At 42.6% G+C, this 113,006-nt stretch overlaps 1 protein-coding gene across 4 annotated transcripts; it reads left to right on the top strand.

The window, feature by feature from the left end:
- Positions 1 to 629: 629 nt before the first annotated feature.
- On the top strand, positions 630 to 97,844 carry RLBP1 (retinaldehyde binding protein 1). Of its 4 annotated transcripts, XM_077263470.1 has the most exons (10): positions 630 to 1,106; positions 8,550 to 8,783; positions 15,579 to 15,681; positions 18,016 to 18,055; positions 19,283 to 19,411; positions 35,117 to 35,321; positions 86,583 to 86,761; positions 87,102 to 87,260; positions 89,995 to 90,105; positions 95,545 to 97,844. In XM_077263470.1, exons 4-10 carry the CDS (start codon positions 18,044 to 18,046, stop codon positions 95,701 to 95,703), a joined length of 954 nt encoding a protein of 317 aa, XP_077119585.1. In that variant the 5' UTR covers positions 630 to 1,106; positions 8,550 to 8,783; positions 15,579 to 15,681; positions 18,016 to 18,043; the 3' UTR covers positions 95,704 to 97,844. The 4 variants fall into 4 exon arrangements, with proteins under 4 accessions (XP_077119585.1, XP_077119586.1, XP_077119584.1 ...); XM_077263471.1 differs by lacking the exon at positions 8,550 to 8,783; XM_077263469.1 differs by lacking the exons at positions 630 to 1,106; positions 8,550 to 8,783; positions 15,579 to 15,681 and adding an exon at positions 16,452 to 16,631 and having other exon boundaries at positions 95,545 to 95,709; positions 96,565 to 97,844.
- The last annotated feature ends 15,162 nt before the right edge of the window (positions 97,845 to 113,006 follow it).

Here is a 113,006-nt window from a genome sequence, read left to right as displayed (position 1 = left end):
GATCTGATTTTGCTGTGTGAGTGGCGTCTGACCCGGATCCAAGAAGTATCGTTTCTCCTTGCGGAGGAGAAACGATACTTTTTGGATCCAGAATCCAGATAGAAAATCCACAGCATGTCTGCCCCATGTGAACATATCCTTTGATTGGAAATCCAAATGCAGTTTTTTAAGTCAAAAGTCACAATTGGAGAAGAACAAGTCCTTCCGTAACATGTCCCATTTCATTGTAATCCTTTACTAGCTCTGTGTGATTCCAGCCGTATGTGTCTCCACCACATCTTCTGTTATATCTCTTTTCTTCATTCATTTATTTCCCATGATTTGCCCACAGTAATATTAACAAAACAGATCCTAGTTACATCTGGATTTTTTCCCCAGAACACATGGAAACAATGGTCCATTTACTCCGTATCTCAGAGGTGAGATCTGAACTCATCCTGTCAATTTCATAATTGTACGAGCAAATGAGTTTGAACAATGGATTTCTGATACATCAGAACTTCAAGTCTTCTTTGTAAATGAATCACACTAGTAAGATCAAGAACAAAAGAGCCAGTCAGGCCGTGACTACCCTACTTTCCACACTGCAGGCACAATGCAAGCTTTATTCCATGTCAGAAGACAGGAAACATGGCCGAGATAGATTGGGGGTATAACGGATGCTCGACGTGGATATTATATTTTGATAGTTACTTAGAATGACTCTTACGTCCTTTTGTATTTGTAGTGTATATATTGTATGCGAGTAGAAGACAAACATTTACATGAATAATATGAACTCTTCGATGTTTTACTAGATTCATAGACTCTTAGCTCTTTAATCCTTTAAGGAACAAGGACTTTGGGAATTTTCCATTTTTGCGTTTTTATTCTTTTCTCACCTTTTTCCAAGAGTCATAACTTTTTTTAATTGACTTGATTTTTGCGAGACAAGCTGAGGTTTTGAGTGACACCATTCGTTTTGCCATATGATGCACTGAAAAGAGGGAAAAGAAATCAAAGTGGGGTGAAATGGTGAAAAAATGCAATTCCACCATTGTTTTTGTGTTTTGATTTTTAACGGTGTTCATTGTGTGCTAAAAAGTATCTGAAAACTGATTCTCCAGGTAAGTACGATTATGGTGCTACCAAACTCGCAGCATGTTTTTTTTATATTTACCGTGTTTACCTTAGAGGATAAAGTAATTTTATATTTTGATAGATTGGACTTTTACGACGCAGCAATATCAAATTTGTTTTGTTTTTTTTCCCCTTTATTTATCACAGGGGAAAAGGAAAATGATTTGAGTTTTCTTATAGTTTTAAATATTTTTTTACATTTTTTTAAAGTCTCCACTGTATTGCAGTATATTGTGAAAATCATGAGCTCAGCCAATGACTGGGCTTTATATCAGTACCAAGATGGTAGCAATAGGGGCCTTCAGCAGGTCCCCAGCTTCCATCGTATCCCACTAATCACAGGTGGCCAATGGGAGCCGATACACATCAGCACCGACGCACGTTCCATTGAAATACCACTGTCAGAGATTGACAGCAGCATCTAAATGGTTAACAGCAGTGGTCAGAGATCAGCAACTAAGCCAGTGTGACACGAACATGTTACACAGTCGAGTGCCATCTGATATGTTATAAGATAGCATTTATAGAAGAAAAAAGTCTCGCACTCAACTTCAGTATATTCGTAGATTTAATGGGTGCTGATGTAGCACTAGAAACGTTTCAGCCTTAGTTCGGCTTTCGTCAGTCACTACAACATTTATAATGATAACAGAAAAAACAAATGTATATATAAGCAATTAAATTAATAAAACATAAAAAAATTAATAGCAAATAAAGTATATACAATATAGGAGAGCCATTTTGGTAGGATGATAACATAATTACTGACAGAGTATAACAGAGTATAACAATATGCAATATTCTCGCCCAACATGGTGATAAATTGTAAAAAGAGCATATCATAGGAGTAACACATACCGTGCTGTGTTTTACAACATGTGTGGCCAATTTAACGGTCAGAATGCTGGTGGTGCGTGTTGCCTAGAGGGCATAACAGAAGAGGGCAATAGTACATAACTATGTGAACGGTGAGGATGTGACTGTAAGTGCACTGAGAAACACCAAGATACTTACTCTAGAAAGTCGCGTTATGAGAATGGATAGTGATTAAATGGAACAGAATGCTGAGGAGACTGGAAATGGATGAAAACATAAGGGGATAGAATGTGAGTATAAATCCTACAATAGATTATGAATTTCTACTGTATATGTTGTTTGACATGTTAAACTGACATATTCTTTTTCATTTTGTAGAATCGTCTATACTAATGATGTCTGCCACAGCACGAACCTTCACTGGATCAATCACCACTTTCTGTGCCACTATGCACCACGGACCACCCTGAAATTTATTCGCTTGATTGGCACTTGAGTTATGTATGTCTCCACATTTACTCACATGCACCATCGTGTATCACAACGATCCACAATGTACACCCTGTGGTATATTTAGACACATACATCAGTTCCTTCATGTATGAGATGCCTGCTCTTTAAGGCACTTAATATTGTATGGATATACAAGCGCTATTCAATCTTTCCTATCTTTTTCCCTATTTGTGCCTTTTATTTTCTCTTATATGTTCTATATCCATTGGGCCATGCCTATACCCTCTAACCTCCCCCTCCAGGTTCCCCCTTGTTACACTTAGGCTACTTTCACACTAGCGTCGGGAACAACCCGTCGCTGCGCGTCGGGCCGACGTTCCCGACGCTAGTGTGGTCTCCGCCGCACAACGGGGGCAGCGGATGCATATTTTCCACGCATCCGCTGCCCCATTGTGAGGTGCGGGGATGTGCGGGGAGGTGGGGGCGGAGTTCCGACTGCGCATGCGCAGTCGGAAAAAGCGGACCGTCGGGAGCAAAAAACGTTACATGTAGCGTTTTGTTTTCCCGACGGACCGCTACCATACGCCCAAACGCCGCCAAACGCATTCACCGTTTGGAAATGCGTCGCAAATGCGTCGCAAATGCGTCGCTAATGTTACTCTATGACGAAACAACGTATCCAGCAAAAACTTTTGCTGGATGCGGCGTTTCGCAAAAACGACGCATTTGCGACGTATTGCAGTTAACGCTAGTGTGAAAGTAGCCTTACTCAGCCACATAGTGTTCAGCACATCTCAACAATTATCTCCACCCCCTCCCCTTGGGTCCGCCCATCTAGGACCAAAACACCTAACAGCCGACCTAATATGGATAGTAGGTCCACACGCCCACACACAGGATATTAGATCATTAGACTGGCCTTTGTGGTTATATCTGGCACTTTTGCTAGATATAACACCGCTTACACTGTGGAACGCTATACCGCTAGTACTATGGAACGCAAACACTCCTTTTACATGCAGGGCCATGGACTTCCGGTCCGGCCGCTGCAGCATCATGTCACTTCCGGTTTTACACATACCCGGAGCTTAAAGCACGCAGCTTTACTCATGATCCCAGACAAGCGGTGGACACCGCGTCGGTGAGGATCACACTTTCTCCACAGCGGCTCCCCTCCAGGTAAGACAGCGTTTCTCCACACTTAGTGATATGCCACCACATTGTTCAACATAAGCGATGTTTAGTTCCCATATCTCGTTTTTTATAGCCCACGGACCTCAAATTTGGTCGCCCTTGGGAAATTATACCCTACACCCGGACCAGACCCTCTGAGGTAACCACATACAAAGGGAGGTTTTCTCTATACAACGCACTATAATGGATACTGTTATTTTATACTCACATTCTATCCCCTTATGTTTTCATCCATTTCCAGTCTCCTCAGCATTCTGTTCCATTTAATCACTATCCATTCTCATAACGCGACTTTCTAGAGTAGTATCTTGGTGTTTCTCAGTGCACTTACAGTCACATCCTCACCGTTCACATAGTTATGTACTATTGCCCTCTTCTGTTATGCCCTCTAGGCAACACGCACCACCAGCATTCTGACCGTTAAATTGGCCACACATGTTGTAAAACACAGCACGGTATGTGTTACTCCTATGATATGCTCTTTTTACAATTTATCACCATGTTGGGCGAGAATATTGCATATTGTTATACTCTGTTATACTGTCAGTAATTATGTTATCATCCTACCAAAATGGCTCTCCTATATTGTATATACTTTATTTGCTATTAATTTTTTTATGTTTTATTAATTTAATTGCTTATATATACATTTGTTTTTTCTGTTATCATTATAAATGTTGTAGTGACTGACGAAAGCCGAACTAAGGCTGAAACGTTTCTAGTGCTACATCAGCACCCATTAAATCTACGAATATACTGAAGTTGAGTGCGAGACTTTTTTCTTCTATCTATCTTAAGGATTTGGGTACCTAGTCTCCGCACCATAAATAGCAGTGCACACGGTGTTTTCTCTTCATAAGATAGCATTTGACCCAATGTTATACCATGGAGCAGGGCAGATCAGCAATTATTTTCCCACTCTGCTTTGGCATGCGAAAACATGCACCCATACAAGTCTATGGGTGTGTGTGATACATCGGACTGCACTCGGATGTCATCCCTGTGCTGTCTGATATACGCCGAGATAGGCAATGGAGGAGATGGAGAATTTACTTTCTCCGTCTCCTCCACTCCTGTGCTGGTGCTGCCATATTCTCATCCTAGAGAATCGTAGCACAGTGCCCTGATACTCTGATCACGCTCGAAGCAGAGTTCAAGCAGAGTGTCATTAGCATATTGCATACGGCTAGTGTGATTCCAGCCTTAGAGTCATACTTTAGCTATGTAATAAAGCTGACATTAGTCCAGACTGATTATTCTCATCAGACTTTGATCATAGTGTGGTCCAAGTTTCATCAGTTTTTCTTGTGCGTGAATGACATCCAAGTGCGGTCCGATATTTTAATGGATCCATAGACTTGCTTTGCAGATTTTGATTCGACACGCAGATCAAAATTGGACTTATCGCCAATATTTTTATTGGATAATCTCGGTCTGAGGAAAAAATCAGACTTGTCAAAAGCCCTATAGAGTATCATTAAAATGGATAGCGCTCGTATGAGAAAAACTGACATGTGAATGAGCCCTTGGGGACGACGACTAAGAATTTGAGTTCCCTTCTCACTTATGATATAGTTTTGGTGTGAGCCAAGAGTGGGACAAGTTCTCTGGTGCCCAAGGCAGGTGTTTCATAATGTACCCAGAGGTTCAGTATAATAGCTGTTTGCCAATAATTCATTTAAGTGTCCCCTGCTCCCCCATCTCCACTAATCCTGAGTGCTTTTATATATCCTCTGTATTCCCATCCTTCCTACTTATGTGCCGTTCTCAATGTGGCTGTTGTAGCGCCCCTCCCCCTCTCCTGGCTATTATTCATATTATTTCCCAATGTCCTAATTAGAAATGCTCATCAGACCTCATTGTTATCAGCTGCTATAACTCAGTATAAATTAATTTAAATAAAAACCTGAATGCTTTTTTCTATGCAAAAATTTGTACTCAACTCAAGCAGCTTACGCCACCTATCCTTTGGTGACAGTAGGAATATACAAGACTAATGAAAATTAGTCATGTTACAATGTATATTTTATATAATATGTATGTATGTATCAATAACATGAGAATGGAATGAAACTAAAAGGGAGAAGATACAGATTAGATATTAGAAAAAACTTTTTGACAGTGAGGGTGATCAATGAGTGGAACAGGCTGCCACGAGAGGTGGTGAGTTCTCCTTCAATGGAAGTCTTCAGAGGCTGGACAGTGATCTGTCTGAGATGGTTTAGTGAATCCTGCTTTGAGCAGGGGGTCAGACATGATGACCCTGGAGGTCCCTTCCAACTCTAACAATCTATGATTCTATGAATAATCAAAAACTATAATTTTATTACTGTACAGTTTATTGTGAAATTTTGAATTGTTCGCAGTGCTATAACAAAAATCCTTTTTATTTTGCCCATTTTAAAGCAGTTGTTCATTTCTATAAATGCGACTGCTGCAGCCAATCACTCTGCTCAATCTCAGTGGTAAGGTGGACGACATAAGGCTGCTGACTCCAATGACTGCAGCAGTTATGTGTTGCAGACAGGATGTCACTTCTGCAATCCTATAAACAAAGATTGGTGGGGACAACGCATAATCCTCTCTTTTTTATTTGTTAAACTGGGTAACCCATTTAATTGGCAACTGTGAAATATCCAGTGGGGTGAGGACATAGGGGATAGATAATTTGATGGATGGATGCTGCTGTTACGCACTGCTATGTACTCAGTTTGCCTTTTAGAAATTGTGTCCTCCCTGTAGCCTAGCTCAGATATAAACTCTGAGGTCAGTAACCCCTCACTCATCCTTCCCTAGATAGTATATGTCAGCCATTTTGCAAGTTCATATCTATACAGCTCTGGTTGAGAATCATCTTTTTACCTATTGCTACCAAAACTGTGCATAATTACAAATATTCAGCTTGAAAATAAACCTCCTGGAATCTTCATACGTGCCTCCTGCAGTCTCCGCACGCTAACTAATTAAATCTCTTCGTGTGAGTACTGGCTCATACAGACATGCATAGAAACAGTGTCTCAAGATTAGTTATGGAGTCAGACTAAATAGATATTATAGATAGCTAGATAGATAACCAAAAAAGTTGAATGCAGCACACCATCTTGTGTAGAAAAATGTTATTTAATAGCTCATAAAGTGATGTTTCGGCTCCAAGTGTGAGTCTTTCTCGATGCTTGAGAAAGCTCACTCTTAGAGCCGAAACGTCACTTTATGGGCTGTTAAATATCATTTTTCTACACAAGATGGTGTGCTGCTTTCAACTTTTTTTGTTATAATTGTGGACTAGTATGTACCTGGGAGTCTCTGCACTCAAGTTGCTGGTGTTGGTTTCTTCTTCTTAGATAGAAAAAGTAAAGAATGGAGGCAGCACATGAAACAATATGGCAAAAAAACAGTGGTTTATTAGCTCATAATGGCAGTGTTTTTTTTTTGCCATATCGCTTGGTGTGCTGCATCCAGTCAGTACTTTTTATCTGGACGGTTTGATTTTTGCCAGAGTGGATCGGCATCCACTTTACCCTGTGCTGCTCCTGCTTTTTTTTTAAAATAGATACTACACTCACCGGCCACTTTATTAGGTACACCATGCTAGTAACGGGTTGGACCCCCTTTTGCCTTCAGAACTGCCTCAATTCTTCGTGGCATAGATTCAACAAGGTGCTGGAAGCATTCCTCAGAGATTTTGGTCCATATTGACATGATGGCATCACACAGTTGCCGCAGATTTGTCGGCTGCACATCCCAAAGATGCTCCATACAAGGCAGGATGGATCCATGCTTTCATGTTGTTTACGCCAAATTCTGACCCTACCATCCGAATGTCGCAGCAGAAATCGAGACTCATCAGACCAAGCAACGTTTTTCCAATCTTCTACTGTCCAATTTCGATGAGCTTGTACAAATTGTAGCCTCAGTTTCCTGTTCTTAGCTGAAAGGAGTGGTACCCGGTGTGGTCTTCTGCTGCTGTAGCCCATCTGCCTCAAAGTTCGACGCACTGTGCATTCAGAGATGCTCTTAGGCCTACCTTGGTTGTAACGGGTGGCGATTTGAGTCACTGTTGCCTTTCTATCAGCTCGAACCAGTCTGCCCATTCTCCTCTGACCTCTGGCATCAACAAGGCATTTCCGCCCACAGAACTGCCGCTCACTGGATTTTTTTTCTTTTTCGGACCATTCTCTGTAAACCCTAGAGATGGTTGTGCGTGAAAATCCCAGTAGATCAGCAGTTTCTGAAATACTCAGACCAGCCCTTCTGGCACCAACAACCATGCCACGTTCAAAGGCACTCAAATCACCTTTCTTCCCCATACTGATGCTCGGTTTGAACTGCAGGAGATTGTCTTGACCATGTCTACATGCCTAAATGCACTGAGTTGCCGCCATGTGATTGGCTGATTAGAAATTAAGTGTTAACAAGAAGTTGGACAGGTGTACCTAATAAAGTGGCCGGTGAGTGTATAAGGGCCGTGCACGACCGTATTTTTGGTGCGAAGGAACCAATTAGTACAGACCACACTAATACTAATGTTATTCAATGGGGCAGTGCAGATGAACAATGTTTTTTCACTGACCGAATCGGCTTGTGAAAAAAATCACAGCATGCATGATTTTCTTCTGTATCAGATGAGACTCACCCAGCCAAGTCTATGGGTGTACAAAACAATCTGATGCCACAGTATAGCATCCGATTTTTACAGATACATTGCAATTCTGTAATAGTAATCTGTAAATGATTAATAGCTGGTTCTGTAAAAAGCAGATTGTACATAGGACTGCACACAGATGACAAATGAGAAAAAAAGCTGTCCCAATTTTCTGAATGAAACTCTTACATGTGCCTCTTTTTATACGGTCATGTGAATCTATCCTAATACTGGAAAACGTATATGGTAGCTTATGTTTGCAAAGATAAATTTAAATATTTTTTTAAGGAGTTATTATGTAAAAGCAATGTTTTGTTTTTCTTAGTGTTATAAAGAGAAGCAATATCGTTAAGCCAATTAGTTGAAGTCTCCCTGATCTTCCTACTAAGAGAACAGCTACAAATGAGGAGTCTGGAATTTGCCATATAGAGACTATTGTTCCCCTTGAATGAAGCTTCTAATCAAACAGGGATACTTACAGACATTGAATAGAAGAGAATTTCTTTTTTGAGAACACACAAGGCCAGAAAAAGTGGTGCCAAGGTTAATTTGTATAAAAGTATGTTACAATGTTTCTTTACATACTTTCCTAATGAACTGTTTATAGTGATACAACAAATACTATGACTAATGAGTAACCAATTATTTATTGTAGAATAAAAAATTAGCAACTATGTGGATTTTTCACTATCAACAAAAAACAAAAACAATTGAGTTCACAATCCAGTTCCTTAAATGACATGCTAGGGGATATTTAGCAAACTTTACCAGATCAACTTTGAATTATGGTGACCAAACACAAAAATATCAGCTAAAAAAGCAGAAAACACGATTATTAAATTTACTACTCATCTTCTCCACTTAAGCATGTTTGACTTTTTGAATGCAAAATTTGCTGGAATCGAGAGTGGGTGCAATGTCGCTTTTGGAGAGCCCCTGAGGTGCCGAAACAGTGGAAACCCCCCATAAGTGACCCCAGTTTGGAAACTAGACCCCTAAAAGAACTTATCTAGATGTGTGGTGACCACTTTGAACCCCACAAAAATTTATAACATTAAGACGTTAATACAAAAAAAACCCTAATTTTTTCCACAAAAATAATCTTTTAGCCGTATTTCTTTTATTTTCACAAGAGTAACAGAAAGAAATGGACCCCAAAAATTGTGCAATTTCTCCTTAGTACACCGATACCCCATATGTGGAGAAAAACTACTGCTTGGGTGCACGGCACGGCACCGTTTGACTTTTTAAATGCAAAATTGGCTGGAATCATTAGCGGACACCATGTCACATTTGGAAAGCCCTTAATGAATTTTTGGAATGAGGAAGGAAAAAATAAACATTTACTTTTCGTTCACAAATATTTTTCTTTAGACCCATTTTTTTTTTTACTTTTGCAAGTGTTACTGGAGAAAATGGACATACAATTTGTTGTGCAATTTCTCCTGAGCATGCCGATGCCCCATATGTGGGGGAATCTACTGTTTGGGCACACAGTAGGGCTTGGAAGGAAAGGATCGCCATTTGACTTTTTGAATGTAAACTTTGCTGGCATACGGTAATTAGCGGATGTCATGTCATGTTTGGAGAGCACCTGATGTGCCTAAACCAGTGATGGCGAACCTATGACACGCGTGTCAGTGCTGACACGCGTAGTCATTTTCAGTGACACACCGGCCGCCGGCCGCGGACCCATAGAAATTGCTTCTTTCCCAGGGTCTGAAGGAGAGGAAACTCTCCTTCAGGCCCTGGGAACCATATTAATGTGTAAAATAAAGAATTAAAATAAAAAATATAGCTATACTCACCTCTCCGACGCAGCCTGTACCTCCGCGAGGGAACCGGCAGCGTTGTTTGCTTAAAAATCGCGCTTTTCCTTCCTTACGTGAAGTCCCGGCTTGTGATTGGTCGCGTGCCGCCCATGTGGCCGCGACGCGACCAATCACAGCAAGCCGTGACGTAATTTTAGGTCCTTCAGGATTTTAAAATCACGTTCTGGCTTGTGATTGGTCGCGTCGCGGTCACATGGGCGACGCGACCAATCACAAGCCAGGACGTCACGGGAGGCAGGACAAGCGCGCATTTTAAAATGCGCGCTTGTCCTGCCTCCCGTGACGTTCCGGCTTGTGATTGGTCGCGTCGCCCATGTGACCGCGACGCGACCAATCACAAGCCAGAACGTGATTTTAAAATCCTGAAGGACCTAAAATTACGTCACGGCTTGCTGTGATTGGTCGCGTCGCGGTCACATGGGCGGCACGCGACCAATCACAAGCCGGGACTTCACGTAAGGAAGGAAAAGCGCGATTTTTAAGCAAACAACGCTGCCGGTTCCCTCTGTGAGGTCCAGGCTGCGTCGGAGAGGTGAGTATAGCAATATTTTTTATTTTAATTCTTTATTTTACACATTAATGTTGTTTCGATACCGATACCCGATACCACAAAAAGTATCGGATCTCGGTATCAGAATTCCGATACAGCAAATATCGGCCGATACCCGATACTTGCGGTATCGGAATGCTCAACACTAATGGCATCCGATCCGATTTTTTATCGGATCGGATGCCATGCAGGAGGTCTGTGGGTCCAAACAACAGAGCTCCGGTGCAGAGCGTCTAGGCCTGGGACTTCCGGTAGGCCAGGCGCAGCTCCCGGAAGTCCCAGGCCTCTGCGTCGGATCTGTGTTGTTTGGGCGGCATTGCGCTGCTCCCTGCTCCCTGCTGCGCCGGCCAGAAGTCCCAGGCTGCACTTCTGAGGCCTGAGGAGATCGCTGTCTGGAGGCCCTGTGATTGCTGTCTGGAGGCCCTGTGATTGCTGTCTGGAGGCCCTGTGATTGCTGTCTGGAGGCCCTGTGATTGCTGTCTGGAGGCCCTGTGATTGCTGTCTGGAGGCCCTGTGACTACTACAGCAACCATCATCCAGTGAACTGTGGGGTGTCATTGGCCATTACTGAGATAAGTGAGAGGGAGCCGCAGTGATGGCGAACCTGTGGCAGTCCAGCTGTTGCAAAACTACAATTCCCATCATGGCTGGCCATTCAAAGCAAAGGCTTTGGCTGTGAAGACATGATGGGAATTGTAGTTTTGCAACAGCTGGAGTGCCACAGGTTCGCCATCACTGGAAGAATTCCCCCTCCCCCTCACTTATCTTAGTTCACGGCACCCCACACAAGTTAAATAATAGCAAGACCAACAAAAGAAACCAACTGACAGATGAACAAAGAAGTCACTAAGCAGGTAAGTTAATTCTAATTATACATATTTGTTATTTAAACTATACATGTCGCAAAATTATGTTTTTTTATCAAGGTGACACACCACCCAAGTTATGCTCGGTTTTTTGGCGAATTTTGACACACCGAGCTCAAAAGGTTGCCCATCACTGGCCTAAACAGTGAAAAAAAAACACAACTGATGCCATTTTGGAAACTAGACCCCTCAAGGAATGTATCTTGAAGTGTGGTGAGTACCTTGAACTCCCAGTTGTTTCACAGAAGTTTATAATGTTGAGCTGTAAAAATAATAAATCAAATTTTAGCCCCAATTTTTTTATTTTCACAAGTGTGTGGGGGCCCTACCCCCCATCAAAAAAAGAAATTAATGAATAGCTGGTTTTTGGTCATTCTGCCTCACAAAAATCGGAATAAAAAGAAATAAATAAATGTCATGTGCCCTAAAATGATACCAATACAAACGTCAACTCATCCTGCAAAAAACAAGACCTCACATGACTCTGTGGGCCAAAATATGGAAAAATTATAGCTCTTAAAATGTGGAGACACAAAACTATTTTTTGCAATAAAAAGCGTCTTTTAGTGTGTGACAGCTGCCAATCATAAAAATCCGCTAAAAAACCCCTCTATAAATAGTAAATCAAACCACCCTTCCTCACCCCCTTAGTTAGGGAAAAATAATAAAATATTTTTTTTTTATTTATTTCCATTTTCCCGTTAGGGTTGGGGTTAAAGTTAGGGTTAGTGCTGGGGCTCTCCAAACCCGACATGGCGTCCGATCTCAAGTCCAGCCAATTCTGCGTTGAAAAAGTAAAACAGTGCTCCTTCCCATTCGAACTCTCCCGTGCGCCCAAACAGTTGTTTACCCCAACATATGAGGTATCAGCGTTCTCAGGACAAATTGGAAAACAACATTTTGGGGTCTAATTTCTCTTGTTTCCCTTGGGAAAATAAAAATTTGGTGGCTAAAAAATCATTTTTGTGGGAAAAAAATGATTTTTTGTTTTTACGACTCTGCGTTATAAACTGTAGTGAAACACTTGGGGGTTCAAAGTTCTCACAACACATCTAGATAAGTTCCTTGGGGGTCTAGTTTCCAATATGGGGTCACTTGTGGGGGGTTTCTACTGTTTAGGTACATCAGGGGCTCTGGAAATGTAATGTGATGCCTGCAGACCAATCCATCTAAGTCTGCATTCCGTCCCCCGCTCCTCCCCTTCCGGGCTCTGCCATTTTTGTGGAAAAAAAGATTTTTTATTTTCACGGCTCTGCATCATAAACTGTAGTGAAACACTTGGGGGTTCAAAGTTCTCACAACACATCTAGATAAGTTCCTTGTAGGGGTCTAGTTTCCAATATAGGGTTACTTGTGGGGGGTTTCTACTGTTTAGGTACATCAGGGGCTCTGCAAACGCATGTGATGCCTGCAGACCATTCCATCTAAGTCTGCATTCTAAACCGCGCTAGTTCCCTTCCGAATTCTGCCATGCGCCCAAACGGTGGTTCCCCCCACATATGGGGTATCAGCGTACTCAGGACAAATTGGACAACAACTTTTGGGGTCCAATTTCTCCTGTTATCCTTGGAAAAATACAAAACTGGGGGTTAAAAAATAATTTTTGTGGAAAAAAAAAGATTTTTTATTTTCACGGCTCTGCGTTATAAACTGTAGTGAAACACTTGGGGGTTCAAAGTTCTCACAACACATCTAGATAAGTTCCTTGGGGGGTCTACTTTCCAAAATGGTGTCACTTGTGGGGGGTTTCAATGTTTAGGCACATCAGGGGCTCTCCAAACGCGACATGGCGTCCTATCTCAATTCCAGTCAATTTTGCATTGAAAAGTCAAACGGCGCTCCTTCCCTTCCGAGCTCTACCATGCGCCCAAACAGTGGTTTGCTCCCACATATGGGGTATCAGCGTACTCAGGACAAATTGTACAACAACTTTTGGTGTCCAATTTCTCCTGTTACCCTTGGTAAAATAAAACAAATTGGAGCTGAAGTAAGTTTTTTGTGATTGCTGTAAAACACCTTAAGTGCAGTTTTTAGAATGGTGTCACACTTGGGTATTTTCTTTCATATAGACCCCTCAAAGTGACTTCAAATGTGATGTGGTCCCTAAAAAAATGGTGTTGTAAAAATGAGAAATTGCTTTTAACCCTTATAACTCCCTAACAAAAAAAATTTTGGTTCCAAAATTGTGCTGATGTAAAGTTAACACGTGGGAAATGTTACTTATTAAGTATTTTGTCTGACATATCTCTGTGATTTAAGGGCATAAAAGTTCAAAGTTGGAAAATTGCAAAATTTTCAAAATTTTCGCCAAATTTCCGCTTTTTCACAAATAAACGTAGGTAATATCAAAGAAGTTTTACCACTATTATGAAGTACAATATGTCATGAGAAAACAATGTCAGAATCATCAGGATCTGTTGTACCGTTCCAGAGTTATAACCTCATGAAGGGACAGTGGTCAGAATTGTAAAAATTGGCCTGGTCATTAATGTGCAAACCACCCTTGGGGGTTAAGGGGTTAAACAGAAAATTCAGTTTGTTAACAGCTAAGTGTTAAAGGCTTTGTACTAATCATAAGGATTTCTTATTGTTATAGGCATGACTGTAGAGTCGGAGTCGTGGAGAAGTCAGTGTCCATTTTGGTGGAGTCGAATTCGGTATAAAATGGACTGACTCCATCTCCTAAAAAGTAGTCTTTCTTCACCGCCCAACAGTATAACATTCTGTGTAACATCTGTGCTGTCAATATGATCACTGCACCCCTAGATGAATTCATTGAGAGGTGTAGTTTATAAAATGGGGTCACATACCAAGTGCTGCTGTTTTGGCAACTCAGGGCCAATGTGACATGGCACCCTCAAACCAGTCCAGCAAAATCTGAACTCCAGTGTGGCGCTTCTTCTCTTCTGAGCTTTTGACAACAAGTTTTGGGGTCCATTTTCTTCTGATATCCTTTTCACAGATCAACGTTGTATAATTTTGTAAAGCATCTGTGGGTTCAAGGTGCTCACTACACATCTAGCTAAATTCCTTGGGGGTCTAGTTTCCAAAATTGGGTCACTTGTGGGGTGTCCATTGTTTACACACATCAGGGGCTCTCCAAATTTAACTTGACACCCGCAGTCCATTTAATCAAAGTCTGCATTCCAAAATGTTACTCCTTTCTGAGCCCTGCCATGCTCCTAAACAGTAATTTCCCCCCACATATGGGGTATCTGCACAATAATCTTTGGGGTCTATTTTTTCCTATTACACACACACATCTAGATACATTCCTTGAGGGGTCTAGTTTCCAAAATGGGGTCATTTCTGGGGGATTTCCACTGTTTAGGCATATCAGCAGCTCTCGAAATGGGACATGACGTCCGCTAGTGATTCTATTAAATTTTTATTAAAAAAGTCAAATGGCGTCCCTTCCCTACCAAGTCTTGCCGTGCGCCCAAATAGTAGTTTTCTCCCACATTTGGGGTATGGGCGTACTCAGGAGAAATTACACAACAAATTTTATGGTACATTTTCTCCTGATACCCTTGTGATAATAAAAAAATGGGGCTAAAAGAACATTTTTGTGGGAAAAACATGATTTCAAGTTGCTCACCACATATCTAGATAAGTTCCTTGAGGGGCTTTAGCTTCCAAAATGAGGTCACTTTTGAGTGGTTTCCACTGTTTAGGCACATCTGGGACTCTCCAAATGCCATATGGTGTCTGCTAATAATTCCAGCAAAGTCAAATGTGTTCCTTCCTTTCTGAGAATGACCGGACACCCAAACGGTAGTTTTCCCCCACATATGGGGCATCGGCGTGCTCAGGAGAAATTGCACAACATATTTTTGGGGTCCATTTTCTCCTGTTACCCTTGTCAAAATAAAAAAATTGGGTCTAAATTTTAAATTTTGTGAAAAAAATTAAATGTTAAAGGGTGAAGGGGTTAACAAGTCCATAAACCAAAAAGCAATAGCACCCAATCACTTAACTTTATGGGGTTGTCATCTTCTCTTTTGTTGTTCTTTTGTTGTTTTTGCAATTCACTGTGCATGGCATGAAGTTTATTTGAATCCTACAATGTCTGCCAGACCCCTTTTATTCCTACTTTTGTTTTTCAGATTGGCAGGGGGTTGTCCAATGGCAATAAACCTCAAGTAACTGCCATAAAAAGCAGGAGAAAGACTTTGGAGTAATTCCCAGACTGTGTGAACACTAGCTTAGGTAAGTGAGCCACAGTATTTCTCTATTTTTACTAAAGTTATCTTTCAACTTCAGACTTTATTTTATATCTCTGTATTGTTATTGTGCATCTATAATGATAGTGTTCATTATAAATCTGTCCACCACTCCCTTCTACTATCATAAATGTAAGGGATCTGACTGCACAGGCTTTATCTTTGCACACAATTACTATATATTTAATGTCGGACAATCTTTGGAAGAGCAAAATTGATGTCAGGCAAGGCGATTGATGACTCCTGACTTCAGTCTATTCCTTCCGAATACTGTACAGATCAGTGCTCAAGTTAATGCTCAAAGTTTATGAAATTTTTAGATAAATTTCACCTCTGTAATAATAATTATATATGACCTGAACAAATCCTATCTGCAGTGCAATTACTGGCCTAATGTGCCCAATTTTACCCTCAGACGTCTGCATGGTTTATTATCTGTACCAAAGAAGATTAAGGGAATATCATTTTTGCTCTTACAACTTTGGGTTTCTTCTGTAGATCACTTGGGGCATTTATTGTGAATTCTTCCACATAGATTTTTAAACACTATTTTAAATACTAAAGACTGGAATTTGTAATATATTCTGTGCCAGATAAATTGCTAGCACAGCTCAGTAATTGCAGCACTAAAGGACACCCAGGAATCCAGGGAACCGGCCAAAGGGTTATTGTTCCAAGCCCCACTCAGCCAGTTACGGTTTCTCCTCATTTTGTGTAACATCTAATGGCATCTCCTGAATGTTCTGCGCTGATTTAATTAATAAGCCTGACTGAGTACTGCCTTGTGACGCCTAATCCCAACCCAGTGACTATACAAGCTTTGGGCTGGCGTCCTCTGGGCAGAAAAATTGTGATTACAATCCATGCATCCAAACCAAACTTTTCAAGATTTCCTACACTGACTTACTTTGCTGTCTTACTTACCTCTGTTCATCGGTGAGTATGATGATGGGTATGATGTACTGACTCCGGTAAGTGTGCCCCTCTCATTTCATCATTAGGAGACCAGTTTCCAAAGTGCCCATTATCAATGGCAATAATGATACTGGGCAGAACAAGAGACAGATGCATTTCTGCTTGAAGAAAATGTGCTTTATTATTATTATTATTATTATTATTATAATTATTATGTGCTTATTAATCAGGATTAAAAGTGGAACTTATGTTCTGCTGAGTCAGGCAGATTGTGCACTACTACATATATATATCACTTTATCTGTCATTGTCTTTATGTTTCCATGTGTTTTGTCCATTCCGTCCAGGGTTCTAGTATAGTGATACGTATAGTTACAATGCCTGTATTACATTTGTAAGAAAACTGTAGCTCCATCGTTAGTGGGGTCAGTATAAAATATATTATCTGATGTTTGAGGAACATTTTTACAATAATCAGTGGCCACTTCATGATGCAGCTTGTTCATCACTATGTCTGCATTTGCTATATTCTAAGACATATGTAGACTTTGTATCCCCGACGTACGCTAGAGGAGCATTATGAAGCCACATTGAGCCCAGTTTTCATGGCGCAGATGGATGGTAAGTGGATTGAAAGGGCGAATATAAAAACTGAAGCAGGTCACATGCATTTTACTGAAAAAAAGAGCGTGTTCATCACTGAGAAAAAGAGAATGGGTTGTGGTATATGTTCTCACATTGTCAAGAAAATTAAGCATTTTAATAGGGCTGACATTTTGAGGACTTTTCTTTACGCTTGAATTTGTTATATTGGTTACTATCTGCAGCTACATCTTTTCCTGCAGTAAAAAGGACAATCAGACCTTATAATCTGATGTGTTCTCAGAAACCTAGAATATATATGTGTATTATTAGTGCATGAATGAATACTGTCACTTTTAACTGCCCCATCTAAGATGCGCTGAAGAGTGACAACCGATGATGTACACCAGAAATATAATGAGCAGTTGTCACTTCCCTGTCCGCAGATAGATGAGGTAGATGGTACATTACACCACAGTCATCATGGAGCATAATCCTAATTCTTCCTGACACCTGCATGCTGACTGCATCCACATATCAATGTTGATTACATGCAGTATACCGGCTGTTTATATAACTTTCTGCCAAACACAATGGCCAATATGTGCTTGCTACAGATTTGTATTATTCTATGAACACATGCAATGATTTCCATCTTTGAGCGTTAATTCCATGGAAATATTCGGTTATGAGACAGAGACTCAGCTGAAATTTGTAGTTCCACAATATCCACAGATTTACATCCTTTGATTTATTAAAACTAAGTGTCATCCTCACTGAGAATCATTTTATATACTTTCTCCCACTTCCATTATTTCCCCAGCTTCTTGCGTGAGCAAAGAAGAAGTGAAATGTCAGACATTGTAAGTATCCCCCTTGTGCTCGGTCACTTGGGTCAGAAAATTTTTACGATTTTTAACTTTTGCTAAATAAATATTGGTTGTGTGGTAAAAATGTCTTCCCATGTGGTGAGGTACTGGACTTTTTGGGTAGGTGGTCGTTTGGTGAATGCATTTCCAGCTGGCCATAGAACTCTACTACAATTAGGAGGTTTGTGTGGTAAGAAAAGCAATGAAGGTCCCGGAAAGGGAGGACGATCATTGTAAGAGGACTCAGGCTCATAATCAGATATGTATTTTTTCTTTACGGCAGCCTGTCAGCACCAAATGACTGTTCAAACCAAGCACAGTGCACACTTGGCATCATGCGGTGCATCCTCCCACCTACATGATTTCCATATACCCTGTCCCCTCCTCCTGGATTGACAGCTCTGATTTTACAGGAGCCAGAAAGGGCTGGAGATACATGGAAAACAAGTACATGGGAAGGTGCACTGAACTGCTGGTCTATGCCAAGTGCGATTTTGAGCATACACTTGACGTATCAGTCTTCCGAGCAATTTAGATATGTGGAAATCTGAATGTGCCTTTAAATGAAGAATTATATTATTCAAGCAGTAATTAGAAACAAAAAACAAGGCTTCTTACCTGGAGTAGGTCTATGACATCACATACGCTCATTTGGGAACAGAAGATCCTGAAACTTAAACCCTCATTTTGTTTTCCTGGCTAATAACAATAGAGAAGGGGGAAAGGATATAGGACCAACCAACGCTAGGCAGTGTCCTATGGAATCTATGGTTTACGGATTGCTTTTGCCCCTGGAAATAAATGGAACACAGACTGCCATCTTGGGGGAGTTCATGTTAGTACCCAGTCCTCGAGAGCGATGCAGATCACAGTGATGGCACCGGTGTCCATTGGACATTTATGGCATTTCATTTAAGTATGCCATAAATGTTCGTGAAGGAGTCTTTTTTGCAATGTTAATTAGGTGTCTCCCAGGATGAAAAGAAAACGATGTTGTTAATGCCATCTAACTGCACTGTGAGTCACTGATGACCCTTACCTGGGACTTTCCTTTTGGGAGAGTGCAAAGTTCTATAAAATGGAAATTTAAACTATGATTTTTTAGTCTATTTTTGTATTTTCCATAGTTAGCCTTTTATGTTTATTATGTTTGTTATACAATTGGTACTGGTATTTGAAATCCATCGTCAGTAAGGCCTGGTGGCTTTTGGTTTGTTTTAGACAGGAACATATCGTATTGTTTCAGAAGAGGAGCAGTCACTCCGTGCCAAGCTAGAGCGTCTGACAACCAAAGACCATGGGCCTGTGTTTGGCCAATGTAACAAGCTGCCAGAACACACAGTACAGAAGGTAATTTTGAGGTGTCACCTAGAGGGCGATGACTGTGTCCGTACATTCCACTAGAGCACTGCGTTACCCTTCATCATTTGTTTTAAAGTGCTTTTCTCTACAGCTTCCCAGTTACATCACCATGTCTATCCGTAGGTTCTCCTGATACTGGAGGCAGAGGGAACCTGCTAGGAGAAACTTCTATATAAAACTACAGGTATGGCTGTATAGGTGCCTCTACATAGACTGACAGCTTAGTCCAGTCTCTGCCATAGGCCTCCCCTCGCAGAGCTCTTCAGCGCTGACACTGATGCATGCATGAGATTTCGGTAAAAGGTAGCAGATGACAAAAGCTGGACTAACTGTCAATCAAATGCAGGACCCAAGCGCCGAGTAGGGAATAAGGACTAAGTGTCGGAGAGCTGGAAGTGCTTTGATGCGTCCCAGAGCACTTGCAGCTAATTTGCATATAACTTCAACAGCAGAATTCTCGGCTATGGCAAGGCAGATTTCTACTATAATGATATTGATTTACTAAGATATCAGCACCTATGCAGTCATATCTTTACTTTTAAGTGCCAAAAAAATAGAAGGTAGCACTTCAAGCTTTAGCAAAAATATCAGTGGATTTTATTGGGCCCACATGGCGTGGTGCAACGTATCGGCTTCCAAAAGCCTTTCTCAAGCAAATTCCTCCTGATAAGTTCTCTAAAATGTGATATTGACTGATGTGTGATGTCAGAGAGAAAGACAATAGTCAAAGGGAGAAATGTGCCCTGAAACCGGATAAAGGTAGCCACTAGCCTTACAGCTTTAATCATTGTCAGAAGGAGGAGGGTTCAGCCAGAAGCTATTCTTTCTGAATTGTGCATATTATATTTTTACATGACACTGAAACTTTATAAATGCTCTCAGTAAGGTCAAGCACTCCACGAACCCGAAACTGCCCATATGGGCATATTCTGACTCATGGATATGTAGAACGCAGTGGTGCCTGGATAGGCCTTTATTTTGGGCGCTTCCGTATTGACCTGTACTCACGTTCATACCAATTTATCAGATAGCTTAACAGCCACGATCTCATGTAAGAAGACTCCAGGAAAAGAGGATTGCTTTAACTGAAATTCTTGTATTATGATGAAAGTAGCAGGTAAAAAGGAATATTCAACAGAGGACATGTAATAGGATGCATGCAGATGGAAGGATGATAACAAAATATAGAATGAGGAAGGGAACAAACATACATCACAGGACTACAGGGAGAGAGTTGGGACAAAATACAGGGAAAGGCAAACTTCTGCCTAGAAAGAGGGATTGAACACAAGCAATGCAAATATGAAATGATTTCTCAAGTCGTGGGACATGACACTCCCCGTCTGAAATCCTTGGATTTCACGATGTCCGCAATTCTTCGAAGTCGTTCGAACCTGAAAAGGTAAGAGGAAAGAAACATGCATGCAATAATAAACATCAAAGATTTTAAAGTCCAAACTCGTTGTTGTCGACACGTAGATCAAACCGAAAGATAAGTCCAAATATATTAAACCCATCTTCAGATTGGGGAAGCCGCAAACATGCCAACTCTTCCACCAACCCAGAATCCAATGAGAATGTTAACAGTTCAATAAACTGGGGAATGAAGAGGAATGCTCCCCGCCGTGAGTAACGTCCAGGAGCATGTTCAGTTCATGTGATGTCCTCCTTTCGTAGAAGCAGCACGAGTTCAGTGACCGGGCGGAAGAAGGTTCGGGTAGAGCCCCCTTTTGTCACCTTAACTTCTACCTTACGAGTCTTTCCGTCCTCACTGGGTAAGACCTTGGTAATAAGTCCCATTGGCCAGTCATTACGATGAGCCTCTTTATCCTTTAAGAGAACAAGGTCTCCTTCTTGGAGATTGGGACTGGGCGTCTGCCATTTGTGACGGTTTTGAAGCAAGTGCAAATATTCGGTCTTCCAGCGATGCCAAAACACATTAGCCAGGTGTTGAACTTGTCTCCACTGACGTTTGTAAATGTCCTTGTTATTGAAATTCCCAGGTGGGACTGTAGCGGCTCCAATCTTCTGTGTAAGGAGTGTAGCTGGAGTAAGTATCGTTGGAGCATCGGGGTCGGATGATACTGGAACCAAAGGTCTAGCATTTATTATGGCTGACACTTCTGCGAGGAAAGTGACCAGAACTTCATGAGTAAGGGGAAGTTTATGGTCCAGCAACATGGAGTCGAGGATCCTTCGTGCAACACCAATCATGCGTTCCCAAGATCCACCCATGTGTGAAGAGTGTGGAGGGTTGAATACCCAAGTGCATCCATTGTCGGACAAGAAGTTGTCAAACTGCAGTTCCTTGCAGGCTCCTACAAAGTTTGTGCCGCAGTCGGACCGGAGTTGCTTGGCAGGTCCCCGGATGGAAAAGAATCTTCTTAGGGCATTGATGAAGCTGGAGGTATCCATGGATTCAATAACCTCGATGTGAACTGCACGGATACTGAGACAGGTGAATAGGACAGCCCATCGCTTACTGTTCGCAGCTCCTCCACGGGTTTTCCTGGTAACAACCGACCATGGCCCGAAGACGTCTACACCAACATATGAAAATGGTTGGTCCATGCTCAGTCGATCTGCTGGGAGGTTCGCCATTTGTTGTTGTTGGTGTTTTCCTCTGTTAAGTCCTTCTCAGTCCCTGGCTTACTAGAGGTAGGGATCCGAGTGAAATGACACGCAGCACAAAAGGTTGTGTGTTCATAGACAGGGATAGCCCTGGAGCACGTCTGACTCACTGGGCTCTACCCCCTCCTTTTTATAGCAAAAAGTTAAACATTTTACAGACATGCGCACAAGCGCTCATATTTCACATCCTTTTACAAAAACAGTCTATACTAGAGATAAGGTTCAGTTTCTGGTATGTAGGTAAAAGGTTACAATAGTCAAGAAGGAATGCGTCCATAAAAGGAAATGTCAACTTTGCTTAAGTTTCTTGAAATAAGCCAGATGTCTCAGGAGAAAGACACAATGGATTCTTTCAGTCTGATCTCCACAATTCCCCCCTTTGACATATTCTTTTATTTTTATTACCACAGGGCTAAAGACAAAGCCTTTATTTTTGGTATTACACATGTACATGCTTGTATTCAATAAGAGAATCAAATCTAGTATTAATTCTTCCGTTTAACTCTCGCAACCTTTTCTTTGTTTTGCAATAAGTTTGTTCATTCTTTTTTTCTTTATACGGCAGTATACTAAAACATTTATGAAACAACAAAAAGTTAATACGGTAATAATAATTAGAATCACTAGAAGATAACATAAGAAAAGGAAAAAAAAAAATTTATACTCTTGCATCTATTACACAAAGTTTATCTGTGCATACTGAGATACCCTTGAGCACAATCTGGAATAGTACGTATATGACTACAATAATCATAACTATATGTATAATGCTCTGCATAATCCCAGCAACCCACCCACCGATTCCTCTGAACCAGTTGGCTGGGTTAAGAAAAGAAAAGGTATCTGACCACCAGCTATCCTTATTCTGGTCATTATCTTTGTCATACTGATCTCTGAGTCGTTGTACGTCCTTTAATTTAAATGTCATACTCATCAGATTCATTACAAACCAGGTTCCCCGGTTTGCTTGTACAATCGCTTGCATTACCTTGAGGGAACAACTCAGAATGTTCCCAATTTCTATTGTGTATGTATCTTTCCAATACTACAGGTTTGAAGGCATCAGAGGAAGGGACGGTTGTACTGAAACTGAGCTGTAGATTTTCAGTGGGGACCTGTCCTAGATCAGTTAATCCAGTCTTATTCCTAGGTACCCATTTTCCTCCCTTGAATGCTAAATATTGTAGATGTGTATTACTCCCTGAGAGATTACCCTGCCACCAAGGAAATTCTACCCATCCCACAATTGGTATGGCGATTGTAGTATTCCACAGCCTAGCATTACCAGTTTGGTTATTGGCCAGTTTGTCTGAACAATTAGGCCAAGCGAATATTTCTTCTGCTGATACGGGAACTGCTAGAAAAGGTATACTTGTGGCTGATACCGGTGAATGGGTACAGATCCAACAATCTGTCAGGGTTTGTGTATTGTTTAACAAGTCATGCACTAATTTTCTATGATGTTGTACGAATCTATTGTTCAAAGGGGTTAGAGAATTTAGTCTTTCCCATGCCTTTGTCGTGGTTAATACTATTAACATCAATATCATGAGTTTATACTGCTTTTTTTGCAATGGCTTGCATGTATCCATGATGCCTTTCCTTCAAGCTTGACTGATGTAGGTGTTGTCAACAGGACTTGGAAGGGTCCGTCAAACCTTGGTTCTAGAGCCTTTCTGGTGTGTCTTTTTACATAGACTTGATCACCTGGTTCCAACTTGTGACTTCCTTCAATGTTGTCAGGATCTGGAAGGGAAGCAAAAACTTGTGCATGCACCTTAGTTAATTGTTTCTGAAGATTTTGCACATAAGAAGTCAATGACTCAATATTTAACACAAGTTGCTGTGGAAAATAACATCCTAAATTGGCAGTCCTACCAAACAAAATTTCATATGGAGACAGTTTAGTCTTACCCCTTGGGGTATTGCGTATTGAGTAAAGGGCCAGTGGAAGGCATTCTGTCCAAGGCTTTCCTGTTTCAGCCATGGCTTTCTGTATTTTTAATTTTAAAGTTCCATTCATGCGTTCCACCTTACCAGAACTTTGAGGATGATACGGAGTGTGTAACTGACTTTCAACACCCAACATTTTCAGTACATTTTGAAATATTTCTCCAGTGAAATGAGTACCCCTATCTGACTCGATCACTTCAGGGAGACCGTAACGGGGTATCAGTCCGGCAACTAGCTTTACAGCAGTGTTTTTAGCTGAAGCCTTCCGAACTGGATAGGCCTCTGGCCACCCTGAGAACATGTCCACACACACCAACACATACTCATACCCATTACTTTTTGGCAGCTGGATAAAGTCTATTTGTAATCGCTGAAACGGATAGAGAGGTCGGACGTGGTGCTTCATAGGGGTCTTTGTTGTCTGTCCGGGATTATGTGCCAGGCATATAGCGCATGCAGCACAATAGTCTCTTGCATAGTTGCCAAAACCTGGAGCCAACCAGACTTGCTTTGCCAGTAGTGTCATTGCATTTGCAGACACATGAGTAGGGTGGTGCAGTCCACCAACTACAATCGGGTACCAGGCTCTAGGTAGACATATTAGTCCATCTTTCTTCCAAATTCCTGCTTGTTCTTCTGCCCCTTCCTTTTTCCATCTATCCCTCTCCTCTTCTCCTGCATCTTCCTGTGCTTGTCTCAGTCTATCTTCAGTATTTTCTGTGAGGTTTACAGTATGAACCTGTCGTAAGGGTTTGACTGCCGCTGCTTTGGCTGCTTTATCAGCCCTATCATTTCCCCTAGATTCCCTAGTGTCGAGTCTCACATGTGCAGCTACCTTAATTACTGCTACTTCTTTTGTTTCTTGTGCAGCCTCTAAGATCTGTTTGATCAAAGAAGCATGTTTTACAGGTTGTCCTGATGCTGTCATGTAACCTCTAGCTCTCCAGATTACTCCAAAATCAAACACAATACCATGTGCATACCTAGAATCAGTGTATATATTAGCTGTCTGATTCTCAGCTATTTTTAGTTCTTCGATCAATGCTGTTAGTTCTGCTTCTTGTGCAGACTGTTTTGGTGGAAGTGGTTCTGCTTTGAGAGTTTCAGATTCTGACACAACTGCATACCCTGTATGGAAGTTACCTGTGTCATCTGCAAACCTACTACCGTCTATAAACAGCTCTAAATCTGGATTTTGAAGTGGTGTTTCGGATACATTGGGTAAGCCTGCTGTTTCTTGTAAAATGAGCTCTGTACAATCATGTGTGTCTGTAGGGAAAAAATTTGCGTGTGGATCAGTGTCCTTATTCCCCCCTTCAGACTCGAGAGGTAGCAGTGTAGCTATATTGAGAGTCTGAAGCCTAGCAAATGTGATAGTAGAGGGGAGCAGCAAAGAACACTGCAGCCGCAAGTGTCTGGCCATGGAAATGTGTTTTGGTTGGACCTGGTTTAATATCCCATAAACATCATGTGTAGTTTGAACTGTGAGTGGATACTCTAGGACAATTTCTGATGCTTTGTCCAACAATAGTGAGACAGCAACAACTACACGTACACAGGTTGGCGCTGCTCTAGCTACGGGATCTAACCTTGCTGAAAGATATGCAATTGGTCTTTGTTTCCCTGCATGCTTCTGGGTAAGAACTCCTGTAGCATGAGAATCAACTTCTGCAGCCATAAGCTGAAATGGTTTGGTGTAGTCTGGTAGCCCTAACGCTGGAGCTGAAACAAGGGCATCTTTTAATTGTTGGAACGAAATCTGACCTTCTTTTGTCAACAAATAAGGTTCACTTTTTACACAGTCATACAGTGGTTGCATTAGTTGACTGGCATGTATAATCCATTGTCTACAATGAGACACTATTCCTAAAAATGCTCGTAGCTGTTTATGATTTCTAGGCTCATTCATCTGTCTTATTGCTTCAGTTCTTTGAGGTGTAAGATGCTTTTTACCTTGAGAAATGCAATGACCTAGAAAGACCACTTTGATCTGACAAACTTGTAGCTTTTGTCTATTCACTTTACACCCTTCTTTTTCTAGAAAACATAGTAAACTCACAGTGGACCTTTCTGCAGTTTCTAGATCTGGGCAGCAAAGTAGTATGTCATCCACATACTGTAAAATTACTACCTGTGGTTCGGGTTCAAACCTTTGAAGAACTGTTTGTAGGGCATTTGAATAAAGAGTAGGGGAGTGTATCATTCCCTGTGGAAGGCGTGTCCACGCCAACTGTTTGCCCTTAAATGTAAATGCAAACAAATGCCAACTGTCTTGGTGTAAAGGAACCGAGAAAAATGCATTTGAAAGATCTATTACAGTAAACACTTGAGAACTGGCTGGTATCTGTGATAGTAACGTATGAGGATTGGGTACAACTGGGGTGATTGGATCTAGAACTTTGTTTATTTCTCTTAGATCATGTACCATACGATATTTGGGCATAGAACCCTTATCAAGAGTTCTCTTCTTGACTGGATACAGAGGAGTGTTAGCAGGTGATTGTATCTCTACCAAAACTCCTTTCTCTCTATATCCCTCTATCTGTTTTGTAATCACTAATTCCTGCTGGGCACTCACAGGGTATTGTCTGAGCTGTGGGAGAACAGTTCCTGGTTGCACAGATAATTTTACAGGAGAGATATGCAATAATCCCACATCAGTGTCACCCTGTGCCCACAGTGTTTCTGGGATCATTGAGAGATCTAGATCTGTGGTGTACTCTTTTTCTTCAGTATAATCCTCAAAAGCCTGAATTCTGACATATTGTTCTAATGATTCTGCATCATCAGGGATAGTCAGCATAACTGTGCCATCTTCCCTAAAATTGATGTTAGCTTCTAATTTCTTTAGGACATCAGTTCCTAACAGACATGTTGGGGCACCTCTGGCATACAAAAATCTGGATGCAAAACATTTAGGTCCTAATGAGACCTCTAGGGGCACAGTATATGGCAGTGTTCGAATTACCCCATCATAACCCTCAGCAAAAGTTGTTTGTTCTGAAATATCTTCCGGATTCGGAAGAAAATCTTGATTCAAAATTGAGGAAGTTGCACCTGTATCTATCAAAAATGGAATCTCTCTCCCCCCCACATTCACCTGTATCATAGGTCTTCTAGCTGGTAGGGAAGTTTGTAACACATCGAGTCAATCTGAATCTGGTATGGGACCATCTATGATGGTAGATTTCTGCTGGTTGTCCGTTTGGGGAGGGTTATTTCTGGGAACAAATTTGCCTGACTTTATATCTGCCAACTTCTTCCTGCACTCTCTTTGGAAATGACCTGGCTTTTTACAGTAGTGGCAAGGAAAATTGTGTCTCACTCTTCCTCCTGTATTAGCTTGTGCTATTCTAACAGGCTTACGATTCTCTCTCATATCCATGGCTATTCCTAAACATCGTTGTTTCACAATATTTGGTTGTTCAATTGTTCTCCAATCTGGAGTAGAGGATTTAAATTTTTCTCTGATTTTCGGATCTAGCCCCTCTATTAATTGTTTTGTAAAAAGTCTCCTTACTGAAGCATCAGTCAAATCCAATCCTTCATCCCTAAAGCTATTTTCTAGTTCTTGACTATATTCTTCAATACTTTGCCCAAATTTCTGCATAATCACACCCGTAGATCCCCTTTCCCTCTGTTTTCCTCTCATGAAAATTATTAATGCCTCTGTGAACTGGGTACCTGATGCTTCTGTCTGTAAGGCACCCCCTTCTGCCACTGGTCTATTGGGCTGTAGGTGTGTCAATAATTCCTGAAAAAGTCCGGGGGACATTTTCATTCTACATAATTCTTCCCCGTCCGCCCAGACCCCAGCATGAGTCTGCATGATTTGTTGTATATACTGCGCAAATCGGATAGGATATTGAGTGGGATCAGGCGCATTATGCAGGAGGGACATACCCTCAGCAGGGGACCAAGGAAAGTATTGTCTGGTCTGATGATATCTGGTGTTCATTACCCCGTCAGCACCAGGTTCCCTAAAGGGTCTTGGTACTACCCTAACAGGGGCAAGTACAGCGCCATATCTAGGTGTACCACAGGCTAGGCAATCATTTCTCCAATCTGGATTTTGTTGTCCACAGTGTGAACATTCCCATCCTCCTACCCCACCAAGATTGGGATACAAGGCTTGGAAATTGTTTTCCTCCTTCTGCTCTTCCAGATGGTACAAATGATTGGGCTTTTGGATCTAGGTAAGGTGGCGGGATTATGTCACAACTTTTTCCCTTCCCCATGATCCATTTGGAAGTGTCTGGATCGTACTTCCAATTCTCCTCTTTAGCTGTTTTTGAGACCTCTATCATACAGTGTATGATTTCTTCCCACCCATTGTCTTTGATAATTCCACCTCGTTCTTTACTCAGTTTTTCCCATTCTGTACTGAACATAAGTGCTTCTGAAATTCCCAATTTTTCTCTTACCCTCCTAATCTGCCTTCTGACTATCTTTCCACATCTTTCCTGTATGATATCTGCTGCTTCCACTTGTCCTAAGACGGTTTTTGTCTGTTTATTTCCCATTTTTCTTTTCAATATTAGCTATGACTACCCTAGGTGACGTTTGGACAACCACTTCCTCTGTTGGTGGCGTCTCGTTGCCTTCTCTCCTAAGGAGCTAAAATATTGAAGGGCTGATCTGCTCCGTTCTTCCTAACGTGCAGAACGTACTTAAGTGCTATTATGCACGCAAACAGACCCAGCAACACCATACAGATCACAAAACTCTCAGTCTCAGATATCATACTTGTCCCAGGCTCATGAAACCGCGTCCTGGGCTCATTCTATCAAACCTTATCCAGAAATGAAGGAGGTTAAGCACTTAATTGAGAGTCAAGCATGGGCGGAGGTCTCCCAGAAGGACGCAACCACATGACCCAGTTAGGCTGACTTCCGTGTATAAGGCTTATACCCCAACTATTTCGGCTTATTTTTCTACGCACTTTTGCTCTTCTTTCACAACATACCACAACCTTCACACTGTTCACACACTGCCAGGGACAGGACTCATAAATCTATACAATATGGTAACCCGAGTTTTATAGGTATCTACTCACTACTAGACTAACCCAGCGTGACACGGCTCATAGAGATCTTTCGGATAATACAGGGCAGATAAAAGAGAACTAATAATGTCTCTTACCTGGCCAGGTTTTTCAGTTCATTTGCCGTCCATTATCCCAGATCTCCGTTGTCCGTATCCGCAGGTAAATCTCGAGCAAATACTCTCACCTCAGGTCCCTGTTCGGGCGCCAAAGTAATGTTAAGTCCTTCTCAGTCCCTGGCTTACTAGAGGTAGGGATCCGAGTGAAATGACACGCAGCACAAAAGGTTGTGTGTTCATAGACAGGGATAGCCCTGGAGCACGTCTGACTCACTGGGCTCTACCCCCTCCTTTTTATAGCAAAAAGTTAAACATTTTACAGACATGCGCACAAGCGCTCATATTTCACATCCTTTTACAAAAACAGTCTATACTAGAGATAAGGTTCAGTTTCTGGTATGTAGGTAAAAGGTTACAATAGTCAAGAAGGAATGCGTCCATAAAAGGAAATGTCAACTTTGCTTAAGTTTCTTGAAATAAGCCAGATGTCTCAGGAGAAAGACACAATGGATTCTTTCAGTCTGATCTCCACACCTCGTAACCTTCGACACTTGACACATCTATGGAGAACTGAAGAGACGCACCTCTTCATTCCCATGATCCACAAGCCAGCAGACCTGATGGCACCTTCAGTAAGATGTCTGCCTTGGTGCTGTACTCGTTCGTGATAGTGCCGAATCAACAGAGTAGTGATGTGATGTCGACCTGGAATGATGATAGGATTCTGCTCCTTATCGTATAAGTCTGATTTACTTAAACGTCCTCCCACTCTTAGAAACTTGAGATGATCGACTACTGGATTCAAGTCGAGTAGAGTGCTGTTTTTGGACACGCTGACTCCCTTGGTAATACTGCCAATCTCATGTGAATATTCTTCTTGTTGCACACACCTGATGATAACTTGTTCAGCATGATCTCTGTCAAAGATGTTCTGCATAAAGTCAATGAAATGCTTCTCCATCTCTGGTTTCTTCTTTAGGGTACGCTTTAAGGATGAGAACCTTGCAGTTGCCTGCTGCAGGTTGTTCGGCAACCTCGCTCTTGGGAAACGAAAGGGTAAAGGAGCTACCCAACTGTTGGAGTCGTCTTGAACAAATTCTTTATCCATAACCTTTATAAATTCTTTATCTTCCCTTGTGGGTGCCAACTTGTTGTCATTACTTGTGGAATCGAACACTGATGACCCGAGGTTTTCTTCCCAGGACTGGAGCGTGTTCATGTTGTTGAAGGATTCCTGTTGCCACTTGGTGTTGCTCACTTTCTCTTTCACCCAGTAGTGATGTGGGCATGGCTGAAAATGAGTGCTGCGACCATTTGACAAGATGTGTGTTTTGTAAGAGGAGATGTTGTTAGGTCTCTTCATCTTGTGTATGCAAACATTGCCTATGATTACCCAGCCTAGATCTAAGCGTTGGGCAAATGGTGCATCGTGTGGTCCGTTAATTTGCTGACGCACCTTGTGCAGCCAGAGAATGTCTCTGCCAAGCAGAATCAGGGTATCTGCACTGTTGTTGAGGGCTGGTATCTTGTTTGCTATCCCCTTGAGATGTTGGTGATGAAGAGCAGCCTCTGGCGTTGGGATCTCTTCTCGATTGGATGGAATCTGGTTGCACTCGACCAGTGTAGGTAACGGTATCTCGACGGTGTTCTCGAGAGATGTCGCTGTAAGACCACTGGCCCTTCTCCCATAAACCTCTGTAACACCACTGCAGGTACCTAAGGTGTAAGGGTAAGCATTTCCCTTTAAGTTAAACATATCAAAGAGTTCTGACCTTGCAAGTGATCGGTTGCTCTGATCATCCAGAAGGACGTACACCTTTACGGCTTTCTCTGGGTGACCGTTGGGATATACGTTCACCAGGCAAATCTTCGCACAGGACTTGTCCCAGAGGTCTTCTCCGCAGACTTCTGTGCATGAAGAAGATATTGTGGTATGGCTTGCAGTTTGAGCTGCGACCTCCCCGCCATGGCTCGTGGTGGGGGAAGGAGTAAGTGTAGCGTCGGGACGGAATGGGTGGAGTGCTTGTACGTGGTCCTCACTGTCACACTCCATGCACTTAATTGTAGTTTTGCAGTCTTTAGCAAGGTGTTCAGTAGAAGCACAACATCTGTAGCATACCCCGAACTTCTTTAGAAGCTCCTTGCGTTCTAGGAGCGGTTTCTTCCTGAAGCCGATGCACTTTTTTAAGGGATGTGGCTTCTTGTGGATGGGACACTCACGATTTGGGTTCTCTATCTTTTCACCCTTGTTACTCTTGCCTGGGGCTGATGTTGGTAAGGGAAGAATATCCGTCTTCTTCACTGACACTGGACCCCTGCGGTTTCTGTCATTCGAGCGTGCGCTCACGTATTTAGAAGGAGGTGAAGCTGGGCCACTGGATTCTTCGTAGGAAAAGCTTGGGTCGTTCTTACACTCTGCGACGTTTTTTATAAACTCACAGAAGTAGGAGAACGGAGGAAATGACACTTGATGGTCCTTCTTGTATTTTGACCCTAGTGTAGTCCACCTTTCTTGTACGTTGTATGGTAGCTTGGAGATAATGGGATTTACTCTACGAGCAGTGTCCAGATAGCTGAGGCCAGGTAGGTGGGTGTCTGCCTTGGCCAGCTGGAGCTCTAACAGCAAGTCACTGAGCTCTAGGAACTTTGAACTGTCCTTGCTTGATATCTTTGGAAAACTCTGTAGACGCTTGAACAGTGCATCCTCTATGGCTTCTGGACTGCCAAAGTTTTTCTCTAGTCTTTCCCATGCAGCCATGAGACCAGCCATTGGATTACTGATATGTACAGACCTGAGTCTCTTGACACGTTCTGTGGATTGTGGTCCTAGCCATCTGATTAGCAGGTCCAGCTCTTCGGCAGCAGTGATGCCGAGGTCACTAGTTACGGTTCTAAAGGCATTTTTCCAACCTCTGTAATTTTCAGGTTGGTCGTCAAACCTTGTGAGACCGGTTTTAGTGAGTTCGCGGCGAATCATGTACCTTGCGAAGTCGGACATGTCTGTTCTTTCTGACTTAGGATGCACGAATGTGGGCTGAGCGGTGTTGTACATAGGAGTGGAGACGTCTTGGCCTTGAAACGTGGGTAAGTATGGAGTGGCATATGCATTTAGTCCAGCAACCGGTTTGGTGGGTATAGTCTTTGCTACATGCGGAGCTGGCACTGTGCGGTTGTCGAGAGTATAATGACCTGCCGGTATATTGGGTTGCGTGTAGATAATAGCCTGTGGAGTTTGATGAGATGCAGGGTCTTGGCGCATACCGGAATACGAAGGAAGTTCAAGTTTGGGAGCATTGTACTGACCTTGAGTGTAGGGTTCTGTAAGTGGATCGGCATCCTGGTGCCCTGGAGAAGCATGAACGCCATCAGGAGTGTTAGTGATGATCTGCGGTTCGCCATTTTGGCTTAGCACGTAGTCTCTTGTGCGTTCAATAGGGTCCTCTGCCTCCACTTCACACAAACTGATGCTGTCTCTTTGACTCCCACTGATAGCTCGCTCCAGGATCCTTAACTCCGCCATGGCTGTTGCGTGCTCACATTCCTTCTCCAGAGCTTCCTTGCGTGCTGCATCCGCATCCATTTCTGCTCTCTTTTGTGCTGTGGCTGCATCCATTTCTGCTCTCTTTTGCGCAAAGGCTGCTTGTATTTTAGACGTTTCTGCCTTAGCACGTGCCCTTATAAGCTGCTCGCTGAGAGTGGAATGTTTTGATGAACTTGACCTAGATGAGCGTTTTGAGTGCTTAGACGATTTGGATGAGCGAGATGATGCATCTGGTGTCCGTGCAATTTTAGCCTTTATCTTTGTCTTAATGTCGCGTACGGTGTAGTCTCTTTCAGAATTAAGCTGCTGGAAACTTTGCAATTCTTTTAAAGTCTCTGGCAGATTCAGTTTCTTCAGGAGAATAATGTATTGGTCAGTCTTCTCCATATACCTTTGGTATGCTGTGCATAATTGTTCTAGGGCTCCCTCAAGTGGTAACTCGTGAGAAGCAGGCCTTGATACAGTGTCTATGTGACTCAGCACTTTCTCCCACAGTGAAGACACATCATTATATACAACACATTTTTCAGTCTCTAAATTCTCCATGACTTTCCATGTAGGTTTGACTGTACGTTTTCCTCTTTCACTAGCTGGTGGATGGGGATCTGGGTCTCTTTCCTGTGTTTGTAAGTCTGGTAGGGAAATTGTATACCTTGCTTCAGACATGATTTGATTGCAGGCAGGAAGAGTGGATGATGAGGGATATACTTTTCACTGTTTATCTGCAGTGTGTGGCTTCTATGCACGCTAGGGTCTGGCTGGGAACTGGGTTACTGTGTATCTGGGAAATGTCCTTTTCCACTGAGGTTCAGCACAGACCTTGAGTTACTGTCTCTGAAGGCAGGATATTCCTTTTTACTATTCTGACTCATGGATATGTAGAACGCAGTGGTGCCTGGATAGGCCTTTATTTTGGGCGCTTCCGTATTGACCTGTACTCACGTTCATACCGATTTATCAGATAGCTTAACTCAGCCACGATCTCATGTAAGAAGACTCCAGGAAAAGAGGATTGCTTTAACTGAAACTCTTGTATTATGATGAAAGTAGCAGGTAAAAAGGAATATTCAACAGAGGACATGTAATAGGATGCATGCAGATGGAAGGATGATAACAAAATGGAGAATGAGGGAGGGAACAAACATACATCACAGGACTACAGGGAGAGAGTTGGGACAAAATACAGGGAAAGGCAAACTTCTGCCTAGAAAGAGGGATTGAACACAAGCAATGCAAATATTAAATGATTTCTCAAGTCGTGGGACATGACAGGGCATGTGGGCATACAGACATTGAAATGTAAAGCCATTAACTCCTTTATATCTTCTATCTATTGCTGTATTCCCCATTAATTAGCACTTTGATTCATATGCAAATGAGGCATTAAGTGCTCTAGGTGTGACCGAGCACTTCCCAGGCCTCTGACTCCCAGGGCTGTTTCCCTGTCCAGCACCAGTCTCTTTAGCCTGATCGATAGCTCCCTGTTTTCCTTACCTGGTGCCCAAGGTCACACAGACAGAGAGGTATCAATCAGGCTAAAGAGGCTAGTGATGTGCGGGGAAACAACCTCAGGGGACATTGGCTTATTAAGACTCTATGACACCCAAAGTACTTAATTCCTCATTTGCATATTAATTAAAACATTACGTACACTGCAAAAGATAGAAGATATAAAGATGTTGATGTATTTATATTTGAAAGCCCTGTATGCCCATGTACAATTTACTGACAAGTTCAATTTAAAGGGGTTGTCTGCTTTAGGCCCTGCTCATATGTTAGTGTTCAATTTGACTGCAGCGCCACTACAGGGGAAATGAAGCATTACATGGTGGCCATTGAAAACAATAAGTTGTCCATGTAATGCGTGGGGTTGCCAGTTTCTCTAGTGCAGACAATGCTCTTAAGGCCAGGTTACATGCCGACTTTGGCCATAACACAGGCCATGTGGGCAAAGATCGCTGTATGCCACTGCTACATTGCAATATAATGCAAGTGAATGACGTCGTTTTGTGAGCCACAAGGTACAAGTCTCTGAAAACGGGTTCCTGTGTCACAGTCAAAGTCATCTCGTAAACCCATCTTTGGAGATGGTCTCTGCTCCAACTCAAACATGGAATTTCCCACCCAGGTATTCAAATGGTTCTTTTAATCAATACAAAGATTTTATTGGTGTTGAGAGATTAAAGTAAAGTATTTTTTTTAACACCAATTAGCAACAATACCTCAACATTAAGGAAAATATTCCCTATTGTCTATAGAAACCAGGCAAGGTTTCATCTTTCCATCTAGTTAAAGAAAACTGAACTTTGATGAACCTGAGCAACAAGCCTATAAACATGAGGCAGCTTTGATACATGAGGCCTTATGTACTTCTACATGGAAAACCTTCAGTTCTTTCACTTATACAAAAACATAACCATGAAGTTTGATAGAATGTGTAATATCATGTTTTCCCACATTTCTAGGCTAAAGATGAATTAAATGAGACAGCCGAGAAGCGAGAATCTGCTGTAAAGGAACTGCGAGACCTAGTGCAGGAGAAGGCGACCAATGGTGATGACCTCTCCAGGAGAGTGGCAGAGAAGGTGGTGGGGAATGATGATTTCTTTTTTCTGCGTTTCATTCGGGCCCGGAAATTTGACATAAATCGTGCCTATGACCTTATGAAAGGTAAGTGACTGTGCCATCTGCTAGACTGGTGTCTAAATAGTTCTGAGTGTCCTGAATATTACTGCTGACCTGTGCTCCAGTACTGCAAAATGGTAAGGTCTGCAAGGAGGGGTTCATCTACCAAAGACATTTATGGCATATCCAAGCTCGTCTCTGCCTCCAAGACCCAGACTTCAGTAGAAATGTACAGTGACTTCTCCCCTCCATTCAGCCTCCTATATCGGTTCATATAGAGGAGGGGACCAGACCTCTGATCTTTTGATAAGTGCGGGTGCTAGAGGAGGAATTTGATAGGTCATGTTCCATAAAAGTCTTTGGCGAGAAAACTTCTTTCATACAGATCAGGGTTAAAGAAGACCCGTCACCATGTCAAAAGTGGCCAGTTTTTACTCTCCTTTGTGTGTTTTAGCCGCCATACACTTCCAGATATATGTGTCTTTTCATTTAGTGCTAATTTTTAAGGTTTTTATCAAGGTGGTGTGGCTCAAGGATTATCTAGGGGCGTGTCTTTAGGCCTCTTTGCATTATTACCTTGTGAGCCACACCCCCTTGTTACAGAAAAACAGACCAGAAAAATTAGCACTAAGGAAAAGACCCAGAACTCTGGAACTGTATTGCAAATATATATATATATATATATATATATATATATATATATATATATATATATATATATATATATATATATATATATATAAAAACTCACTTACTCAGAGGTCTAGCGGAAATAAAATAAGAGCAGAAACTGCCCACTGCTGATGTGGTGACAGGTTCTCTGTAAAGCCATTTAGACCAGCCAACGAGCATGACAAGAACATTTGTTTCCATTTACTGTCTGGTGTAAACATGATGCCGATCACCACACAAGCGAACAACACACTCAGTCGTCAGGTGGTCATTTTGGTTCTAAGGGCACAAGAATTGTCTGAAAATGTGCTACCAACATAATACTTAGAGAAACCCTCCCATTAAAGTTTTCATCCTCTTAATATATTGCAGTCATCATATTATATAGCACTGTGTACTTACAATTGCTCATTTTGCCTTTCTACCCTTCTAATTCTTCTCTATGTAGAAACAGGAAGCCTCTTGTCCCTGCATTTATCATTCCCCTCTTCAACTCCTGACCAAGCTGCTCTGTTCCTCCCCCATGCCATTGACTTTTGCAGTGAGTTATGAGTCATACAGAGAAAATTGACCTCCTGTTTCTACATAGAGCTTAGAAAGACTCAGCTAGTCAGTTCTTAATCATGTGATGTCATAGACCTAATGGAAAACAGAAGAATTAACTGGGTAGAAAGGTAAAACGAGCAGTTGTAAGTACACAGTGCTATATAATATGATGACAGCAATATATTAAGAAGATAAAAACTTTTATGGGTCAGAATGGTGACATTTTACGATCATTCTTTCCTATGCAGTATTTAGCAAATCATGAGATTGAGCCTGTAAACGAGGGCTGATCGATTTGTAGATAGTAAATCGGCGCTTGCTATCGGCTCACGATCATCCTGTCTAAATGGGTGTTTAGAAGACCTTCCTGCCACGGTGCGATAATTATTCTACTAGGTACAATGATTCATATCCATTGTTTGTATCTAATAAGAAATAAGAAAGACAACATTGAAAGATGAACAACTTAAAGGAACTGGACAACATAGCTGGACCAACGTTCATCTGCTAGCCGTCTAAAGTGTATGGGGGCTTTAGAGGGAGCAGCCTTGTTTGGGCCCATAACAGTATTTGCTACCTTCTCCCTATAGGTGGTGTTCAGCTTACAAAGCGCAGGTCGTTGCAGGTCTCTACGTTACGCTGACATAACTACATTATTTTCATAGGCAGCTTCACCTCTGTACGGAAGATAGTGCAGGCACTGTGGGTGTTATACAAATGGATGTGAGTGCCCCCTATACCGATGCCACTTGCTACATTTGTACATGTGAAGTAGCTCGGTGCTGTGAGAGCTGATAGAACAATGCTTTGTTGTGGCAACAATTGATCTTATCCGGTAAGAGATTGTGTCTCTGGAGCGCTGAAACCGCATCATTCACATACTCATTACTGAAGCATCCGCCAATAAATGTTCTCTGCAGATGAAAGGTGGACCTTAAATATAGTGTCCTCTGATGGGCATGAGACACTATAAAATAACAAATTCCAATAATATATTTGATAATTAGGAAATTGGTTTGTATTCAATTCCTAAATGTATTTCTTTCACAAGGTTAATCTGGTCTTTACATTTTAGCGCTTCAACTTTAAGGCTTCAATGTTGGAGTGGGGCACTGATATCACTAATACAATATCTTTGGTCTAGTAAAATGATTTTTAAAGTGCGAGTTATAATTTCAATAGTTGGATATTTCTTTTTGCTTAGTTACGCTTATGCCCAGGAGGTGGCGCTAGTACACTAGTTTTATAGGTGTTAGCCAGACTGATGTCCAATGGGCTAGTAACTTTTTTTGGGAAGAAATAAAGAAACTACTTACAAGAACAGGAATATCTAAGCGTCAATGAAAAATACTTTTAGCAGCGTTTCTGCTCTTGATTTAGATATAGCGCATCACTACTCTACTATACTGCATGTGTGTCCATGATAGTTGTAGGCTAATACTTGGGCATGTGACCACTGCGCAAAAATGTTAAGAATCAGCAAGTGAAACAGATTATCAGACTTGTGATCAGACTTTGCCTCATTAACAATTATTTGTGTAAATGACACACATATCCCTCCAGGGACAGACACTGATGGCTTGGGGCCCCTGTGGGAAAGCTTCTTTTCTGATGGAGGAGCTGATGGACTGGTCTTCTGGTCACCGTCTGCTCCATCAGCAGTCATTTTGTATCTAACTAGAGAGGAGCATGTAATAAAAGAGGGCGCTGTGCATGACAAAAATACACTAAGTAAGGGACAATGCTGTACGTAACAAGAGATGATACTATGCAATAATGGGACAGCGCTGTACATAACATAATAAGGGATCGCCCTATACATAAAGAGGGAAGATGCTATGTAATAAGGGACAGTATGAGGAATCTGTGTAATTGAGGATAGCGCTATATACAATATAACAAGAAAGGACACTATATACTAAGGGACTTCACTATAGATAACAAGAAAGTACACTATATACACAATAAGACTACAGTCCAGCATCTGCTGGAAGTGTCGGTATGCTGCCCAATTGTTTTTCTTGGAGATCACACAGATCCATTGAGTATGTCCTACTCTGCTCCTCATAATCAGACCACAAAAGGACATGCTCTGAGTCTCGCAGATCTCATTCCGTATCCTGGGCTGCTTTTTTGTAAAATGTCCCCAATCCTGGGCCCCTTCTAGTAATAATGTTCCCTGTTCTTTTCAACATACTTTTTTAAAAAAAAAGAAACTATTTTTTACCTACAGTTGCTTGCAAACCTATTCACCTCATGGCATTTTTTTGTGTTGCGCTACTCCCAACCTGGAATTTCACTTTTTTTTGAGGGTTTGCATCAGTTCATGTAAAGAATTGCCTACAACTTTTAACATTTGGGTTTCTTTTTTTATTGTGAAGCAAACAACAAATAGAACAAAATAACTGAAAACTTCAGGTTGCAAAATTATTCACCCCCTTAAAGTCAGTACTTTGCAGAGCATTATTTTGGAAAAACTGCTTTAGCTCCTTCAAGTTAGATGGTTTCCTCTGGTGAACAGCAATCTTCACATCTAACCACAAATTCTCAATTGGATTAAGGTCTGGGTTTTGACTAGGCCACTCCAAAACATTTACACATTTCCCCTTAAACAACTAGACTGTTGCTTTAGCAGTATGTTTTAGCTTACTGTCTTGTTGGAAGGTGAGCCTCCATCCCAGTCTCAAATAACTGACAGACTGAAACAGATTTTGCTCAAGAATAATATGCAGGGCCGGACTGGCCATCGGGCACTTCTGGCAAATGCCAGAAGGGCCGGTGCCAGTAGTGGGCCGCTCGATCCGCCTCCCCCCGCCCCCGCCGTCGCATTCAACTATACCGGCGTATAGACGCCGGTACAGTTGAATTCAATGATGGAGGAGAGAGCGTCTACAGACGCTCCTCTCCCATCATTCCCCGCTCTGCCTCTGACACTGCGGGTGCGCGATGACGTCATATCATCGTGCACCTGCTGTGTCCCGGGCAGACTGCAGCTGCTGAGACAGAGACAGGAGCAGGAAGGCGGAAGCAACGCTGGCAAGAGGAGAGGTGAGGAGAGTTTTGTTTTTTTTCTGGACTGTGGGGCCATTCTCGGAGGAGGTGAGGGGAGGAAGAGAAGAGATGTGGGCTGTGCTCTGTGCTGTATACTACTGTGCTATATATAGTACTCTGTGGCTGTGCTCTGTGCTGTATACTACTGTGCTCTATATATTACTCTGTGGCTGTGCTCTGTGCTGTATACTACTGTGCTATATATAGTACTCTGTGGCTGTGCTCTGTGCTGTATACTACTGTGCTATATATAGTACTCTGTGGCTGTGCTCTGTGCTGTATACTACTGTGGGCTGTATATAGTTCTCTGTGGGCTGTGCTCTGTGCTGTATACTACTGTGGGCTGTATATAGTTCTCTGTGGGCTGTGCTCTGTGCTGTATACTACTGTGCTATATATAGTACTCTGTGGCTGTGCTCTGTGCTGTATACTACTGTGGGCTGTATATAGTTCTCTGTGGGCTGTGCTCTGTGCTGTATACCACTGTGGGCTGTATATAGTTCTCTGTGGGCTGTGCTCTGTGCTGTATACTACTGTGGGCTGTATATAGTTCTCTGTGGGCTGTGCTCTGTGCTGTATACTACTGTGCTATATATAGTACTCTGTGGCTGTGCTCTGTGCTGTATACTACTGTTGGCTGTATATAGTTCTCTGTGGGCTGTGCTCTGTGCTGTATACCACTGTGGGCTGTATATAGTTCTCTGTGGCTGTGCTCTGTGCTGTATACTACTGTGGGCTGTATATAGTTCTCTGTGGGCTGTGCTCTGTGCTGTATACTACTGTGGGCTGTATATAGTTCTCTGTGGGCTGTGCTCTGTGCTGTATACTACTGTGCTATATATAGTACTCTGTGGCTGTGCTCTGTGCTGTATACTACTGTGGGCTGTATATAGTTCTCTGTGGGCTGTGCTCTGTGCTTTATACCACTGTGGGCTGTATATAGTTCTCTGTGGGCTGTGCTCTGTGCTGTATACTACTGTGGGCTGTATATAGTTCTCTGTGGGCTGTGCTCTGTGCTGTATACTACTGTGCTATATATAGTACTCTGTGGCTGTGCTCTGTGCTGTATACTACTGTTGGCTGTATATAGTTCTCTGTGGGCTGTGCTCTGTGCTGTATACCACTGTGGGCTGTATATAGTTCTCTGTGGGCTGTGCTCTGTGCTGTATACTACTGTGGGCTGTATATAGTTCTCTGTGGGCTGTGCTCTGTGCTGTATACCACTGTGGGCTGTATATAGTTCTCTGTGGGCTGTGCTCTGTGCTGTATACTACTGTGGGCTGTATATAGTTCTCTGTGGGCTGTGCTCTGTGCTGTATACCACTGTGGGCTGTATATAGTTCTCTGTGGGCTGTGCTCTGTGCTGTATACCACTGTGGGCTGTATATAGTTCTCTGTGGGCTGTGCTCTGTGCTGTATACCACTGTGGGCTGTATATAGTTCTCTGTGGGCTGTGCTCTGTGCTGTATACCACTGTGGGCTGTATATAGTTCTCTGTGGGCTGTGCTCTGTGCTGTATACTACTGTGGGCTGTATATAGTTATCTGTGGGCTGTGCTCTGTGCTGTATACTACTGTGGGCTGTATATAGTTCTCTGTGGGCTGTGCTCTGTGCTGTATACTACTGTGTGCTATGTGCTATATATAGTACACTGTGGGCTGTGCTGTATGTAGTACTCTCTGGGCTGTGCTGTATATAGTACTCTGTGGGCTGTGCTATATATAGTACTCTGTGGGCTGTGCTGTATATAGTACTCTGTGGGCTGTGCTGTATATATTGCTCTGTGGGCTGTGCTATATATAGTACTCTGTGGGCTGTGCTGTATATAGTACTCTGTGGGCTGTGCTGTATATAGTACTCTGTGGGCTGTGCTGTATATAGTACTCTGTGGGCTGTGCTGTATATAGTACTCTGTGGGCTGTGCTGTATATAGTACTCTGTGGGCTATGCTGTATATAGTACTCTGTGGGCTGTGCTGTATATAGTACTCTGTGGGCTGTGCTGTATATAGTACTCTGTGGGCTGTGCTGTATATAGTACTCTGTGGGCTGTGCTGTATATAGTACTCTGTGGGCTGTGCTGTATATAGTACTCTGTGGGCTGTGCTGTATATAGTACTCTGTGGGCTGTGCTGTATATAGTACTCTGTGGGCTGTGCTGTATATATTGCTCTGTGGGCTGTGCTGTATATAGTACTCTGTGGGCTGTGCTGTATATAGTACTCTGTGGGCTGTGCTGTATATAGTACTCTGTGGGCTGTGCTGTATATAGTACTCTGTGGGCTGTGCTGTATATAGTACTCTGTGGGCTGTGCTGTATATAGTACTCTGTGGGCTGTGCTGTATATAGTACTCTGTGGGCTGTGCTGTATATAGTACTCTGTGGGCTGTGCTGTATATAGTACTCTGTGGGCTGTGCTGTATATAGTACTCTGTGGGCTGTGCTGTATATAGTTCTCTGTGGGCTGTGCTGTATATAGTTCTCTGTGGGCTGTGCTGTATATAGTTCTCTGTGGGCTGTGCTGTATATAGTTCTCTGTGGGCTGTGCTGTATATAGTACTCTGTGGGCTGTGCTGTATATATTACTCTGTGGGCTGTGCTGTATACTACTGTGTGGACTGTGCTGTATACTTCTACGTGGGCTGTGCTGTATACTAGTGTGCTGTATACAACTGTGTGGTCTGTGCTGAATACTGCTCTGTGGGCTGTGTTATCTACTACACGGGCTGTGCTATAGTATGCAGGCTGTGCTGTATACTATGCGGTTTGTGCTATATAATATGCGGGCTTTGCTATATACTATGGGGAGTATATTATATTCTATACTATGGGGGGCTGCATTATATTCTATGGGGGGCTACATTATATATTATGGGGAGGTGAGCTGTATTATATTCTATGGGGGTTACATACTCTGGGGTGGCTGCATTATACTCTGGGGTGGCTGCATTATACTCTGTGGTTGGTGTATTATACTCTGGGGTGGCTGCATTATACTATATGTGGGCTGCATGATACTGTATCGAGGACTATGGGGAATACGTTATACTATATGAAGAACTATGGGGTGCATTATACTATGGGAAGTGAATTGCACTACATGGATGACTGTGGCGGTGCATTATACTATATGGAGCACTATGAGGAGTGTATTATGCTATATGGAGGACTATGAGGAGTGTATTATACTATGTTGAGGACTGAGCAGTGTATTTTAATATATGGAGGACTATAGGTAGTGTATTATACTATATGGAGGACTATGGAGCACATTATAATATATGGAGGACTATGGGGTGTATTTTACTAAACAAGTAAAATGCTGCATATTCAGATTGTTTTTCCTGGAACAAAAAGCCTTGTTGTCAGCAGCACATTGCCAGTGTAAACTGTAGATGTGCTGCTGAAAACATGATACTGTATGGTGATCTGTTAGTGATCTATTAGTGATCGTTCTGTCCCATCATTATTCCTCAGCTGGTGGAAAGAGGCCGGGAAACAAGCGTTGAACAACTTCCGTATTGTCGATCAAACTCATTTAGCGGCCTGAACTCAGCGCACGTAAATACAACAGAAAGGCTTCTGTGTGATGTGGAATATGTTAGCTTTTGGGGCCCCATTTTAAACTTTGCCTAGGGCCCCACTTTGCCTAAAACCGGCCCTGCCTACAAGTGTACAAAGATATTATACAGTCACCATGTGACAAGTGGGCCTGTGTAACTTCAAATGCCAGGGCTGAATTTTAGTCCCAGTCCGGCCCTGATAATATGTCACTCTCCATAAGGAGAAACGCTACCCCTTAGACCCCAGTCCAGAGCCTCTCACCTAGCCAAATCAGTTCTCATGCTTCGCACTGACGAGGGCCAACAGCCCGAAACACCGTGTCTGCGAATTGAGATACTGATTTGGCTTTTATCCTAAGTCATATTGCCCGACTCGTTAAAGGGTTGATTGTGACTTGTAGGATCGCTACTTCCAACAGGTGGCGCTATAGAGTTAAGTCCTCTTTTTCTCAGAAGAGGCAATTTGCATATTTAAATTCCCAGAGGAGCATTGCACGGCGAATAAGCCTCCTTACCTTGACAAGCCAGCTGGTATGTCACTCTCCATAAGGTGAAACGCTACCCCTTAGACCCCAGTCCAGAGCCTCTCACCTAGCCAAATCAGTTCTCATGCTTCGCACTGATGAGGGCCAACAGCGCAAAACACCGTGTCTGCGAATTGAGATACTGATTTGGCTTTTATCCTAAGTCATATTGCACGACTCGTTAAAGGGTTGATTGTGACTTGTAGGATCGCTACTTCCAACAGGTGGCGCTATAGAGTTAAGTCCTCTTTTTCTCAGAAGAGGCAATTTGCATACCAGTATTTTGCAGCATTCATCTTCCCCTCAACTCAGACCATTTTCCATGATGTTCCTACTCCCATGTTTCACTGTGGGGATGGTATTCTTGGGGGTCCCGAGGGTATGTATGCATTATACATGGCCTGGAGTATAAATAACTCATTTATACCCTCCGGTCCCGGGTCTGAAACTGGTGAATCCCTGTTATGATCTGGTGACCTTGGAGCCGCATGAGAGACTTTCTCAGGAGTAGGTGGTACCTGTACTGACCGCAAACCCTAATCTAACACCGCAACTAGAAGTAGCCGTGGGATGTACCTAACACGTCCTAGACATCTCGACACAGCCGGAGGACTAAATACCCCTATAGATGGAAATGGGAATTCTATCTTGCCTCAGAGCAGAACTCCAAAGGATAGGCAGCCCCCCACAAATATTGACTGTGAATATAAGAGGAAAGACACACGCAGGCAGAAAAACTGGATTTAGCAAAAGAGGCAATTCTAGCTAAATAGAAAAGGATAGGACAGAATTCTAAGCGGTCAGTATTAAAATCCTAAAAACATCCACAGCAGATAATACAAATATTCCACATCTAACTAAAGACATAGAAAGTATATCTGCATCTCCTGAGAATCCAGCATGACTGAAAAATCCAAACAAAGTCTAAGCTGGACAAAAACACAATAAATTGCACTGAATTGCAAAGAACACTGCATGTGTGCACAGAGACAAAAAACAGACACTTATCTTAGCTGAATTTGCAGCAGGGCATGAGGAGCCAGAGAGAGATGCAATCCCTCCAAGTACAATGGACAACTGGCACAGACTCATGGATCCTGCACACCTAAATACCTAATAGAGCTGCAATCAGCAGAAACACCTGCCCGGATTACAACCCCAAGATAACTGCACTACCACCAACAACCACCGGAGGGAGCCCAAGAGCAGAATTCACAACAGTAACCCCCCTTGGAGAGGGGTCACCGAACCCTCACCAGAGCCCCCAGGCCGATCAGGACGAGCCAGATGAAAGGCACGGACCAAATCAGCAGCATGGACATCAGAGGCAAAAACCCAAGAATTATCCTCCTGGCCATAACCCTTCCATTTGACAAGGTACTGAAGCCTCCGCCTCGAAAAGCAAGAATCCAAAATCTTCTCAACCACATACTCCAACTCCCCATCAACCAACACAGGAGCAGGAGGATCAACAGAGGGAACAACGGCCACCACATATTTTCGCAATAAAGATCTATGGAAAACATTATGGATGGCAAAAGAGGCCGGAAGGGCCAAACGAAAAGACACCGGATTGATAATCTCAGAAATCCTATAAGGACCAATAAACCGAGGCTTAAACTTAGGGGAAGAAACCTTCATAGGAACATGACGGGAAGACAACCAGACCAAATCCCCAACCCGAAGCCAGGAACCAACACACCGACGACAGTTAGCAAAACGCTGAGCCTCCTCCTGAGACAACACCAAATTGTCCACCACATGAGCCCAAATCTGCTGCAACCTGTCAACCACAGAATCCACACCAGGACAATCAAAAGGCTCAACCTGCCCCGAAGAAAAACGAGGATGAAAACCAAAATTACAAAAGAAGGGCGAAACCAAGGTAGCCGAACTAGCCCGATTATTAAGGGCAAACTCGGCCAATGGCAAGAAAGCCACCCAATCATCCTGATCAGCAGACACAAAGCATCTCAAATAAGTTTCCAAAGTCTGATTAGTTCGCTCGGACTGGCCATTTGTCTGAGGATGAAATGCGGAAGAAAAAGACAAATCAATGCCCAGCCTAGCACAAAAGGCCCGCCAAAACCTAGAAACAAACTGGGAACCTCTGTCGGACACAATATTCTCCGGAATACCATGCAAACGAACCACATGCTGAAAAAACAACTGAACCAAATCAGAAGAGGAAGGCAATTTAGGCAAAGGCACCAAATGAACCATCTTAGAAAACCGGTCACAAACCACCCAGATAACCGACATCCTCTGGGAAACCGGAAGATCTGAAATAAAATCCATAGAAATATGCGTCCAGGGCCTCTCAGGGACCGGCAAAGGCAAAAGCAACCCACTAGCACGGGAACAACAAGGCTTGGCCCGCGCACAAGTCCCACAGGGCTGCACAAAAGAACGCACATCACGCGACAAAGAAGGCCACCAAAAGGACCTACCAACCAAATCTCTGGTACCAAAAATACCAGGATGGCCAGCCAACACAGAACAATGAACCTCAGAAATCACTCTACTAGTTCATAGTCCATCTATCAGGAACAAACAGTTTCCCCACTGGACAGCGGTCAGGTTTGTCAGCCTGAAATTCCTGCAGAACCTGTCGCAAATCAGGGGAAATGGCAGAAAGGACCACCCCTTCCTTCAGAATGCCGACCGGCTCAAGTACCTCAGGAGAATCAGGCAAAATACTCCTAGAGAGGGCATCAGCCTTAATATTCTTAGAACCCGGAAGATACGAAACCACAAAATCAAAACGGGAGAAAAACAGGGACCATCGAGCCTGTCTAGGATTCAGCCGTTTGGCAGATTCGAGGTAAATCAGATTTTTATGATCGGTCATGACCACAATACGGTGCTTGGCTCCCTCAAGCCAATGTCGCCATTCCTCAAACGCCCACTTCATAGCCAACAACTCCCGATTGCCGACATCATAATTGCGTTCAGCAGGCGAAAACTTACGGGAAAAGAAGGCACACGGTTTCATCAAGGAACCATCAGAATTCCTCTGAGACAAAACGGCCCCTGCCCCAATCTCAGAAGCGTCAACCTCAACCTGAAACGGAAGAGAAACATCTGGCTGACGCAACACCGGGGCAGAAGTAAATCGGCGTTTAAGCTCCTGAAAGGCAGAGACAGCCACAGAGGACCAATTCGTTACATCAGCGCCTTTCTTCGTCAAATCGGTCAGGGGTTTAACCACACTGGAGAAGTTAGCAATGAAACGGCGATAAAAATTAGCAAAGCCCAAAAATTTCTGAAGGCTCTTCACGGATGTGGGCTGAATCCAATCATGAATGGCCTGAACCTTAACCGGATCCATCTCTATAGATGAGGGAGAAAAAATGAAGCCCAAAAAAGAAACCTTCTGCACTCCAAAGAGACATTTAGACCCCTTCACAAACAAAGCATTGCTACAAAGGATCTGAAATACCATCCTGACCTGTTTCACATGAGACTCCCAATCATCGGAAAAAATCAAGATGTCATCCAAATATACAATCATGAATTTATCAAGATAATTCCGGAAGATATCATGCATGAAGGACTGAAAAACAGATGGAGCATTAGAGAGCCCGAATGGCATCACAAGGTATTCAAAATGGCCTTCGGGCGTATTAAACGCAGTTTTCCATTCGTCACCCTGCTTAATACGAACAAGATTATATGACCCCCGAAGGTCAATTTTAGTAAACCACCTAGCCCCCTTAATCCTGGCAAACAAATCAAAAAGCAAAGGTAAAGGGTATTGAAACTTCACCGTGATCTTATTCAAGAGGCGATAATCAATACAGGGTCTCAAGGAGCCATCCTTCTTAGCAACAAAAAAAAATCCCGCTCCCAACGGTGAAGAAGATGGCCGAATATGCCCTTTCTCCAAAGACTCCTTAACATAACTACGCATGGCCGTATGTTCCAGCACAGACAGGTTGAAAAGTCGGCCCTTAGGAAACTTACAGCCTGGAATCAAGTCAATAGCACAATCACAGTCCCTATGCGGTGGAAGGGAACTGGACTTGGGCTCATTGAATACATCCTGAAAATCAGACAAAAACCCTGGAACTTCAGAAGAGGAGGAAGAGGAGATTGACATCACAGGAACGTCATTATGAACCCCCTGACAACCCCAACTAGTCACAGACATAGACTTCCAGTCCAACACAGGATTATGTATCTGCAACCATGGAAACCCCAGCACAATAGCATCATGCAAATTATGCAACACCAGAAAACGACAATCTTCCTGATGGGCTGGCGCCATGCACATGGTCACCTGTGTCCAAAACTGGGGTTTATTTTTAGCCAAAGGTGTAGCATCAATGCCCCTTAAAGGAATAGGGTTCTGCAAAGACTGCAAGGGGAAACCACAACGCCTGGCAAATTCAAAGTCCATTAAGTTCAAAGCGGCGCCTGAATCCACAAACGCCATGACAGAAAATGACGACAATGAGCAGATCAAGGTCACAGATAACAGAAATTTAGGTTGTACAGTTCCGATGGTAACTGAACTAGCGATTCTCTTTGTACGCTTTGGGCAGACTGAAATGACATGAGAAGCATCGCCACAATAAAAACACAACCTATTCTGACGTCTGAATCCTCGTTGTTTCGTTCTAGACAGAATCCTATCACACTGCATAGGCTCAGGCATCTGCTCTGAGGACAACGCCACAGCGCGCACAGTTCTGCGCTCCCGCAAGCGCCGATCGATCTGAATGGCCAGAGACATAGAATCACTCAGACCAACAGGCGTGGGAAACCCCACCATAACATCTTTAACAGATTCAGAAAGACCCTTTCTGAAAATTGCCGCCAAAGCATCCTCATTCCATTTAGTCAGCACAGACCATTTTCTAAATTTCTGACAATACAATTCTGCCGCTTCTTGACCCTGAGACAGGGCCAACAAGGTCTTCTCCGCTTGATCCACAGAACTTGGTTCATCATATAATAATCCTAGAGCCTGAAAAAAGGCATCTACATTAAGCAAGGCCGGATTCCCAGATTCCAGGGAAAATGCCCAATCCTGAGGGTCGCCACGCAGCAGGGAGATGATAATTTTAATCTGCTGAATGGGATCACCAGAGGAACGAGGCTTCAGAGCAAAAAACAGTTTACAGTTGTTTTTAAAACTCAAAAATTTGGACCTGTCCCCAAAAAACAAATCAGGAGTAGGAATCCTAGGCTCTAAAAGCGGAGTCTGAGCAATATAATTAGAAATACCCTGTACCCTAGCAGCAAGCTGGTCTACACGAGAAACTAATCCCTGAACATCCATGCTAGCACAAGACTCCTCAGTCACCCAGAGGAAAAGAGGGAAGAAAAGACAGAACAGGCTACAGAAAAAAAAATGGCTCTTTCTTCCCTCCTTCTGAGATGCATTTAACTCATTGTTGGCCAGTTGCACTGTTATGATCTGGCGACCTTGGAGCCGCATGAGAGACTTTCTCAGGAGTAGGTGGTACCTGTACTGACCGCAAACCCTAATCTAACACCGCAACTAGAAGTAGCCGTGGGATGTACCTAACACGTCCTAGACATCTCGACACAGCCGGAGGACTAAATACCCCTATAGATGGAAATGGGAATTCTATCTTGCCTCAGAGCAGAACCCCAAAGGATAGGCAGCCCCCCACAAATATTGACTGTGAATATAAGAGGAAAGACACACGCAGGCAGAAAAACTGGATTTAGCAAAAGAGGCACTTCTAGCTAAATAGAAAAGGATAGGACAGAATTCTAAGCGGTCAGTATTAAAATCCTAAAAACATCCACAGCAGAAAATACAAATATTCCACATCTAACTAAAGACATAGAAAGTATATCTGCATCTCCTGAGAATCCAGCATGACTGAAAAATCCAAACAATGTCTAAGCTGGACAAAAACACAATAAATTGCACTGAATTGCAAAGCACACTGCATGTGTGCACAGAGACAAAAAACAGACACTTATCTTAGCTGAATTTGCAGCAGGGCATGAGGAGCCAGAGAGAGATGCAATCCCTCCAAGTACAATGGACAACTGGCACAGACTCATGGATCCTGCACACCTAAATACCTAATAGAGCTGCAATCAGCAGAAACACCTGCCTGGATTACAACCCCAAGACAACTGCACTACCACCAACAACCACCGGAGGGAGCCCAAGAGCAGAATTCACAAAAAATCCTCCCTGCGCACTGGGAGGATTTTTAAGTCACACACAGAGTGACTGCAGACTTATAGATTTGAACTGGACAACCCCTTTTAATGGTGTTGCAGCCTCTGTGGCCTTTCAGAAGAGGTCTGTATATACTGACAGACCATGTGATGCTTAGATTGCACACAGGTGGACTTCCTTTCACTAAGCATGTGACTTATTAAGGCTGGTTTCACACTTGCATTTTGATCTGCAGCGTTTTTTAAAAAAACGCATGTGGTGAAAAAACGCATGTAAACTCGGCAAAACGCCGCGTTTTTTAGACGCATGCGTTTTTGCATGCAGAAAAAAAACACGGCGTTTTGCCGCGTTTACATGCGTTTTTTCCTGCGTTTGCGTTTTTTAAACGCATGCTGAGAAGTGTGTGACAGCTGCAATCATCAAAATCAACTAGAAAACCCACTATAAACAGAAATAGCTAGGGTTAGGGTTAGGATCCCTAGTAACCCTAGGGATCCTAACCCTACTCCTATCCCTGACAAGCCAAACCCCACCATCAAGGTGATAAAGGCATCCAAACCCTAACCCTAACCCTGACAAGCCACCCCCCACCATCAAGGTGATAAAGGCATCCAAACCCTACCCCTAACCCTAACCCTGACAAGCCAACCCCAACCATCAAGGTGATAAAGGCATCCAAACCCTACCCCTAACCCTGACAAGCCACCCCCCACCATCAAGGTGATAAAGGCATCCAAACCCTAACCCTAACCCTGACAAGCCAACCCCAACCATCAAGGTGATAAAGGCATCCAAACCCTACCCCTAACCCTAGGGATCCTAGGGATCCATAGGAATTGGCTATTATGTTGACCTGGTGACCAGGACATTCTTCTAATCAAAAAAGCTTTGTTCAATGTGGACACCCCAAAATATACGGTATTGCTATAGAGTACTAAAAATATAAACTCGTAGAGTATTGACTGTCATATAGGGTTAGGGTTAGGGTTAGGGTTTTCTTGTTTTGTCTTGTGTTTAGGGTTAGGGTTTTCTTGTTTTTTCTTGTGTTTTCTTGTGTTTTTCTATAACAACGCATGCGTTTTTAATGCAAGCAAACGCATGTGCTTAAAAACGCATGCGTTTACATAGACAGCAATGCATTTTTTTGCCGCGAATAAACGCATGCGTTTTTTTGCGGCAAGAAAACGCCGCTAGAAATTACTACAGGTTGCATTTCTGCAAATGAACGCACGCATCAAAAAACGCATGCATTGCCGAAAACGCGTCAAAACGTACGCTAAAAAAACGCATGCGTTTTTTAATGTGTATAGAAAAAAAACGCATGCGTTTTTTAGCGCTAAAACGCAGCGGACAAAAACGCAAGTGTGAAACCAGCCTAAGGTAATTGCTTGCACCAGAAATTTTTAGGTGCTTCATAGCAAAAGGGGTGAATACATGTGCACATGCAAATTTTGAGTAATATGATTCCATAAATTTAATTTATAACTATATTTCTCTCACTTCACCAACTTGGACAATTTAGTGCTGATGAATGACACACAAATTGGATTACAAAAATATTTACACAAAGGTTGTAATGTAACAAAATAGGTAAAAAGCCACTGTACCTCTGTTCCCACAACGAATGGCGCCCTCTTCCATAGCTGGTGCAGGAGCCGGCAGCTGATGGCGTGCCCTCCATTGTGCTTGATGTCACTGCCATGCCCCGCTTGTGACAGGCATACTAATGTCAGCTGCCAGAGCCGGTGGGTCTCTGCTATACTATACATTTCAGCCGATTGTGCGTCCTCGGAAGCACATCCAGCTGCAATACGCACAGGTGTCAGAGGGCCCCCCTCCATATCTGGACCCCGTGGAACTGCAATGGTTGGACTGGCAGTATATCTGCCAATGAATCCCTCCATATGGGGCATAAGAATTAGTGTAACAGGCACAGCGGAAACTTTGGGACCCATATGGACTTCTTAATAGCTAAATGTAAGCTAACAGGACTCCATGGGATTTATACATATTAAGGGCAAAGTGACCAGTACTGTGTTGTATAACATTGACCCCAATGCAAAATCTGCAATGGATTGTAAAGATTTACAGATTGTATGGATTTATACTGGTGACAATTTATGTTAACCCGTTTTGGACCTCTTTAGATACAAGGTCCAGGGTATGACTGTACCCTACCTGTTACCTCTGCACCCTCTAGTTTAGACAGTGACAACTATTGTATGTTATATACAACAATCAACAAATAATTATTTGAACTTCATAATGATACTGATAGTAGGTTACAATTTGTTTTTAAGACAATACTTTTCATTGTAGGTGTAAATTTAAAGTAGATACTTAGAAGCACAAATCTGACTGACACCATCGGTATATGATACCCTCTGTGGTGAGAGCAGAACCGAGTGTCATTACATCAAACACAATAGTAACCTGTTCTGCTCTCACTGCAGAGTGATTACAAGTTGCATAGAGCACAATAAACATAAGTGTCACTGATCTCCAGACAGACAATGTGAAGGAGATACAGTATAGCAGAGCTGATGATGCCACGAGAGGAATAGAACTGATAGAAGGGTTTGCTATGTGACATAGCTAAACTCAGCTGTGCTGCTCTTTCACCCACGCGGACCTTATCTGAAAGTTGTGAGTTACTTGTGCTCTACCTCCAGCACTTTCTAACTATATTTTAGGTTAGACTAGGAGATCAGGGCTGCATCATTTCATATCTCACACTGAGAAACCCAAGGTGGGGGGGTGTTGTTTCTCCTGATTGGTGCTGCTTACGTATGATTGGGCAGCTCATACAGTGCACACCCCCAGTGAAAACTTAATAACATCCACTTGGACTTAACAAACATTAAGTGCCAAATACTTTGACTGCTAATGTGTCTGCAAAAATTGAAAAAAAAAAGATATGCTCAATAGTCTTGTGAATCTTCTTTTGTTTTCTTCACATCGTGGCTGCAGAGATATTGTCTGTTTCCTTTCGCTCCTCTGCCCAGCTACAGTTGTGTGAAAAAGTGTTTGCCCCTTCCTGATTTCCAATTCTTATGCATGTTTGTCACACTTACGGTAAATGTTTTAGATCACTAAAAAATTAAATATTAGACAAAGATAACACAAGTAATCACAAAATCCAGTTTTTAAATTAACGTCTTTATTATTATTATTATTATTATTATTATTAGTATTATTATTAATGGAAAAAGAAATTCAAACCTACATGGCCCTGTATAAAAAAGTGATTGCTCCCTAAACCTATTAACTGGCTGGGTCGCTCTTAGCAGCAACAACTGCAATCAACCGTTTGCAATAACTAGCAATGAGTCTTTTACGACGCTCTGGAGGAGTTTTGGCCCACTCATCTTTGCAGAATTGTTGTAATTCAACCACATTGGAGGGTTTCTGAGCATGAACCACCTTTTTAAGGTCATGTCGCAGCATCTCAATCAGATTTAGGTCAGGACTTTGACTAGGCCATTCCAAAGCCTTAATTTTGTTTTTCTGACCTGCTGGTGTGTTTTGGATCATTGTCCTGCTGCATAATCCAAGTGTGCTTCAGCTTGAGGTCACAAACAGATGGCTGGACATTCGCCTCCAGGATTTTTTGGTAGACAGCAGAATTCATGGTTCCATTCACCACAGCAAGCTTTCCAGGTCCTGAAGCAGCAAAACAGCCCAAGATCATCATCATATATTGATGGTAGCATCAATATATTTTACTGTTGGTTTTCTGAAATGCTGTGTTACTTCTATGCCAGATGTAGTATTACATAAACCTTCCAATAGGTTCAACTTTTGTTTCGTCTGCCCACAGAGCATTCTCCTCAAAGTCTTGGGGATTAGCAATATGTTTTATGGCAAGACTGAGATGAGCCTATATGTTCTTATTGCACAGCAGTGATTTTTCTCTTGGATCTCTGCTAGGCAGGCCATTTTTGCCTAGTCCTCGATGCTCTAGGTGTGCTGAATGCTTATGGAGGAAAATTCGCACACCAGAAGACTTCATCCACTTCAAATTTATGTTAAGAACCTATAATTCTGCCCTTCACCTCGCCAAACAGACCTACTTCACCACCCTGATCTCCTCACTATACAACAAACCCCAAGAAACTTTTTGACATCTTTCACTCACTCCTCAGGCCAAAAGCACAAGCCCCTTTCACAGACATTTGTGCTGATGACCTGGCCTCCCACTTTATAGAGAAAATAGATAATATAATAACCAAGTGCAGTGACTACCATCCCTCCCTGCATTTCCCCTGGCTCACTCTCCACATTCGATCCCATCACAGAAGAAGTCTCCAAGCTCCTCTCTTCTTCTCGTCTTACTACATGCACTACTGACCCCATTCCTTCACAACTCACCTAACTACAATCTTTAATCTCTCCCTTTCCTCTGGCATTTTAACCCCCTCCTTCAAACACTCTATCACTACTCCATTATTAAAGAAACCTGCCCTCGACCCATCCTGCACAAACAGCTACAGACCAGTCTCCAATCGCCCCTTCATCTCTAAACCCTCCTAGACGCTTCACAGTCCAGCTTCCGCCCCCCACATTCGACAGAAACTGCTCTCATCAAAGTGACCAATGACCTTCTGACAACAAAATGTAACGGTGACCACTCTCTGCTCATTCTTCTCGACCTTTCTGCAGCTTTTGACACTGTTGCCCACCCTCTCCTACTCTCTAGACTCCAGTCACTAGGCATTAAGGACACTGCTCTCTCCTGGTTCTCTTCCTATCTTTCTGACCGCTCCTTCAATGTTCTGTTCGCTGGCTCCACTTCATCTCCTAATTCCTCTTACTGTTAGGGTACCTCAGAGCTCAGTCCTTAGCTTCCTTCTCTTCTCCCTCTACATGTCCTCAATTGGACAACCCTTCAGCTGATTTGGCTTTCAGTACCATCTTTATGCTGATGACACACAATTATACACATCATCCCCTGACCTTACCCCCCCCCCCCCGCAGTACTACAGAACGCCAGTGACTGTCCGCAGTCTCCAACATCATGTCTTCTCTCTATCTGAAACTCAACCTTTCCAAAACTGAACTTCTTCTACTCCCGCCGTCTACTAATCTCCCTAAATCTGACATTTCCCTCTCCGTGGGTGGCATGTTGGCAGCAGGCACGCTGTCTGGGTGTTATGTTTGACACTAATCGCTCCTTCACCTCCCATATGCAATCTCTTGCCGGCTCTTGCTGTTTAAACCTAAAGAACACCTCTAGAATCTGCACTTTTCTCACCATGTAAGCAACAAAAACCCTCACTGTCGCCCTGATCCACTCCCGTCTGGACTACTGTAATGCTCTATTAATTGGCCTAGCCCTCACTCGACTTTCCCCTCTCCAGTCCATCCTTAATGCAGCAGCTAGGGTCATGCACCTGGCTAATCGGTACTCGGACGCGTCCTCTCTTTGCCAGTCGCTACAATGACAGCCCATTCATTATAGGATCCAATTCAAAGTACTTGTTCTCACTCACAAAGCTCTCCACAGTACGTCACCCCCTTACATCTCCTCCCTCATTTCTGTCTATCGGCCTAACCGACCACTGCACTCTGCAAATGACTTTCTACTAACCTCTGTACTAATCGGTACCTCCCACTCCCAACTCCAAGACTTCTCCCGCATTGCACCTGTCCTCTGGAATGCTCTACCCCAAGAAATTAGGACCATCCACAATTTGCATAGATTTAGGCGCTCCCTCAAAACACATTTGTAAAGAGCGGCCTATCACGTTCCCTAATCAAAGTCATTTTATGTGTAAGTGTGCATTTGTAGCCCAGGAACTATCTCCACCTATCCCCTACCCCATGAAGATGGCTGGACCTTCATTGTAAATACATCATTGTAAATACACTCCTGCACTTTGTATCTCCCCACCTCATTGTAGATTGTTATCTCTCATGAGCAGGGTTGTTTCATTTTGCTTTAATCATTATATTATTGTTAACGTTATTACTTATGACTGTTGTGTTTGAAACTGTTTAACTGTAAAGAGCTGTGGAATATGTTGGCGCTATATAAATAAAGATTATTATTTATTATTATTATTATTATTATTATTATTATTATGGTAGAGTCATGAACAATGACCTTAACGTAGGCAAGTGAGACCTGCAGTTCTTTGGATGTTGTTTTTGGTTCTTTTGTAACCTCTTGGATGAGTCGTCTCTGCGCTGTTGGGGTAATTTTGGTCTGCAACCTTAGAAGGAAGATAGACTTTTCAATGACTGTCCAATAATACGGAATATCTGATGGTTCAGAACCTGTCCGGTCCCTTTTAGGCTGCATTCATTTGTATCTTCAGTTTTAAAGCTGAAGTCTTAAACAGGTAAAGTTTTACTTTTATTCTACTTCCACATATGTAGCAAATATTTTATATGCACCTGCCTAAAATGGGCTGGGCAAGAAGTTCGGCAAGCTGGAAAGCCCCCAAGGCAAATGTTAGGGTTTGTTTCAGCTTTGTGGTCGTATGCTTTGGGTTAGTGTGGTGCCACCTGCAGGTCATTTTTCCTTACTGCAGTTTTATGAAAATTAATGTTTAAAATGTATTTTGTGATAACATCGTGGATGTGTGGTTTGTTTGGCTAATTTCATGCTGAAGGGGGCAAGTGGTGTATCATTTGTACGTGTGGGTGCAGTATGAAGGGAGATACAAAGTAATCACTGAAAAAGAGTGTTTTGAAATAATATAGAAGGATGCCATAAATAAAAAGTCCCAAGCAGGAAGTGAAAAAGAGGAAAAATCGGCTGCTTTTGAATGGGTGACATCATATTTATAGGAGTCATTTACGTGTTTTTTACACAAGAAGCGGCAAGTGTTAAAAAAATAAAAATAAATATATATATATATATATATATATATATATATATATATATATATATATATATATATATATTCACCTCATTTTTCCTCTGCAGATACAGTGCAAACACTGGCTATTCATTTTTTTTTTTTTTACCTTTTTAGCCAGTATTCATCACTGCACCCAATCAGTCATGTGAAATGTGATGTCCTACTAGCATCATTGCTTAGAGATCAGGGCTACGACAAATGATCAGCGAGGCCACTGCCGATCGGCTATAGGCGTCATGTTACGGCAGCTTGTAAAAATAGACCAGAAGGACCTTCAGAGTATTGGAGGGAGAAAGAAGAGGTAGTTACTTTTTGTTTTTAGTTTTTTACCATTAGCTGTTTTAAAAAAAATAAATAAAAGTTGGATAACTAGAAATATTGTTCACAAAAACAGAAATGTGCCTAGAAAACCATAGTATAAGTTATGGTCACCAGTGAGCTGACATTACTTCTGTAGTATTTAGAGTATACTTCACGTGGAGGTGTTGGACATGATAGTAGTAAGAAGTGAAAAGATGCAGAATATAGCAAGTAAAAAAAAATTCAGATACATTCAGATAGCCACACCATACACATTCCCTTAGGTCATTATAATATCAGACAATTATAAGATGCCTTTTACAACAGAGACATTTTTGGAATTTTTCCACAAGGTTCTAAATAATTCCCCGATCCCGACGTTCATCTGATTAGTTTATGTTGTGTCCTCATGCTGTGCTCTTGGATGGATCTGTTATTGATTAGCTTGTGTATATCGTCTCCTCCTGGGAATTTACAAGTGACCTGTTCCCTGCGTGTTCATGACCTGTTGTGTCAATTATATTCTGTGGCCACCTACAGAGCACTGCCTCATTACACATACACAACACAGGCTGAAATGTGGCCCAAGTGCTGCAGATTGCCTTGTAAACCCTTAGAACTAGTAACGCAATCTCCTTGTTGAGCCCTAAATTGTGCAACAAGACATAAAAGATAGACGTATTTATGACCTGGACTGCATAACGCACAACTTAACTAATGAGCTGAAGATGGCAGAAACCTCATGGTGCTGACATTCGTCTTTATCTTGGATATTTTACATTTTTGGAGACTTCAAATGGCCAAACCGCTACCATACCTGTCAACTTACAGAAACTCCTCCCAAGTCCTGTGTACATATGTATGCTCAGCACCAAGAGCATAAATGTGTTCTCAGTGGGGAAGGCAGCGTAAGCGAATATCAGACACCTTTAGTGGCAGCTTGTGTCTCTTGGGAACAAAGTATGGGCTATGTGGAAATTAAATACTCAGACACTTCGGCTCTGAAATCTGATTAATGAGCATCAGCCATATATCAGAGCACATAAGCCACATGGCCTTTTGGCATTTCTGGTGCAGCTCGCCGACTTCATGCAGTGGCGTCCTGCACCACGTGGTCGCACCCTGCTCAGGGACTCACATTCACCGCTATCTACATCCTCAAGATGCGATATCATCACCTCCCTCTTTCATTATTTGAGCATGTGCAGCTGAGAGCGCAGCAAGGGTAATGACGTCACAAATGCACAGCGCAGAATGGAGCTGCTGTGAGGTGAGAAGTTTTGTGATATATATCATTTTGTGGGGGAAGAGGCTGGTGGGGACATTATTGTATAAGGTGGCTATGTGGGGGACGTCATTCTGCATGGTGGCTGTGCGGAGTCGTCCTTTTAGATGGGGACTGTGTGGGGACATCAAAATGTGTCAGGTAGCATTACATAAGTAGTGTTACAATTGAATAAAGACAGTAGTGGGGTAGTGCACTGGGAATGTATGGTACAATGTTTTCATTGTAAAATTGTAGGGCACAAGGTACACCTAACACAAGTTAGGCAGCTAAAAGTATCCTATCAATTAATTTAAGGAGTTCTTTACTATCCTTACTAAAATGTTATACTATCAATCCAAATACATATTCTTTCCATCACAGAGCCAATACACCATATATTGGATCAAAATGAAGGGGGGAATTTGCCTTTATGAACTTTGAAAAATAGGTATCACTAGATCACTAGACATGAGCAAAACACATTCATATTCTTTGCCATTAAAACTCCCCAACCATAAAGTGACCTTGACAGCTGATACATGCTAGCCAATCCCCGGGCAGCAAGTATCAGGCACTCAGGGGTGAACCTAGCCTCTCTGCTGCCTGAGGCGAAAGGAAAAATGCCCCCCCCCCACACACACACACACACACACACACACAGTCCCTGCCTCACTGCCTGTGCACACACATCCCTCCACCGAACCCGGTAATCGCCGCTCACAGTAGCATACCAGCAGAGGTGTATCTAGGGTTTCTGGCACCAGGGGCAAGAATTCATTTTGGCCCCCCCCCCCCCTCCACCAAGGACATATGCGATTTGTACACTCAGTCATGTACCCACGAGCTCCTCTCCCTAATGCTCTCAATGTTCAGTGAAAAACTGAGAGAAGCGGGAAGAGAAGCTCGTTGTCACAGGACCATGAGTATGAAAATCGCATGTGAGTGAAGTGTCCATGTGACGACTACTGGAACCTGCAGAGCTGAATCCTGACATCGCAGCTTCTGAATTCTCACAACTCATGCACTGCACACTTTTAGGATTCTCCCTTGCCGGTGGACAGTCATCTCAGCACAAGCATGCGATTTGTATACTTCTGACCACATTCCGACTAGACGTGCCCGGCCTCACTCAGTTCATTTTCATAGAGTGGGGCCACACATGTCTAGTCAGCACGTGACTGCATGTATGTAAATCGCCGGCACGAGAGAATCCTGACAGCTTGCAGGGCGCACTGTGAGAACTCAGAAGTCTGCAGTCACAAAGAATGACTGCAGACTCATTACAAACCTGGACATCCCCTTTAATGCTCCTAACAAATAAAAACATGAGAGTTAGTCAGTATCACAAATAACATTTACATCCAGGTACCTTATAGATGACGTTGTCTCTGGAGTCGTTCTCCTTTTCTTCATCTTATCCAGACCCCATGATGCGTTTTCTCATCCACAGCCGTCTCTGCAGACTTCCATCTTCTCCGCTCTTTTGCAGAAAGTCTCCACATGATGCCCTTAAAGATACAAGTGTCATTATAATGCTCCTGAATGAAAAATTGCCCCTCACTATATTGTCTGCACAAAATATGACCCCCACACTGTCCCTCTTATGGTACATGCTCTTTACACTGACCTCTCCTTTCTATACACACTGTGTCCCCCCTATAGGGCCTAGTATTTATACTCCATATTTATACTCCATCCTCCCACCCTGTGTGCGTGGCTCCCCCATCCTCCCACCCTGTGTGCGTGGCTCCCCCATCCTCCCACCCTGCGTGCGTGGCTCCATCCTCCTCCCCTGCGTGCGTGGCTCCCCCATCCTCCTCCCCTGCATGTGTGGCTCCCCCATCCTCCTCCCCTGCGTGCGTGGCTCCCCCATCCTCCTCCCCTGCGTGCGTGGCTCCCCCATCCTTCTCCCCTACGTGCGTGGCTCCCCCATCCTCCTCCCCTGCGTGCGTGGCTCCCCCATCCTTCTCCCCTGCGTGCGTGGCTCCCCATCCTTCTCCCCGTGTTCCTGGCTCCCCATCCTTCTCCCCTGCGTTCATGGCTCCCCCATTCTTCTCCCCTGCGTTCATGGCTCCCCATCCTTCTCCCCTGCGTTCATGGCTCCCCATCCTTCTCCCCTGCGTTCATGGCTCCCCATCCTTCTCCCCTGCGTTCATGGCTCCCCCATTCTTCTCCCCTGCGTTCATGGCTCCCCCATTCTTCTCCCCTGCGTTCATGGCTCCCCCATTCTTCTCCCCTGCGTTCATGGCTCCCCCATTCTTCTCCCCTGCGTTCATGGCTCCCCATCCTTCTCCCCTGCGTTCATGGCTCCCCCATCCTTCTCCCCTGCGTTCTTGGCTCCCCATCCTTGTCCCCTGCGTTCATGGCTCCCCCATTCTTCTCCCCTGCGTTCATGGCTCCCCCATCCTTCTCCCCTGCGTTCTTGGCTCCCCATCCTTCTCCCCTGCGTTCATGGCTCCCCCATTCTTCTCCCCTGCGTTCATGGCTCCCCCATCCTTCTCCCCTGCGTTCATGGCTCCCCATCCTTCTCCCCTGCGTTCATGGCTCCCCCATTCTTCTCCCCTGCGTTCATGGCTCCCCCATTCTTCTCCCCTGCGTTCATGGCTCCCCCATTCTTCTTCCCTCCGTTCATGGCTCCCCATCCTTCGCACTTGACCCCGGAGTTAAAAAAAAACAAAAAACCTAGCAGCGCAAATCCAGTTACAGAATCTGCCGCCCCCTCTCTTCTGCCGCCTGAAGCAAAGAGATCAAGTCGCCTCATGGTAGCGGCGTCCCTGCAGGCACTGGCTATATGACTGTATCACCCAGAGCGGGGTACTCAGGTCGCTGGGCAGCGTTGGATTCAGGGGGTCACGGGGATGGAAGACAATGAAATAGGAATTAAAAATAAAAAGACAAAAATGAAATCAAATATTAAAAAGAAGAGTTCATGACCCCAGTTGGAGTGTTCGGCTGTAAGATGGCCGGCACTGCAGATGATCCCTGGTGGGTAGGTGATGATGGCAGTGCAGGTGTTTAACTTCCTCCAACTAGGGCTAGCCCCCAGGGATAGTGATGGAAGTAGATGGTGCAGAGTAATAAGGCAGGAGACAGGGAAAGTCACTTTACCATTTACCAGATGCAGTTTCAGAGGATGGAATACAACTCTCACCAGGTATACAGTCTGCTCTGCAGGATGGGAACTATCTCTCTCTGCTGGGATTCAGTATAAACTCCTTGCTGCTCTAATCCCTTCTGAGACAAAGGTTTCCTGGAGTCTGAAACTTCCAGTACAGCCACGTACTCACTGTGTTTTCTCCCCCGGTAGCCCGCAGCGTGAATCCTATGTGAAGCACGTGATTGTTCTTGCATAATCCCTCACTGATTCTCTGTTGCTATGGAGCTCTTGGGAAAAACACTTCACTGCTGGTTATGAAAACCACACAGCATCTCAGCTTAACACCCGACTCTGGAAACCTGGATGGCCTAGGGGCTGATGCCCTGATCCTTCTCAGCACTGTCCCTGGAGAGAGCACATGTCTCCTCCATGAAAATTCTCCATTTTCTTTTCACACACTGTCTCCTCACAGACTAACTATGCTCCTCCCCTCCCAGTTAGGTTATCTCTGCAAAGCTCTAAGCTTCAGACAGAGTAAGGGTACTGTCACACAGTGGCACTTTTGTCGCTACGACGGTACGATCCGTGACGTTCCAGCGATATCCATACGATATCGCTGTGTCTGACACGCAGCAGCGATCAGGGACCCTGCTGAGAATCGTACGTCGTAGCAGATCGTTTGGAACTTTCTTTCGTCGCTGGATCTCCCGCTGTCATCGCTGGATCGTTGTGTGTGACAGCGATCCAGCGATGCGTTCTCTTGTAACCAGGGTAAACATCGGGTTACTAAGCGCAGGGCCGCGCTTAGTAACCCGATGTTTACTGTGGTTACCAGTGTAAAAGTAAAAAAAAAAAAACAGTACATACTTACATTCCGGTGTCTGTCCCCCGGCGTTCTGCTTCTCTGCACTGTGAGCGCCGGCCAGCCGGAAAGCGAGCACAGCGGTGACGTCACCGCTGTGCTTTCCGGCTGGCGCAGACACAGTAAAGAGAAGCAGAACGCCGGGGGACAGACACCGGAATGTGAGTATGTACTGTTTTTTTTTTTTTTACTTTTACGCTGGTAACCACGGTAAACATCGGGTTACTAAGCGCGGCCCTGCGCTTAGTAACCCGATGTTTACCCTGGTTACCCGGGGACTTCGGCATCGTTGGTCGCTGGAGAGCTGACTGTGTGACAGCTCCCCAGCGACCACACAACCACTTACCAACGATCACGGCCAGGTCGTATCGCTGGTCGTGATCGTTGGTAAATCGTTATGTGAGACGGTACCCTAAGGGAGCCGGGTAAATTGTGTGTGCAGTTGTCCCCAGCACAGAAAGCTAATTCACCATCATTTACAATACACACATAAAATAGTACATATTTGACCATTTTGTGGCGACACAGACACGGGGCACCACATGATCCCATCCAGGTATGTTTGACTCTGAAACTCAATGGCGTTGCAGAAAATAACATACTGTACTTTAATTGCCGCCTGGACCGAGCTGCGCTAGAGACTAGTCGGACAGGCCGGTCCCCAGCAGCTTCTCCCTGCCCGCTGGCCTGGAGTGACAGATGTCTCCCTATGCTTCTGCCTATGTGCCTCGACGGGTCCTAATAGGCAAAAGTCTCTACATATCATAGAAATTAATCATATTTCATTATGTTAATATTCCAATGTTGAGGAGTGTATGTATATATATTTACCAATATAGAGAAAGAGAGAGACATCTCTAACTCTCAGCCGTATATACCTTGAGTGCAAAATAACGTTTTTATTGCAGCGTTTTGTAGCATTTGGTGACCTACTAAATTGTGGTATTGGTCTACAGTCAGCATATTGTCAAATGCAATAACCATCAAAACATCTTGGTCTTTGTAAAAGTGGTAGGTGTTTTTAAAGGGGTATTCTCAAAGATATTTATGGAATATCCACAGAAAATGCCATTTCGGCCGTTGTGAATGCAGAGCTGGCTCATAAGCAAATTTCTTTTTTTTTCTTCTATGTAACTGATGGATATGCTAGAAATGTCTAAGATAGGAATACTCCTTTATTCTCAGCAGCAGTGCAAGAAATATCAATGTCGTGTCTACAACTATTATTACCTGGCTTCAGAGCTGTATCTGTGTACTGACAACCATTCCGTGCTATCTGGGGTTTTTTATCACCATGAAGAACTTCTATTCATATATGTTTTTCAGGCTCAGTCTTAAGGTACCTTCACACGAAACGACATCGCTAGCGATCCGTGACGTTGCAGCGTCCTCGCTAGCGATATCGTTTAGTTTGACACGCAGCAGCGATCAGGATCCTGCTGTGATGTCGCTGGTCGCTGAATAAAGTCCAGAACTTTATTTGGTCATCCGATCGCTGTGTATCGTTGTGTTTGAAAGCAAAAGCAACGATACCAGCGATGTTTTACACTGGTAACCAGGGTAAATATCGGGTTACTAAGCGCAGGGCCGCGCTTAGTAACCCGATGTTTACCCTGGTTACCAGCGTAAAAGTAAAAAAAACAAACAGTACATACTCACCTGCGCGTCCCCCAGCGTCTGCTTCCTGACACTTACTGAGCGCCGGCCCTAAAGTGAAAGTGAAAGCACAGCGGTGACGTCACCGCTGTGCTGTTAGGGCCGGAGCTCAGTCAGTGTCAGGAAGCAGACGCTGGGGGACGCGCAGGTGAGCATGTACTGTTTGTTTTTTTTACTTTTACGCTGGTAACCAGGGTAAACATCGGGTTACTAAGCACGGCCCTGCGCTTAGCAACCCGATGTTTACCCTGGTTACCCGGGGACCTCGGCATAGTTGGTCGCTGGAGAGCGGTCTGTGTGACAGCTCTCCAGCGATCAAACAGCGACGCTGCAGCGATCGGCATCGTTGTCGCTATCGCTGCAGCGTCGCTTCGTGTGAAGGTACCTTTAGCTTTAGCAAAGGTGTTGCGAGTGGTTCTGTGTACAGGCATTCCACGTCATGTTTATGGCCATAAAACATGGAATTACGAGAAGATCATGGTTAGAGAGAATCAGCCAGCTCACTTTTTCCTGGTAGGACTGTTGCTGTTCTGCAACAATTAATACTTAACTCCTGTTAGTGGCTGGAAGCTAAAACTGGTTGAAGTGTGGAATATACCTAAGAGATCACGCTTAGTGGAGGAAGGAATATGTAGTTTGGAAATAAGTTAATTTTCCTGTAAGGGTCATGATGGGCGAATAACATTATAAGTGGAAGCAAGAGTTTTCCTTTGACATATCTGACATTGATTTCCCTACATGAACAATTTCACACTGACAGGTAAAAAATGGGTACAGTAAGGCTATGTGCAAATGAAGTCTTTTTCAGGCGTCTCTATGAGTAAGATATGAGTAAGACAATAGTCGAAACGAGTAGGTTATAACGCTGCATAATGTGTATACTGCTGCAATGTGCTGCTTTTTTAATTTTTTTGTGGAACACCGTTGTATTTCCAGTTTTTTTTAAATATAGTTTTAATGAACCATTTTAAGTAGATACTACTGCTCGCTGGATTCAATTTACCCTTCGTTTTCTTCAGGCGAGAGCCCATTTGAAAAAGTGCTGAGATCGACGTGCTGTGCATATGTTTTGTCTTTTGTAACCTCTTTGGATCATTTCCGGCTTCATAAACCATGAAGTGGCTAAGTGAATGGAACTGACCATTTTTCAGGTGGCTTCTGGTTTGAAGCTGCCATTATCTTATATATAAGTTTTTTTTGAATAAGACATTGGCAGCAAATCTTCCTCAAAAACTAAAGATGACGCTTCAGGAAAAATACCACCAACATTTTCCTGAAGCATCTTCTGTTTCAAGAATTATTCAGGTACGCCAGCATCTAAAAGATGCCTTGTGCATTTAAGCTGGAAAGCAGAGACACTGACCGACAGCTTGAGAAAGGGGAAGGTCTCCCGAAACGTCACCGCCGGTGTTTCCTTCATCATCGGTGAGTGCCTCTGCTCTACTGCGCAATCTATGGAAGTGCATGTCTGCACAGGGATCACTCACACCCAGGGACTTTAGTATTAAATAAACCACTTTTTATTTTTGGACTATTAAAAGGTATCTTATTACCAAAGTGCCACAAGAAGCATCTCATGATGAGTAAAACCAGTGAGCTGTCTCAAGACCTTCACAACCTTATTGTTGCAAAACATACTGATGGCATTGGTTACAGAAGAATTTCTGCACTACTGAAGGTGCCAGTGAGTACCAGTATAAATCTGATCTTTGCCACCTTCAAAAATTTTCGGATGACTCCGTGGTTGTGGGATGTATTAGGGGAGATCAGGGGGATGAGGAATACAGAAGGGTGGTGTCGAATTTCGTGGATTGGTGCAATGGTAACTATCTACAACTAAATGTTAAGAAAACTAAGGAGTTGGTGGCCAACTATAGCAGGATAAAGATGGAATGCTTACCGATCACTATTGCTGAGCAGGAGGTAGAGCAGGTGGAGAGTTACAAATATTTGGGGGTCCATTTGGATAGCAAACTGGACTGGAGATGCCACTTAGAGTTTGTCTACAAGAAGGGGATGAGCAGATTGTATTTCCTAAGGAAACTGAGGTCTTTTAATGTGTGCAGCAAAATGTTAGAAATGTTCTACCAGTCTGTAGTGGCAAGTGCCATCTTTTTCGCAATCATATGCTGGGGTAGTAGTGTGCGGGCCTCTGATGCTAATAAGCTGAATAAGATTATCAAGAAGGCAAGTTCTGCTGTTGGCTGCAATCTGGACTCTTTTGAGGAGGTAGTGGAGAGAAGAACTCTGAAAAAGTGTATGGCAATCATGAACAATAATGCACATCCATTATATGAGCTATTCATGAGACAGAAGAGCACCTTCAGTAACCGGCTAATACTTCTGAGGTGTAAGACGGAAAAATATAGGAAATCGTTTGTGCCAACTGCCATGGGAATGTACAACAATAACATTAGGGTTAAATCATCAAGGTGAATGTCTACTTTATTTCTCTACATTTCAGTTCACTCGTTGTGTATGTCCTATTCTAATGTATAATGTTCTTCTGTCAACTACACTGTCATGTCAATTAAGTAATTCATTTTATGATTTTTATGATTTAAGTTGTGCTGCTGTGATACCATAATTTCCCACGGGATCAATAAAGTGTATCGTATCGTATCGTATCATATAATCTGGTAGTGGAAAGAACACAACCAGGCGCTTTCCGCAAGATTTCAGATGGAGGAGTGAACAGAATTATCAGAAGAGTTTGTTCAAGAGCTAAGAACCATCTGTGGAGAACTACAGAAAGACCTGGAATCAACAGGTACAATTGTTTCAAAGAAAATAATAAGTAATGCACTTAACCTTCATGGCCTGTATGCATGTTCACCAGGCAAGGATCCATAGCTGAACAAAAAGCATGTTTAAGCATGTTTAAAGTTTGTTCAATAGCATTTAAACAAGCCTGTGAAAGACTGTAATAATAAAGTGTGGTTATATGAGACCAAAATTAAATTTTTGGGTTGCCATATTACACACCATACTTAGAGGCCAAAAGGTACTGCCTATCGCCCCCAAAACACCATACCAACAATGAAGTTTGGAGGTGGGAATATCATGGTGTCGGCTGTTTTTCAGCATATTGCACTGTTAAACTTCATATAATTAAAGGAGGGATGAATGGACAAATGCACCGAGAAATTCTTGATAAAAAAAAGTCTTCCAGGATGATCAAGATGATTCGAGGGTGGAAATTTTAGCAAGACAATGATCCCAAATACACAGCCATGGAAACTCTCAATTGGCTTCATAGATCGAATATGAAGCTGCTAGAATGCCCCAGCTAATCACATGACCTGAATCCAATAGAACATTTATGGAAGAAACTGAAGCTCTGAGTTCATAGAAGTAGCCGACGAGACCTTCAGGATTACAAAACTGTTCGTGTGGAAGAATGAGCCAAAATCACACCTGAGCAATGCATGCAACTAGTTTCTCCACACAGAAGGCGTCTTGAAGCTGTCATCACCAACAAAGGCTTTTGTCTGAAGAATTAATTAAATTTCAGTAAGCGTGTTCAATACTTTTTCCCTGTGTCACTTCTCATTATTACACATAAATTAAGTTATGGACATCTATATTTTCATTTCTGTGACTTTGTGGATTGGATGGGTTGTTACCGGCATATGGTGAGAATTTCATGTGAAGAGCACATATAATATATTTACTTAGAAAATTTGTGCCATGTTCAATACTTATTTCACCCGTTGTATTTATCCATAGAAGAATTACTATAAAAAATCATATCCTGAGAACAAAGAAAAAATAATGAATGATTAAAGAATTTTAAAGTTAATGGCCAGTTCCCATTAGAATAACGATTTTCTGAATTGCTTTTTTTCAAAAGTTAAACTTTTCCAAAAACCGTGTCTTCGAGTCAGATGCCCAAAGGAGCCGTTATTGTGAGCGAAACTTATGAACTAGACATAATAAAACAGAACCACAACCAGCTAACGGGATTGAATATAAAGCCTTACTGTACAAGCGGCAGTGGCAAGACACAGTCACTTTGTAGTGAGTGTAAGGAAAGGGCCTTAGGGAGGGGAACAATTCCCCCTTCAGAAACCAGGGAACTGAGAGCTTCCCTTACTAACTAAACATTAGGCAAAAAGGAGACATTTACCATCCTATGACCGACTTCACAGGGATTTCCTCATTCAGAAATCATTTCCTCTGTTCCTCGATTACAATTAACCCTTCCCATACATGGTGGAGATGTGCTAAAAACAGTATAGGTAGATAGGGCTCAAATAAAGTACATCTTGCATGGGGTTAAAAATAAATAAAATACCTTAATAGGACAAAACTGTATACTGTATGTGACATGTACAGAAATTTTGAATTCAGGGTGATTTGGGGATTTTATTTTACCATTTGGATTTCTGCAATCTAAAAGTAATTTATTTCTATTTTTTAAGCCAAGTTTCCATACATCAGTGTAATTCGTATGAGATTTTTTGCTGCTGCCAGGATCATATTCCTCACCAACCGTTACACCGATGCCTCTACCTTGTGCCAGTCATTACACTGGCTACCCATCCACTCCAGAATCCAGTACAAAACTACTACCCTCATCCACAAAGCACTCCATGGCTCAGCACCATCCTACATCTCCTCTCTGGTCTCAGTCTACCACCCTACCTGTGCCCTCCGCTCCACTAATGACCTCAGGTTAGCATCCTCAATAATCAGAACCTCCCACTCCCGTCTCCAAGACTTTACACGTGCTGCGCCGATTCTTTGGAATGCACTACCTAGGTTAATACGATTAATCCCCAATCCCCACAGTTTTAAGCGTGCCCTAAAAACACACCTACCGCCTCAATGCATTAACTTAACTATCCCTGTGTGGCCTATTAAAAAAAAAAAAACATAATCAGGTTCCTCGCATCATGTTCTCATACACTTTATGCAGTTGATAGCCTCTGTGTCTGTACTGCTACACACTTAGGCAGTTAACTGGTTCATGCAGCTTTACATGAACACCCGAGCCTTACACTATGGCTGGTCCAAATAACTAAAGCAATTGTTACCATCCACCTCTCGTGTCTCCCCTTTTCCTCATAGATTGTAAGCTTGCGAGCAGGGCCCTCATTCCTCCTGTTATCTGTTTTGAACTGTGATTTCTGTTATGCTGTAATGTCTATTGTCTGTACAAGTCCCCTCTATAAGTTGTAAAGCGCTGCAGGAATATGTTGGCGCTATATAAATAAAAATTATTATTATTATTATTATTGTGCCACAATTTATGACAACTGATGTCAAAATGGTATCAATGTCATTTGGCTTTTTCAGCAATTTCTACTGCAAAACTGTCGGGCCAGTTAAAAAAAAGGCAATATGTTTTCTGGTATCTAACTTATACAAAGACTGAGTGTGAACGATACCATAAACACAGTATGGGATATGTTCTCCCTCCAGCATAGAACTGCCATGCCAGAGGGAAAGAAGCTGGATGGCCAGATATGCTGACATGAGGCTATAGTCTCACCTGAATTGTTTTGTTTCTCCTTTTTGGGAAACTAAGGCCGGGGTCACACTAGAGAGAAATAGGGATGAGTGAGAGGCGCACAAACAACGCATTCCAGTCGGACCAATGTTTCTCTATGGGGCAGCTTCCATCAGCCGTATATTTCTCGGCCGTATTTAACGGGCTGAGAATATCGCAGCATGCTGCGATTGTCAGTGTTTTCCGAGAAAAATACGCCAATGCAAGTCTATGGGGGTGAGAAAAATATGGATTATACACGAACCACACGTGTGACTTGTGAAAAATGCGCACCGGTGTTCTATGTGTGTAGCGTAGGAATTTTTCAGAATATTTTCTCACGCTACAGTCCATATGAGTTTATGCCACCAAGGGGCGCAGCTTCGTTGACAGCACCGCTAGTCACCGAAGCTCCGTTACCTTCATTTCATTCATTCCCCAGTCTATTACAGCCGGGAGTGGCTACATTAGCAGCACTCCTGGTTGTAAATGTATTTAACGCCTTCAGATGGATTTACAGCGTGGGACATGACTGTACGGCGGACAGGTATGGGATATTGTTGCTTTTTTATTTGGAATTTTTTACAGGAGAACAAGGGTCTTCAGTTGGATTGAGCATACAATAAAGATAATAAAACCGTGTGTCTTTCTTTCTTTCTTTCATTAAAATACTTTATTCTTAATGTGTGTGTGTTTTATTAACCCTTTCAGACTAGTGGCTTAATAATGGATAGGCGTCTTATTAACACCTCTCCATTATTAACCAGGCTTAATGTCACCTTACAATAGCAAGGTGACATTAACCCTTATTACCCCATATCCCACAGCTACATGGGAGTGGGAAGAGAGAGGCTAAGTGCCAGAATAGGCACTATACAGATGTGCCTTTTCTGGGGTGGCAGGGGGCAGATGTTTTTAGCCGGGGGGGCAATAACCATGATCCCTCTGTAGGCTATTAATATCTGCCCTCAGTCACTGGCTTTCCCTCTCTGGTGGAGAAAATTGCACGGGAGCCCACAACAGTTTTTTCATTTAACCCTTTATTTTAACACCTAGAGCTCTCAAATTTTGCACACACACTACTAACATTATTAGTGAGCAATATGAAAAAATATAAGGGATATGAAATGGTTTACTGTATGTAAACCATGTCTCATATCCTGGCGGGTTTGGTAAGGACTTATCAAAAGCCGACAATTGAATTACCAGCTTTTCTGCTATATAGCGCTGTTTGAAATATGAATATCTATATATATAATCGTCTAAGGGGCACTTCCGTCTGTTTGTCTGTCTGTCTGTCATGGAAATTCCGCGTTGCTAATTGGTTGCAGCCGGCAGGCGATGGGCACAGTCCTGCCGCGAATTCGCCCCTTCCTACTCTCTGTCAGTGCCCCCTCCATACTCCCCTCCAGTCAGCGCTCACACAGGGTTAATGGCTGCGTTACACCGCGTTATGCCGTGGTGTAACGCAGTCCGTTAACGCTGCTATTAACCCCGTGTGACCAACTTTTTACTATTGATGCTGCCTATGCAGCATCAATAATAAAAATATCTAATGTTAAAAATAATAAAAAAAAATAAATAAATAATCATTATATACTCACCTTCCGGCGCCTTTCCCGCTCCTTGCAACGCTCCAGTCCTTGCATTGCGGTTTCACGAGATGATGACGTAGCAGTCTCGCGAGACCGCTACGTCATCATCTCGCGAGACCGCAATGCATTCTTGGGACCGGAGCGTCGCGAGGAGCATCGCTAAACGCCTCGCCTGGATCCGGGGGCCGATGGAAGGTGAATACATAACTATTTTTTATTTTAATTCTTTTTTTAACAGGGATATGTTGCCCACATTGCTATATACTACGTGGGCTGTGTTATATACTACGTGGGCTGTGTTATATACTGCATGGGCTGTGTTATATACTACGTCTCTGTGCTACATACTACGTGGGCTGTGCTATATACTACATCGCTGTGCTTTATACTACGTGGGCTGTGTTATATACTGCATCTCTGTGCTATATACTACGTGGGCTGTGCAATATATTACGTGGCTGGGCAATATACTACGTGGCTGTGTTATATACTGCGTGAGCTGTGCTATATACTACGTGAGCTGTGCTATATACTACGTGAGCTGTGCTATATACTACGTAGCTGTGCAATTTATTACGTGGCTGGGCAATATACTACGTGGCTGTGTTATATACAGCGTGAGCTGTGCTATATACTACGTGAGCTGTGCTATATACTACGTGAGCTGTGCTATATACTGCATGGCTGTGTTATATACTATGTGGGCTGTGCTATATACTACGTAGCTGTGCAACAGGTACGGACTGGGACTGAAATTCAGCCCTGACATTTGAAATCGCACAGGCCCATTCTGTCACTGTCCCCAAGCACCAGATGGGATATATTACTAATATTATCCTGGATGGAGGAAAGCAAGATTTACTACAAGATCAATCTATCTAATGATACCCGTGGCCTGCTGGGGTGAGTGACGGAGTCAGCAACTTTGTGCTCCATCACAACTCTTAACAGTATAGGTGTCTTGAGAACACTGATTCTGTTAACAATGTAGCAGACAAGGCAGCCCACAACCAGACAGGCCCTTCTGGCATTTGCCAGAATTGCCAAATGGCCAGTCCGGCCCTGCTGTGCAATATACATGGCTGGGCAATATATTACATGGCTGTGCTATATATTTTACGTGGCTGTGTTATATACTACGTGGGCTGTATTATATACTATGTGGGCTATGTTATATACTACGTGGGCTGTGCTATATACTGCGTGGGCTGTGTTATACACTGCATGGGCTGTGCTATATACTACGTGGACTGTTATACACTGCATGGGCTGTGTTATATACTATGTGGGCTGTGCTATATACTACATGGACTGTGTTATACACTGCGTGGGCTGTGCTATATACTATGTGGGCTGTGTTATACACTGCATGGGCTGTGCTATATACTGCGTGGGCTGTGCTATATACTATGTGGGCTGTGCTATATACTATGTGGGCTGTGCTATATACTACGTGGGCTGTGCTATATACTACATGGGCTGTGCTATATACTACGTGGCTGTGCTATATACTACATGGCTGTGCTATATGCTATGTGGGCTGTGTTATATACTACGTGGCCTATGCTATATACTGCGTGGCCTGTGCTATATGCTATGTGGCTCTGCTATATGCTACGTGGGCTGTGTTATATGCTACTTGGCTGTGGTATATTTCTCTGCTGTATCTGTGCATCATGAATTGTGGTATGTGTTAAAGAGGGGGGCCCACTGAGACTCTTTCGCCCGGGGCCCTCAAAGACCTGGAGCCGGCCCTGGCTTCACTGATTGGTCACGCCCGGCCGGCCGTGAACAATCAGTGACAGGCGCAGTCCAGCCGCGAATTGGCACAGAATTTGAACCACGCTTTGCCAATTGGTCGCGCCCGGCCGGCCGAATCCTGTGTATAAATTGCATTATTCTGAAAACTTCATAAATGAACTACACACCTATTCTAGAATACCCGATGCGATAGAATCGGGCCACCATCTAGTATATATATATATATATATACAGTGGGGCAAAAAAGTATTTAGTCAGTCAGCAATAGTGCAAGTTCCACCACTTAAAAAGATGAGAGGCGTCTGTAATTTACATCATAGGTAGACCTCAACTATGGGAGACAAACTGAGAAAAAAAATCCAGAAAATCACATTGTCTTTTTTTTTAATCATTTTATTTGCATATTATGGTGGAAAATAAGTATTTGGTCAGAAACAAAATTTCATCTCAATACTTTGTAATATATCCTTTGTTGGCAATGACAGAGGTCAAACGTTTTCTGGAAGTCTTCACAAGGTTGCCACACACTGTTGTTGGTATGTTGGCCCATTCCTCCATGCAGATCTCCTCTAGAGCAGTGATGTTTTTGGCTTTTCGCTTGGCAACACGGACTTTCAACTCCCTCCAAAGGTTTTCTATAGGGTTGAGATCTGGAGACTGGCTAGGCCACTCCAGGACCTTGAAATGCTTCTTACGAAGCCACTCCTTCGTTGCCCTGGCGGTGTGCTTTGGATCATTGTCATGTTCAAAGACCCAGCCACGTTTCATCTTCAATGCCCTTGCTGATGGAAGGAGGTTTGCACTCAAAATCGCACGATACATGGCCCCATTCATTCTTTCATGTACCCGGATCAGTCGTCCTGGCCCCTTTGCAGAGAAACAGCCCCAAAGCATGATGTTTCCACCACCATGCTTTACAGTAGGTATGGTGTTTGGAGGAAAAAGAATACTGAGTTGCATCCATCAAACACGACAAGTTGTGTTTCTACCAAACAGTTCCAGTTTGGTTTCATCAGACCATAGGACATTCTCCCAAAACTCCTCTGGATCATCCAAATGCTCTCTAGCAAACTTCAGACGGGCCCGGACATGTACTGGCTTAAGCAGTGGGACACGTCTGGCACTGCAGGATCTGAGTCCATGGTGGCGTAGTGTGTTACTTATGGTAGGCCTTGTTACATTGGTCCCAGCTCTCTGCAGTTCATTCACTAGGTCCCCCCGTGTGGTTCTGGGATTTTTGCTCACCGTTCTTGTGATCATTCTGACCCCACGGGGTGGGATTTTGCGTGGAGCCCCAGATCGAGGGAGATTATCAGTGGTCTTGTATGTCTTCCATTTTCTAATTATTGCTCCCACTGTTGATTTCTTTACTCCAAGCTGGTTGGCTATTGCAGATTCAGTCTTCCCAGCCTGGTGCAGGGCTACAATTTTGTTTCTGGTGTCCTTTGACAGCTCTTTGGTCTTCACCATAGTGGAGTTTGGAGTCAGACTGTTTGAGGGTGTGCACAGGTGTCTTTTTATACTGATAACAAGTTTAAACAGGTGCCATTACTACAGGTAATGAGTGGAGGAAAGAGGAGACTCTTAAAGAAGAAGTTACAGGCCTGTGAGAGCCAGAAATCTTGATTGTTTGTTTCTGACCAAATACTTATTTTCCACCATAATATGCAAATAAAATGATAAAAAAACAGACAATGTGATTTTCTGGATTTTTTTTTCTCAGTTTGTCTCCCATAGTTGAGGTCTACCTATGATGTAAATTACAGACGCCTCTCATCTTTTTAAGTGGTGGAACTTGCACTATTGCTGACTGACTAAATACTTTTTTGCCCCACTGTATATATATATATATATATATATATATATATATATATATATATATATATATATATATGTATCTTACTGACATATATATATATATATATATACTGTATATATGTTTTCACGAATATATGAGCCCATGGATCCATTTATATGTCCATTTTGCAAGCCGGCGAGAAAATCTCGCCGTACGGATGCCATACGGATGACACACAGATACGTTTTGGAGAAAAAAATCGCATCCTCACATTGAATACGGATCACTGTTCAGGAACTTTTCTGCGTATCTCGGCCGTAAAAAATGGACCGTATTTTTATACGTTAGTAAGCCAAAATTGATACACAATACACAGTGTGTCATAGACAAAACACCTGTGCCTATATGGGGGATTACTAACAAAAAATCCCCATGCAATTACAGTAGATAAACCCTATATAGACATATTGCACCAAAAGGGATCATATCAAAAAAATCTTTATTAGAGAAACCACATAATTAAAAATAACAACAATACTAGATGGGATACTCTGAAAGGTGACAACTGCACCGGAGCCGCAGGTAAGAGGATAAAGACATGCTTAATCACAAAAAAGCCGTCCCTGTAATAAATACGCATGTGCTAGTGATCCACGAAGTATATAACACTAAGCTGGTAAAGAACGTCCAGCGAACACATCTAAACAAAACAGGGGCACAAGAAAGGGTTATAAGAGCATAATTACCTCAAGACCTGCGGCGCCACCCCTACGCGCGTTTCGGCTGGCGTGCCTTCTTCCGGGGGAGTGGCGTCGTCAGGTCATGATGCAGTATATAAACAAAGGCCAACCAATGGGAAACAAATCCTGAATTGGCACAAAGTGCCGGCCGTATATCGGCGCATGCGCAGTCGGGACAGGAAGAACACACATCACAGAGTGCGTCATCGCCAGGTGACCAGACCGGAGCCCGCCACAATGACGTGGACGGGCGCCGCTCAAGCACAGTTAGTTGCAATGGAGACGCAACGATGTTTATATACTGCATCATGACCTGACGACGCCACTCCCCCGGAAGAAGGCACGCCAGCCGAAACGCGCGTAGGGGTGGCGCCGCAGGTCTTGAGGTAATTATGCTCTTATAACCCTATCTTGTGTCCCTGTTTTGTTTAGATGTGTTCGCTGGACGTTCTTTACCAGCTTAGTGTTATATACTTCGTGGATCACTAGCACATGCGTATTTATTACAGGGACGGCTTTTTTGTGATTATTAAGCATGTCTTTATCCTCTTACCTGCGGCTCCGGTGCAGTTGTCACCTTTCAGAGTATCCCATCTAGTATTGTTGTTATTTTTAATTATGTGGTTTCTCTAATAAAGATTTTTTTGATATGATCCCTTTTGGTGCAATATGTCTATATAGGGTTTATATATTATTTTTATACGTTAGGTCTGACGCCGGCCTAATTAACTTTTTTTACCATTTAAAATTATATTAGAGCTGAAACAACTTCATTTTTAGGTCTCACTTAAATGGTTAGAGAGAACTGAAAAAAAAATCGGTTTTCATTTTGTTTTATATGTTTAATAAATCTTCAAAATCCTGTCCCAATATGTAGTAGGTGTAATAATAATATTACCAAATATCATCAGTTAGAAATGTAGTAAAGTTCTTTTGATAAGTTTTGTCCCTTACTCCATGTGCAAGTCATTGCAGTAGCTTAGGTATCCATGGTTATGACACCTAGCAAATAACTGTCACTATATGAGTTGTCGTAACCATGGCTATCTAAGCGACATAGGGACTCAGAAGAACTATACTACATTTCTAATTGGAGGTATTTGCTAATATTATTATTATTACACCTACTACCAGGGGTGGACATACCACATGTGCAGCCAAAGCGGTATGTCCTCTGGGGTGCCCCTGATGGGCGGCTAACAATGGGGGCACTCTGGCCTGTTTATCCAGCCTCAAGGCTCTAGCAGGGCCCTGGCTAGATTGCCCTCATGTGCAGCGGGCAGAGAACGATCCCTGCAGCTCCGTTGGCTACAGGAGAAAATGGCAGCGGAGCGGAGCTGCAGGGATCCGTCCTGTTTCCTGCCCGCGCTTCCTGTCTGACACAGCAGGGCAGCTGGATAACATCAGCATTCAGTGCGCTTAAGTGTCAGACAGAAAGCTGCCAGCGATGACGAAGCTGCAGCTGCAGGGAATGTGCAGAGAGGTGAGTGGTGCTGTGTGTGTGCGTGGCTGCGGGGGTATGTGTAGAGAGATGAGTGGTGCTGTGTGTGTGTGCGTATATATGTGTGTAGGTGGTGATGTGTGTGTGTAGGTGGTGGAGAGGGCAATGATGGGGGTGATGGAGAGGGCAAAGATGGAGTGTTGGGGGAAAAAGCAATGATGGAGGTGGTGGGAAGAAAGCAATGAAGGAGGTGGTGGAAAGGGCAATCATGGGTTGGTGGGGGTGAAGGCAATTATGGAGGTGATGGAAAGGGCAATGATGGAAGTGGTGAGAGAGAAAGCAATGATAGAGGCGGAGGAAAGGGCAATGATGGGGGTGGTGAGGGAGAAGATGATGATGGAGGTGGTTGTAAGGGCAATGATGGGGGTGATGGGGGAGAAGACAATGATGGAGGTGGTAGAGAGGGTAATGATGGAGGTGATGGAGAGAGCAATGATGGAGGTGATGGGGAGGGCAATGATTGGGGTGGTGGAGAGGGCAATGATTGGGGTGGTGGAGAGGGCAAAGATTGATGCGGTAGTTGGGGCAATAATTGAGGTGGCGGAGAGGGCAATAATGGGGGTGGTGGAGAAAGCAATGATGGAGGTGATGGAGAGGGCAATGATGGGATGCGGGGGGAGAAAGACAATGAAGGATGTGGCGGGTTGGGATTGAAGAAAGGGGGACTTATAATGGACTTACGAACAGGGGGAGGGGGAGGAGGCCGTTAGATAATGATGCAAAATGAATTGGATGGTGGAGGAGGGTGCCAAGTGCCTGATAGCATCCTCCCCCATCTCACAATTCATTGTGATGCTATCGGGGACTTAAAATATATTGGGGAGTGGGAGAGGAGGCGATAAGGTGCATAGGGCCCTTCATAATGAACTGAAAGGTGGGAGAAGCTGTCAAGGATTTGTAATGAATTGGGAGGTGGCAGAAGATGCTTAGTACCTGATAATGTCTTCTCCCAAATTCCTTTTGAAGCTATCAATTACTTATAATGAATGATGGGGACACAGGATAGAGACTTAGGGCTCCTACTCACTTGTGCGAGACTCGGATGAGTCTCGTATATTAATACCCGGCGCTGCTGCCGGTACTCAGATCGGAGCGTGCGGCCGCATAGGAATACATGCAGCTGCAAGCTCCGCTCCTCTGTGCCAGGTGCAGCGCCAGGTATTGCCGTGCGAGACTCATCCGAGTCTCGCACAAGTCAGTAGGAGCCCTAAGGCTATGTGCACACGTTCAGGGTTTGCAGGAGAAAATTCTGCTGCATGTCCTAATGTGTTGGCAGGAACAAAGTTGTGTAAAATATTTTTTTTTCCATATTTTGCCATGCATTTGTTACGTATTTTTCCCCATCAGTATGGGTAAAATACACTGCAGGAATTAACATTATGCAGATTTTAATCTGCTGCAAATATGTAAGGAAAAAATAAGCAACATGTGCATGAGACTTCAGGGATCTCATTCACTTCACATGTAGTTTTTAAACCTTGTGTACTTTCCGTGTGCACATAGCCTTATAGGTAATTGGGGAGAGTCACAGACTGAGTAATTTATATTATTGGGAGTCAGAGATTCTAGTTAATGGGGGCACAGTGCTAGTGCTTATCAATGGTGGTGTAATAATTTGTATTCAGGGGGCAAACACATGTATGTATACAATGTATGTGACCTTGTTATTTTCAGGGCTGCGACAATCATCGTGACAAGATGAGTCATGGTTGGGAGATGTCGATATGAAGGTCTGACCAGATGGAGAAGAAACAGGAGAATGCGGCTCTAATCAGTCAAGACGTCAGCTGTAAGTGCCTGGATGTAGATATTATTCGGTATCTGCACTGTTTAAAGTGGAGTGATAATTTTTTTGTAAAATCTCTTATTCTACACTCTCACATTTGTGTGAAATGTCTGTGTGCTTCCAGTTTTTTTATCGGAGGGCACACGGGCTCACAGAGTTGTATAGGTCCTTTCACACATACATGAAAATCATGGATCTGAGAATAAGATCCGTGAGGGTCAGAGAATGTTCTGTTCCGATCCGATTTTGAGGATCAGAATAGGATATGCTCAATGACTCTGTAAAAGTGGGCAGCACACCAACACTGCACACAGATACAGGGATGTAGCCTTGTTATGTATAGAATAGTCCCTTAGTATATACTCACTTATTTTGTATAGTATAGTCCCTTAGTATATAGTGTAATCACTTATTATGTATAGCACAGTCCCTTAGTATATACTGTACTCACTTATTATGTATAGCACAGTCCCTTAGTTTATAGTGTACTCACTTATTATGTATAGCACAGCCCTTAGTATATAGTGTACTCACTTATTATGTATAGCGTAGTCCCTTAGTATATAGTGTACTCACTTATTATGTATAACACAGTCTCTTATTATATAGTGTAATCACTTATTATGTATAACACCATCCCTTATTACGTACCATCTTCTCTAGTTATATATGGTGCCGTCCCTTATTATATAGCTTTGTCTACTGTTATGTACAGTGCTGTTTCTTATATAGTACATTCTTGTTATTTTTGTTATTCACAGTTCCCTCTTTTATTATATAGTCCTCTCTTTTGTTAGATATAAAATGACTGCTGTTGGTGCAGTCGGTAACCAGACAATCAGTCCATCAGCTCCTCCATTAGAAGAGAAGCTTTCTCATGCTCCATCATCCATCATTGCATTATACATGTAACAAGACAGGACGGTATGTAATAAAGACAGGGTTCTATATAATCTGATATGTAGGTGATTGTGCTGTACATCTGTACATAACAATAGAGGGCACTGTGTAATAAGGGCCAGCAAAATACATAATAAAGGAGCCTATGTAATATATAAACATGTACAGTGGGGCAAAAAAGTATTTAGTCAGTCAGCAATAGTGCAAGTTCCACCACTTAAAAAGATGAGAGGCGTCTGTAATTTACATCATAGGTAGACCTCAACTATGGGAGACAAACTGAGAAAAAAAAATCCAGAAAATCACATTGTCTGTTTTTTTATCATTTTATTTGCATATTATGGTGGAAAATAAGTATTTGGTCAGAAACAAACAATCAAGATTTCTGGCTCTCACAGGCCTGTAACTTCTTCTTTAAGAGTCTCCTCTTTCCTCCACTCATTACCTGTAGTAATGGCACCTGTTTAAACTTGTTATCAGTATAAAAAGACACCTGTGCACACCCTCAAACAGTCTGACTCCAAACTCCACTATGGTGAAGACCAAAGAGCTGTCAAAGGACACCAGAAACAAAATTGTAGCCCTGCACCAGGCTGGGAAGACTGAATCTGCAATAGCCAACCAGCTTGGAGTGAAGAAATCAACAGTGGGAGCAATAATTAGAAAATGGAAGACATACAAGACCACTGATAATCTCCCTCGATCTGGGGCTCCACGCAAAATCCCACCCCGTGGGGTCAGAATGATCACAAGAACGGTGAGCAAAAATCCCAGAACCACACGGGGGGACCTAGTGAATGAACTGCAGAGAGCTGGGACCAATGTAACAAGGCCTACCATAAGTAACACACTATGCCACCATGGACTCAGATCCTGCAGTGCCAGACGTGTCCCACTGCTTAAGCCAGTACATGTCCGGGCCCGTCTGAAGTTTGCTAGAGAGCATTTGGATGATCCAGAGGAGTTTTGGGAGAATGTCCTATGGTCTGATGAAACCAAACTGGAACTGTTTGGTAGAAACACAACTTGTCGTGTTTGATGGATGCAACTCAGTATTCTTTTTCCTCCAAACACCATACCTACTGTAAAGCATGGTGGTGGAAACATCATGCTTTGGGGCTGTTTCTCTGCAAAGGGGCCAGGACGACTGATCCGGGTACATGAAAGAATGAATGGGGCCATGTATCGTGCGATTTTGAGTGCAAACCTCCTTCCATCAGCAAGGGCATTGAAGATGAAACGTGGCTGGGTCTTTGAACATGACAATGATCCAAAGCACACCGCCAGGGCAACGAAGGAGTGGCTTCGTAAGAAGCATTTCAAGGTCCTGGAGTGGCCTAGCCAGTCTCCAGATCTCAACCCTATAGAAAACCTTTGGAGGGAGTTGAAAGTCCGTGTTGCCAAGCGAAAAGCCAAAAACATCACTGCTCTAGAGGAGATCTGCATGGAGGAATGGGCCAACATACCAACAACAGTGTGTGGCAACCTTGTGAAGACTTCCAGAAAACGTTTGACCTCTGTCATTGCCAACAAAGGATATATTACAAAGTATTGAGATGAAATTTTGTTTCTGACCAAATACTTATTTTCCACCATAATATGCAAATAAAATGATAAAAAAAACAGACAATGTGATTTTCTGGATTTTTTTTTCTCAGTTTGTCTCCCATAGTTGAGGTCTACCTATGATGTAAATTACAGACGCCTCTCATCTTTTTAAGTGGTGGAACTTGCACTATTGCTGACTGACTAAATACTTTTTTGCCCCACTGTATGTGTGTGTGACTATATATGTGTGTGTTTATATATATATATATATATATATATATATATATATATATATATATATATATATATATATATATATATATATATATATATATATATATATATATATATATATATATATATATATATATACAGTATATGGCTTTGTCGCCATAAAAGGAGGGGGGCCTAGACACTTTCTTGCACAGGGTCCCCAAGCTGTCAGTGTCCGCCCCTGCCTACTACATATTGGGATAGGATCTTGGAGATGGGAATACCCCTTTGAGATTTTATGAAATAACCCCAGAAAACATATCACACACCATCAGCATCCATTTATCATGTTCTGAAAATAGCAACTAACACGAAACAAAATGCAAACACAACCATTCTGATGTATTGAAATGTATGGTTCATATGCAATTCAGGTAGATTTATTGGTTGAAATGCATTTTATTATATTTTTTATCCAGATTTTAAAAATGCTTGTCTATCTTGCCTTTTGTACAGATGTCTGACACCCTTTTTCTGTGGTCAGTGTGTTTGTCTTGTTTAGGTCTTGCGCTGTATCAATCTGCAAATTAGGTAAAATAGCTGTTAGGTTGTCATTGGTAATGCGTGATCTGTTCTTAGTCTTTAGATTCATAATTGAAAACATCTGTCAAAGCTGTGTCTGTATAGGGCTCTGAGAGCTGTTCCTGGGTAGGGCTGTCAGAACTGTGCCTGCGTATGTTAGGTGTCGAGTTCCTGCCACCGCACAGGGGGAATCTCAAACCATGTCCTCTGTAGTCTCCCATTCTTCTCCAGCCGCAGTGGAGTCTGCTCAGCAGAGACGTTGGTCCCAGCATCTGGCTCAAGCTGATACTGTGTGTCTGGTTACAGCTGCCGCCCCAGGTTCAGCCTTTGTAACCAGCATTGATCAACGGCAAGCAGACGTTCCAGGGACTAAGTCCTGCTTTTCATCTACTGAGCAAGCTTGTGGGACAACCTCTCATTGGAGGTCAGAAGTCACATGCTCAGGTCCTGTAGCGGCTCTGATTGGACCACTAGGAAGGTCCCGGAAGGCTACATCTATAAAAGGCTCGCATGGTTGCTCGGCCATGCGCTAGTATAAATCTAAAATCGTGTGTGTGTGGGGATGTATGACTGAAACTGCTGAAAGCCCCTTAATCATTCCCATCCCTAGTGTTGTTGAAAGTAATTGGGTGATTGAGCTACCTAGTGCCAGATTGTGCCATCCAGCACTAGACACAAATTACTGCGCCAATTAGCAGCCACCGCCAGTGCGACACCGTGCGCAACCAAGTGTGCTTTCCTAGCCCTAGTTAGGGTGGTTAGTGGTGTCCGCCCGAGCGGCTCTGTACGCACTCTGTGCTGTAAATCTTTAATTAGTCCAGACAACCGGTCAGTGTAGGGTGGGAACTCCCTTTTAGACTCAGCATCTGACTCAGGGCGTCCTCAGGCGCAGGCACAAAAGGCACCGAGGGTCAGAGAGAGTTCAATCACCAGCATCGAGGGGTGATTCATAGGGGTCCCACCAGCATCCACCAGCTGCACCCTGTGACTATTAACAGGGCACAGCATTCATTTAAGCGACTCTGTGAAGCAACAGAGTTCGCTTCCATTCACACTGGGTGAGGTCTAACCCATGTGTGAGCAAGCGTTCTTCCGCCATTACTCAGCAGCAGGTTCCATCTCTGCACGGTGCACCCCGGGCTGCGAACGCACCTCATATCTCCCTTTATATTATTTGGTGCGCTCCGCTAGCCCTAACAGTGTAGGGTTGTCAGAGCTGTGCCTGGATAGGCTCTCAGAGCTGTGCCTGTGTAGACCTCTCAGAGATGTGCCTGATTTGGGTTCCTAGGACTATGCCTGGTTAGGGCTTTTAGAGCTGTATCTGGGCAGAGTGGTCAGAACTGTGCCTGGATAGGGGCTTCAGAGATGTTTGACCCCCTATGCGTTGCTGAATAGTGTAGATTAGAGGTGTGCAACTTAGGCTATGTGCACATGTTGCAGATTGTATGCATTTTTGCCACGGGGGAATGGAAAAATACACAGCATGCTCATTCTTTGTGCGGAATCCTTGAATGCATTGATCCGTTTACTTCCTGCATGGGGCTATGCTCACCATGCGCAAAGTAAGTGGATCATGTGCGGATGGTACCCGGGTGTGGAGGAGAGGAGACTCTCCTCCAGGCCCTGGGTACCATGTCCCTGTTAAAAAAAAGAATTAAAATAAAAAATAGTTATATACTCACCTTCAGGCGGCCCATGGATCCAGCCCAGGCCTTAGCAATGCTCCCGGCAGCTCCCGTTCTCAGTGATGCTTTGCGACAATGACCTGTGATGACATAGCGGTCTCGTGTGATGCTACGTCATCTGGGGTCATTATCGCGAGGCATCACTGGGAAAGAGAGTTGCCGGGAGCATCACGAGGAGCGGGAAGGCTGGGGGAGCCGCCGGAAGGTGAGAATATCACGATTTTTTATTTTTTTTTTATTATTTTTTACATTCTATCTGTTACTATTGATGCTGCATAGGCAGCATCAATAGTAAAAAGTTGGTCACACTTGTCAAACACTATGTTTGACAATTGTGACCAACCTGTCAATCAGTTTTCCAAGCGATGCTACAGATCGCTTGGAAAATGCTAGTATTCTGCAAGCTAATTACGCTTGCAAAACGCTAGTGTTTAGCAGGAAAATGCATGCCAATTCCGCATGCGTTTTACCTGTGGCAGGGAGTTGTGGAATTGCTGCTAAAATTTCCGCGGCAATTCAGCAACGTGTGCACGTAGCCTTACAGTTGGTGAACCAACTCCACTTATTGAAAATATCTGTCAGAACTGTGCCTAGGTAGGGATCTCTGAGCTGTGCCTGGGCAGAGCTGTAACTGTGTTGCGTTCCCAGGGCTATATCTGGTAGAGCTCTCAGAGCTTTTCCTGGGTAGGGCTGCCAGAGCTGTGCCTTGGTGGGGTTGTCAGAGCTGTTCCTGGGTGGGGCTGTTAGAGCTGTGCTTTGGTAGGGCTCTCAGAGCTGTGCCTGGATAGGGCTGTCGGAGCTGTGCCTGGATAGGGTTGTCAGAGCTGTTCCTGGGTGGGGCTGTTAGAGCTGTACTTTGGTAGGGCTGTCAGAGCTGTGCCTGGATAGGGCTGTCGGAGATGTGCCTAGGTAGAGCTGTCAGAACTGTGCCTAAATAGGATTCTTAGGACTATGGCTGGGTAGGGCTTTTAGAGCTGTACCTACTATCTTTATGTAGTGGTTCATTTCTTATTATGGGAGCAAAGGTTAGCACATTTTTTCATCATAAACCGATTTTTTAAACAATTTTTTTAACGACTTTAAAAACCCTTGTATTATGTTTTTACACATCACAATGAATTGGTGACAATAATCTCTGGAACTCACCAGAAGAGAAAAATCAGCTCATTAGCAACAGACACTTGCAAGTTTGTGCCAGCTATATAGTATGGCTGACGGTAGATCCACTGTACTCTTACAGATAAGGCTTCGTCAGCCTGCTTCTCTGTCTTTGGTAGTAGAACATGGACTTTATCAGTGCGCAACAATCCACCGTCAGATAAATTCCATTCATTTCAGCAGCTAGAAAGTGTAGTCACCTCAGCTGCACTGTCTATTATTTGTAAAACCGTTCTCCAGGAAAGGTTTTACAAATAATTAAAAAATGCTATAAAAATTATAAAAAAGAATAACTAACTGAACTAACAACTAATTCTTTGTAGATTGTGAGCCTTCGCGGGCAGGGTCCTCACTCCTCCTGTACCAGTTATGACTTGTATTTTTTAAGATTATTGTACTTGTTTTTATTATGTATACCCCTCCTCACATGTAAAGCGCCATGGAATAAATGGCGCTATAACAATAAATAATAATAATTCTTGAAAACAAAATGAATTGCATGAAACATCCTTATCACAGCATGGAAATACAGTTTGCAAATATAAAATAGTCTGGCTTTGTAAGAAAATACGGTAATAAAGAAAATGTATCAAAGCTATGAAGATCAGGAGAAAAGACTCTGCCAAAGTTGTTTGGCAGCTGCTTTCATTGCTCTTTGCTGAACCAAGCATATATATTTATGGGGGAGAAGCAACAGATAGATAATGGCCGAATAAGCGCTCGACCATCAGCGATCTTAAATTTGTGGTCAGCTTTGCAATCAACTAAGCTGAAACAAAAGCAAAGAACCGGAACATATGTTAAAGAGGATATCTGGGACTTTAGAAAAAAGGCCTGTAGTTGCTAACAGACGCAACTGCAAGTCTGTTGTACCAGGCGCCGGTCATTGACCACTCCTGCCTGAGATTCAGCTGCTCCCTGTCAGGGCAGCAATTTGTCTTCCAGCCTTAAAAGTGGGATCCACGCCTCTGTTAGTGCAAAGTACAAAAAAATATCAAGCAAAACAAAAGAAAATGAGCCGGAACTGCAGTGTGTTTGCTAATTTTGTTTTCATCTTTGGTCATTTATTATTTTGTTATCATGCTTACTTACCGTATATATCACCATTGTTTCAGCTGCCAAAAGCATTACTTGGAGAACATGAGAGGCTGGAATATCATACATTCAATAAAAGGGCGAAGAATTGTGAATGTTTGATTATTTATCAAGACATATGTCAGTACACCTGTTTATTCACTTTACAGACATTCTGGAATATTAGTGTGATGTGTAGCCCTGGTTTTACACTTGTGCAGCTGTCATTGTGTGAATCCATGAAATTATACCATACTAAATACAATTTGGTTTCTGTGCCTGAAATGAGCTTTCAAAGGAATTACCCAATGAAGGATTTATGGGCCATTTAGCAGGAGACATGAAGTATCTTGTATGCTGACAGACACACAGACACCCACAAATGAGTCACACGTTAACAAGCTTTGAGCAACCACATCGCAGACCATGTACAGACCTAGTCCATGAACACAAAGCAGCCTCAGACTGGTGAAAGTTGTACTTTACTTAAACAGCTACTTAGGAAAAAAAACTATTATGTTGTTCAATGTTGAATAATTGCTCGACTATATCATTTATGACTAAATATTCTTAGCTGTTAATATCGTGATTTTTTGAATGCTGTCTCCTATTCCCACCTCGTGGGGGTAGGGAATTCCATAGTTTCACTACTCTTACTGTAAAGAACCCTTTCCTCCTACTTTGATATTTAAAACACTTTTCCTCCACAGATTATGAATGCCCCATCATCTGCTCTAGGAAAGAATAAGTCATATGCCAGTTTATTTTTTTTCATTGACCACCCATATAGATGTGCATAAGATTGATCGAGTTAAGTCACAATAACATTTATTTTTTTTTAAAAAAGTATATATTATGGCTAATAAATATTAATCTACAATTTTTCCAAAAGGCTATGTAAATTTCCGTCAGCAATACCCCGAGCTTTTTGAAAACCTTACACCGGAGGCTGTTAGGAGCACCATTGAGGCTGGTTATCCTGGGATTTTAACCAGCAGAGACAAGAATGGCAGAGTGATTCTACTTTTTAATATTGAGAACTGGGACTACGAGGAGATCACATTTGATGAGGTTTGTGGGGCTCTGTATGTTTCTGTGTTAATGGTTGCCAAAATCCAACTACAATCTTAACTGGGTCACTCAAGTGGAAATGAAATGGAACTTTTTGAGTATATTAGAGGCTTGGAAATATTCTTGGGAGGACAAAATGAGCCTGATGTAGGACAATCTATTCAGCCCATTAATGAATGTGCTGCCACGGCCGCTGTTAACCCTTGTGTCAGTGCTCTCTTGTGGACTATGAATGTGTTATGAATACCAGCTGTGTTGTTATGGTGCAAATATTGAACGTGTATAGTGAATATTCCATGGATTTTTATGGTGCATATAAGCTACTAACGTTTTGTTTCAGATCCTCCGAGCATACTGCATTATTCTAGAAAACCTTTTAAAGAATGAGGAGACCCAGATAAATGGCTTCTGCATTATCGAAAACTTCAAAGGATTTACAATGCAACAGGCATCCGGTATTAAACCTTATGAACTAAAAAAAATGGTTGACATGTTACAGGTAATATAAATATAGAAAATGTGTTGAACCATGTTTTTATGTAGATATAGTATAAACCTCATTCCAATGTGAAGCCAAACTTGTGGTTGCTGTTCTTATTGCCCATAATTGGACTAATCTTGAAATATAATATTATATAATTAGTTTATAACGTTTTCTTCTTCCTAATGGATATCTACTACCTTGGGGAGGCAGGCGAGTCTTCACCCAGAGCAGTCCAGCTTTCCATTCTGTAATCATGCCCCTCTTGGATGTTCTTGATATCTTCTAAACTCAACATGTGTTTTCTTCTCTGCTTCAAAACTTATGCATATGCAAAACCACCTGCCCTCCTCAGCATGTGCACTGCAAAGATGACAGCTTCAATGTGCATTCTCAAAAAAGAAGATAGTCTTGCATGAGATTTCGAGCACAGAAGAAAAGACGCAGAGAGTAAGGAGGACATCACTCTAAGGGCTCATACTCAGTTGCGCGAGACTCGGATGAGTCTCGCACGGCAATACCCAGCACTGCACCAGGCACAGAGCAGCGGAGCGTGTGGCTACGTGTATTCCTATGCGGCCACACACTCAGATCTGAGTGCCGGCAGCAGCACCAGGTATTGCCGTGCGAGACTCATCCGAGTCTCGAGCGAGTATAAGCCCTAAGGGTCATGATCACATTTAATGCCTGGTTGCTCTTGATGAAGAGACACCCCTTTCCTGGACTAGTGAGAGTAATTTACATATGCCAAGGATGGCATTAAAATATTATTTTTTGCTATACTAAAAGGCATCTGTCAGTAGGATCAGGCCTCCTAAGCCGTCTATATGGGCATGTAGGCCATAGGAAGCAGAATAAAATGATACTGTGATATCTGCAATCAGATGTCTAATTCCAGAGAAATCTGTGTTTTTCTTATATATCTTCCATCTCACAGGAAGACAGGGTTGTAATACAGCAGAGCTGTGAGAGCTACTGAAAATATTTTGTAAGGAGACAAAGTTCAGTTCTCCTGTTCTCTGTTAGCTACATGCCTCATACTGGTAATGACTCCTTTCATTTATAATAATCTCTGGAGGCAGAGTCTCATACAGATCAGTGTCCAGTCAATAGTCCTAGAACAGCTCATTTACATCTATCTATATAATCTTCTAAGGGTCACTTCCATCTGTTTGTCTGTCACGGAAATCCCGCGTCGCTGATTGGTCGCGGCCGGCCGCGACCAATCAGCGACAGGCACAGTCCGGCCGCGAATTCGCCCTTCTCTACTCCCCTCCAATCAGTGCCCCCTCCCTACTCCCCTCCAGTCAGTGCCCCCATAGCGGTTTAGCAGTCCGTTAAACGGTCTGCGTTACACCACGGCATAACGCAGTGTAACACAGTCCGTTAACGCTGCTATTAACTCTGTGTGACCAACTTTTTACTATTGATGCTGCCTATGCAGCACCTTCCAGCACCTTTCCCGCTCCTCACGACGCTCCGGTCCCAAGAATCCATTGCGGCAATGACCAGAGATGACATAGCGGTCTCGCAAGATGATGTAGCGGTCTCGCGAGACCGCTACATCATCATGTGTTATAGCCACAATGCATTCTTGGGACCGGAGCATCGCGAGGAGCATCGCTAAACGCCTGGGCTGGATACAGGGGCCGCCAGAAGGTGAGTATATAACTATTTTTGTATTTTAATATTTTTTTAGCAGGGATATGGTGCTCACATTGCTATATACTACGTGGGCTGTGTTAGATACTATGTGGGCTGTGTTATATACTGCATGGGCTGTGTTATATACTGCGTGGCCTATGTTATATACTACGTCTCTGTGCTATATTCTATGTGGGCTGTGTTATATACTACGTGGGCTGTGCAATATACTAAGTGGCTGTGCAATATACTACGTGGCTGGGCAATATACTATGTGGCTGTGCTATATACTACGTGGGCTGTGTTATATACTGCGTGGCCTGTGTTACATACTGCGTGGGCTGTTTTATATACTGTGTGGCCTGTGTTATATACTACGTCTCTGTGCTATATACTACGTGGGCTGTTCTATATACTACGTCTCTGTGCTATATTCTACGTGGGCTGTGTTATATACTACGTGGCTGTGCAATATACTATGTGGCTGGGCAATATACTACGTGGCTGTGCTATATACTACGTGGGCTGTTCTATATACTACGTGGCTGTGCTATATACTACGTGGCTGGGCAATATACTACGTGGTTGTGCTATATACTACGTGGCTGTGTTATATACTACGTGGGCTGTGTTATATACTACGTGGCTGTTATATACTACGTGGGCTGTGGTATATACTACGTGGGCTGTGTTATATACTGCATGGGCTGTGTTATATACTGCGTGGGCTGCACTATATACTACTATACATATTCTAGAATACCCAATGCGTTAGGATCGGGCCACCATCTAGTATAAGAAGAATGTGGATTTTGCTAGAATAAGACATCAGATCATTGATATCAAGGTATCATTTTATTTAGCTTCCTATGACCTACCTATAGTCGGCTTTGGAGGGTTGATCCTACTGACAGATTCCCTTTAGTTACTATTTTAGAGCCTTCGAGGGCATTATTGGGTAAAGTAAGCTTTGAAATAGGACAACAAGTGTTTTATGTAACAGGTAATGGTGTATTTTTTTTCTTTGTGATAAACATCTATTTGAGATGAAGTAGATAATTTTTCTTTGTATTTTGCCTTTATTTTTTTCTTTGCGTTTTACCTTTAGGATTCTTTTCCAGCAAGATTTAAGGCTGTTCACTTCATACACCAGCCATGGTACTTCACCACCACTTACAATGTCGTAAAGCCATTTCTAAAGAGCAAGCTACTAGAAAGGGTGAGTTTTGCAACAGACAGGGCTGAGATGGGGCAAATTTGGCAATTGGGGACAAGGGAGTGGGGGTCCCAGAATCCACCGCAATAGCTTTACTGATATTAGCATTATCAGTAAAGCTCCCGATATGGAGACTGCTTCAGGACCTTTGGTGCCATCACGATCATATGACTGTGATGTCACCACAGGTCTTGTACTCTGCGGGACTTCACGACCTTTGGTGATATTACGATCATGTGACTGATGTCAACACAGGCCCTGAACTCTGTGAGAGTCAGAAGAACTGAAGAGAAGATGGACTGGTGATAATCTGTGTGTGTTTGTTTCCCTGGAATGTGTCCCTAGAATGTATGGACTCCTGGTAGGTCCTCTCTGCAGCCTATACAGATGGATACTTGGCCTTCACTTACTAAACTTAACCCCTTCACAACCTTTCATGTCATATGTTGTGTCCCTGCATCTTTCTCATGCAGATGATGGCTGATTTAAATCAGCCTAGGAGGACTATTAAATACAATAAAAAAAGGAATAAAAAAAAACATTCTAAAATGTAAACAAGACAACAACAACAAAAAAAACACAAAAGGTCAAATCATCCTCCTTTTGTCCCATTAAAAATAAAACAATTAAAAAGATTTAAAAAATGCACACATTTGGTGTTGCTGCATTCAGAAATGTCTGATCTATCAAAACATAAAGTAAATTAATCGAATTTGTAAATGGCATAACGAGAAAAAAAATCAAAACTCCAGAATTAAGTTTATTTGGCGACCGCAACATTGCAATAAAAATCAATAAAAGGTGATCAAAACATCAAACCTACTCTAAAATGTTATCAGTAAAAACATCAGCTCAGGGCGCAAAAAACAAGCCCGCGCACAGCCCCAGATCCTGAAAAAAAATGTTAACATTATAGAAAATGGCGACAAAAGCTACTTTTTTTTTTACAAATTTCTGAAATTTTTTAACCACTTAAATAAAAAACACTTTACCTGTTGGTATCAGTGTAAGAATACCGACCTGGAGAATCATATGGTTCAGTCAGTTTTACCATATAGTGAACATGGTAAATAAAAACCCCCAAAACAGTTATAGAATTGCACTTTTTTTGCAATTTCACCTGACTTGGTATTTTTTTCCCGTTTTCCAGCATGCTATGTGGTAGAATGAAAGGTGGCAATCAAACGTATAACTCATCCTGCAAAAAAACAAGCTGCATATGGCTATGTGGATGGAAAAATAAAGTTATGGCTCTTGAAAGATGGAGAGGAAAAAACAAAAATGAAAACATGCCCAGGGCTGAAAGCTTTAAAATCCTTGTAATAATAGCGGCACGAGTGCACCCTGCAGGCCTCATTCTTTGGATGTTCATGATGGGTTTACTAACAAACTAAAAAAATAATTATATCTATAAAGTACAATTAGGGCTAGGGCACCTCCTAAACTTGCTAAATGTGTAGATAGTTATCAGACAGAACTTACAAGGCAATAAGTTCAACATTTCCACTAGTAACCACCCTAGTGACCCCATAATAACACAAAACAGGAAGTGTTGTCATAGGGATTTTGGAACACCAGGATGGTACTTAACCATTTCAAATTATTTTTTTTTGTGTAAAATAGACTTTAGTATGAAGTATATAGGCACTCTTTGCTAAAAAATTACATTTAAGTAGTTTGTAAAACCTATTTTATTAAACATGTGAAGGTAATTCTAAATGAATATAAGGAGTCCTGTGTTTGGTATCTTCATCTCTTGGTCAGAGTATAAATGGTTACAAAGAGCGTCTCTGGAGGATCCTTCCTGTATGACACAGACAGCCCAATGATGGGAATGGACGTGTGCGTCTCTGTCTGTGTGTCTCTGTGTGTGGTTGAGCCTAGAATGTATGGACTCTTGGCGGTATACATTAGTGAGGACATATGTGTATGTATGTGCTCTGTATACATGTATGTATGTGCTCTGTGTATACATGTGTGTGTGCTAGTATGTGCGCAAAGACAAGAGTTCATAGATGTAAACATGTCCGCGATCGCCAAACGAATGAGAGAAATGCTGCTCATTCACTGGGTAATTGGGTTGTTTATGCCAGAAGAAAAAATTATTGTTCTCAAGCAGCACATCGCCCGGTGAAAACTGCAGATGTGCTGCTGATAACATGATACCATATGGGGACAGATTTATCTACCAGTGATCATTCTGTGCCCATCATTGTTACTTAGCCGATGTAAAGAAGCCGAGAAATCAACGTCGAACGACTTTAATATTGTCGATCACGCTCATTTAACAGTCTGAACTCAGCGCATGTAAATACAACCAAAATGAGTGTGATGGTGCAAAATGTGAGCATTCAGAGACCCACTTTAAACTTTTGCCCTGGGCCCCACTTTGTCTAACACCGGCCCTGCATACAGATTCAGTATGTTTACATACCACAGCAAAATTTTTGCTTTCTTGGCCTTTTTTCAGAGAATATGAATGATAACACCAAAACATTTTCTCCACTCATGGTTAGTGGTTGGGTGAAGCCATTTATTGTCAAACTACTGTGTTTTCTCTTTTTACATCATAATGACAACCCAAAACATCCAAATGACCCTAACCAAAAGTTTACATACCCCATTTCTTAATACCGTGTATTGCCCCCTCTAACATGAATGATAGCATGAAGTCTTTTGTGGTAGTTGTGGATGAGGATCTATATTTTCTCAGGTGGTAAAGCTGCCTGCTCTTCTTGGCAAAAATCCTCCAGTTCCTGTAAGTTCCTGGGCTGTCTAGCATGAACTGCGTGCTTGAGATCTCCCCAGAGAGGCTCAATGATATTGAGATCAGGAGGCTGAGATGGCCACTCGAGAACTTTCACTTTGTTCTGCTGTAGGCATCGACAGGTCGACTTGGCCTTGTGTTTTGGATCGTTGTCATGTTGGAACGTCCAAGTACGTCCCATGCACAGCTTCCAGGCTGATGATTGCAAATTTGCCTCCAGTATTTGCTGATAATGTGGTACATTCATCTTTCCTTCAACTTTGAACAAGTTTCCTGTGCCTTTGTAGCTGACACATCCTCAAAACATCAGCGATCCACCTCCATGCTTTACAGTAGGAATGGTGTTCCTTTCATCATAGGCCTTGTTGACCTCTCTCCAAATGTAACATTTATGGTTGTGACCACAAAGTTCAATTTTGGTCTCATCACTCCAAATTACTTTGTTCCAGACGTTTTGAGGCTTGTTGGTTTGTGTATTGTAGGAAAGATACTTTGTGGCATTTGTGCAGTAATGGATTTCTTCTGGTAATTCGACCATGCAGCCCATTATCTTCAAGTGTCTCTTTATTGTGCATCTTGAAACAGCCACGCTGCTAGTTTTCATTGAGTCTAGTATTTCAGCTGATGTTATTTGTGAGGCTTTCTTTGCATCCCGAACAATTTTCCTGGCAGTTGCGGATTAAATTTTTGTTGGTCTACCTGACTGTGGTTTTGTTTTTACAGAGCCCCTGATTTTCCATTTGTTAATCACGGTTTGAACGCTGCTGACTGGCATTATCAATTCCTTGGATATCTTTTTGTATCCCTTTCCAGTTTTATACAGTTCAACTACCTTTTACCGTAGATCCATTGAAAATTCTTTTGCTTTCCCCATGATTCACAATCCAGAAATGTCAGTGGCTGGATGGAAGATGCAAGAATCTGTCTGGATCCCAGAAGCTCACTCAGCATTTATGCACACACTGATTACAAGCAAACAGGTCACAGGTGAGGATGTTACCTTTAGTAGCCATTCAAACCCATTTGTGTCAACTTCTGTGCATGTTATCAGGCCAAAATCACCAGGGTATGTGAACTTTTGATCATGGTCATTTGGATATTTTGGGTTGTCATTATGATTTAAAAAGAGAAAACACAGTAGTTTGACAATAAGTGGCTTCACCCAACCACTAACCATGAATGGAGAAAAAGCTTTGGTGTCATCATTCATACTCTCTGAAAAAAGGGGTATGTAAACTTTTGAGTACAACTGTATTTGATAAGGTTTTAAAAAAAATACCATTCATCAAATCCAATCTGTAATCATAATGTGTTGATGCTGAAGAAGGCAAGACGCTTAATAGGCAGTTGATTTCTTGAATTCTCACAACAATCTAACTGTCCTGTGGAAGAGCGTTCCATAGCCATACTGCTTTTACAGTAGATATCCCCTATCTCAGATGGAGCATCTTTTTTGGATTTTTTTTAGCTTACAGCTAGATAATTACAATTAAAGAAAAAAAAAGTTTATGTACTGTTGATTTGAGTCTTCCTCCCATCTATACTTTATCAAATACCTGAGCTCACTTCCTAGTTATGTGCCAACAAATAGTCTTTAGCCTCCAGGAAAACAACAACCATTACTGGTAACTCCAGAAATGGCAGCAGTAGTTGGCAAACCTACTCTTCTTAGTTGGTGGTCTGTACTTTTGGCTATAAAACAGAGCTGATGTCTCTACTACATGTGCCACTGTTTATATTACAGAGCTTTTTGCTCGGCTTTCCTCCTGTATTCGACTATAAAGTAATTTTTAACAGTAAATTGCAAAGTCCCCAAAACTTCCCAAGGTGCCATCATTACAATATACATCCTTTTTCTTGGAGTCTAAGCATATTCTTGATATTCTAAAAAAGTGTTATTATTTGTGCAAAACCGCGTATGCTGATTATCTGCCACTAATCTGTGAAGAAGAGCTTCACCATAAAACTGGCCTTGGACAATGTAATTAATTTTCGCCCTATCTCCCGATGCGGTCGATGTCTACCTCACTTGCCACATCATCCTGACAGGATCTGAAATATTGTGCATGCCAGGTCTCGATTCCTCCCTGAGCTTGTGCAATGACATTTAGTTTAGTCTCCCCATCCTGGGCATGCTCAGTGTGCAGATAAAGTGGGGGGCATTATGCATGCTCAGAGAGGAAACCAGTTGCATGCATGAATGAAATTGAAAGCTCTGCCAGGATGTCGTGGCAAGACAGGAGGACATCTACTGTGCCCGAGACATGCTCACTCCCCTTCCTCCGGTTGGCAGTGCATAATTTACGTATGATGAACAACCGCAAAGTTAGGGGTCACCAGTACTGCCACAGCCCAATGGCTAATGATATTGCAGTCATAATACACATACATGTTCACTGACTACTGAGTCACCGTCCGGTAGTTTAGACACTGCTGATTCTCAGGTTTTATACCAAACAGCACTGAATTTGTCCCTTGGCGCTCGGCCTAAAAGTGTCCATACATCTTAGATATCTTTCAGCCAAATGACCAAACTCCCACATACACTTAAACACTTGGCTTGGCTGAGACTTTGGAATGGGGAGAGGGGAGAACGCCTTTGTCAGACACTTTAGGAACTTTTTTTCACCTGTTTTAACACTAAGATAATTTATTTTGGAATAACATCCAACCAGGTTTTTGTTCACGGGGAGGACCTGGAGACTTTCTATAAGGAAATTGATGCTGACATCCTGCCAGCTGACTTTGGAGGAAGCTTGCCAAAATACGATGGACGAATAATTGCAGAGAAGCTTTTTGGGAACAGAAGTGAAGCGGAGGATACAGCTCTTTAGAGAAATGTATACATTTTACTATATGTATCTAAAGTCAGTAAAAATGCTAAAAATGTATTACATCTCCTAGCTATGGTAGAGCTAATAAATCTTAATTAAACACTACATTATATATATAGACTTTTATATCTATATATTAGATTCATTACTAAACAATTTAGAGGTTAGAGTATTTTTAGGAGTTATTTAATCACTATAGAGTTATTTCAGCAACAACTATGTGTGGCATATCTGTGTTATCCACAATTGGCACAGCAAGTATCTATGTCTCCTAATCCTATGTTCTCACGATGACCTTTTATTGAGTTATTTTAATTGGGTTACTTCCTTTTTTTATTGCGTTTGTGCGCGCGGTTATTTGCCATGTGCTTTTATTGCGTTTTTGACACTGCGATTTTTGTCTCTTTTTGGTGTCAGGCTTTAAATAAAGCTGCATTGTTTTTGATATTTCCTGTATTTGGCTTTGACAACACTTTACTGATATGCTTGGGTGCGGATTACATTTGTTTTTAATGCATTTCTACTGCGGAAACCCGCAAAAAATGCATGTATGTTTTTTACCTTGCAACTAATGCAAGTCTATGGGGAAAATCTGCACATAAAACTCAAGGAAAATTGACATGCTGCGGATTTGAAACACGAACCGCCGATCAGATTACGCTGTGTTAAAAAGTTGCACAACGGGCCTGACATTTCTATTAATCTTGTCCACTTTGCTGGAATGGTAAGGTGCGGCATTTTTGATACAGCACAAACACGCCGTGTCAAAAATGCAGCAGAAGCTCATCGTGGGAACGTAGCCTAATATTTCCATAGACTTCTAGAGCAACTGCCACATGTTCGATGTTTTCCTCTTTCCAGTATTTGATATATAATGCCATGAGAACGTGGCTTCACAGCGAAGGTTCCTATTATATTGTGATATATCACTGAGAAGATATCAATCGTAGATATCCACGTGTCCCTCATGATTACTAGAAGGCAGGCGCCTTGGACGTTTCCGGAGCCCAGCTGAAAACAAGGACATATTAGAAGATATGAAAAAGTGAACGTGCAGTTTGCTAGGAATACAAGCCATGTGGGGATGTTATTTACAAGTCATTTTTTACTTTTCATCTTCTTTTGTGTATTACATCTATTGTTTATCTAGAAAAAAGAACAGAATGAAAGATGCTGCAGGACAAAAAATCACAGACAAAGAAAACAAACACAGAAAGGGCAGATTTATAGAAATTGTCTAAAAGAAAAATAGCAACCAATCACAGTACAGTTTTCATTTTACCAGAGCAGTTTAAGAAATGGAAGCTGAATTCTGATTGGTTGCTATGGGCAACAAAAACAGGTTTTCTTTTAATCAGTTTTAAGTCCACTGCGATAGTAGTATATGCTGCCATGATGGCCAAGGGTGTTTGCTGGGGCATGTGCCAGGGGGCTAGGGTGGTGGAAGGGGTAGTGGGTGTCAATAAGCCACAGTGCCATGAAAGTTTTAGGGGTGAAAACTGTATCTTTGCCCCTAGTCAGTAAAAGTCTAGCTAAGGCTGTGATCCGGACAACAATCACATGTGGATGAAACAGTCGATTTAATGACCTTTGGCTTTCTTCATGTCTGAGTCTTGTGAAGGTGTTTATGGCCCGTCAGAGACGGCAGATGCATCACTTGGCTGTGTGGCATGAGCGGGGCTAAGGGACAGATTTGTAGGGTTCAATACTCATCTGGTTCACATAAAGGAGAGACCCAGCAGCTGGGACATAGAATCTCATCCCTGAGCTTGTAGTCGCGATGCCTTCCAGGCACATCCATACTGCAGCAGATAGCAGGTTCTGGCTCTCCTTCCAGTACCGGTGTAATTAGTGGTGATGGTAAGTGTGGGGTGTTTCTTAAGGTGGATGATAATATTTGTACAGAATGATTCTGACCGATCACATAGTCAAGTGCTTACATCAGCCTTCATTACAAGGATGTGCCTGATGTTCATGATCATTAGCTTTGCCCTGATGATGACATCCAATGCCGAAATTGTAACTCAACAATCAGATACTTGTAGGGAGGTCCAGAATGAGGAGAACAGACACAACTGTCCATAGAATCCAAATAATGTTGTTTATGGGTTTCTTCTTGAATAAAGTCTTTCAAGTATGTATGTATTGGCGTTTTTCTTTTCTTTTTTCCCCAAAACATGAAGGAATGTGAACAGGCGTGAGCCACATATTACACAGCCAACAGGCATGCTGAAATGTAAGTACAAGGTAGCAAAATGGACAGATAATAGGGGCACAAGTCCCAAGGTTTCCATGAGCCACAAAGTGTGACACTACCAGTATAGTAAAGACCCATGAAACACATTTATTACCAATTAACCATTCAATCACTGGACAGCCTACTTCTAGGACACCACCCACATATAAAGAATAAGAGTTCTTTGAACCCCATTTGAATGCAGCAATGGCCTAGTTTGCATATTACTGCTTATGTCTATAGGACTGATGGATATACAGTAGTTGAGCACTGTACGTAGGTATTTCCTCCAGGTCCATATACAATGGGGGAAGCAGCAGTGTGCGTTTTTAACTGCTGCTCCATTCCAATGGGAAACCTGGGTCTTAGTGGTGGAACAAAGAGCCAAAGACAAATGTCTTGACAGCAAGCTTTTCAGAGACAAGGTGTGGCATAGAGGAGTCTACAATTCACTATTTCTATGGGTAGTACATGCAATACTTACCATTGGGACCTCATCTCAAGAAAATGAAGGTCCTGTGTTATCCATTTAGCAACAAGAAGTGAAGAAGAGAAACTTCAAAAGAGAGAGCTACAATGACATGTAAAAGTTTGGGCACGCCTGGACAAAATTATTGTTATTGTGTATTTTAGACAAAAACAAATATATAGTCATTTTTTACATTCAAATAAATGACAAAAAGTTAAATGGACTGTGCAAAAGTTTGGGCACCCTTGGAGATTTTGTGTGCTCAGATAACTTTGACCAAGGTTTTAGACCTTAATTAGCCTGTGAGGGTTATGGCTTGTTCACTGTCATCATTAGGAAAGGCCAGGTGATGCAAATTTCCCAGCTTTATAAAAACCCAGCCTCCTCTAACCTTGTGCCAAAAAACTGGAAGAAGATAGCAAAGCATTTTCATTTCCTCATTTCAAAATGTATTTAAGAATGGCTGTTAACAGAAACAGTGGAGGTCTAAATAAGGTCTGGAAGACCAAGCAAAATATCAGCGAGAGCTGCTAAGAGGCTAGAGAGGCAAATCAGAATCCCCGCTTGATGGCAAATGATGTTCAAAAATATTTAGCAGAAAATGCATCCTCATCATAAAATTCAGAGTCAGAAGTACACAAAAGAACATCTAAACAAGCCCAATCCATCCTGTGGACATGTAAGAGGGTGGTGCTATTATGGACAGTAAGGAACACGCTGTCACTTTAAGAGACTGCACCCCCTTGTCTGGCATGATGGAATTTTCTGCTTCTCCCCTGCAATAGACTGTGTGAATGAACTGGACTGAGCAGAGGGTGGGGGGTGGAGCCTGGACAGCGTGTGAGCACTGAAGCTGCTGCAGAGAGAACTTTGTGCTGTTTGCTGCAAGAAAGGACCCACAGCCTGTAACGGAGTGGACTTGTGAAATTTGACAGAGTTTTCCGGGTGCAGCAAGAGTGGCTGTCCTGTGTGAGTTTGAGAAGCCACGAAGATACTGAGAAATGGATTTACAATTTCCAGGAGCACCTCCAGGACCCCGAAGCAAGGAGAAGACCACGTTTCACAGAGCTGGCAGAAATCCGTGTGCATTACCGTACTAGACTGCTGGGGGCCCCCCGGGACTGGATCTGAGTCCCCAACATCACCTTTGGTCCTGTTTTGTGCACATGTCAGGGCCTAGTGTAGGCTTCAATAGTCAGACCACGGCAGCCGTGAGGCCTGCTTAGTAAAGGCCAGGGAGGTTATACGTAGAATAGCATTATTCTTTGTTTATTGTTTGCATTTACTTGTGTGACATATATTGAGTCTGTAACAGTTGGAGCACCGTGCTATTTTACGGACAAGCTAAAGAATATAACTCTTGTAAATTATCTTTTGCCATTGTATATCCCTGTTTGCATCTTGCTCATCCACTTAATTCCTTGCCTTCCAATAAATCTACCCTTTGTTGTTTGCACCTCATCTTGTGTACGCTAGTCTTCCTGCACCGTGGTGATCCCCCGGCCATCGCTTCAGACGGATGAGGTTAAAATAGATCTCTTTGGCCAGAATGATCCAAGGTAAGAGTGGAGAATAAAGGTCACAGAATTTCAGGAAAAGAACATCTCACCAACCATTATCCATGGATGTGGATCAATCATGCTTTGGGTGTTTGTTGCAGCCAATGGCATGGGGAACATTTCACGGGTAGAGGGAAGAATGGATTCAATGAAATTTCAACAAATTCTTGATGCAAACATAACACCATCTGTAAAAATAAGCTGAAGTTGAAAAGAGGATGGCTTCTACAAATGGATAATCCACAAAGGACTACCTTAAAAGGAGCAAGCTGCAGGTTTTATAATGGCCCTCTTAGTCCCCTGATCTGAACATCATTGAAAATCTGTGGCTAGACCTAAATATAGCAATGCATGCAAGACGACCCAGAAATCTCACAGAACTGGAGGAATTTTCTAAGAAAGAATGGATGAAAATCCATCAAACAAGAATTGAAAGACTCTTGGCTTGTTACAAAAAGCGTTTTCAAGCTGTGATACTTGCAAAAGCGGGTGCTACTAGGTACTAACCATGCAGGGTGCCTAAACTTTTGCATCAGCCCATTTTCCTTTTTGTAATTTTTAAAATGTAAAAGATTAAAATATATATATTTCAACTTGCTTAACTGTTCAAAATAAAAGTGATTTTGACCAGGGGTGTCAAAACTTTCACAAGCTACTGTACCTGCATGCAAAGTTACATAGGTTCTTGCCTTGTTCTCTCTATTACTTCTATAGATTTCAACAGAAAGGGTCACCTCTCCTATATATAACTGTTCTAGTAGGTCAAATGAATTCAGGCTGATAGAGATGGAACTGGTATGTCCCCTCCAACATTAAAGGGAATCTGTCACCAGGTATTTGCTACCCTACTAGGAGCAGCATGATGTAGGAGCAGAGACCCTTATTTCAGCAAAGTATCAATTACTGGGCTGCTTGCTGATTTTTTATTTTTGTAAATCACTGTTCATTTGCTGCAGATCTAGCAGTTCTCTGAATGCTGAGCTCTATATAACACCTCAGTTACCACTGATTGGCAGATTTCTGTACATACTGTGCATAGGCAGAAAGATGCTAAATCATTGGTGGGTAGGGTTATACAGAGCTTCTGAGTATGGAAGACTACCTGGCAGTAGGTTTACTAGTCCTCTAATGGATAAAAGGGATAAGGAAACTTGGCACTTCCAAGATAAGTTAAAATGTGGTTTTCTTTATTTCAACTCCATTACAATGTTACATGCATTGCGCCTTAGAATCTCTGACGCGTTTCCAGCATTATTCCACGCCTTTAATCATAGAGATGTTATGGCTCTGATCTGTAACCTATTTAAATCCAATATGGATCAATCATGTGTACTGTTTCCATTGTATATCAATATGCTTTTGAAAACCCCCTTAAAGGGAATCTGTCAGCAGATTTTTGTTATGTAATCTGAAGACAGCATGAGATGGGGCGCATTGCATACAACATTTTAATGGAGCTGATATAAAGAAAACCAAATTATTACTTATATTGGAAGTGCCAAATTTCCATTTCCCTTTTTCCTGATGTACTGCAAACGAGCAGTGGAACGGCACCCACCTGAATTATATGTGGTGAGTCTGGAATAAACTCTCTATTCACTTAGTCTTCTAATGATTATACAGCAAGCAGCCCAGTAAGTGACACATTCTTGGAATCAGGGTCTCTATCTCTACTTTATGCTATTTCCAGATTAGCTGGCATAAACCTGGTGATAGATTCCTTTTAATCTGACCGTGGATAGCATATTCAATGTCCAAAATACTAGAGGTTTAGTTTAGCAATACATTTTAAAGGGGTATTCCCATCTCCAAGATCCTATCCCAATATGTAGTAGTGTAATAATAATAATATTTCTGTTTGTTTTCACTTTCACCCCTATAATCCTTCACTTTCTGCTAACTCCCCTAATCCCCACACCAAGTAAGGAACTGTTTATCTCTGCTTCAATCCTCCCCATCCATCTCACCTCCTCAGAACTGTTCCTTAACACACAATCCTCTGCCTCCAAACACAGACAGCCCCCTCATGCCCTCTCCTGCTCCCACCTGCTAACACTTTCTCTGCTCCTTCTCACTGCTGGTGATATCTCTCCAAATCCTGGTCCTCCTCACCACATTCCCACAGTCATTTCTACCTCCCATCCACGCTCTATCACAAACTTCCTTAACCTCTCTAACCTTATACCCATTCGCCCAGCCCCCGCTTCCCCAGTCCCACTAACAGGAGCTCTGTAGAACGCTCGCTCTGTCTGCAACAAGCTTTCCTACATCCATGATCTTTTTGTTACTACCAAACTTTCATTCCTCGTCATCACCGAAACCTGGCTCACCCCTTCTGACACAGCCTCCCCTGCTGCACTCTCTTACGGTGGCTTCCACCTTTCTCATACACCCTGTCCCAGCAGCAAACATGGCAGAGGAGTTGGTTTTCTCCTGTCAGATAACTGCTCCTTCACCCCAATCCCACTGCCACCCTCTGTTACCCTCCCTTCCTTTGAGGTGCACTCTATGCTCATCTACTCCCCCTCAAACCTTCAACTGGCTGTCATTTACCACCCCCCAGGGCCAGCCACCACCTTCTTTGACCACTTCACCACATGGCTACTTCATTTCCTTTCCGCGGACATCCCCACTATCATCATGGGCGACTTCAACATCCCCATTGACACTTCCCTCTCAGCTGCCACTAAACTTCTATCTCTCACTTCCTCCTTCGGCCTCACTCAATGGTCTTCTGCAGCCACTCACAAAGATGGCCACACACTGGACCTCATCTTCACCTCCCTATCTAGCCTCTCTAACTCACCTCTTCCTCTCTCTGACCACAACCTTCTCACATTCTCTTCCCCCTCCACTCCATGTCTACAATCCCCACCCCACAAACTTTCACACCCTCTCAGAAATCTTAAACATCTTGACCTACATTAATTCTCTGAATCCCTCCTCCCTCTCACAGACATAAGTTCCTTACACAATGCGGATGACGCTGCCACTCTATATAACACCACAATAGCTGTAGCTTTGGAATCTGCTGCCCCACTTACACATACCAAAGCTCACAAAATCAACAGACAACCCTGGCATACCAGCCTGACCAAAAGAACTGAGGCGAGCTTCCAGGGCTGCTGAGCGCACATGGAAAAGATCCCACTCCAACGAGCACTTCATCGCATTCAAACAGTCCCTCACTACTTTCAAGACCACACTCGCCACAGCTAAACAAACTTACTTCTCATCTCTCATATGCTCCCTGTCTCACAACCCTAAACAGTTATTCAACGCCTTCAATTCTCTCCTCCATCCCCCAGCACCTCCTCCCTCCCCACTTATCTCAGCTGAAGACTTTGCCTCATTTTTCAAGCAGAAGATTGATAACATCAGAGACAGTTTTGGTCAACAACCCCCAGAGCCCTTCCTCCCGACTTCAAAAGCCCTCCACCTTCAAAACCAACTTCTTCACCATTACAGAAGATCAACTCTCCACTCTACTCTCAAAATCGCATGTCACCACCTGTGCACTTGACCCGCTCCCATCCCACTTCATCCCAAACCTCACCACAGTCTTCATCCCAACCCTAACTCATCTCTTCAACCTATCACTAACAACTGGTGTTTTCTCCTCAAGCTTTTAACATGCCTCCATCACACCTATCCTCAAAAAGCCCTCTGTATCTAGCTATCGCCCTATATCACTTCTCCCTTATGCCTCCAAACTACTGGAACAACACGTCTACCTTGAACTGTCCTCCCATCTCTCTTCTTGCTCCCTCTTTGACCGCTTACAATCTGGCTTCTGGTCACACCATTCCACTGAAACTGCCCTAACTAAGGTCACCAATGACTTCTTAACCGCCAAGAGCAAGCGACACTACTCTGTCCTACTCCTCCTCGACCTGTCTGCTGCCTTTGACACAGTGGACCATTCCCTATTATTACAGACCCTCTCATCCCTTGGCATCACAGACTTGGCCCTATCCTGGATCTCATCATACCTAACAGACCGGACATTCAGCGTATCCCACTCACACACCACCTCTTCACCTCGCCCCCTATCTGTCGGAGTCCCACAAGGTTCAGTCCTTGGGCCCCTGCTCTTCTCCATTTACACCTTTGGCCTGGGACAGCTCATAGAATCTCATGGCTTTCAGTATCACCTCTATGCTGATGACACACAGATCTACATCTCTGGACCAGATATCACCTCCCTACTAACCAGAATCCCTCAATGTGAGTCCACTATTTCATCCTTCTTCTCCGCTAGATTTCTGAAACTTAACATGGACAAAACAGAATTCATCATCTTTCCCCCATCTCACGCGACCCAATGAACCTATCCATTACAGTACATGGCTGCCCACTCTCCCCAGTCCCACAAGCTCGCTGCCTCGGGGTAATCCTTGACGCTGATCTCTCCTTCAAACCACATATCCAAGCCCTTTCCACTTCCTGCCGACTTCAACTCAAAACTATTTCACGAATCCGTACATTCCTCAAACAAGAATCTGCAAAACCCTAGTCCATGCCCTCATCATCTCTCGCCTTGACTACTGCAACCTCCTGCTCTGTGGCCTCCCCTCTAACACTCTCGCACCCCTCCAATCTATTCTAAACTCTGCTGCCCGACTAATCCACCTGTCCCCCTGCTATTCCCCGGCCTCTCCCCTCTGTCAATCCCTTCACTGGCTCCCCAATGCCCAGAGACTCCACTACAAAACCCTAACCATGATGTACAAAGCCATCCACAACCTGTCTCCTCCATACATCTGTGACCTCGTCTCCCGGTACTTACCTACACGCAACCTCCGATCCTCACAAGATCTCCTTCTCTGCTCCCCTCTTATCTCCTCTTCCCACAATCGTATACAAGATTTCTCGCGCGTATCACCCCTACTCTGGAATTCTCTACCACAACACATCAGACTCTCGCCTACCATCGAAACCTTCAAAAAGAGCCTGAAGACCCACCTCTTCCGACAAGCCTACAACCTGCAGTAACCACCGATCAACCAAACCGCTGCATGACCAGCTCTATCCTCACCTACTGTATTCTCACCCATCCCTTGTAGATTGTGAGCCTTCGCGGGCAGGGTCCTCTCTCCTCCTGTACCAGTTATGACTTGTATTGTTTAAGATTATTGTACTTGTTTTTATTATGTATACCCCTCCTCACATGTAAAGTGCCATGGAATAAATGGCGCTATAACAATAAATAATAATAATAATATTTGCAAATACCTCCGATTAGAAATGTAGTATAGTTCTCCTGATTCACTATGCCATTTGCACCCCATTTGCAGTAGCTTAGATCACTCAAAGTGACAGTTAGTTGCTGGTTGTCGTAACCATGGATAACTATGCTACTACAATGCCCCGCTCATGGGGTAAGTGACATAACAAATCAGAAGAAGTATGCTACATTTCTAATTGGAGGCATTTGCTAATATTATTATCATCACACTTACTACTAACTGGGATAGAATTTTGGAGATATGAATACCCCTTTAAGGAAATCTAGTTTAGTTTTACCTTTAAATGAATAGAGTCTGTACCACAGAAATGCAGAAGATGACATCCAATGGTAAGCTACAGAAATATACTCTGGCATCAGGTTGTTGTAGTATTGAATCTGAAACATATTTAAAAGATATTTTCTGGGAGAACTTTTGACACTTGAACTCTGCGCCGAAACTGGTTAAGTGTCCGCTTAGTTCCAGGTGTTTTTGTTTCTCTTATAAGCCGTCGATGTTTCACTGACATATGGTACAGTTGCTTTAGATTATGTACATATGGGAAAAATAATAAAGGTTAAGTATACAGAGGGCGGGGGATGGGAACACCGCATCTTATCATGTCTATGCAGTATATACTTCGTGTCCTTAAGTTCTGAGCTGGTAACGGGAAAAAGAAAATAATGAATATGGTGATGGGAAAACTGGGCAAATTCCACTGACGTGACAACATTTGAGGAGTCTTCAAATAACTATAAATTAAAAGTAATGGTTATGGTCTGTGCTAGAGCGATGGTCACGTAATCAGGTGGGGTACACACACAGTCACACACTATATTATGTTTTTCAAGAAACCATGGAGATCTGGCATTAAATGTGGAAAAGTGGAAATTGAGTGAAAAGTTTAAAAACATTTCAAATATAAAGTTACTGTGGCAAAGCCAAAAATGTAACTAATCCCATTGATTTATGGCGTTTAACCATTTTGTAATGTGTCTACAACATTCATGCAAGAAATTAAGTGAAGAAAAAAATCTAAACGTAAACTTCAAATTCATTTATTACTTAGTAGAGATATTAAGCCTGTGGCTCTAAGCAATAGGGATGAGCATAGAAAAGCACAGGAGTCTAGTGATGAGCGAACGTGCTTGGATAAAATGTTATTCGAGGATGCTCAGGTGCTATCGGATGGAGTGACTTCGGCGTGCTTGAAAAATATGCTTGAGTCCCCGTGGCTGCAAGTCTCGCCGCTGTTCGACAGCTGGAAAACATGCTGGGACTGCCTGTTTGTTAGGCAAACAGCCGTGAGACATGCTGCCACGGGGACTCCAACACTCGGTTAGCACACAAGCATGGTCAGATAACACCTTATCCAAGCACGTTCACTCATCACTCATCAGTAGTCCCATGGCTGCCACACGTAAGCCCTGGAAATTGCCTTCTTCACAGTTCCTCTTGATTAGTCGACCTGTCGTGAGATTGTGTGTGCATCACAATACAACTGTGATCAAAACAGTAACGAGGACACCAGCAGGTAGGAGGTGATCCGCAGGGCTACCATCAGGTAGTAATGGAATACTGGTGTTGCCACTAGACCAGTAGACTAGTCGCTTATCTCTACAAAACATTAACACTGCTTGCCAAAGAGAGGGAACCTTTCCCTAATGAGTCAAAGCAACTGAAAAAAAGTTGTAGTCGCCTCCACGTAAGGCAATGTTGTAGTAATTCATACACCACATGTGGTGGAGGTGTTCAGCTTATGTGATTGTGAGTAACAACAACTGTATTCGCTTGATGTAATTTTTGGTTAATTAGCAGCAGGTGCCTTCACGGAGAAAACCTTCAGGAACAGAAACTTTGGGCTTTTTTTTTTACAAGTGCAACAATTAAAATTACAATTATTAGGCAGTTTGGATTTTTGCTGATTAATTTTATCATTGAACAACTAAAGAGTTGTCGCTGAATCCAAAAGAAACCTGAATATGTAAGAAAGTGTGAGGTTTTATCTTCCTTAGGAGAATATCTATGTGTGCAGAATTATTATGCAACTAGATGAAAAATGTACATTTTCCCTTCTCAGTTGTTTATTTCCATCTGTTAAAGTGAGAATAATAATCAAACAACTCAAAATGTACAAAAATACATTTCAAAAAAATATCTTTGTCCAATATAGTGTCCCTTCCTTTCAATAACAGTCATAAGCCTTCCTTCCAAGGAGTCGGAGAGATGATTATTTTTCTTCACTGTTTATCTCCCATTTAAGGCCCACAAGTTCTCAGTAGGGTTTAGGTCAGGGAAGGAAGGCACCATATCATTATTCTTAAGACTTTTATTGGCAGCCAAGAAGTGGAGACTTTGAAGGAGCATTGTGCTGCATAAAAATCATAATTTTCTTGAAAGTTGCAGACTTTTCCCTGTACCACTGCTTGAGTAAAGGGTCTTTTAAGAACTGGCAGTAGGTTGGGAGTTGATAATGAGTCCATCTTCAACCCGAAAAGGTCCAACAAGCTCATCTTTAATAATACCAGCCCATAGCAGTAACCAACCTCCACCTTGCTGGCAACCTGAGTCAAGTGGAGGTCTGTGCTCATTACTGACCCATCCATCTGGTCTGTCAAAGGTCATTCATACACAGACTTAAAGATCTTTGCGGACCTTTCAAAGGACACATTGATGGCCAGGAAGTCTTTCAAAGAAGTCACGTCAGTCTTTCATTTAAATAACATCCTATTTAAATGGGGTTTCCTAATCAAGATTATAATGTTCCCCAAAGAAGTCCGACTACAATTGTGAACCTGGAAGAAGGACATAACCTCCTACATCAACTGAGAATTAGAAATAAGAACCCAACTTGAGTAACTCATTAAGCTATTTTTTCAACAAACTCCTCTATAGGTATTACAGTTAAAAGGAAAGATGGAATTCCTTTAAATTTCTTTTTTTTTTTCATGATTCCAGGGACTTTGGGGATAGATCTTGCAGGACTTCCCTCCCCCCATGGATGGTTACTCTAAGAAGTCCAAGGGTACCACCCGAAGGTCTTCTGGTGATAGCATGATGCTTATTGTTTTTTCATTCTGCTGTACTGTATTTTTTCTTATTTTATGGTTTGGTTCTCTACCTGTAGCCAAAGGTTGCACTCTAATTTCTTCTTACAAAATGTATTTTTTACATAATAGCCGGTATATCAAAATAAATGGTAAGATGGTTTGTTGGTATAAGCATTGTTATGTTTTAAGATGAGTATTAATTCAAAATAGGTAAGGATACCGCGCTAACTAGATCTGAAAAGAAGGTGAACATGAAACTGAAATAATGAAAAAAATGGGTAACCAGAGGGAGTAACCTAATTAAAGGTATTGGTGGTCAGTGCCAAATTTGTCAGCAGTAGCACAATAAAAGTGTCATGCAAAGTGATAGAATGTTCATATGTGAATATACACAAAGCCAACAAGATGCCTCCTATTACCGTAATCTGTGAGTGAGACAGAAGTCTCAGAGGAGATATGAATATGTAGAGGATATGTGGAAGAATGAGATTAAATTAACAAGCCGCACACTTACTAGTAATGGTGTAGTTGCGGTGGAGGTGCTGGCGCTGGGTTGAGCTGAGCAGGATCGCCAGCGTTCCGGACATCCAGGGGTAGGCGGACCAAGAAGCAGCGTGGGGCGGCAGGGACACCTGTGAGCGTGGGGAGCGTCTATCACTTTGCATGACACTTTTATTGTGCTACTGCTGACAAATTTGGCACTGACCACCAATACCTTTAATTAGGTTACTCCCTCTGGTTACCCATTTTTTTCATTATTTCAGTTTCATGTTCACCTTCTTTTCAGATCTAGTTAGCGCGGTGTCCTTACCTATTTTGAATTTTTTCGTTATCCCATGACAGATTTAGCACAGTAGCTGTCTAGGCACCTGCAGCTTTCTAGTGCATCCCTCTGGGAGCGCCGGTGTGTTCCCCTTTTTTTTTTTTTTGTTTTTTGTTTAAGATGAGTATTAGTTTTATGTCAGTGAATGCAAGAGGACTTAACAATCCATTCCAAAGACATATAGCTTGGAAGGATGCTAAACAATCTCATGCAGACATAATCGGTTTTCAAGAAACCAAATTTTCATCAAGGGACACAGTTACATTTTCACACGAGAACTTTCCTCACATATTTTATTCTTCAGCCCCAAGAAAAAAAGTGTAGCTACAGTAATTAGAGGCACCATTTTCTTTCAAATTATTGACAAGGTTACTGATGACAATGGCAGATACCATATACTAATATGTAAACTTAATGACTGTATTTACACAATCGTAAATGTTTATGCACCCAATAGAGGGCAAATTTCATTTCTCAATAAGCTAATCAAAAAAGTTAGGAATATACAAAATCGCAATTTGGTTATCTTTGGTGACGCTAATATCATACCAGACAAAAATATGGACTCCACCTCTGTTTCAAGAATTCCCCCGCCAACCCTCAAAATCTGGTTAATAAAAGAGGAACTTTTTGATGTATTCAGATGCTTCAATTAAACTTCGAAAGAGTACACGTTTTATTCTGCTAGACACAAGGTTTTTACTAGAATTGATTTCATTTTAACAGACATACAATCTCTATCCAGATTTAAGAAAGTGGACATTGGCAAAAGAACTTTGTCAGATCATTCCCCTGTGAGCTTTTCACTTCATGGGAGAGCTCATATTCATTCTGAAAGAGTATGAGATGTAATTCATTCTTGTTTCAGCATCCGCTTTACAAAAAGAAGATCGAACAAGCCATTAAAAATTACTTCAGTGAAAATAAAACGCAAAATATCTCTCCCACCACATTATGGAATGCGCATAAAGACATTGTAAGGGGAATATTAATACAAATTAATTGTCAACATAAAAAGTATACTAAACAAAAAATATTAGAAATTACACAAAAAAATTAAGAGTTGGAAATCATAAAACAAAAAACGCGATCCCCTCAGACACACTCAAATTCTTAAATGCAGAGCCGATCTCAAATTAACATTGATAGAAGACTATGACAAAATAACTCACGCGTTGAAAACAAACCATTACCATTCTCATAGTAAACTGTCCAGAATAATGGCCAGAAAAGTGAAACAAGGTGGACCAAAAACTAGAATAGTGCTAATTAAAAAATCTGATGGCTCCTCTGCCACCCATCCTAAGGATATAGTGGAACCTAAGCTTCATACTACTCGGGTTTGTACAATCTCAAGAGTGAACCCAATGTTACACAACCTTCACATCATCTTGTAGATGATTTTTTAATGAAAATACACCTCCCTAAATTAAAAGAAGAATGTTTAAAGAAGCTTAACGATCCGTTTTCTGAGGATGAAGTCAGATCAGCTATATTAAAATTAAAAAAAAGGAAAAGCGCCAGGTCCAGATGGATTTAATAAGGAATATTATATAGCTTTTGGAAATCGTCTTTGATCCTGTTTCACAGATGTACTTAATCACATAGCATATGTAGGGACATTCCCCGAAGAAAGCATATGTAGGGACATTCCCCGAAGAAATGCTCAAAGCCGTAATCAATGTAATCCCAAAAAAGGGAGTTGACCCTTCTTCTATTAATAGTTATAGACCTATTTCACTATTATATTTGTGACGTTAAAATTTACTCTAAAATACTGGCTGAAGGAATCATGAAAACTTTACCGGAGATTATACGTTCTGACCAAGTAGGTTTTGTAGCTGGCAGAAAGCGGATGGCACCAGAAGAATGATTAATCTTAGAAATAAATAAAACAAATGCACTATTTGTGTCTCTGGATGCCGAAAAGGCATTTGACCTCATAAACTGGGACTATACATTCAAAACCTTAAATAAATTTGGTTTTTGAGGGACCAATATCCAAATCAATTAGTGCATTATATTCCTGCCCTTCTGCTTCTGTCTTAACAATCACTTTTCAAAATACTTTAAAATAACAAACGGCACCAGGCAGGGCTGCCCTTTTTCCCCTTTATTGTTCACTATCATTATGGTACCTCTGGTGGAAACCACAAGATCTAAAAGTTCTATTAACACCTTCACCCCGAAGCCTGTTTTCAACTTCCTGACCAGGCCATTTTTTTTCAATTCTGACCACTGTCACTTTATGAGGTCATAACTCTGAAACGCTTCAATGGATCCTGGTGATTCTGAGTTTGTTTTCTTGTGACGTATTGTACTTTATTATAGTGGTAAAATTTATTCGATATGACTTGCGTTTATTTGTGAAGAAAACGGAAATTTGGCAAAAACTTTGAAAATTTTGCAATTTTTAAATTTTAGTTTTTATGCCCTTAAATTAGAGAGTCATATCATACAAAATAGTTAATAAATAACATTACCCACATGTCTGCTTTACATTAGCACAAATTTGGAAACATAATTTTTTTGTTAGGAAGTTATAAGGGTTAAAAGTTGACCAGCGATTTCTCATTTTTACAACAAAATTTGCAAAACCATTTTTTTTTAGTTTGTAGTGACCACCTCACACTTGAAGTGACTTTGAGGGGCCTATATGACAGAAAATTCCCACATGTGACACCATTCTAAAAACTGCACCCCTCAAGGTACTCAAAACCACATTCAAGAAGTTTATTAACCCTTCAGGTGCTTCACAGGAATTTTTGGAATGTTTAAAAAAAATTAACATTTAACATTTTTTTCAAATTTTTTTTACTTCAGATCCAATTTGTTTTATTTTACCAAGGTTAACAGGAGAAATTGGACCACAAAAGTCATTGTACAATTGATCAATTTGTCATGAGTACGCTGATACCCCATATATGGGGGTAACCCACTGTTTGGGCGCATGGCAGAGCTCGGAAGGGAAGGAGCGCTGTTTGACTTTTCAATGCAAAATTGGCTGGAATTGAGATCGGAACCCATGTCGCGTTTGGAGAGCCCCTGATGTGCCTAAACAGTGGAAACCCAAACAAGTGACCCCATTTTGGAAAGAAGACCCCCTAAGCAACTTATCAAGATGTATGGTGAGCACTTTGAACCCCCAATTGTTTCAAGTTTAGAATGTAGAGCCGTGAAAATTAAAAAATCATTTTTTTCCCACAAAATTATTTTAGCCAGCAATTTTTTGTTTTCCCAAGGATAACAGGAAAAATTGGACCCCAAAAGTTGTTGTCCAATTTGTCCTGAGTATGCTGATACCCCATATGTGGGAGGGGAACCATCGTTTGGGCGCATGGCAGATCTCAGAAGGGAAGGAGCGCCATTTAGAATGCAGACTTAGATGGAACGGTCTGCGGGCATCATGTTGCGTTTGCAGAGCCCCTGATGTACCTAAACAGTAGAAACCCCCCACAAGTGACCCCATATTGGAAACTAGACCCCCCCAAGGAACTTATCTAGATGTGTTGTGAGAACTTTGAAACCCCAAGTGTTTCACTAAAGTTTGTAATGCAGAGCCGTGAAAATAAAAAATATATTTTTTTCCACGAAAATGATATGTTAGCCCCCCAATTTTTTTTTCACAAGGGTAACAGGAGAAATTTGACTTAAAAAGTTGTTGTCCAATTTGTACTGAGTACACTGATACCCCATATGTGGGGGGGAACCACTGTTTGGGCACATGGCAGAGCTCAGAAGGGAAGGAGCACCATTTTACTTTTTCAACGCAGAATTGGCAGGAATTGAGATTGGACGCCATGTTGCGTTTGGAGAGCCCCTGATGTGCCTAAACAGTGGAACCACCAATTCTAACTCCAACCCTAACCCCAATGCATCCCTAAGCCTATTCCCAACCATAACCCTAATCACACCCCTAACCCGAACACGCCCCTAAC

This window comes from Ranitomeya variabilis, chromosome 5 (assembly GCF_051348905.1).
Source record: "Ranitomeya variabilis isolate aRanVar5 chromosome 5, aRanVar5.hap1, whole genome shotgun sequence".
Classification (NCBI taxonomy): domain Eukaryota; kingdom Metazoa; phylum Chordata; class Amphibia; order Anura; family Dendrobatidae; genus Ranitomeya; species Ranitomeya variabilis.
The sequence above is the reverse complement of the archived record's forward strand: the minus strand, read 5'-3'. Positions and strand labels throughout refer to the sequence as shown.

Excerpts from the sequence above, each read along its gene's own strand:
- RLBP1 (XM_077263471.1), top strand. Across the intron at positions 19,412-35,116 it reads CAGAACACACAGTACAGAAG|GCTAAAGATGAATTAAATGA; the intron begins GTAATTTTGAGG and ends CCACATTTCTAG. Across the intron at positions 87,261-89,994 it reads AAATGGTTGACATGTTACAG|GATTCTTTTCCAGCAAGATT; the intron begins GTAATATAAATA and ends TTTTACCTTTAG.